A 117,893-nucleotide genomic window follows, 5' to 3' on the forward strand; every position below is an offset into this window, starting at 1 on the left:
CATGTTTAAGTGTGTGTGTGTGTGTGTGTGTGTATTAATAGATCCATGCAGCTTCTTGAAAACAGATACTTGAATAATTCCCTCGTTAAAACTAATTTGAAACGTAGTTGTTAAAGACGATGGACAACTGGACATTTTGTCTGTAGGCAAGATAGCGTCTCAGCAAATTGTTAAACTCACATGCAAATTTTTTTTTTGTTGCAAATTTTATGCAAATTTTATGCAAAAGAATGTATGCAGAAGAAAGAGTAAGCTAAAAGCAGCGTATTTGTACACAGCTTATATATATATATATATATATAGAGAGAGAGAGAGAAAGAGAGAGAGAGAGAGAGAGAGAGAGAGAGAGAGAAATTTACTAAAGACACATTGAAATGATGAAAAGTGGCAGAATAAAAAAAAATTATAATTCAAATAAATGCTGCTCTTCTAAACTTAGTATTCATAAAATAATATTGAGGGAAAAGGTAACATGGTTTCCAGAATAATATTAAGCAGGATGACATTCAACATTGATAATAATCATAAATGTTTCTTGAGCAGCAAATCAGCATATTAGAATGATTTCAGGATCATGTGACACTGAACACTGAAGAAATGATGCTGAAATTTCAGCTTTGCCATCACAGCAAATACATTTTGATCATAGTTTGCCATCTTTAACAACATGCATGATATCATAGAGAAGGTGGAACTAGTGACTGACTTCCGGAAACAAGAGCGTAAACAAATAATGGCTACTGAAGCGGCGTATTAGCTTAATGCTAATTCCAGTACTCACTGGGTTTCTAAATCTGGATGCCTCCGCTATCGTTCACCAGCATATATAATTTAATAACAATAATAATTTGTTACATTTATATAGCGCTTTTCTAGGCACTCAAAGCGCTTTACATATAGAAGGGGGGAATCTCCTCAACCACTACTAATGTGCAGCATCCACCTGGATGATGCGACGGCAGCCATATTGTGCCAGAACGCCCACCACACACCAGTGATGAAGCCAATCGTTTATATATATGGGGATGAATAGGACCCACACAGACCACAGGGTGAGCGCCCCCTGCTGGCATCACTAACACCTCTACCAGCAGCTACCTATTTTTCCCAGCTGGTCTTCCATCCAGGTACTAACCAGGTACTTAGCTTAGCTTCAGTGGGAATTATTTTTTTTTTACTCTGTCCTGGTAATCCCTCAAGAAAACATTATAAAGGCAGGAGTTGCCATATCTCCACAAACCTTTCCTCCATAGCATAATTCCACCTAGCAGCACCAATAGGCCTACCATTGTCTCTCTTTCGTTTCTCCAGGTTTTTAAATCTGTTGTGACATCTTGCTGACGTGACATTGCGTCCCCACACCCATTGTCACCATGACACCAAACGTCAAACGGATCATGCCAAAATCGGGCTGATATAGAGTGGTGCAGGTATGACTTTGTAGGGCAACCGGCAGTTAGCATCACACTGGTTCCCTCGAAAAAAAACCCAATAGGATTTTCCCATAGGCTTTTGGATTATTGTAAAAAACAAGCTCTGTGATCAACAAACGTTTATGATACTTGCACATTTTGTCCATCAAGATAATTGTCACAGATGAACACAACTTTTGTTCATTTTGAAGCCTAAATGCAGTCGCCAGAAGCAAAAAGCTAAAGGTAGGCTATAAACGGACTACGCCACAGTCCTGCGATTTCAATGGAACCATCACTATAGGCTTCTAAAAACATTTTCCCATAACACTTGACTTAGACTGTTTTATAAGAGCACAATTATACGCATAATGAGGTTGTAAAAGCAAATTTACCTTTTCGGCGTGATGACGTTTAATGTCCTCGAAAGCCTCTGTCCCATTTAGCCGCTTGTTAGCAACCGCCTTTTTCAAGACGCATAACAGCTTCAAAAAATCATGAGTGGGGTAACACTGATGTATTTTATGTTGTAGAATAAAACGTGCAAGTGTCTTGAGCTTGTGTTCACCACATACCTTAATTCAGCCATTTAAACAAAGTCCCATTAAAAAAAAAACATTGACTTCGAGACGAAGTCGGAAGTGCTAAAATGCTAACTCGCTTCCACATTTTGGCCTTCAAAGTGATGTCATACCTGCACCTCTCTATTGTGTAGTCTGAACCTGGCATAACATGGCAGCCTCTTAGTTTTAATGTTTAATTGCTGTAGATATCTAAAGAGTGTCTAGCTCCTCCATCACAATGTTTGGTATGTGTGCATGTTTTTTTGTGCATCTTTACTTCCTGTGAGCACATTTAAGAGGAGTCGAAATAATTAGTGCTTTCAATGATCAGAGACAGAGACGCAATGGAGACTAGATAATGTGAAACAGCATGTCATTACTGTAATGCTCAGTAAGTAGCAACTCTCACTGGGCCTGAACAATTCTTTAGCATTTAAAATAAAGCACCAAGCAGAGACTTTCATAAAGAAAATAGTAGTGGTTTTATATATTTAATTTTACTTAATAGATAGCAATGAGTGAGTATCATGGATTGGCCATGGGACCCACATTTTCTTATGGTCATTAAGCCGCGACCCACATTTTTTGGAATTTGAAGAAAGCTCATTTATTTCTCAAAAATGGATTTCACACACAAGTACCATCCCTCTTTACTCAACATACACGTAGTTGTAAGATTTCCACTAACACTGATGAATTAACAGTAAGCTAAGACTATTAAATAGCAATCCTGAACAAGTTTTTGTTAATACAATAAAGTTAGTAAGTTGGTATGAGCCACTGCACAGTCATCAGAAATATAGAAAACTACACAAAGTGAAAATAAAAGGGTATTTTAGGTTAATTTTAGGTTTCGGAAATTACAGTTATCATGGTAAATACACAATGCTAACATGTACTTGATAAAACATATGAACACTGATCCTGATGAGCATCATTCCTGCATGCAAATCCTTCCCAGCTAACACATGACGTACCAGTTACTGTATTTTTTCCTCCTCATCCTCATTACTATGAGGTAGCATGCTTGTAATTTCATTTGCTCTTTATATATAGTGAAGTGACATACAAGGACGCACCTCTGCATTTGCAATTTTAGTTGCAAGGACAGTTTAACATCTGACTTGACAGGAAAATTATGTTATAGTAATGATACTGGCATATAGCTTGGCAACATCTCATCTGACACCAGATACTGAATCAGGACAATGTGTTTTTTCTCAGGCATTTTACTTAAAATGGATCTGACAGAAGAGTCAATAGCTTTCACGCAAGTCTTTCAAAATAAAAGTCTCACACCAGAAACAAATCTTTGACTACACACTCCGTGACCCACTGGTTGCAAAACACTGTCATAAAGGGCATATATATATATATATATATATATATATATATATATATATATATATATATATATATATATATATATATATATATATATATATATATATATATATATATATATATATATATATATATATATATATATATATATATATATATATATATATATATATCTATCGTTTTTATTCATTCATATTATTACATGTATTTACTAATTTCATCAAATATTTATATTTCATTTCATGTCAGCTTTATTCCAATGACGAAAGCATTTTTAATAGTTTTAGTATACTACAAAAACACAGCTGATATGAGATAAAGAAGCAAACTTTATCATAACATTTTTGTCTAATGTTGTTGGTGTTTTGACACCGAATTGAAACTAAGTGGCAAAACATCTGCAAATGTTCTGATTGGGGGCGTCACAAATATGGCCGCCGATTCAGGACACATTTGAAGCTGAATCTCGTCCCGGATGGAGGCAGTTTGTTCGCTCTGGTGTGCTGATGTCTCCAGGGTGCTGTTTCTCATGCACTCAGGCTGTATTTGGGGTCAGCCTGACAGAGTGGGCAGCTCTTTGGCCATATGTGCATTATGTCTATGTCCATTTCCAGTTTGTCTGTCATGGGCCGTGGTCCAGCTCCACCCCGCCACCCGTCCCTCTATTCGCCTTCTGTTATTACATTCTGTCTCTTCATCAATATTAGGCTTCAGCTTATTAGATTAAACGCTCGATCATGTTTGAACAGACTGCCTCTCTCTCTTTTATCTGAGCATGTTTGGCATTCAGCCTCTACTATCCCTCATTTTAAGTCTTTCATCTTTAGCTTTTTGTCTGCTTTGTGCTGACTGCGCAAGCTGTTGGAGATAATCGAGTGAGGGGTGTGAGTAATGCCAGTACATTAAATCTACCTGAGTAGCAGTGTAAGGATAAGTATGTGTCATCTAGAAAGTTCTCTCAGCACAATATTTAAGCTGAAGTACTGTCTTTGAAGAATTTTATATCACACTATTGTTTCTGCAATAGCATTGAATTGCTTCCTGTAGCTCAGGGGTTCCCAATCCTGGTCCTGGGCTTTATCCATCCAGTCCTGGCCCTCTACCCTCATTCACTATTCCCTAGTCTACTAATATAGTTCACTTAAAGGAGTGAATGAAAACAAGTGAGATAATTTGGACACTGAGTGCGCCAGAAGGGCTGCCGTTTTTGTGTTGTTTGTGCTTGCTGTTTAATAATTATTTGAAACTTAGCAAACTGGCAGCTCTTGTCGTAATGAAAAGTTCTGTCTTGTATTCTGTCATGGAAACTATGTATAAACCTAAATTAAACAACTTATTAATCAATTAAAAAATAATTTATACCTGTATGATATTACACTGTAGCCACATTGGACGAGCGGATTGGAAAATGGATGAATTGATGATTCAGATGCGGGCGGCATCTTCAGGCAAGACGCGGGAATTCATTCGACGCAACTGTCTCAGTGCATTTTTGGGTATTCTCCAGCTGTTGAGCGTACATCGGTTAGGATTGAATGAGTGCACTGGATAATGTCCACTATGGTTTCAGACACCACTTTATTTTACAGTGGCCTTTTTACACACTGTAAAATCCTACAGTGATTTTAACTAACACTTTTTTAGTTAACTTTATTTAATGTCTTAACCTAATTGCAAAAATCTAGTAATCTGTACTATTCACACACCTTGTTTACTCATAAAACCCAAGTTAAGATTAATTGATTGGTTTGAGTGCCATTTTTTCAAGGAAAAAAAAAACCCCTCACCATTATGGTGATAAGTGTTCACTTTGGTTGGGCACTTGGAATATTCATATTATTATAAATCTCTTCCTATTGATGCAGCGATGCAACAAGAAATCACAGTTATTTGGTTTCAAATGAAGAGGAGTAATAAATAGGTTGCTTTTAAAAGTTGACCTTGCTTCTGACTGAATAATTAACTATAGTTAATGATTTAGTCAGAATTAAGGTCACCTTTTAAAATTTACCTAATATTTCCCGTTATGTCTTATAATGATCGTTTACAATTTTATTGCTAATACTTACGTCATAAACACATGTGAAACTTTTAATTGGGTTTATACAATCCCTCTATATTTATGACAATATCTTGCAGTTGACCATGCTTGAGTCACACACAGACATTCAGCATGCAAAACACAACAATGGTAACAACAGTGGTAGCTATACTAAGTCAAGAGTAAATCTAAAGTAAAAGATCAAGTACTCTCTACAGTTCTACTAGAAAGACTCCGGAGAATTAATGCTGTAACAATAACATTTATTTAGGAGCTCAGTGTCAGGATACTGAGAGTGAGGACCCAGATGCAGAATGAGCAGGGGGTGAAATTTATTAACAATATTTGACACAGGACAAGAATGGTGAGACAGGAACAAAGTCCAAACAATAGGGGCAGGACACAATGGGAGAAGTGGCTGGTCAGGGTAGAGACAGCAGGGATGGGATGGCCAATGATGGAGACGAGGCAGCAGCTCGAGGAACCAGGCTTGACAGTAGGTGATGTGACTTGCTGTGAAACCAGACTGGTTGCCAGGCCAGGAGAGTCCAGGGTGTGACCAGGGTGGAACAGGATGCAAAGAAACATTGAACAGACACAAGACAGACAAGACTGACAGGGCAGGACCCTGACACTCAGCAAGCAATCAAGTTCTTTGGCTTAGCCTCATTCGTAATTCGCATTCCGAGGGTACAGAATCTGCGTATCCTGCCTGAAGTCGAAGGCAGAGGCGCAGCCCACCCCCCGCAAAGTAAGGAAGGGGGCCATCTGGTGGTGATGTGGTAGATGGAGGAAGAGAACATCCTGAAGTCTTTGGGGCAGAAGGGAGAGCCCATCTGGTGGTTGAGGATGATAGGAGGGCCCGATTGGTGGTGTAGGGTGGGATGGAGAGAAGGTCCCATCTTGGTGGTGGTGGGGAGGATGGTGAAGCGACAGTATCTGCGAACTCAGACACGAGTAATTACTACCTTTATATGCTACAGAAAAGGATATGATTGGATAGATGAGCAGGTAATTAGTGACGTGACGATTGAGTCTTCCTGGCAGAACTTGCGCTGGCTTCATTTCTTTTTTAGTTACTAGAACTCATGTGTAAGTGAACTATACCAATAAGCATTTGTTAGCACAACATAATATTCCTATTTCACTTGTTGTTGTTTTTAAAGGATATTGGTTTGCATGCTTTTTTTAAGTAAGTGTAACTAATTAGATTTTACAGTGCATATGTTACATGTACTTAGTACTTACCATAGTAATAACAGTAAATTATGCATAATTACATGCAACTAACCCTCAACCAAACCCTAATCCTACCCTAACCCTATAGTAAGTAAGTACATGTTGTTAATTAATATTATAAATATATAATTACACTGTAGCAATGACACCAAAATGGTTAAATTATCAATGCAAAAATATTATAGTATTTTTTTCTTATTGATAGTTTACAGTATATGGTGTTTCATGTACTTTTTGCCTTGAAAACTTTTTTATCTTTTGGTGAATTGGTGAATAATTGTATGAATTAGTAGCCTGGATGCCAGCCGAATTTAGCCCCGCCCACAACAATTGAGTTCGGGAAATTCGGTCTGGACTTGATCCGTTGTGGAGCAACTAAGCCCGAACAGAAGCTGTTCGGACCAATCAAATTGTCAGGGCGGGCGTTATACGATGATGGACAGATGATAAACAGTAACGTAATCATTCACGTCACCAAAGAGCGCTTGGGTTGAATTTTGTTCACTAAACGGAGAACTTGTTCATATATGCATTCACCTTTACTATTTCTCTCAAAAATGCTGATCGTGTTGGTAAGTACTCTGTGTATCCTTCAATTCTTTTTTACAACACCGGCAAAGATCGTTTACACTCATCTTCTCTTCTTTTACTTTTTCCAGCGTGCGTGCAGTTGAGTTCTGTTGACAACTCTGCATCGTTCCGTTGCTTTGATTGGTTGTAGGTCTATGCAAATGAGGTTTTTCCTGGTTCGGTTGAAACACGCCCCATAATCACAGCCCAATGAAGCAGTATCAGACTCATATTCTGACTAGAATTGAGTATGACGACGTCAGGCTAATAATGATGGCTTTTTTGTGCAATCTGCTTTTGTGGAGGCTATGTTTAGGAATTCATACGAATCGCCACCCCTTAAAATATGTTGGGACTTTGCCTTCTTATTTCAGTCCAGAAGTGCTTTGGCATATGTCAGTTCACGCTGTCTGATTTTGGCAAACAGACCTGTCACTCAGAGAAAAATCTGTGTGCGCACGTGTGTGTGTGTGTGTGTGTGAGTGCTGACATGACTAGAGGGCTATTACTGCTGTTCTGGCATTTTAGTTATAAGTGAAAGTGCATGACCTGTCTAAGCACCAGGCGGTGCCTTTTAAATGCCCTGTCAGTCATCTCCATGGAAAGATATACAGCCTTATGATTGGTTAACAGTTTGGGCTTAGTTTATGTTAATGAATCTGCTTGAATGCTGTTGTTTTGACTGCTGTAAATGAAAAGTTCTGCTTGAGCTCTTTTGTCAAGCCGAAGTGGCTTCCCACCGGGAACAGGGTACACGTTTCCTCCAGCTCTCGTGGCTCTGTTCTGCTCTGGTTCACCCCCACCCATCCCTCATCATTTAGTCATTAGAGCTGCTCCTGCTCTCTGCCTAAGCTGACTGAAAATGGGTACCAACCCCTGAGCTCCTCTGGAGGAAAGAGCAAACAGCAGTCAGAACTTCTTTTTTGTTTTGCTTTTTAACTCACTGCTTAAAATATGTTTTATAACAGTGTTATAATAACAGTGTTCTCTTCCTGCTTCTTTTTATAAACTCTTTCACATTCATTTACTTTAAAAAGTGTTATTCTTGAAATGAAATGCCTGGAGAATTTCAGACATACATATCTCCTTGTATTCGTGCTCGTATTTTCCTAGAACAGTAGTTGCTCAACCTATCTTAGGGAACCAGGGCATTTGTGCAAAATGCAAGAAAAGGGTTTCTTTTCTATTTGTGAGGTAGAATTGAAATGGATTTGATCCCACAGGATGTTGAATTGGAATGACAGAAAGAGGCTGGGCTGAGGAGACAACCTGGAACATTGAGCTGCTTCATGTTTTTAGCACCATTATGAAGAGTTTGGGGTAAATTACAGTACCATGGGAAATTAAGTGTCTTTCTATCATCCATCCATGCATTTTCCAAACCGCTTGTGCTATGTAGGGTCACTGGGATGTACAAGCCTATCTCAGCGTCATGGGAACTAGGCAGGGAAAATGTTATGGTGAAAATGTTATTAAATTTAATGGAATATACTGTATACTGTAGACTATTATTCAAAAGTTTTGGGTTGGTAAGATTTGTGTTAATATTTTTTAAAGAAGTCTCTTATACTCACCAAGGCTGAAATTATTAGATCTAAAACAGTAAAAACAGTACAAAATTAAAATAAATGTTTTCTTTTAAAAAATGTAATTTATTTCAGTGATGGAAAAGCTGAATTTTCAACATCATTCCTCTAGTATGTCTTCAGTGTCACATGATTCTTCAGAAATCATTCTAATATGATGATTTGATGTTCAAGAAACATTTCTTATTGTTAAATCAATGTTAAAACCAGCGGATTAATATTTTTTGTGATATTTTTGTCTTTGGAAACAATGAATTGTCTGTTACATTACAAATACTGTCATCAATTTACATCAGTTTTCGCTTAATAAAAGTATTAATTTCCTTTTTTTAAAATCCTTCAAAATATCAATTGGTGTCAATCAAATCATTCTTTTAGCTCATTGGATTTTTTTGTTAAATTTACCTTTGTAAGCTAGTCAAGTTCCTTGGTCACTAATTATCAAAATAAAGTTTTCAGAAAAATATATATATATTCAAAGTTTGAGTCTTAGCAGGCATGTAAAATTGTTGGTCAAAAGGTGACAAGCATGATAATGGCTGTATTTCTGTGGTCTTTGGCTCAATTGTGAAATGTCTCTGTCTTATGTGCTAACTAGCTCTGTTTATTTTCTGCTTTCAAGCTGATTATCTTGAAAAATATAGGCTCCAAGGTGCTTAAATCTGCCGGTTGCTGCTCATTTAAATGTTTTGTTTGCATTCTTGTTCTTTCTGGGTTCATTGTGAGCTATAAAACACTTTTAAGATGAGAATTCTCTGTTAGTTCCAGCAAACACTTCAGCCTAAAGTTGATTGCAAATTGAGAGTTTGATTGGGCCGAATCGAACCCAAGACAACAAATTTTGAAAGCAGCTGAATCTGAAAGCCCTGTAATGGCTCGATGAGTCACCGCGGCAGTCACACTTTGAAAAGACGGTCTGGATCCAGACAATGTGTTTCAGAGAATGTGCTAAGATGAAGATAACTAGACGGTCATCTCAGCAATAACTTGTGTTGCGTGACTAATGGGACTATGTTAATGCGAATGCTGACAGACATGCACATAGTTTACACATCTAATCATTGTACATGCTCACTTGAGCAGAGAGAGGCAGAATCATTAGTTCTTATTGTAATTACTCTACAGCAAAAGGCTTTAGATTATTAGCACTGAAACCAGATCTACTAGATATTAAATGAGCTGTCTGTAGTTTTAATTTTAAGCATCATTCATTATTGATACTTAACTTTGCTTCACATATACAGTAGGTTGTGTTGTGTTGTGAAATTGTGTTGTCACATTAGTCACTGTACACTGGTTTGTACTGTGTTCTGCACATGACAGATTTATGCACTTACTTATGTAACCAGTCATTATTTATTCAGTAGTACTTTTAGATAGCACTTTGCTATCGTCCCCTGTTTCTGTTAGCATATTGTATGTACAATTGCCCCAAAAAGCATTTGGACACTTGGATCACATTTGCATGATTATTGTTATGAAAATATCAGCAATCTGCAATTAATGCTAAAGATTTTCTCAAAACTATCTTAACTCTGGCTATTTTTGCTATTACTTTTAACCAAGATGATTTTTAGATATATGAAGTTACTTCCTCTCAAGTTCACACAGGTATTCTTTAGCAGAGTAAGCACACTACCTGTCAAAAGTAAGATTTAAAAATGTTTTTGTAAGAAGTCTATTATGTTTGCTCACCAAGGCTGCTTTTATTTAATCAGAAATACAGTAAAAGTGTAAGATGTGAAATATTATTCCTATTCAAAATAACGGTTTTCTATTTTAATATGTGACCTGTGCGGGCAAATGGATTCGGAAAAGCGCACAAGCTAATTACGAGCTACAGGCAAAACAAGTGAAAAATATAGATTTTGAGGTTTTCACGATGAGTTTGTTAAGCCCTCATCTAGCAATCCCAATGCTCCAAATAGCAAGTAAACCTCTAAAAGTAGTTCTATTTGTACGTTTTCTGAGAGGAGTAGCTGCCTTTTCCTCGTCCATGAAAATTGCTCTTTTTCTCTGCTCTCTTCTTGATGACTGTGCTTCCCCTCAGCACAAGTTTGCTATCGTTTTAAAGCGCAGCATGTAATGTAATCATGTGATGGCAAAGCTGGATATTCAGCGTCATTACTCCAGTCTTCAGTGTCACATGATCCTTCAGAAATCATTCTGATATACTGATTATGTGCTCAAGAAATATTTCTGGTTATCAATGTAGAAAACAGCTGCGCTGCTTAGTGTTTTTTGTGGAAAAATGTATTGTTTACAAGATTTTTTGTTACAACGTTTTAATAAAGGCACTTTTTTTTGGAATAGAAATCTTTTGTAACATCATGGGCCCTGTTTTAGCGATTTGAGCGCATGGTCTGAAGCACATGGCACAAGTGCACTTAGGGTGTGTCCGAATACACTTTTGCTAGTTTAACGACAGAAAAAACGGTCAGCACGCCTGGCGCATGGTCTAAAAGGGTTGTGCCTAGTCCCTTAATGAGTCATGGGTGTGTTTTGGGCGTAACGTGCAATAAACCAATCAGAGTCTCATCTCCCATTCCCTTTAAAAACCTGATGCGCTTGCACCTTAGCGGATTCACTGTTTACATGACGGAATTAGCAAAACGGAAAGACTGGACGCTTCTCCAGAGAGGAATCCTTTTATTTTTCATATTTAAAAATGTTTGTGTTCTGCTGAGCGTCCTTGTGTGTGTAACGAGCAGAGTGTACATGCGTTGTGCACCCGTCTATAGGCACATATTACTAACGTGTCCATTAAATAACACAAAAAATACTGCACTATTGACTTTAGACCAGGTTTTTGTTGGTCAATGGCGCAGTCGATTTCAGTCGCCTCAAAATAGCAATGCGCCAACAATGCACCTGAACACACCTCGTTTTCAGACCTATATCTTTGATCAGTTCATTCATCCTTGCTGATTAAAATTAAAAGAATTCGTGGACCAGAACTGCTGTTCAGTATAAATTTATATTTATGTAAATTTAAACTTCTGTTACTGTTTTGTTGCTGCAACTCCACCACTACTAGTATTGTAGTTTAAGTAAAGGAGTTTAGTACAAATTAATTGAGGGATAAGATAAAAAATTCAAGTAAAAAAATGTGAAGTATATGTGTGCCCTTCAGTTAGTAATATCTGTTCTCATTGTCCTCTCAGTGTTTTCATTAAAACAGGACTCAGTAGCATTGAGCTCACTGTGAAGAGTATGTGGTTGTATAGGTTTGACAATAATTTTTTTTAAACGTCCTCGCAAATGTAGTGAAACGTCAAAAGCCAGTTTTTGAGGACATTCAAAGTGGTCCTTACTATTTGACATTTTCATTAATGGGTGTGTAATTTTAATTAAATTAAGTCACTATATTTTTTCACCATAACCTTTTCTAATGAAGGATGCTTGAAAGGGTCTTTGTCACTTCCCTTCTATGTTTCATCACTGCATGTGACTTGATTCATGAATACTAATTTCAGCTTTCATACTGAGCACTGTGATTCGTCCTTCAAAATAACCAGATATGCTTAGAACGAGACAGGATCGCTCTTAAATTCATTCTTGATTACCTGCTTTACCAAGCACAAAAGATGTAACCCAACTGCTATTCATTAGTGCAGGATCTCTATAGTAGTGGTTAAGCCATATTTCTGGTGTCTCTCTGTTGGTTTGAACTTAATGATTTACGCCTGACTCTGATTGTAATGCAGCCGCAGTGAGTGGTTCAGCTCCCAGAAAACCTCCCAGCACCAGAAAGAATGAAATATAGATGAATGCATTTTATGAGACCTCACAACATATTGCTAATGACACTCACATAAAATCATATCTTCATACATATTATCTTTACGATCTGCTTTTTGGCCTTGTGATAGATAGATAGATAGATAGATAGATAGATAGATAGATAGATAGATAGATAGATAGATAGATAGATAGATAGATAGATAGATAGATAGATAGATAGATAGATAGATAGATAGATAGATAGATAGATAGATAGATAGATAGATAGATAGATAGATAGATAGATAGATAGATAGATAGATAGATAGATAGATAGATAGATAGATAGATAGATAGATAGATAGATAGATAGCATGGATTGAGAGAATGTGTTGAGAATGGATGGTTTTGCAGCAAACTGCAGATTTTACACTCATCCTATCCATTCCAGTTTCCACGGCAACTACTAAGCTGAATTTGGAGTGAAAATAAGACTGCAATTATAATAAATGAATAAAGCTTGCAAATACGGCATCTGACAATAACAATCAGTATTGGTGTTGTTATTTTGTTGTCCGACCTAGATGATGAATTAGATTGCATATTCCTTATATAAATTATGAATTAATTATGCTATTTATTACTTTATGTGCTTGCCCTAGCACTTCTTTAATAATATATGGCCTGCATATCGCAATATTAAATCAGAAAACAGCAGAATGTTACATTACCTTTTAATAGACATCTAATATCCGTCCAAACACAGCCCTGACATCTAGGCTAAAACAAGGCAAAATTTGGGCTGTCACTGAACATTGAATAGACGTCTAACCATAACCCAAGAATTGGCTAGCCATCTAGAACATGGACATGTCAAAGAACCTTGTACTTTGCTTACATGATGGCATAGCATACATCTCGCAAGTTATTTTGGAAAAAATGACATGTAACCAAATTCAAGGCTATTTTGGCTAGAAGTAGGTTACTCATAGCCGGACTATATCGGGTCTATAGCTAGTTAAACGAGACATTGGGTTCATTCAGCCCATGTTGGTCCTTTTGGCTGCAGCATTTTAATTTGTTACCTGCCCATTTTGCTTATTCCGAGTGAATAATGGTGAATAATTCAATTCAGTTTGTGAGGAAAAGTTTCTCTCGCCAAGGTCATATGTCATATGGGCGCACAACACAGGACAATTTTATGTTCCCTGCAAATGATGTGTTTGCAATTCATTCATCTAAAATCCAAATTGACAAAAAAAACACAAATAATAATATAGACCTGACAAATATGTCCAGGTTCCTGACCCGTCATAGTGGCTGCCATGTTGAAAACACATTACCAGCCAATACTACACTCTTTTAAAAAAAGTTGCCAGGAAGAACCAAAAAGGGGTTTTCACGGAGATGCCATAGAAGAACCGTTTTTTGTTCCCTGAAGAACCGTTTTGTGATAGGTTCTTAAAAAGAAAAAACATTTTCTAACCATTTTATAGTCTAAAGAACCTTTCTACACTATAAAGAACCTTTTGTGCAATGGAAGGGTTCTTTTGATATTAACGGTTCTTCATGGAACCATCCACCCCGCCAAAGAACCTTTATTTTTAAGAGTGTAGGGCTGCGTTTAAAACTCCACTTTTAGACGTACACTTTCGTAAGCCGCCATTTTGAAGTGCATTTAACTCCATCAAGAGTAGGGGAAGTGTATTTGGACAGACCATTGACCCCTCGATTTTGACAGAGGGAGCGAGTCTACTCAATGTACACTTCAGGCAGATCCATAGACCACAATGCAACACGATTGTGATGTCATAGCAGATCGTGCTTAATTTACCCCACCCCACACAACTCTATTGTATGAAACTGAGTTATTTTGACATTTAACCGCATACTTGTAGTTGCCTTAAGCTGACTGTTATAGTTTACTGTATTGTTATCATTTTCATTTGTCATTTTGTATATTTTCTCCAACAGCCCAAGCAAACACACTGGCCTATAGAATGGTCTAAAGATTTTAAGTGATCAAGAGCATAGGACATTCCATTTAAACACATTGCAATGTTTCAGTCAGTAGTGAGCACTCGTGTAATGTATGCAATTAAGTACATCGGAGTGAACGAGACAGAGGGAAGAGCATACAAATCGACGTAAACACAATCATACAGGAAGTCCAGGGCAATCCTGAGAATAACCATCAGTAAAAAGTTATGTTTGCTTCTCAAACTATTTAAACAAATATTATAGATTTATGTGATCATTAAATGTGTCATTTTTACTAGGAGGTAAAATGCTAATATTGTTAGCTTTAAAGTTACAAAATGGCCACCCAGATTATGTCTGTTTTAGAAATGAATTTGATTACAAATACACATTTCAAAAGAGATTTGATTAAATAGGTGAATGGTGACTAGGGTGACCATATTTTTATTACCAAAAACCAGGACACTCGGCCCGGCAATGAGATACTCAAATGATACTCAAAGTTTACTCAAAGATTCCTTATTGATTTCAATTCATTTAAAGTATGCCCCCTCTGTATGGATAGAAAATTGTTATATTAGGGCCAGGACAGGACTTGAAAACAGGACATGTCCTGGGAAAACAGGACGTCCGGTCACCCTAATGGTGACCATTTACAGTGTCTAAAAGCTTTTTGCAACTATGTGATTTTTGTACAAAAACAAACATGACTTGTGTCCATGCTCCGTTATCCTGTGCCAGCAGTTAGTTAGTGTCTAATGTTGTATCTGTCCTGCAGATGGCGCTCCACTGAGTGAGCTGTCCTGGTCGTCCTCTCTGGCTGTGGTGGCTGTGTCTTTCTCTGGACTCTTTACCTTCATCTTCCTCATGCTGGCTTGCCTTTGCTGTAAACGAGGAGACATTGGCTTTAAGGTGAGACCCTCTTTCATTTCAATCACTTTAAAACAATGGCTCTTAAATTCCAACATGATTTACAGTGTCCAATATTTGGAATAAGCCGACTCAGTAAATGTCAGTCTCAATCAAAATATTCATAATAAAATACAATAAAATTAGGACACAATTTCCTGTAAATTTTTTCGGACTTTTTATTTAAAATATTTTGTTCTTTACATTATTATCTTATTATTTCAAGCTAAATTTATTCATGCTTATTGTTTAGTGAAATAGAAAACAATATATATTTAAATTCAAGGTGCGTTGTAATAATACGTTTCACCACTAAATGTATCTGTTGTTTTAAAGACATGGTTTTAATATTTTCCTGGAAAACATATTCATTAGGAATAGGATTTTAGAATAGGAACAGTGATAAAACAATAACATCCTATATTGTACACTACATGCCCTGGCTTTCTCATGCTACTGTCTATGAATATGTAAAGCATGTGCATTAATAATGTGACGCAGGAACCGGGGGCAAAGATTTAACTTAAAAATAAGTAAACAAATTAGTATGAAATATTGATTTGAGTTTAAATTATTATGTGAGGAGAAGGAGAACATGTAGTGAAAAGTGAGCCGTGAAACTATCTATGTAATCAGTTATATCATTTAGCCATCATTATAAAAAAAAATTTGTTGTAGAATTCCACGACTGACCAATCACAATCAAGTATTAACACACTAATGCCACATCTATTCAGATTTAATCACAGTTGTCTCATTGAAAGGTTTTTGGCCGGGGGAGATTTTAATCAAACTTGTCAGCCTTTTCAGCAATGAATTAGCACAAAAACATCTCTTTCTATTGCGACTTCTTGGCCTGTTGCCGTCCTGCAGTTATGAATGAAAGTCTGAAAAGCATCATTCATGAATCACTTCTGAGCCTGTTTCAGATCTGTAGGAATGCTTTGATCAGTAGCTCAACGCATGCACACATGCATTCTGTTCAGCTGCGTGTCCTCTTGCCCTTTTGAAGTCCAAGAGTTTCAGAGAAAAGCAAGTTCTGCAGAGCAAACCACTTAGTCCTGTCTCATAAGGTTAAAGGAACCAAGGCAAAGAGAGCGCAGGGACACAATCACATCCCTATAGACGTGTTTTTGTAGTGAGCAGCGGAGGCCTTCAAACGGCATATGGCCATAGATCTTGCATAGAGCGCGCACTGTGCATTTTTCAGCAGCAACTATAAAGTGGGTCAAGGCACAGGAGAAATGAGACTCGTGTAAGGATGTGAGAGAGAAGAGGATTGCTCTTTCATGCTTCTAAGCACATGGTCTCCAGTAAAGGCCAAATATTTGTAATTACAATCCCTTAGAGGAACTACAGCTCAACGCTTCAACATCAGCTGCTGAAAGCGGACTCTTCCTTCTCTCTCTCTCTCTCTCTCTCTCTCTCTGCCTGTCTATTACCTAACAAACTTCCTGTCTCTACTTAACGCTCTTTCATTTTTCTACACAAGTTGGAAGTCTGACAGGCCTGAAGGTAATTGATTCATTCCCCTTTAGCATTCTCGAGGCTTCACACGCACGCTTACACAATTTGTGAGCACTGCAAAAAAAAAAAAAAAAGTGTTTGTTAGGTTGAGGTGAGACTGTAATACAGTGCTTAAATAAAATGCAGTATATTGGGTACTGTATATGCAGGGTTGTCAAGTGTTGGCAAATAAATTGGAGTTGCTCATTTGTTGTCAGGTAACTTATTGGGTACTGCAACATTAGATGCTTAAAATGAATGATAATCAGACCTTTATTGATGTAAGTGATTTACACAATTCAATGGTTTTAGACACTGTATAAACCTGCAGATTCAGTGTGGTTATGTCAATCTGTACCTAAGTTTTATTCGGTTTTGTATATTGTATATTCTATTGGTTCAAATTGAATTGATCAGATTCTGTTATAAAAGCCCGAAATTATCAGGAAAGATGTATTTGTGCACGATGCACCTACATTCAAAAGTTTAGGGTCAGTAAGATTTTCTAAATGTTTTTGAAAAAATTTGAAAGTAATATTAAAGGATTAGTTCACTTTCAAATAAACTTTTGCTTATAATTTACTCGCCCCCTTGTCATCCAAGATATCCATGTCTTTCTGTCTTCAGTCGAAAAGAAATGAAGATTTTTGATGAAAACATTTCAGGATCTTTCTCCATATAATGGAAGTCAATAGCCTCCAAACGGGTTAAGGTCCAAATGAGAGGTTCAGTACAGCTTCAAAAGGGCTTTAAACCACATCAAACAGTACCAGACGATCAATAAGGGTCTTATCTAGCGAAATGATCGGTCTTTTTTTTTTTTTAATAAATAAAGTTTAAGTTTTATATCTAAAGACAGAAAGACATATCTTGGATGACAAGGGGGTAAGTAAATTATAAGCAAAAGTTTATTTGAAAGTGAACTAATCCTTTAAATAACTGTTTTCTCTTATGTATTTCAATATATTTTAAAGGGGTCCTTGATTATGATTTCACTTTTTTAACTTTAGTTAGTGTGTAATGTTTCTGTTTCAGCATTAACAACATCTGCCGAGTCACGACTCTCAAAGTTCAATGCAAAGGGAGATATTTTCTTTTACAGAAATCGACTACAACAAACGGCTGGTAGGGACTTCAACGAGCTTCTTCCCGGGTTAGTGACATCGGAAACCCTAAAATTGACATAAAGTCTGCCCCTGGCAACAAATGTTGGGCTGCTTTAGAGAAGAGGAAGAGTTGTTGTAGTACATTTAGGAGTCTGCTCAAGCTGTCGCATCATAGCAAGATGACAACATATCTTACAACAGTTCCCACACAAGAGCTTTTTATAGATTATTGACAGAAAATGCTAATCGATGACTTGGAGATAGTTTCTCCTTTTTTGATAGCAACTCATTTGCATTTAAAGGGACAAAAAACGGCGCGCTTTTGCTCACCCTCAAAAAGTGACAATTTTAACTGCAAAAATGATCTGTGGGGTATTTTGAGCTACAACTTCACATACACACTCAGAGACTTCATCAGAGACTTATTTCACATCTTTTAAAAGGGGCATAATAGGTAATTGATTCCTGTGATGGTAAAGCTGAGCTTTCAGCATAATTACTTCAGTCTTAAAGGGATAGTTCACCCAAAAATGAAAATTAGCCCATAATTTACACACCCTCAAGTCATCCTGGTGTATATGACATTCTTCTTTCAGACTAATAAAATCGGAGTTATATTACAAAAGTTCAGGCTAATCCAAGCATTTGAATTGGATTTATAGTTGCTCAAAAGGCAGAAAGGCCGAAATTTTACTTGATAAAGTTTTAAATATGGATATTTTTCTTACACAAACACATCGATTCGCTTCAGAAGGCCTTTATTAACACCCCAGAGCCGCGTGGAGCACGTTATTTGACGGACAGATGCACTTTTTATGGACTTCAAAAACAGAACAACTATTAATCCAATTAAAATGCTTGGATTAGCCAGGACTTTTGTAATATAACTCTTTTATTCGTATAATGATTTTATTCGTCTGAAAGAAGAATGTCATATAAACCTAGGATGACTTGAGGGTGAGTAAATTATGGGCTAATTTTCATTTTTGGGTGAACTAAGAACTATAGTCTTCAGAAATCATTCTAATATGCTGATTTGCTGCTCAAGAAATATTTCTTAGTATCAATAGCTGCGTTTCCACCACAGGAACTTTCCCCAGAAACTGGGAACTTTGGGGTGGTACTCGGTGTGTTTCGACCGCAGGAACCAGGGTCTTAATGAAGTTCCGGGTAAATATTTCCCCCTCCGAAAGTCCCTGCTCACGAGGTAGTACTTTTTCAAAGTTCAGGAACTTTCGGGGGTGGGACTTGGGCGCTGAACATGCTGATTGATTGAGCTCACGCAGCTTTTTATTTCAACCGCCATTTTTAAAATTCTTTTCTGATTCGTTCTGCGTTCGGTAAATATCAGTCTTGCTCTTTCTGTCCAGTGGCGTGCGTCCATCTCAGCAATATCATGCTCAATGTCCGTAATAGCTGATAACATACATTGTCTTATTTCAAATCTAGCTTTAGTATCGGTGCTCGTCTCTTTTCCACCGTTTTGTTAATTGCCTCTTTAGTAAACCAATATAACCAGCAAAAGCAGCACAGCTTGAATCTCCTCCATACTTGTTATTGTTGCAGACAGTATCGCACAAAAATGATTACTCTCCGTCGCTGACTGGGAGGAACAGTCGCGCGCAGTCCCACGTCTCCGGACTAATTTGCCTAATTTTCACGGTACTTTAGACCGCAGTGGAAACGCAGACAGTAGCAGGTCTGGGGGGAAAAAAGTTCCTGTCAAAAAAAAGTTCCTGGTACAAATTGTTCCGGCAAATTTCGGTGGAAACAGGGCGAATGTTGCAGTTGTGTTATTTTTGTGGAAACTGCGATGCTGTGAATTTTTTTGTCCCCCAGGATTCTTTGACTTCAGAACAACAGCTTTTACTTGAGATAGAAATCGTCTGTAACATTATAAATGTCTTTACTGTCACTTTTGATCAATTTAATATGTCCTTCTTTAATAAAAGTATTAATTAAAAATGACTAACCTCAAACTTTCGAACGGTTATGTAGGCTACTCAGCTCAAAAAGACAGTATGGTAAAACAGTAGGCAGATATGCAATATCTAACCTTTGCAAATGGATGCACGTGCATATAAAACCTGTTTTTAAATATTTCCCTGGCTTTAAAATCTGCTTGTACGTGAATACAGGCATACATGTGAATATGCTATTTGTGCCGATGGCTGGAGCAAGGGCCTGCCATGCACATGTGAGAAAGAATGAGCGCGAGGAAGGAAGGATGAAGAAAAAAGAGTGATGTCATAAGCACAGAATGCGAAAGCCTGTCCCTGTTAGAATTTTTTTTTTTTTTCAGCCTCACATTTTTGTGGAAGCGTCTCCACTATTATTAATCTCTGGTCGTCCACACTCTCAGGGGAAGAACACAGGAAATGCCCCTCCCTGCATTCTCTCTCTCTCAAGTAGAGGATCTATTTGCTTTTTATTTGTATGTTTTCTGGAGAGTTATCGTGATGTATTCTCGAGACCTGGACTCTTCAGTCGCGCAGCAGCATGGGCTGGTTCCAAATGTTCTGTCCAGTGAAGGATCCGCCTGGGATCATGTGGACACCTCACAGGTGCTCTGTGAAGAGCCCATCGGTACAGGGAAGAGTTAAAGATTCAGCACAACCTGTTAGATCTAACACGTGCATTAAGGGCAGGTAAGATGGGAAATTGCTGAAATCTTTGCACTTACAGAATAGGGCTTTCTTCAGAAAACTGTTTTAATTACATTAGGCATGTTTAAAAATAATTTTGCTGTTCAATTATAAAATTAAAAGTGTAGCTTTTAGTAGATAAGGTTGAGTCATCTGAAACTATAGAAATGTTTTATGTATAGTACCATTATAGGAATCATGCATTGCTCACTGTTGGTGCATATAGAATGCAATATATAGTGCAGACCGGGGCTAGTTGCACATGGGCTTTAAGTCCATTTACACAAATGCTGGTTTTCTCTTCAAGTGGTTTTTCTCTTCAAGTGGTTTTGTTGATTTCAAAAATCTTAAATGGATAATAATAATATTATAAGGATCTTGAATCATTTATGAATTGTCCTTCAGAAAAAAAATCCATATAATTTATTTTAAAAATATGCAATTTTGGATTTGAATTGCTATCACATTTGGTTATGTGCCTATCACATTATGGTTATCACATTTTAGATTTTTTTTTAATAAGAATTACTGTTGACTAACAGAAACGGTTACCTTTTGTTATGTTTAATAATTATTGTCCTGTTTAAATGTCGCTGGAAAGCCTTTAATTGACAATCGTTGTGACAAATTTACCCCATATTGTGTGGCAAAATATTCACACTTTTTCTTAAGAGAGAGAGAGATACATTTTGTGCATGTTTTTACTAAGATGCTAATCCCATTTAAAAAAAAAATTATTATAATAATTTAGTCAAATATTATTGCCGAATACATTATTTTTGGATGGATGTGTTGGGTTGTCCTAAAGAAATAATCCCTAAATACAAAATACATTATTTGATATTCTTGGAATGGACATGTACTTGCTTAAATCAGATGTTTCTTCTACAGAGGATGTAACAGTGCATAGAAGATGTTTCTGATTATTAGCCTGATGTGATAAAAACCAAAAAAAGCATTGTGATTTAGCTGGCAGGAATGTTTATCCTGTGACTTGAGTTTAGAAATGTGGTTTCAGGCGACAAATTATTGCAGGCCTTTAGTTAGAATCACAGCGTGCCCTATTGGGAATCTCAACACTGTCTGTATCAAGGCGCTGCATGTGCTGGGCAGATCAGGAGCCGGGTCATATGGCAGCTGTGTGGGGCGTGTGAAGATGTGGACGATGAGGCCCCTTGGGGAACTTGAATGTTTGTGTGTATATGTCTTTTAGCTTGTATACTTTTAAGTGTGTGTGACCCCATAGGTCACTGTTTTCCGTTTCTTCGACCCTGTATCTCTACGCTCGCGTTCACAGAAAATGTGCTTGCATCTGGTGCATTTCCGATTTCCAGATCCTGCCAAGTCTTCTCTCGTCTTTTCTTAGCACTGTCTCATTTCTCTTTGTAGTTTCACCACATCCATAAAGAGGTGAAAATCACATTGGAACACAATTTACAAGTTTGAAGCTCTTCAGATTAAACTGATGGCTCATTATTTGATCTGATTATAGTTACATGCTCTTTAATGGACTGTTTAATAAATTATCATTTGTTCCTGTAAGCAATAACTGGTCTTTTTATATTCATTTCATTAAAATAATCAGGTTAAACGCTCCTCAATTAAAGCATCCACTGATGTTTCATCTCAATTTAAAGATCTATCTGCTTGTCTATTCTTGTACCTCAAGTCTCAAAACACACATTGACACACACACACTGACACACACACACACACACACGTTTGTTTTTGTGAAATGTGAGGACATTCCATAGGCGTAATGGTTTTTATACCGTACAAACCGTATTTTCTATCCCCTTACACTGCCCCTAAACCTAACCCTCACAGGAGACTGTGCAGTTCACTTTCTGTGAAAAAAAACTCATTCTGTGTGATTTATAAGCATTTTGAAAAGTGAGGACATGGGGAACGTCCTCATATTTCACCCTCTTTTTGTAATACCTATGTCATAACCATGTCATTATACACATTTGTGTCCTGATATTTCACAAAAACATGCCCACACACACACACACACACACACACAAACGCATTTCATGTTTTATGGGGACATTCCATAGATATAATGATTTTTATTCTGTACAGACTGTATATTATATCCCTTAATGCTAACCCTACCCCTAAACATACCCATCACAGAAAACTTTCTACATTTTTCAAAAAATAATTTAGTATGATTCATAAACTGTTTTCCTCATGGGGACCAAACATGTCCCCACAAGGACAAGGATATTGCCATCTTTGTGTCCCCATAACGTAGGGTTTACCAGGACCACACACACACACAAACAAAGGGTCCTTGAAATCGTCCCACAAAGCTGGAATTGAGCTGAGCAACATAAGTTGACTATTGGGAATAACAAAAAAATGGGGAGAGAACTTTTTTCGAATTCATTTTGGACGGGGGGAATGCAAAAATCTCAGAGCTTTTAAAAACTGGGTTTTCCTTTTTGACTTTGGGGTGAAAAATAACCTGGATATTTCTTTATGACATTCACCCACTCAGGTCAAGAGTTATACCTTAACTTCTGACCTCTGTGTTTTTTATTGCTACCGCAGGAGTTTGAGAATGCAGAGGGAGAGGAATACCCAGCGGATATGTCCACGCCGGCTTCGCCTGCATCTCACACCGGTCCCGACGTCTACATCCTGCCTCTCACCGAGGTCTCGCTGCCCGTCGCCAAGCAACCTGGCCGATCAGGTGGGTCGTTGTCACACCACATCGTTTGATTATTAAAAAGAAGCTTTCAATTTGAGCAGGACCAGATGTGATAGCGCTTAAGAAAGCCCAAAGCTTATTGGGCTTGTTGAGGAATTCCTCCCAGTCCTGAATCCGCTCTGACCCCATCTATGCAACTCCCATACGGGTTTCACATTCTCTGGACTGAGGATATTGTTAATGTGTTCGGTTTCACTTCCAACCCACAAGTTCTCCAGTGTAAAATCTAGAAGAGACCAACGCCCTGCTGCTGCCTCCACTCTTCCCTTCTGGGATGGAAACTGTCCCACAACCCTGCCTTTCTCTGGACCTTCAGAACCCAGGCCAGCTGTTCCTTGCTGATGGCCATGGTTGTGCAAAATTAAACAATTTACCTTACAATTTATGAGTGTGAATTGAATTGTCCACACCCTATAGGAAGCTGAATCTGAATTTGAATGGGAATGACACGATGAGGAAGTTTGTTTGATGAAACACAAATTTCTATTCACTCTTGATATCCTTGGAACCTTTCAAATGCACAAAAGGTTCTTTATATTGGAAAAAGGTTCTTTAGATTTTTTAAATGTTCATTAAACTTAGAAAAAAAGGTTATTTTAAGAGCTGTCTATAAATGGTTCTTCTATGGCATCGCTGCAACAAAAAAAAATTTTTTTTGAAACTTATTTTCTAAGAGTGTATAGGAAACATTTCAAACATATAACAATACTGCTTAAAAGCATAAGGTTAGTAATATTTTATAATGTTTTTGAAAGAAACCTCACTTTGAAAGATGTTCACCAAGGCTATGTACAAAAATACAATAGTTAAATATAATTAAAATAACTGTTTTAAAGTTGTGAAAATCAAGTTTTTAATGTTGTTTATGTCTATTTGGTGTTTTTAATATGTTTTAAGACAAACCACTTGCGAAGTCAAAATCATTGCTGAGTATTTTCTCCTTAAAGCTGCATTAAAAAAAAGACACGGTTTGAAATCACCAGTGTTTCTTAAATCACAAACTACCTTGTAACCAATCACGTCAACGTGTGGACGGGCTTTAGCATATCATTAACTATGTCCGAAGCAGGGGAGTCTCAGGAGAAGCCAGGTTATCCCGTTTAGCAATATAGCGGGTCAATTATGTATATGATGTATATTATGATGTTATGATGAACTATATGCCTTTCTCCACTGACCTTCTATGATGTTCAAAGCATTTCTAAGGATGCTGACTTTTAGAAAGCTGACTGAGATGCTGAACGGGAACATGGTTTGTGTAACATTAGCAACACATTATTAGCTGTTTGATAACTTAGTCAAGCAATGTGTCCGATGCTGTAGAGAGCGATACAAAAAACGCATTACTAATCTGATACATCGACTTGTATACAAGCCTGTATAATTCACTCTTCCGCTTCTGAATCAGTTTCCTTTTCAAACATATATGGCTGAATTAAACCAGTATTTCCACTTGCCACTGTGCAGCATTTACTGCAGTAAAGTTGGATCGAGTGGATCTCACACCAGAGTGAATGGAGCTTTTCATGGATCTGCTAATACTAAATGAAGCAAGCGTGTAAAGTTACATAGAGCATACTATTTTAAGGCATAAATACATTTTCATGGGGGAAACAACTTTTAAATATACCATTTTGGTGATCAAAGATGAGTTTTAAGGGATACAATTATTGACTACAGGGGGAATATTTTAAATGTAATTTATTCCTGTGGTGGTCTTCTGTCTGTCTGTCTCTATTTAAACGTGCTTTTATTTAAAAATTACAGCTATATGAATCTTAAATCTTTGTATTTCAATTAATCTTACATTAAAATTCACATTGCAATTCTGCATCCTGTTTTCCACCTCAATTCAAATTCAGTTCAAATTTATAAACACTGCATTGGAATTTAAAAGACATTGTTCATAGTGCACAATTGCATAGAATAGAGCTTTGGTTCGCACATGGCCTTCAACCATTTTCTTTCTTTTGTCTGTCTCTCTGTACTGGAGTCTATGGATTGACCCTAGACCACAAGGCTGGCGAGAGCAAATATGTTAAAGAGAGACAGGCTGTAGTCAGAATTCGTACAGTTTTTTTGATTTGCGTGCACTTCACTGGTGCAAATTCTCAGAATTAATCTGCCTTTTTGTCTTGTTTTTCAGTAAAAACATCCTTAAAGATTAAGACTTGCTTACATAGAATATTTAGTTTTATTTAAGCAAATTGTTTTAAATTCCAAACAATTCTTCACTCCAGCATTTTTCGTCTCACTCTTCTTCAGTCTTGACCAGAACAAACATCTGCCTGTTGCATAATGCCGCCTCAGCCAGCCTACATAAATGTGCCTTGGAATCTGAGGAATCCAAGAGACCATGTGTACATTCCGATCCATCTGTCTCCCTCTTTCCCATAACAACAGCTCAATTTATTATAGTCTGACAGTGATGCTAACGGCTAATGTGGTGCGATTAGTAAAGGTTAGAGGTTAAGAGGTTGTGGTTATCCAGATCTAGCTCACAGAACTCTCACACAACCCTTACGCAAAAAGTGAAGAATAGATGCAGTATTTTGCCACCTGACGGATAAAATGCTAAAAATCCCACTCTTCGAATGGTGAATGGTATAGTCTACTCTACAGGGCCCATCTGTTAGAATGTGTTTGAGGCGTGGCCGGGATGATGTCACTCCTTAAGGATGAGGTTGAGGTAAGATACAAACGTCCTGCCAGGAAGTGCAGGAGTCTCAGTCACTGTGACACAGATAGCATCTGTCTGTAATCAGACGTGTCGTTCTTCTCTTGGGAAGACAGTTAGATAAACGAAGACGCTAATTGTAGCGTTTATCATCCGATTTGAGAGGTTTCAGCCGAACAGATCATATATTGCACTCTGGTGTGCAGTATCCACCCCAACACAGCTGTGCTCATAAACACACCTCTGAGCACGCGGATACTTTAAAAATGACATAATTTCTTATATAACATGCGCACACACCCTATTTATCACTCCCACTTCATTAATCACAGAAATATTATTCAAACAGATTTGCATTGCTGGGAAAAGTAGACTAGAGGGACAAATTAAAGTAAGACGTGCACAGCAGCAGTAAGCACATTTTAATCGTGTTTGATAATGTATGATAATTTGGATAGAGTGGAATGATTTCTCACCATTATTTTCCCAACAAATGCATTCCCAGCAGCCATCTGGCCAGCGTGTCACTTTCACTGACCAACGCTGTGGTAATGAGCAAGCCAAGGAGTCATTCATCTATATTCAAATACACATCGAGCAAATCCTGATACGTGATGTGATTTTTGTGGAGACCTTGTTGTCATACTGTTGGCAGACCTGTTTTGTTCATATTTGGCCTTTTTGACTAAACTAAAGCTGTGTCCGAAACCGCTCCCTATCTACTATGTAGTGCACTATATTGGTAGACTGCCATTTTGTAGTGGTGTCCGAATTCATTCCTTCACTCCTTTATACCCACAATGCACTCTGATTTACACTCACTGAAGCACTATCCCAAAATCCAACATGAGCCTGAGCATTGAGAGATGCAGTTTGCAATTTTCTTATTCCTGCTTTAACATTTATTTGACAGTTGCTGTATTTTTTACCTTTAATATTTTTTAATGAGTCATTACTTGATTAAAATGTATTAAAATATAGAGAGCCAACAGATGGATTTTAAAATTAATGGATAAGTTAAATAGGCCCATAGTTTTTAGGAATTAACTCAGCTTAATGTATTTTACTAACAGCCAAGTGTTTTACTAAATAATTTACTGAGGTTACGTTGTTGTTAACTGGGAAGACTAAAAGGAAGAAATTAAAATTTGATGGATGGTTTAAAATATTAGTTAATTAGCGTATTCAATCTAATGTAATCATAACGGTTGTCATATTAACTAAAATTAATAAATACATAGAATTACTTAATTAATAATATGTTTACTCTTGTTGCCAGTGTTTAATGATTCATTTAATTTAAAGTTGGCGTGGAAGTATAATTACTGTACAATATAAAGTCATTGTGATTGTTATTGTTAATAACATTGTTTTTAAAAGTAAGGTACTTGTAAGATAAAAGTAGCTACATGTGACAAAGCTGTTTTTGCGACAGCTCCAGGTCTCCGGTGTATAAGGGGTGTGTTCACACTTGGCATGTTTGTTAGATTAAAACCAACCTCTGTTAGTGCGGTTCATTTGAAGAAGTGTGAACGCTGCCATCCGAACCCTGGTGCGCACCAAACAAGCGAACCAAGACCACTGTAAAGAGATGTGACTCGGCCCGCTTCCAAACTAACTCTGTTGCGGTTTGAATGAAATATGAAAGCAACACGTACCAAAGACATGTAAACAAACCAAAAACAGGACGTGATGCCACAAGATGCGAGCCTGAAAAGGACATAATGCTCAAGAATACCTGTTTTTTCTTGTCATAGTCGCGATGTTGCCCATCACCGTTCAGTACAGGAGTCTGAACCGTGTGTCCTAGATCTATGTTTATGTGTGTGACAGAGGGATTCCTGACACTGTTTTGATACCTTTACACATTTTATAAGCTCTTCACGAGTTCTCAGCTGTCAAAATACCACAATATGTAGGTTACGCACATACAACAAGCGCATTTATCCCAGCACACAGCATTGTTTTGGATGTTTGGTAAGTTCCGTCGTGAAATATACACATAAAAGCCAATCAGGTTGTGAACGTATCCCTATGCCTTTAAGTTCAGTATCTTTAGGTTCGGTGTTAAAATGCCAATGTAAACGCTAAGTGGACCAGGACTAAATGTTGTTGTTTTTGGTTGGGACCAAATTAACCAAGTAAACCGAACCGAACCGAAGTCAGCGTCCAAATTGCCTCACTCATTTTCCTTCACTTTCTTCCCATTTAGTGGACTCAACTTCCATGCACTATAGGGAATAGTGAATGAGACAATGGGTGCGTCTCAATCAGCTCCCTAGTTCAGTAGTCACTGATCAGGTTGCAGCCCATTGACTGATTCCCTGATCAGTGCCCTGACTACTGAACTAGGGAGCTGATTGAGACACACCCATAGAGTACGTTATTTCGGACACAGCTTAACACTAACCTGCTGTAAAACACAGCTGTGTTTTGGATCATTGTTGATGGCAAGACTATAAGATGATGTATTATCATCTGGAAATTGTTTTTCACTTTGGATTTGTAATGAAATTTAGTTGTAAGCAGTGAATGTCAACATATTATTTGAAAGTGAATTTGGTTGTAGAATGTTTTTATCACTCCTTTAAATGACAACTCTTTGTATAGAACTAGATTGACTTAAGAATAGCAACAGCTCTGTTAAAGCTCAAACTGGATATCCCAGCAGGGTACTAGAGATTTAGTTTAATACAGTTCTGTTAGTACCATTCACACACTATTATAGTATGTGCTCATAGTTTGAATTAGCTTTTATTTTTATATTTTAAGTTTTCTTTAAAAAAAATTGTAATTTTAAAACTATTTTTTAATATAATATAATATATTTATAAACAGCTTTAATTTATTTACATTTTTTGTAATTTTAAAGTAACTTAAAGGAACACGCCACTATTTTTGAAAATAGGCTCATTTTCCTACTCCCCTAGAGTTAAACAGTTGAGTTTTATCGTTTTTATGCCAATCTCTTAGCATAGCTTAGCATAGGTCATTGAATCTGATTAGACCATTAGCATCTCGCTCAAAAATGACCAAAGAGTTTCGATATTTTTCCTATTTAAAACTTGACTCTTCTGTAGCAGCGCCTGAAAATAGGCTAACTTCCATCAACATAGCCAACATGACAACCTGCTTGCACAGGGACATGCTGGGAACTATTTTCAGGCGCTGCGAAATATCATTGCGCCGCTGCACCCTGGTACAGCAGCAAAGTTCCTTGATTATTATGCAGGAATGAGAGAGTATAGTTCCTAGCCATATCGGCCTAGAAAATCTCAGCTTTTCATTTTCCGTCTGTCTTAGTACACGATGTTACTACAGACGAGTCAAGTTTTACATAGGAAAAATATTGAAACTCTTTGGTAATTTTGGAGCGAGATGCTAACGGTCTAATCAGATTCAATGATCTATGCTAAGCTATGCTAAAAGTGCTACTGCCAGACCCAGAGATCGGCTGAATGGATTCGAAAACGGTAAAACTCAACTTTAACTCTAGGGGAGTTGGAAAGTGAGCCTATTTTCAAAAATAATGGCTATTTATTTCAGTTAGTTGCCAAGGCATCATTTAAAAAAAAAAAAGTTTTTAATCTAATATTTATATTTTATTTCAGCTGTATTTCAATGACCAAAAATTATTTTGATTTTTTTCAGTTTTAGTTAACAATAACAACACTTATCTATGATATCTAAAAGTGTTCTTTATGTTTGGCTTTGTGCTGCTAATGATAGATATCATTAGATACACATTGATTTGATTCATAAATGAATTTCACGTAATTGCAATCCATGCAATTTGTAACTATATCTTCAGTCTCTTCATATTTGCTGTATGGCTGTTTGCAACCCCATTGTAATATAATATTTCGTATCCCGCACCCACATCAAACATTCTGATTTGTTTACCGGCCATTTGCTCTCCCAGACTTAGACTAGAAACCTCAGGAATAATAGCATTAGTGTTTCCATCCCCTTAGTGGTACCAAGCAGCACCGCCGGCATGACAAAGAGCCCAATTCTCCCCAGCGAGGGCTCTCTGAGAGGGGGCAGGCAGAATGAACAGCCTCTACAACACCACATGGGCGTAAAATATGGCTGCTGCATAAAAAGAGGACAGTGAGTGAGACAGTATGTCATGCACCCTTACAATAAACTGTCTGTTTGTGGGCACGATGAGATGAGGGAAAGAGAGAAAGGGGACTTTTATGGCTTTTTGAGATGATAGAGATATGCTAGGATCAGACGGGAGGTTGAATGGTACAGAAAACCACTGGTCAAATCCATCCCTACTGCGACAGTCTTCATCCATTCATCCAGCCTTCTCTGACTCCTGCATTTCAGAAAAATGCTTTTCAAGCAATTTGAAAGATCACAGCGAGATTTTCAACTCTTCAGACAGGCTCTCGAACTTGATTTTGTGCCATTTAACCTCACTCTTGGCCTGAAGATTGCTCACTGTCTTTTGGAGAGGATATTTGGAGGATGATTTTTTTTTTTGCTCGAGGAAAATCTTGATGCGACTTCACTTAATGCACTTACAATGCTCAGTTGTGCAATAAGGGTGTGTTATGTTGGAACAGTTCAAATTAATGTTAACTAATGATGCTAATTTCTCATCATCATTCACATTGAGTTGTTTTTTGCATTTTATTTAGGTTGTATTTTATCAGTTTTGCTTATTTGACAATGCAATGGATCTAATACGCATGTCCAAACGTTTGAGAGAAATGCTGAAAATGCTGCTGTTCTGCTTTTTTTCTAATTTAATGCATTTTTTCATTTCAAATTATCTTGTCAACATATCTTAATCTTCTCCAGCATTAGGATAGAAGCAAGAACATCTGATCGTCTGCACAATAGAAGTATTCTTTTTCGTGTTATGTCACTTTTTTAAATCCTAAAACTTTATAGATTTCATGGGTTTTTGAATGCCAGATATTGCCACTGGTTCAGTTGCCAATTCATATCTTGTTCTGTCTCCTTTAGTCCAGCTCCTGAGATCCACAGATATTGGCCGCCATAGTTTGCTTTACATAAAGGAGATTGGGCATGGCTGGTTTGGCAAGGTAAGTCTAGTTGGTCAACTGTTTATTGTATATTTGTTTTGAATGTGCACCTCACAGACATGGATGCCCTAAGCGTGTACTGCTACGGATCAAAGGTTTAGCTCGGTTTAGCTCTCAAGTTTAGTCCCAAGGATGTAAAAAAAATCTTCCATGCTGCGTTACCTCAGTAATACTCAAGCTTTGATGTGGGACTCGTGTCTTGACTATTCCCTGCGAGAATTTCTGTGTAGCAGTGAATTCCAGAAGCAGTCTTTACTATTTCATAGGAATTCTTGTGCCTCTTTCATTCTCATTCTTTTCTCTTTCTCTCTACTTCTTTGTCTTTTTGTAACACACATACATAAACACACACACACACACTTCCCCAATTACCCCAACTTTCCATTAAATGGGTATGTCCATCTGTATGTCTGTGCCTTTGTGGCTGCATGTTAACCGATGTCTCATCTGGTTTTGTGTTGTTTCGTCTTTCTGCATTTCCTTTTGAGCAACTTTTCGCATGATTCCTGGACTTGATTAAAATCTTTTTGGGTTTGTTTGTGTGTAATATCTGTCTTCGATTTCCTTCCTTCCTTCCTTCCTCTGTGGCCATTTCCTTCTTGTGCACATCTGTTTGTGTGTCACCCTGTCCTTAATTGTGTGTGTTGTCCATTTTCCCTCTGTTCATACCTGTATGTGTGTTTCTGTTGTCTTTCCCTTGTGTGTTTGTGTGTGTTTTGTGTATATGTGTGTCTGTGTGGTGTCGTTCGCAGGTATTGTTGGGGGAGGTTCACTCTGGTCTCAGCAGTACCCAGGCCGTAGTGAAGGAACTGAAGGCCAGTGCCAGTGTGCAGGACCAGATGCATTTCCTGGAAGAGGCTCGGCCATACCGGTAAACAAATCAAGCATTGCTTTTCATAAATCATCATTTATATTTTTTATTTAATCCCTTTTACAAGACTGAATAAGGAGGTTTGTTGATTGATAAGTTGTAGGTTCAAATTTCTCCTAGGGTGACTGTCCTTATAAAAATATACTGTAAAGCCACGTTTCCACCGCAGGTTCTTTCCCTAGGAACTAGGGACTTTGGGTGGTACTCGGTGTGTTTTGACCGCAGGAACCGGGGTCTAAATGAAGTTCAGGGGGAAAATGTACCCCTCAAAACAGCCCAGCTTGTGAAGTAGTACTTTTTCAAAGTTCAGGAACTTTCGGGGGTGGGAATTGCTGATTAGTTGAGTTCATGCAGCATTTTATTTCAACCTAAAAGTCTGTTTCGGTGCATGCTGTTAGGGTAGCCTGGTCTTACCAGACTCCATTGACAAGCATTTACTTCCTTGTATTCTGTTGAAGTTTAAAACTATTGGATCTGCCCAGAGCCACTCTGGATCTGCCATAACCAATCGTTAACGTTTGGTCGTGACGTATGTCATCTCAAACTAGAGCATGACATCAACGTCATCGTTCTCAGCCACTCCCTCTGTTCGCTGATTGGACCGGTAAGAAAACGTAAGAATATACCGCAGTCTCAGACGGAGTACTGAAGGAAAATGAAAATTGAGCAGAAGTACGTAGGAGGGCGGAGTCAGGCTACAGTAAGAGTTGTTTGCTATTCGAATCAACTAAGGAGTTAAAAAAATACGACCAATGGACCAGCAACATATCAGGCTTTATTAAGTGTATTTGCGGATGACGAAATCCAGTGGGCTCTGAAAAGTAGCGCACAGTCCTACGTCACCGAACTAATCTTCACGGTACTTTAGACCGCGATGGAAACGCAGACCGCAGCAGGTCTGGGGGAAAAAAGTTCCTGGGAAAAAAATTCTTGGAACAAATTGTTCCGGGTAATTTCGGTGGAAACGGGGCTTAAGTTGCTTTGGGTTGCTAAATGTCTGCTAAAATGAGTCTAAAACAAACTAAAATGTAGGACATTAAATGGATAGTTCACTCAAAAATGAATATTCTGTAATTTACTCACCTTCATACTGTTCGGAACCGGTATGTCTTTCTTTTTTCTGCTGAACACAAAAGATATTTTGAAGTGGGTTGTCCCATAAAATGAAAGTCAAAGGGTTCCAAAACAACACTGACCTTGACTTTTATTGTATGGAGGAAAAAAACAGCAAATAAACAAACAGAGACATTTTTCAAAATTGTTCTTTCGGGTTCTACAACAGAAAAAAAATAATAATAATACCGATTCGGAACAACATGAGTGTGAGTAAATGATGACAGAATAATAATGATCTCTTGTGGAGAATGACTGCAGTGTATTGTAGTGATGATTGGGGCAAAACTCTTTCTGCAGGTCTCTCCAGCATCCGGCTCTAGTGCAATGCCTCGCTCAGTGCACAGAGGTCACACCCTACTTAGTGGTCATGGAGTTCTGCCCGCTGGTTAGTCTAATAGCTCTGTTTTTCAGTTTTTATTTTATTATATCCTTTTTGTGTTTTTTCCTCTCTAAAACCTCTAACCTTAAGTGTTACATTTTGTCTCATTACATTTTGTATTTCATAAACACGATTCATCAAGCGGATTTGAGGGATAAGAAGTATATTTTTTGTAAGCAGTGTTGGGGGAAATGCATTACAAGTAATGTGAGTTACATTACTTTTACTAGTAAACTACTAGTAAAGTAATACATTACTTTTAAATTTACAACAAAATATCTGAGTTACTTTTTCAAATAAGTAACGCAAGTTACTGTGTTGCATTTCCTTCAGCCTGAGGCTTATTCAGTTCACTTGTGGTGTGAAAATGTAACTTTAATTTTTTTTGTTATTAAAAAACAAACGAGCAAGCCCAGCTCAGATGAGAAAATGTAACACAAAAGTAATGTAACAGATTACTTTCCATAAGAAGTAACTAAGTAACAGAATAAGTTACTTTTTAGGGTGTAACACAATACTGTTGTGTTGCATTACTTTTAAAAGTAACTTTCCTCAACACTGTTTGTAGGAAACCAGATCCTTTTTGCCTGGTGGATGATAAAACAGGTGGGAAAAAAACCCATAGACCATATTTAGAGACCAGAATCTCAGAGTCTTGGTAGAATTAGGCAAGTAAGCAACCACCTAGTACACTGTATACCTAGAACACTAACTAGCAACCACATAGTAAAGCGCTTAAACCTCTCATGATACTATAGCAACCATATAGCAATGCCCTGGCAACCATGCACAACACTCTAATGTTGTGCCTGCTTGTTTTGTAAGTCATTGTGCTATTTTATATGCAAGGGCCACACATGACAGTGTGCTTTATTTTCGTATCATTCTTCTGTTATTGCCTACCTAGGTCACATGTGCTACATCGTTTATTTTAAACAGATCAACATCAAATGTTGCTGCCCTCATAATGTTTTGTTATTTAACGCCCCCCAGTGGATATCTGAGGCAATTCAGGCTGACAGCACACTCCTTTGATGATTATGCATACCGCATTGAATTTACACCTTACCTTTGTAGTTTAGCATTTGTTTTATATTTCCCATGATGACAGGGTGATGTTAAAGGTTACCTGCGCAGCTGTCGGGTAGCAGATCCCATGACCCCTGACCCCTTACTGCTCCAGAGAATGGCGTGTGAGATCACTTCAGGCCTGCTTCACCTTCACAAAAACAACTTCACCCACAGGTCAGCCAACACTTTCATACATACTCCAATGCATGGAATTCTATTTGAATGTGCAAATCCTTTGATTTTAGGAAGTATAATAGTTATAACAATAGTTACATCACATTCTTAATTATCATTCTCAAATAGACTATTGGGAGTATGAAGCTAATGTGTGTGAATAACTGCTTTCCCTGCTTTCCATTTCATGGTTTCTCCCTGCAACAATCTCCTGATGCTGCCTGAGTGTTTTTACTCCACTCCAGCATCAGTGATTTTGTTGCCGGGGGACACCACACGTCTTCAAGCCACTTCGACATGTCCCTGCCAAGATACTTTGAACAGGTTCACAAAGACAAAATCATTATTTTTAGAAAGTAACATAATGCAAGTAAAATTATGGTTATTTCTGGCACTGAATCTGCCCTACTTTGCAACTGTACTGTGTTTATTTTTGTGCATGGTTCCAGTTGAGTAAATAGCATCCAGTTATCTTTGAGCTAGCTAGCGGTATGAAAACATTTAAGCCATGTTCTATTTTCAGAAGGTGCTTATCAAATGTTTATTTATTTATTTATGTTGCTCTGACTTTCTGCAGTGATCTGGCTTTAAGAAATTGCCTGCTAACATCAGACATAAATGTCAAGATTGGAGACTATGGACTATCGCAAAAGAAGTACAAGGTATGAACACTTTACAGTTTATCTATACAGTTTTTATATATCTATAATATCAATAAATTCATAAACATGAGTTTTGGATTACATTCATTTACTTTTCAATGTTGGTTTTGAGCTTTTTCACTCTTCATATCTTATCATCCCCAGGACGACTACTTTGTGACATCAGACCAGACCTGGATTCCTTTACGTTGGATTGCCCCTGAACTCGTAGATGAGGTTCATGGTAACTTGCTGGTGGTGGACCAAACCAAGGAAAGCAACATCTGGTCAGTACCTTTACTCAAGGCTGCAACAAATTACACATTTTTGCATCTGTGTGGGGGAAGTACAACATAAATAAATATAGCTGCAAGCAGCAATACCGGGGCCAAGCGCAAAGAAGAAGACAAGACATGCCAAAATGGCTGGCAGTGTCAGATCAACTGCAGCAATGAGCAATTAATCACATTTTAATATGATTTTAGGCAAAAGGCTGAAAAATGCATTGTAGTCTGAGAGTGTCAGACCAACTGCAACAATTAACAATTATACAGTTTAAGAAGATTAGGCAAAATGGCTGAAATATCATATATTGAGTCACTGATAATATAAGTTAATGGTTTATCACTTTTGACCAATAGGTGGCACAGATACGAAATTGATGTGGTGTGGTCAGAATAAGCGAACAATGACACATGCAAAGTTTGATGCCAATATGTCAAAGCATTGCAGAGATACAGCCTCAAGAGTAATTTTGGCATAATGGCTCAACTTCGTCGCTGCGGTTTACAAAAACGGTTTCATCTATTGATGCAAAATCCCTAACTTTTTGTTGACACAGTCTGAAGATGATACGATTCGATTTTGGTGGAAATTGGACAAACGGTCTAGGATGAGTTTGAAAAAGTAGGTTTTGATCAAATAAGAACATTGAGGACAGGATGTTTGACCAAATATGGAAAAATTAGTATCTCTGTTCTCGGCATGAGCCAATGACTGTATTATGACCAGTTTCATTAAACTAGGCTAATTTAATCAAAAGTTATTAGCATGTTTGTAAATTTTGTTATAACCTCTGACCACAAGGTGGCACTGCCCCAAAACATTTTGAGTACCTTCAAAGCATGGTGCGGAAGACATGATTTTTGGACAAACAGTTCAAAAGTTATAAGCAAAAATAGCCATTTTTTGTATCTCCGGACCAGTAGGTGGCGCTGCGCCGAAACGCTGCATGTTGCTTCAGGTCATGCTTGTGATGACATATACCAAGATTGGTTTGAATACGATAAAGCGTTGTGGAGATATAGGCTTATGAGTGTTTTTGCAACCGCTACGCAAAATTTGTGTGCGCGTTTATCGAAAACGATTTGACAAATCAACTTGATTTGCAAGATTTTTTGTCAGCATGGTCTGAAGATGATCTGGTTCAATTTTCGTGCAAATCGGACAAACCGTCTAGGACGAGTTCGTAAAAGTAGGTTTTTTGGAAAATTAAAAATGGCGGGGAAATTATCATGACCGAAAATGACATCATAGGTTGCAATTGAATCGGCATGAGCCAATGACTCTATTATGACCAGTTTCAATATACTAGGCTAATTTATTCAAAAGTTATTAGCATTTTTGTCAAGTTTGTTATATCTTTTGACCACAAGGTGGCACTGCCCTAAAACTTTTTGAGTACCTTCAGGGCATAGCAAGGAAGTCACATACCGAGTTTAGTAACAATATACTAATGCATTTGTAAAATATAGCATTTTTTGACAAAATTCAAAATGGCCGACAGCCAAAATGGCCGATATGGTAAAATTGAATATCAGACGACTCGGCATGCCGTCCTGAATGTAACGAGACCACTTTTATGATTTTTGGACAAACAGTTCAGAAGTTATAAGCAAAAATAGCAATTTTTCGTATCTCCGGACCAGTAGGTGGCGCTGCGCCGAAACGCTGTATGTTGCCTCAAGTCATGCTTGTGATGACATGTACCAAGTTTGGTTTGAATACGATAAAGCGTTGCGAAGATATTGCCTTAAGAGTGTTTTTGCAACCGCTACGTAAAATTTGTTTGCGCGTTTATCGCAAATGATTTGACGAATCAACTTGATTTGCAAGATTTTTTGTCAGCATGGTCTGAAGATGATCTGGTTCAATTTTCGTGCAAATCGGATGAACCGTCTAGGACGAGTTCGTAAAAGTAGGTTTTTTGGAAAATTCTAAATGGCGGGAAAATTTTTATGACGGAAAATGACGTCATAGGGTGCAATCGAATCGTGCAAGGAATCAGAGGAAAAAAGAATTTTGTTTCTAGCCCTTATGGTTCAAAAGTTATTAGCATAAACATGAGTCAAATTATGGACTGATGGTGGCGCTAGAGGGATTGAGTTTGAGACTCCAAATTTGCTACGGTGACATTTCAGACTGTCTTCTATTAGTGTGCCAAATTTCACAACTTTTTACCATACGGTTCTATGGGCTGCCATAGACTTCGTGGCGGAAGAAGAAGAAGAAGAAGAAGAAGAAGAAGAAGATGAATAATAATAATAAGAACGGGAACGGTTTCAATAGGTGCCTTCGCACCTTCGGTGCTTGGCCCCTAATTATAATGTTGAATTTGGGCCTTTGTTTTTGCAGTTTAGGAAGAACCCACCACCTCTTAATTTACCTTTATTATTGTAGTGTCTATATGGCTACTAGATAGATAACAAGTCATTGGTTGATGCATGAATTGCTATTAGTTACTAGAATATGTTATACTTTCTCTCTGTACACAGGTCACTTGGCGTAACTATCTGGGAGCTGTTTGAGTTGGGGAATCAGCCCTACCGACATTATTCAGACCGACAGGTTCTCAGCTATGCTGTGAAGGACCAACAATTGAAGCTGCCCAAGCCACTTCTTAAGTACCCTCTTGCTGACCGCTGGTGGGTGTCTAATAAACTTTATATTGCTCTTCTTACTCATTTAATTAACCATTACCTAGAGTTAGAGCCCTGAATTTTCACATTTCCCCCCTTGTCTTATTGGAGTCATTGCTCTTAAAACTATTTAAATTTTCTCTTTCCAGGATCACATTCATGATCAAATTTCTTTCATAGAAGTGATCAAGTGTACACTGCAAAACAGTATAACACAATATACAGTTATATTTCCACAATTTCCATATATTTCCATATTTCCATAAATTCATGAAATAAAATACATTTGCTGGAGGACCAACACTGCATTAGATATTAAGACTTTTTTATAGATTGTATCTTGAATATAATAATAATAATAATAATAATAATAATATGTAAAATGCATTTTGTCTCAGTGAACTTAGAATGTAAAAAACTGTAAAGAAAATGTAAACAAATTAAAAACAAGTGAAACAAATCTCCCAACCGTACTAAAACATACAATTATATTTAAGATGCAATATCTTATGCAGTGTTGCTTCTCAAATAAATGTATCTTGTTTTTTTTAGATTTATTATCAAAAGACCTAAAGGCTCATTAAGAAGTCATTTTTGGCCGTGTATTTTTAGAAGTGTTTGCCCTAAAAGTGTTTGTGTTTCTGTTTCACCAGGTATGAAGTAATGCAGTTCTGTTGGCTTCAGCCTGACCAGAGGCCCAATGCAGAAGAAGTTCATCTGCTGCTTAGTTATCTTTGTGCCAAAGGAGCCAGTGAGGCAGAGGAAGATTTTGAGAGACGCTGGAACTCCATGAGACCAAACACAAGTCATGCTAATCACCATGGAGCTGGTGCACTTGCAATCAACATACCCCTCTCATCCACCAATTCCTCATTCCCCCTACTGGAGCAGTTCCCCACTGGAGACGGCTACCATTCAGAATCTGGAGATGACATCCTAACAGTTACCGAAACCAGCCATGGCCTCAACTTTGAGTACAAGTGGGAGCAGGCACAGGCTGAACAGCACTACCATTCGTCATCCACCACGGGCACTTTGGGTCAAAGCAATCCCCACTGTCAGGAGGTCTACTACCCTCCAGGCGGGATAGTGGGGGGATGTGCTGTTGAAGGACTCGCCCTAGGGGTTTCTCCTTCATATTATGAGCCCAAACAACTACATACACCTGGCGTGGTACCAGTCCTGAGTGCTCATAGTCCACCAGTGAGTAATGAGTACTATATCCGCATTGAGGAGCCAATACAAAGCAATATTGATATGAACTTCACTATGTGTGCTTACAGTCCAGAGTTCGGGGACAGCCATGGGAGCTTTCTAACAGGTAGTGGAGACTCTGGGGAGTGTATGAACTGTCCCCCTGATGCTAAACCAGACATTTACTGGTCAGCAGATGTCCATAAAAGCAGTGCCTATGATTCTGATACCAGTCCTGCCATGTCTCTAACTATGGAGCCTCTTTTGGGACATGGTAGCCCCCTTAGGGCATGGGAGTCTGGTCATTATGTCTCATACAAAGACAGGGATGGAGGTTACTACTATGAACCATCACCTCCTAAGGTCATGGAGCACTACCTGATACGAGACCCAACAGAGCCTCCAGAAGAGAGCTGGGGGTCTCGAAGCCTGAGACAGGCACTTGGGGAACTGGAGGACCCTTTAGGCATCTCACCATCACTCGGAAGTCCGCCACATGGCTATGCTGATCCTTACTTGGAGAACATTCAAGGCTCCATTATAGGAAAGAACGTTACAGGAGGATACTATGATATGATGGGCTCCTTGAGGAAAACTATGCCTGGTAGCCACTCAGTTTGTATTGACATGGCATCAGGTGGTGCTATATTTGTAGGACGAGATGACACCGACTCTGATGAAGAGGAAGACATCTTTGTGGAGAGAAGAGGAAGAAGCTGGTCCACCAGCAATCCAGTAAATACAAACACAAGGACTATGCGTCAGAGGCAGGGGTCTTGCCACCAGGATTCGTATGCAGACTTCCACTACACTATGCCAATGACTGATGTTGAGGATACGTGGCCAGAAGAGCAGACCCTGCCGTACCATATGGTTAAACCTGTTGACTACTTAGAGACAACGGTCAAAAGCAACACTTGCTTGGTACATGGAAGACACATAGCTTCAAATCCTTCACCCGAGTGCAACTCGTATATCCATATGTGCCATGAACCCAGAGAGGCTGAAGTATATCCTGTACCATGTTGTCAAGCTTTGAGCAGTTCACATTTTGTAGACCCTCTAACAGGAACACTTGTGAGGAACTGCTTCATGATCGACTGTATTCCAGGGAAAACCATGACATTGCCCCAAAAAGACCAGCAATTAGGCCAAGCACCTTTATCTGCTGGACATATAGTCTCCAAAATAGAGTCATCAAGGGAAGGAGCCAAGCACTTTGACATTTCAGAGCAATATGTGGATATTGCGGTAGGAGAAACAAACTCAAAACAAGAAAAGGCTTTGCATCAAGAAGCATCTCCAGCAGATCCTCAAACTGAAATTACTGCTATCCATCGACAGTTGGAAAAATCCCCATCAGAGTTACCCAAATCAGAGCAAGAGTCAGAGTTGAGTAAGACAGCGGACAGCGGTGTGGACCATGGACGCTCTAGTATCAGCCTAGTAGAGATTGATGACTGCAGCGATGATGACATCACTGATGTAACCTCAGGGATTTTTGGTGAATTCACAGTAGAAGTAGAAACTGTTGACTACACCAATCCAACATTCAAGTCATTACAAAAGCAGGTCGGTACCCCGTACTCCATGGACTCTATTGACATACCGTCTACAGCATGTTCTAGTGAGACACTCAGCCCTGCCTCCATCCATCCATCAAGCTCTCCAAAGACTGTGGACAGTGGTTATGACACCGAAAACAATGAATCTCCAGAGTTTGTCCTAAAGGAACCCCATGAGCTACAAGATTCCAAGTCTTTTATCCAACCCTTGGGAAAGGTAACATCTGAGACTGACTTTGTCAGTGAAAAACAAGAGATTAAAAGGGCAGAGGTTGAGAAGCTGGTGGACAATGTTGATACTGTAATGGCCTTGACAACATCTGAGAGCAATGATGGAGAGCTGAAAGCACTGAGTGATAAAACTCCATACAGAGATTCGGCCTACTTCTCTGACTATGATGCTGGGAAAGATAAAGAAAGCGAAGAGGACATCAATGAACTTGAAGATCAGAAAGATGGACTGGAGGAAATTATAGATAAAGAGGAGCTACCTCTTCCACAGAAGGAGACAGATGGAGATGAAAGTCTATTGCCATCTACAAAGGACAGTGAAAAAACTCCCGAAAAGGCTGAAGATGCCACCTCAAACATTCTATCAAATATAGATGAAGGTGTGTCTGCTTGTGATACAATCTGTAGTGTGTCTCTCTCGCCTCCTGATAATGAAGTGTCTGCCATAAAAGATTATTTGGATGATGATGATGATAAAAATCTTAGTGTAGATTCAGATCTTTCTGCAGAACTCGCACTACCTGAATCTGAAATATCGGATTCAAATGCTTTGCTTGGTCCTGATGTAAAGCAAGAAGAATCTTTCACACAAGTTGGCACTGAAGATAGTCAGTCTCTTGACCAAGTATCTTCTGAAGGCGATGTTGCAAACACTAAAATTGAGTCCCTTTCAGAGGTCCTCGTTGATGAGAATGAAGAGGCCATAGTCAAAGATGTGAGCTGTACTAATTTGTCTGAAGAGGAATTAGCGTCTCAGAAGGAAACAGCAGAAAGCAACAGTTTCTCTACACATGAGGGGCTTGAATCCAGGAGTAAGGACTGTGAAGAAGGAGGACGTAAAAGAAGCTCCATGCGTTCTGGCTCTCCTCCCCCTCCACTAGAAGGACGGGTATCTCCCACAGATGGAGAGGAGGCCGATGAGGAAGATGGCGACTCTGAAGACAGCGATGAATCCGATGAGGAGCTGCGCACATACAGCATCCAGGAGCAGAGCGAAGAAAGCGAGGATGAGTTGACGGTTCCTATTATTGTGAGTGACTGCAGTGATGCGCACAAACTCAGAAGCCTACTTAAGATGCCAACGCTGCTCAGTGATTCACTGTCTGACGAAAGTGAAAGCAAAAAGAAGGTGGTGTCCTTCTTCGATGATGTCACCGTCTTTCTGTTTGACCAGGTATTTATTGTCCAGATATTTCGACATGGTTTTCAATGACATCTTGAATCATATTGAGTACTTTTGAAGTTTACTCATAAAATTTGTTTCAACACCTCCAGGAAAGCCCAACCAAAGAGCTGGCAGACCACAGTTTTCCCTTGGGTGGAGAGTCAAGCAAACCGAGTGCAAAGAGTAAAGTGCAAAACCAGCAGGAAAAAGTCAATGCCTCCGATGACTCTTCTGATGGAAACATCTCAGAAGAGAGTAAGAGTCTTTTTTTTCCTTTTGCTTTTCACTGCAGAAAAGATGTGTCTATCACGCTAACTATTTACCATTCTGCTTTGTCTTTAATCTTAGGTGCAGGGTTTGAATGGGAAGATGATTTCCCATTGTTGCCCCTTCCCACATCTTCCAAGGGGTCTCCTCCAGGCATCACTGCAGAGCCGAGCCTACCGACCGGCAGCACTAAACCTGCGGCACAAGTCTCCCGTTTTACCGTTTCTCCATCCAATGTGTCACGTTTCTCCATTACACACGTCTCGGATTCAGATATGGATTCTGCAGGAGGTGAGACAGCACGTTTGAAGCAGTGTTTTTATCATTAACGGAAGTTGAATTAAAACGCCTAGACCGGCATTTTGACATTATTTGACAATATGCGCAATCTGACGCAAAAATTCAAGCCATTTAACACCAACAATATTCATCTGGAGCAAATGAAACGAGCGAGTAAGGAGAGGTGGGTCTATGTGTCAACTCACTGTCAGAGAGATCACAAGAGAGCTTAGTGTATCTATTCTGCAGAAATGTGTGTTAGAAGCATATTTCAGTATTGAAATGTTTCGGAAAATCGTTATTTTTGACAACTACGTTGCAACAAGTTCATTATTTCACATGCCTTTTTAAAAGACTACAATTGAAAAATGTATATTATATACATAAAATCCAACCCGACTAAGTGGCTAGGTCCGTGTAGCATCGCCCTTTTGCGTCCATTCCTTTTTCCTTTTTTTAACAAAAAAATTAATGGTTATTGTATTTTTAAATGCTATGTTGGATACCAAAATTTGTATTAAAACAGTATACACAAATTTCATGCGCATGAAATAAAATATTGACTTCTTTTAAGATTTTTGTTTATTACGTTTTGCATCTTTAAACCAAAATTAAAAATGGACAGATTAAAGTCCTTTTTTAAATTAGGCCTGCTGTTTCTCCCACACTTTCGATAGCCTGAAATCAGGATAAAAGGCCTACATGACTTGATTTTAAAAATGAAACCGGCATTGCAGATGCAGAGCACCTGTCCCAACATGGTGACGGGCAAGATTGCTCCCCTTTTGTTCCCGTTCAAAAATAAATCAACCCATTCTCACTCACGAGGGGTCCGATACTGCCGCATGTCCAAGAGAATGCTGGCGGCAGTATCGGACCCCTCGTGAGCCTTGTTTATACTCGACGCGTCCGCAAGAGCGCGAGGGTGCGCGCGGCAAAAATTACGTCAACACGGAGTGGGCGGTCGTGCGCGTTGGGTGCGCAAGACCACATTTCGCCCTGGTGGTGTGCAGCGCATTTTTTGTAACAGCGCGCGCAACTCTGCATCCAAAGATGCCTGAGTTCTAGGCGAATCTAGCCGAACATGACGTCTCATCACACCGGCACCCAGTTTGCACATACAAATTAGGTGCTTATATTTACAAAATGAGTCTACAAAAGCAGAAATAAGCCCTTTTAAATAGCGATCCATGTTTAATTTAAAAAATCCCGAAACTAAATGAAAATGTTTAGTGAAATTAGGAAATATTTAAGAGATTGATAATTTAGTTGTATACATGTGTGCATATATTTTGTTCTCATGTCACTAGTAATATCAAGGTTTACTGAGTTTTACACAATCCTTTTGTAGTGTGGTTTTTGGTGAAGCTTAGGCTACTAAAATAATATCATCACCTGAGTACATTAGCCCACTTCTTCTCGACGCTTTTTCCTGATGGTTTATAAAACAATTACTCCGGGTCGCCCTCTGTCGTTTCAAAGAATAGCACAACGGCGAGCGCGTCAAGTATAAATGCCTCGTCCGTTTGGCGCAGTCAGCGGAGGCTCGCGCTGCGGAGCCTGGCGAAAGTATAAACAAGGTTAAAGTCGACTAGTCATCGACTAGTAGGAGTGACTGCGTTACACGCCACTGCTGAAATCCACCTGCATTTGGTGGGTGTTAATGTCAAGCCCTGGGGATAATTTTCTCAAGTTAATTAAATATAAAGCTAATGTAAAGTTGTGTTTTTACTCTATTTTAAAGGGAGCAGTGAAGACGGTGAAAGAGAGTGAATGATCATACTACTGCCAGCAGTGACCTGCACTGACAGACCGCCCCCCGTTTTTTTTGGGTTTTTTTTATTAAGGAGACCTCAGTAAAAAGAGGGTTTGGATCTCTTTGGAAACAGTTTTTGGATTCCCTCAAAGACAGTGCCTCTTAATGTCATCAAACCCGTCAGAGTGTTTGCCCAAAAACATGTGGAAATTACTAAACATAATAAGAGACAAAAATATTATAAATGAAAGAGAGTTTGGATGGATCTGCTTAGTTCACATGGACCTACTGAAAACTGACTGTGACTGTTTACAACATCAGATACTGTATTTTTGGAAAGTGTTGAGACGCTAAAGGTATCACTGCATCAACAATTGATTGAGACCATCTTAGCGAAATGTAACAAAACTAAACCGGACTGATTTTTACTGTGAAATACAAATGCAGTGTTGTTTATCTAGAAAAGGCGGAGTTTTAAGTGTTTTTATGACTAAAATGAAGTTCACGACACACAGCTGCCTTGTGTTTGTCACCTGCCTGAGAGTAGCATTGTGTTATGGTGACATGGCATTCTAAAAATCACTTTTATGATATTATTAATAATCACACTGAATTGGATTATTATTATCAAATCTATTTCTTCATCGTTTGCTCAGAGTTTTAGGTCATGTTTGTTATTTATTTACTTATTATTCAGTCAATTATTTTGCTGTTCATAGCAGAAATCATGTTCCCTTGAGTTTGACTGAATATCTGCAGCTATTCAATAATATATAAAATGATTACCTTTTTAAAGTATTGAAGTTTTAAGAGTAGACAAGTAGAAAATCTTCATAATACTCAAAAATAAACATCAAACGATATATAATTGACAACATATTATGTAATGGGGGATTTCAATGGTTTGACATGTATTTAATGATGTATTTAGGGTGACTACTGGTGAAGAGGGACACTTGAGCTAAATCATCATCATTAACATTAATGTAGCCATTTGAATCATATTATATATATATATATAAAAACAAAGGTGATCAGAAAGTGTTGCACTTTACCTGTATTCACCCTATTTAAATGATGCTGTACATGCCTGCTGTCTTTTGGGGATTGAAGCCGGGTTGTATTATGATCAGGGTGTTAATAATATACATAAAGAGTGTTATTTATTAGCCAACACATGTTTTATATTTCCTCGAAGAACAGATTGCAATTGCAATGCTTAACAGACTGTCATGCTGAACTAGATGTTGGACTTTATCAACTGACCAATAGGAACAATTGAAACAAAATGGATCTTTCTTCTCATATGGTTGGGAAACAACGTGATCAAGGAGGACGAGCCTGCAGATGTGACCGAGGACAGTGTACAGTGCGGAGAGACTCGATGCTACCTGCACACTTCTGTGCGTTAAATCTCGTTACGCTACTCTCGATATGTTCTGTTTGTTTGCCTGTGAAGGCATTTATTCTATGTAACCGTCTAGCTTAGGTTGAACTAGACCACAGTCTGTACTATTTTTGTATTTGATTCAACAATTTTAAACTACTGAAAGATCAAATGGGAACTCAGGAGGTAAAGGGAAAATATGTGTTTTCTGCCAAAGAAATGTATCACATGATGAGGCACGAGCCGGATTGGTGTCCTGTAATTTATTCTTATCCAGAGCGGCAGATTCGCAGATTTTTTTCCCTGGGAAATTTTCTTCTACAATGGTTTTGAATTGCAGTATAATGTTAAGCGAGAGTGGTTGTAAGTCTGTTCATCAAATGTGTCAAACTTAGTGAGAAAAATAAAACTATTCTGTTTGACGGTTCTCTCTTTGAGTTTATTATTGTCTTATACACAAGGGTTTAATTCAAAACTTTTAGGGGTTCCCATCATGGCATTGTTTTATGGATTTTGTTTAGTTCTGTACAGGGTCCGGAATGACATCATCATGTATATACTTTAAATGTTAAATGTCTGTGGAGGAGCTCTGACCTCATTTGTGGTACAATTTTATTTGCACTAAATTACTCTGGGACTATTTCCGCCTGGATTTGGCCTACCCAAATTGAAAAGCTTCCCATACCCACATACAGTGGTCTAAATACAAAGTTTTGGTGTGATTTTATAAAAGACACCTGTCCACACACTCAATCAAATAAACAGACTCCAACCTCTCCACAATGGCCAAGACCAGAGAGCTGTGTAAGGACATCAGGGATAAAATTGTAGACCTGCACAAGGCTGGGATGGGCTACAGGACAATAGGCAAGCAGCTTGGTCAGAAGGCAACAACTGTTGGCGCAATTATTAGAAAATGGAAGAAGTTCAAGATGACGGTCAATCTCCCTCGGTCTGGGGCACCATGTAAGATCTCACCTCGTGGGGCATCAATGATCATGAGGAAGGTGAGGGATCAGCCCAGAACTACACAGCAGGACCTGGTCAATGACCTGAAGAGAGCTGGGACCACAGTCTCAAAGAAAACCATTAGTAACACGCTACGCCGTCATGGATTAAAATTCTGCAGCGCACACAAGGTCCCCCTGCTCAAGCCAGCGCATGTCCAGGCCCGTCTGAAGTTTGCCAATGACCATCTGGATGATCCAGAGGAGGAATGGGAGAAGGTCATGTGGTAGAGCAAAAATAGAGCTTTTTGGTCTAAACTCCACTCGCCGTGTTGGGAGGAAGAAGAAAGATGAGTACAACCGCAAGAACACCATCCCAACCGTAAATCATGGAGGTGGAAACATCATTCTTTGGGGATGCTTTTCTGCAAAGGGGACAGGACGACTGCACCGTTTAAGGGGAGGATGGATGGGGCCATGTATCGGGAGATCTTGGCCAATGACCTCCTTCCCTCAGTAAAAGCATTGAAGATGTCGTGGCTGGGTCTTCCAGCTTGACAACGACCCAAAACACACAGCCAGGGCAACTAAGGAGTGGCTCCATAAGAAGCATCTCAAGGTCCTGGAGTGGCCTAGCCAGTCTCCAGACCTGAACCCAATAGAAAATCTTTGGAGGGAGCTGAATGTCCGTATTGCCCAGCGACAGCCCCGAAACCTGAAGGATCTGGAGAAGGTCTGTATGGTAGCCTAGAAATCTAGACGCACCCTAGCGGCAGAAAATGTATTTTGCCGCGAGTGTAGTCTAGCAACTCTCGGTAGACCTGCGAGCTGGAAAAACCAAACTCTGGTCAGGCCAATCACAGCGTGTGTAGAGTCGGTGGGCGGCCTTAACATAATGACGGCACGTCATGGCAGAGTTGCGGAGGTTCTGCGTGCTACTCGTAAACAAAGAAGCTGACGAACAGCTGTCTTTTGAATCCGCTTTGGCCGCGACTCTGGAAGACTTGGAGTTAAGCTTTTCTTTGAGAAACGAACAAAGAACGGCACTGAAGTCATTCTTAAGAAAAGAAATGTGTTCAAAGTTTTGCCTACCGGATACGGTGAAAGTCTATCAACTAACGTTAGCTCGGCTTCACCTTCTGCTTTGCTCTGGTTGGTTGTGGCGCTCATGGCACTATCCAATTGCGTGCAGAGGGAATTTGAAAGACAACCGTTTATCCCGCCCCTCGGATTGAGCCCTGTCAATGGTGAGTTTCAGGCTTTTCAGGCTATCTGTATGGAGGAGTGGGCCAAAATCCCTGCTGCAGTGTGTGCAAACCTGGTCAAGAGCTACAGGAAACGTATGATCTCTGTAATTGCAAACAAAGGTTTCTGTACCATTAAGTTCTGCTCTTCTGATGTATCAAATACTTATGTCATGCAATAAAATGCATAAAATTATTTCCTTGATTTTTGTTTTAGATTCCGTCATGCCCAGTTGAAGAGTACTACCTATGATAAAAAAGTTACAGACTTCTATGTGCTTTGTAAGTGGGAAAACCTGCAAAATCGGCAGTGTATCAAATACTTGTTCTCCCCACTGTATACCACTGGTCCTCCCTTCAGATCCATTTGAATAAATCTTTCATACATGATCCAGACAATATTCTTTTTTCTAGTATTTTCTGGAATCTAGTGGAAACAGCCCAAACAGAAACATTTTACAGGAAACCCTGTAAAAGACAGCAGGGTGCTAGAGCACACAGGGCCTGAGTTACACACTTTCAAAACTGAATTTATAACCAAAAAATCAAAAAGCACCTCTTTTTTGGGAGAGTTATTACAGCTCAGACAACATATTCTTACATGTTTATCACTTTTAGCAGTGGTGTATGCAACGTCAAAGGGTTTCCTGTAAAATGACACCAAAATTGTGTGTTTAGACCACTGTATGTGGGTAGGGGAAGCTTTTCAATTTGGGTAGGCCAAATCCAGGTGGAAATCCCCAAAAAATGGTCCCAGAGCAGTATTATTTAAAGAAAGGTATTATGAGAAATCAAACTTGCCTTGATATTTTGATATGCAGTTGCAAGAAAAAGTATGTGAACCCCTTGTAGAATCTGTGAAAATGTGAATAATTTTAACAAAATAAGAGGGATCATACAAAATGCATGTTTTTTTTTTTTTTTTACTTAGAACTGTCCTGAATAGGATATTTTACATAAACATTTTTTTACATATAGTCCACAAGACAAACACATTTTTTTTTGCTGAATGTATTAAAATGACCATTCAAAGGTTTATGAACCCTTGATTCTTAAAACTGTGTGTCATTACCTGTATGATCCATGGCTGTTTTTTGTGTGTGATGGTTGTTCTTGAGTCCCTTGTTTGTCATGCGCAGTTAAACTGTTCTTCAGAAAAATCCTCCAGCATCTGTTGCATATTTGAACCCTTTCCAGCAGTGACTGTATGATTTTGAGATCCATCTTTTCACACTGAGGATAATTGAGGGACTCAAACACAACTATTAAAGAAGGTTCAAATGGGAAAGGCTGAAGATGTTCCCCACTCTATACTATTAAAAGTGCAGATTACGATTCAAACTGCCCTTCATTGGTTAAATGTTTAAAAATATGATCATGACATGTGAAGTGTGCTTTTCTTTTTCTGTGGAATACAAAAGGAAAGCACTTAGCAGATTGATATGTGAATTATTCACCAAACAATCTGCTCCCTTTTGTGTTTGACATAAAAAGCACCGGAATCATGATTGTGATATGAATGAAATATTGTGAGAAGTCATTGCTATCATAAAATGTGTGATATTAAATGAGAAGGAAGGTGCATTTCTGTACAAATTAAAACTAAGATGTCTCACTTGAATCACTTTATTGAGGTTGAAACTTATTTTAAATTATTCAAAGTGCAGGTGACCACAACAAATGTGTTGTACAGTGACAAGAGGGGAGAACATGTGTTGTATGAGACAAAAAGACATCATAGAAAAGATCATACTATATATCATACAATATAGCTGGTCATTTGAGTAGATTTCTTCAATGGACCAAACAGACATACACTATATTGCCAAAACTTTTGCCTTTACATGCACATGAACTTTAATGACATCCCAGTCTTACTCCGAAGGGTTTAATATGGAGTTGGCCCAGCTATAACAGTTTCAAATCGTCTGGGAAGGCTTTCCATGAGGTTTAGGAGTGTGTTTATGGGAATTTTTGTCCATTCTTCTAGAAGCGCATTTGTGAGGTCAGGCACTGATGTCGGACGAGAAGGCCTGGCTCACAGTCTCAGCTCTAATTCATCCCAAAGGTTTGAGGTCAGGACTCGAGGTGCAGCCAAGTCAAGTTCCTCCACACCAAACTCGCTCGTCCATGTCTTTATGGATCTTGTTTTTTGATCACTGGTGTGCAGTCATGTTGGAACAGGAAAGGGCCACCCCCAAACTGTTCACACAATGCACAGCATTTTGGGAGCATGAAAATGTCCAAAATGTCTTGGTATGATGAAGCATTAAGAGTTCCTTTCACTGGAACTAAGGGGCCAAGCCCAACCCCTGAAAAACAACCCCCACACCATAATCCCCCCTCCACCAAACTTTACACTTGGCACAATGCAGTCAGGCAAGTACCGTTCTCCTGGCAACCACCAAACCAAGACTCGTCCATCGGATTGCCAGACAGAGAAGCGTGATTTGTCACTCCAGAGAACAAATCTCCACTGCTCAGAGTTTAGTGGTGGCTTGCTTTACCCCACTGCATCCAACGCTTTGCATTGCACTTGATGTAAGGCTTGGATGCAGCTGCTCGGCCATGGAAACCCATTCCAGAAGCTCTCTACGCACTGTTCTTGAGCTAATCTGAAGGTCATACGAAGTTTGGAGATCTGTAGCTACTGACTGCAGAAAGTTGACGACTTCTTCCCACTGTGAGCCTCAGCATGTGCTGACCCCACTCAGTGATTTTACATGGCCTACCACTTCATGGCTGAGTTGCTGTTGTTCCCAATTGCTTCCACTTTGATATAATACCATTAACAGTCGACCGTGGAATTTAATATTGAGAAAATTTAACGAATTGACTTTTTGCACAGGTGGCAACCTATCACGGTACCACGCTTGAATTCACTGAGCTCCTGAGAGCGACCCATTCTTTCACAAATGCTTGTAGAAGTGTCTGCATGCATAGGTGCTTGATTTTATACACCTGTGGCCATGGACGTGACTGGAAAACCTGAATTCAATTATTTGGATGGGTGTCCCAATATTTTTGGCAATATAGTGTATCTAGACCTATCTAAAGTAGAAAGGTCTTACTAAATATATTTACATTTGTATATTTGTATGCATCGAGTGATGGTTTCTTCCAGTCATAGATGGAAATCAACATGATGATCTATATGATCCATATTAAGCTCAACTTGTAATGGCAACACTAGAATGACGAGAAGCTCAGAGCGTGGCGTTCTGTTGCTTGGATAAGATAAGGTTCAGTCCAGTAGCTCTAGTCCATCTGGCCTGCAAAAATGTGTCCTAATGATGGAGTCGAGATCCAAGGTCTTCAGTTATGAGGAGTTTGTGTTTCTGCTTGCTGATGGAATTGCTATGTCTTTGGCGAGACGTGAGCGCAAATGTGGTGAATTGGAGAGGGTCCGTCACTCTAAAAAACATACAAACCATAGTAAAAATCTTGGACAAAAAAAACATGCAGCGTGAGTTTGAAGCTCTATATTTGAGTGAGTGAAAATGGAAGGAAATTAAAAAATAATATCGAGATTATGCATGCCATAAAATCAGACATGCTGATTATAATTCAAGTTCACTCTCTCTTCCCCGAGTCTCAGTGTGGCTGCTCAAAAGATCCACTTCAGACTAACAGACTAATATTAACAGTCATGTCAGGAAATGATCACATCACATTTTGCATTCAAATATGAAATTGTATGTGTAAATTGAATTCTTTAGAAAGCTGGAGCTCAAATGGACTGGGGAGGAAAGAACTTGAAGCTGAAGTCAAATCAGGCCCAGTGATAACCTTCAACATGCTGTGCATGGAAATATAGAGACCCCAAAAGTAGCCTACTCTTAATGTTTGACAAATTTTATTATCATTTTTATATATTTAAAACTATGAAAACTTCTATTTGCTTAAAAATAATAATAATGCAAAAATACTAGTTTTTATATATTATTTAATGCAATGACATTCAGATATTTTAAGCATTCAAATACTTTTTTGGGTCACTTAATTATTCAGTGGTGTGGTAAGCATGCAATCTTTTCATTTTTTTCCCTATACATCAAAAATATATAAATGAGTTGTATAGTTGACTCACTCAAAAGCGTTCAAATTCAGGAACGACACTGAAAAAAAATTAGAACAGGCTATGAATTTGACTATTTGCCTTTAACCAAATAAACTATGCTATTAATGTTAATTGTAATGTTAATATACATATATATATATATATATATATATATATATATATATATATATATATATATATACACACACACACACACACACACACACACACACACACTGAACAAAATTATAAACGCAACACTTTTGTTTTTGCTCCCATTTTTCATGAGCTGAACTCAAAGATCTAAGACTTTTTCTATGTACACAAAAGGTCTATTTCTCTCAAATATTGTTCACAAATCTGTCTAAATCTGTGTTAGTGAGCACTTCTCTTTTGCAGAGATAATCCATCCACCTATCAAGATGCTGATTAGACAGCATAATTATTGCACAGATGTGCCTTAGGCTGGCCACAATAAAAGGCCACTCTAAAATGTGCAGTTTTCCCGGGGGGTCAACAAAAAAAAAGTCAATATCTAGTGCGACCACCATTTGCCTCACGCAGTGCAACACATCGCCTTCACATAGAGTTGATCAGGTTGTTGATTGTGGCCTGTGGAATGTTGGTTCACTCCTCATCAATGGCTGTGCGAAGTTGCTGGATAGTCGCAGGAACTGGAACACGCTGTCGTATACGCTGATCTAGAGCATCCCAAACATGCTCAATGGGTGACATGTCCTGTGAGTATGCTGGCCATGCAAGAACTGAGATGTTTTCAGCTTCCAGGAATTGTGTACAGATCCTTGCAACACCTGTGCAATAACCTGTGAGGTGGATGGATTATCTCGGCAAAGGAGAAGTGCTCACTAACACAGATTTAGACAGATTTGTGAACAATATTTGAGAGAAATAGGCCTTTTGTGTACATAGAAAAAGTCTTAGATCTTTGAGTTCAGCTCATGAAAAATGGGGGCAAAAACAAAAGTGTTGCATTTATAATTTTTGTTCAATGTATTTATATTATTCACTGTAAAAAGCTTGCCCTCGCTTGGTTTTTAATATATATATACATATATATGTGTATATATATATATATATATATATATATATATATATATATATATATATATATATATATATATATATATATATATATATATATATACTGAACAAAAACTAGAAATGCAACACTTGTTTTTTGCCCCCATTTTTCATGAGCTGAACTCAAAGATCTATATATATATATATATATATATATATATATATATATATATATATATATATATATATATATATATATATATATATATATATATATATATATATATATATATATATGGCTATTTTCTTAAAAAATACAACTTTAATGATGTATTATATAATGTGCTTAACCTTCAGAAAATGGTGAACAAACCAAGCGAGGGCAAGCTTTTTACAGTGAATTGGACCTCAGCTAACAGATTGTCACAGTCATGACATCTAATAGTTCTTAAATGCTTTTTGACCTTTTTTGCTTTTTAATTTGTCATTAACTCTTTCCCCACCAGCATTTTATTAATAAAGTTGCTAGTCAGCGTCAGGCTTTTTGATCATTTTCACAAAACTTTCATAGAATATATTTTATATTCTGAAGAATTAATTGTACTTATTTTTTTATTCTAGCTTCATTTTTTTTTTTCATCAGCACTTATATGTGAGTTTCATATAAGTAAAAAAACCATGACATTTTTATCAAAGACTACTTCTGGATTGGATTCAGAACGATGATCAAAACATAGACGGAGTAGATCGAGTCCATCAACACCCCTAAAACTTCACAGTCCTAGTTCATCCTGAGTTGACATTTAATTTGGTAATGTTAGGAAGTTTTGATTTATAGGCGCAATATGTAAGATTTTTGGATTCAAATATCCAAAAACCACTAGAACAATGTTATATATTTTGTTGACTTGTGTAATTGCATTATCCAAAATGTTTCCAAGAATGTTTAAATCCAGAGAAATAAGCAATTTTAACCAGGACACTGACCGTCCATGCATTGCCTATCATTGACATCATACCCGTGTTACCCTCGATTTCTGGCTTTGTTTTGTAGAAAACATGGAAACACCAATGACGCTTTAATATATTATGTGTTTTATTAGACAGGTGAGCAACTGTTTGGATACATTCATGGACAGAAAACGAATCATTGTTATATAGCTCAACACAGTTTGTTTTATTGTTTAAATCTCGTTTTCTTGATTTACCGCGAGTACCATGTTTTACCATGACTAATATCCATCTAGCTTACTGCACTGCTTACTCAGAGACACGAAAATCCAAATTTAAATGGCTGTAATTCAAGAATGCTTTGGAATATAGACCTAAGGTTGGTCTCGTTTTAAAGATGACACTCGGCTGATTACTGCAAGAAATGCACTTCAAAAAATAAAAGTATGAAAAAGGTATGGAAGTTTTAATTTACTGTGAATTAAACATACTTGTACTAAATATTTGTTTATTTTATATAAAATATATATTTTAAAAAAATAATTGTACTCTAAAATTACTAAAAAATCAAAGCCATATGTCTAACCAAGTTGTGTTCCAAATTTGAAGTCGATATCACAAAAATTAAAGTTCCCATGAGATTTTATTGAGGCGCTATACCAAAAATAGCCACCGGGTGTCATCCACATTCCATTGATTTTTTAAAAATACATTCTCCTGTAACAAATTACTAAATTTCTGTCCAAATATCACTTTTATAAAAAAAAAAGTCACCAAATATGGAACCTTGAGACTCAGACCTTTCCAACGATATGTATTTTGTCAAGATTAGATAAGGTTTTGATTATAAAGTAGTTAAAATTAATTTTGTAATATGAAACCTGACACTGCCCACTAGGGGAGTAGCCTGCTAGAAAGACTGTCCGCTTTCAAATTTTGAGCTTGTAAGCTTTCGAATGATACCTAATTTATGATGATTACTACTGTACAATATAGGATACGAACAAATGTCTGCGACATAATAGAAGCTCTGTGCAATCCAGGTGTCATCAAGCTACGCCTTTCTTTTGAATAAGCGACCTCTAGTGGTGAAAAATTACATATTGTGGCTTTAATGTTTTATTATGATAGCTTACATGTGCGTGAGCAATGCTATCGCTTGTTTCTGCTTCTTTTTCGCCTGTGTTTTGATCCGGAGATTCAGTACTATTTCATAAGATGTGTCATAGCCACTGATCTATAACATTTATAATTTATCAATTCATTCTATAGAGAGTCATTTATATAGATCAGTGGTCATAGCGCCCCCTACATATAACAGTGAAAACATGGATTGATGGAAAATTCCACCAATGGCGGGGAAAGAATAAATGTCAACTCTTAAATTAAATTATTGTTACTGTAGGTCAAACTTTCCTGTAGCTCAAACAGTAGAGCATGACGCTAGCAATGGCAAGGTCATGGGTTCGATTCCCAGGGAAAGCAAGAAATGACAAAATGTAAAATGTGTACCTAGAATGCAATGTAAGTCACTTTTTTCTGCCAAATGCGTAAATGTAAATGTACTGTGAAAAGTCATTAAAACAACAAATACAATTGTATTGAATTTAGCTTATTAATAGGCAATATGTTTTCTTCAAAAGTAATTTGCAAGCCTGACCATGTTAAATAATGAAATTAGTATGCGCACAGTGAAAGCTGCGTTGCAGATAAAGAATGTACAGTAATGGTGTTACACTTTAGATTGACAGTGTCTGCTGCCGTTATCAATCCGAGTACTGACAATCAGCAAAAACTGCACAGGTTAAGATTGAAAGATATGTATCACCCAGACAGTAACATAAGCTTCGTTCAGACTTTTATCGGGCCACATCTGGATTGCACGCGTACCAGATGTGGGCAGACACTATGTTGCTGTCTGGGCAATTTCAGATCAATTTAGAGACAAACAGACTAACATTTTGACAATCTCATATTCTGTTGATCGGTCTCATGGCAAGACTGTAGACAGCTTACCATGTCATTAAGAAGGAAACCAAACTACGACAAAGCGGGGATTCAAAAATCTACACCGCTTAAATCTGAAGAAATGTTTATTAATCTTCTCAAGAATAGAAAGTCACATGATCATTTAGCAACATTACACTGTTCTAGTGTCGCCCAAAACACATGCGTTGGAGTATATATTTGCTGCACAGTTATTTCAATTTTCTCCTTTTACATCCAAAAGTGGGCATTCCAAAATAATAAATAAATAAATAAATCGACAAATAACATGACAGAGGTGGATCTCTCTCTGAGCATGGCGGCTGTACCATGGCCTTTACTTTAGTGAAGAAAGAAGAAACACTGGCGCTGGCTTCCAGTCCTTGACACCTTACTGCTTTTGTCTCTAAATTTATCAAAACAGAGATGGAGAGTGTTGGCAGAGCTACAGCAAGACGTTGGTTTAGTTACACACAGAAATAGACACAAAAAAACTATAGGAGGAGAGACAGACACAAAGCACTTGGCAGGATCTGTAGTGCAGGAAAACATGAGAAAGCCTTTAAGGGAAAGTGAGTGTACAATTTGGACATCTTCACACACACTTTACTGAAGGTGCATTTTATTTAATTGTGCATCACCTTCACGTACAACGATATATCGGCATTTCAAGTACAATACAGAGAAAATGTAAAGCAGTGCACCTTTAACCAATCACTGTTTGCTGACTAATAGACAAGCACTGTATGTTTCTATAACATCAGAGAAACATCAACCCTATAGCCTCTTCAGTTCCCTTTCATTACAACACTGGAACTAAAAAGACTTTAGCTTTCACTCCTGTGAAAAAGGATATAAAACTCACACAAGTGGTGTGTAAGTGTATTATATAAGCATATAATAATGTATAAATTGTTACTGAACAACAAAAAAAGATGGTATCAAATTTGCTTATTGCTGTTTACATGTTTTGAATCAAAAAAACTGTACAGGGATCTTGTTGATCCAAATGAAATAAATGCATCCATGTCAAAAGAAAATAATCTGAAATATTCATGATTACAATTCAGCGTTTGTTATGCTATTTACACATATTCTGTGCTATGTACAAGGCACTGAATCACATGGATTACATTAAGACTTGGCACATCATTAATATGGATGTATCGCTGTAATGACTGGAGAGGAAAAAAGACTGAATTGGATGAGCTGAACGTTATCTACATTAATAAAGTTGAGATGTTGCTTCTAAACGACCTATATTGTTTATTCCTTTCTGCTTTTCTTTATATGATCAATGAGCAACTCTGTGCCATGCATTACAGAGATTTACCATGTTAAGGGGGTTATACCAAAGAAGTCCCTTTAAGACAAGACATTTCACTTGGCGGCCATCTTTGTGCATGCAAGTGCAGCTCCTATCTATTTGAATGGGGAAACATCAAATTCTCCAAAACTGTTGGCCAAACGTATGATTACATTTCATATTCGAAATCGCCAATGATATCTGACAACAACTGCCTCATACATTTTGTATCTAAATGCTCAAATCATGACCAAAAACTGTATTTTTCAGCCTGGACAAAGCTAATGCGCATGTGCAGTCCTAAGCGCTGTCTCAGAACACTTGACTGTTCCTATAGCAACCGGAGCTTCTAATGGCAGCTGCAGTGATGCGATTACTTTACTAATCAATGATTGGCTCTTTCATTTAGAAGTAGGGGCATAATCGCCATATTTAGGCGTTGCGCTTTCTCCCATTCACAAGTAATCGGAGTGCACCGTCTTCCTATATATAAAGTCTTTGGTAATACCCCTTATCTGTGGTGAAATCACTAACATACAGCTTCTGACGGCTTATTGCGTCACTTGTGGTTAGTGAAGGGACATGGGAATGTAGGTACCAGTTGTCTTTTCTTTCATGCATGAACCATATATTCCAGAAACAACGACTTTTGTCATTTATATCTAAAATATGTGCTCCAATTCAGCTTTCAAGGCTTTCAGAACACAACAGAGTTTGAATTTCAGAATTCCACACCGTCCTGCTCTAATCAACACTTGACGCATTTAGAAAACAGATACTTTATTGAAGGCACTCCAGATGAGATATGAGATCACGGAGGCCCTTTAAATCAGCAATATAATCAATGAGATGGAAAAACACTGAAAGCTGTTTAATAATTACATCATATCCATTCAGCAGTACAATGCAAATCAAAAACACCTGAATATAAATGTATTTTTCCAAAATCTTCAGCACTGCTTCGTTATTAACACTTGTTTGTACTTGGATAAACTAACCGTTATTGTTACAAACAATAAATTCAAACATATTGCCAGTGGTTTCATTGCCATTTTTTTTTGCTCAACAAAAAAATGTTAATTTACCTGCCCTCATGTCGTTCCAAGTACATACAGCTTTTATTTCTAGCATGAAACACAAACGAAATTTAGATTTCTGAGCGTTCCGGAGAAGAAAAAGTCAGTAAAATTCTGCAAGTGATAACTTAATTTCCTTTTTCTGGTCAAACTAAATCTGTGGACCCCTAGATGGCAAAAGTGATTCACTTAGTTTATACATTGCTGACATGTACATGCATGAAAGACAGGCAAGAGATACATATAGACAGTTTAACATGTTTATCGAAATAAGTTCAGCATCCTCATGATAGGAACGTATGGTGAGGAAGGTCAACATGGAATATTCAGCATTCCGGTTCCATTAGGCTGCTTCCAACTTGGATAAAATAAGGGAAAGAGAAGGAAGGAAGGGTGGATCTAGATCCTCTTCCTCTGAGGGTGGAGTGAAGGGGGATGGATTGTTGAGAGATAAAGGAAGACAGGGAAGTGAGTGTGGACGAAGGAGGGGAGGGTGGTGTCTGTGTGTCTGTCTGTCCTCTCACACTGTCGAAATCAATTTGCCCTCCGCACTGTGGAACAAAGAGAGGGAGATGCTGCCAGGTTGGCTTTGGACACAGACACATTGATCCACAGTTAGCATAAAGCACTAATGTTAAAGGAGTAGTTCACCCATAAATGAAAATTGTCATCATTTACTCACATGCTCAAAACCTGTGTGACTTTCTTTGTACTGGCACTCTTTTCCATGCAGTTACAATGAACGAGGACTGAGCTTATCAGGCAAAAGCACTATAAAAGAATCATAAAATTAGTCCATATGAATCGTTCACTATACTTGAACTCGAGAGTCTGATTCATGAACTTGATCAACCGATTCACAGAAAAGATTGGATAGTTCTTGTGCTTCTCTCATGAAAGCTAGGGGGTGATGTCAAGATTATCAGAGATTAAAGGGTTAGTTCACCCAAAAATGAAAATTCTGACATTAATTACTTACCCTCGTGTCGTTCGACATCCATAAGTCCTTTGTTCATCTTCGGAACACAAATTAAGATATTTTATTGGCTCAGAAAGGCCTCCATTGGCAGCAATGTAATTTGCACTCACAAGACCCATAGTTTTTGTGTGCAAACAAAAAATCAAAATAACGACTTTATTCAACTTTATTCTGGGCCTCTGACGTGAACTCACAAAGCACCACGACGCATGCGCGAGAATATGACGTCGAGCACAGATGGGCATCCATGAAATGCCCACTTTAGCACCCTTTTGAGCACTACGCCAAGACCTAAAGCACAATCAATGTAGTATTCAACAGCTTTTCCTCTGTAAACAAAGTTCCTCACTTCCGAGTCATGTGACAGAACGCTGGCTCTATTCTCGCGCATGCGTCCTGGTCAGTGTTGCCACAGTTACTTTGAAAAGTAATCTGATTACTCCTTTAAAAAGTAACTTAGTTACTTTACAGATTACTTGGTTTTAAAAGTAACTAAATTAGATTACTTTATTAGTTACATTCAGCAGCTGCCGACAACACCCCTGCTGCCCCAAAATAAAAATGACAACCGTTTTTGCCAACACTCACTTTATTGGAAGTGCATTTTTAACAGTAACGTCAACAATGTATCTCCTGACATTTTAAGTTGAAATTAAAAAATATTTCCTGAAAAAAACTAAAACATGTTTTAATAAAAAATTTAATAAAGACGGTCTTTCTTGAGTTCACTTAACATAAATCCTCTCCCCGAGACACAAGAAGAAAGCAAAAATATATATTTTTACTAAGGAAAATGACAAAAATAGTAACGCACAGTGACTTGGATAAGTCACTTTAATCTGATTACTGGTTTGGAAATAGTAACACGTTACTCGTTACTGGAAAAAGTAGTCAGATTAGAGTACTAAGTTACTAAGTTGCTAAGTAACGCGTTACTGGCATCACTGGTCCTTGTGCTTCATGAGTTCACGTTAGAGGCCCAGAATAAAGTTGAATAAAGTCACTTAGATTTTTTGTGTGCGCACAAAAACTATTCTCGTCACTTCATAAAATTATTGTAGAACCACTGTAGTGAGATGGACTTTGTAATGACGTCTTTAGTACCTTTTATGGGTCTTGAGAGTGCAAATTACATTGCTGCCAATGGAGGCCTTTCTAAGCCATCGGATTTCAACAAAAATATCTTAATTTGTGTTCCGAGGATGAACAAAGGTCTTACGGGTGTCGAACGACATGAGGGTAAGTAATTAATGACAGATTTTTCATTTTTGGGTGAACTAACCCTTTAATGATTTAAATTTGAGTGTGTTCTTCACAGAAAACTATTGTATGCGTCAGGAGAAATAATGGTGCTTTTTGAAGCTGAAAAGCGTCAATCTCCATTTATTTCTGGTGTTTCAAGGAAGGAAGAAAGTCTGTAACGATGTAAGGGTGAGTAAATGATGACAGAATTTAGATTTTTGGGTGAACTATCCCTTTAATGTTACTAATTTAATACTAATCTCTATTAAAGCAGGTTGCAAACATGTGATGGGCTGCATTTCCTGAAAGATACATGTGTGTGTGTGTGTGTGTGTGTGGTTCAGAAGTAAAATTGTAACAATTGAAACGTATACTAATTAGAAAAAAAGACAGATTCACACTTGTATTGTGAAAATGGAGCCCATCGTTTCAAATGCATCATGGGAGTCAAATCTAAATGGTGTGTATAGCAAGGTGTCAAGTGAACTACATATTTAAAATATTCGGGGTAGCTTGTGGAAAATGACTTCTCATGGGAATTTCCCTACAGAAATTAAAAGTTGGAACAAAAAACACTTAAAGACTAATTAAGACTCACATGGACAGCAAAAGCAAGAATGGAATGGAAACGTAAATGGAAAAATGAAACCATTTGAAAAATGTAATCTCTAGCTACTTCAAATTTTGGGATGCTAAGGAATTTGGAATAAAAGCTGGGAATGGTCTGATTCCCCATAGATAACCCCTTCTGGGCCATTTATTTTTATATAGTGATAAGGTGTTTTCTACAATTAAAACAAATTTTAACTCAAATTGGTATAGTATGGCTACACCATGTTTGAGTAGATATCTTATCTATGGGAAATGACCATAAATGACTGAATATATTATTGCGAGGTTTATGAAACCCATTTAAACAATCAGAGGTTTCTCTGTTGTTCAATATGGGTTTAGGTGCCCTGTTTGGTCACCCGCCCACCTTATGTTTGGGCTAGACCTTCAGAAACGTCAGCTATGTTCGTCTGCTCCGGCTGCAGGTCAAGCAAACAAGACTTTTTTGCTTGCCATAATCGGCATGGATTTAGAATATTTATGTAACATTTTTAATTCAAACAAAACCAGAGAAGAATAATACAAATAATAGGAAACAAAGAAAGAACTTATAGACAAACTAAAATGCTTTTTTAAAATTGTGTCACTGGTCAGGGGGCATATGAGTAAGTGAAAACTGGGTCTTACCTTGTTTGGAATCGAGACTCATACTCCTCCAGCCCTTGCTGTGAAGGAAGAGAGAATATCTTTAAAGACCCCCCTGTGGTGAAAATCAAGTTTTTCATTTTTATATGTTAATATGCTTTAAGACAAACCATGTGCAAATGCATAAGTTAACACCAATACTGAGTACTTTCTCCTTAAAACTGCTGTGATCTCTGAGCTGGTGAGAGGAGTGGAGGTGAGGCTAATTTGCATATTCATGATTCTGCATATATTAAATAAAGCAAGGGTGTAGAGTTACATTCACATTTTCATTCACATGAAAAAAACATTTAAATATGTCATTTTGATTATCAAATATGGGTTTTAAGAGATAAAATTATTGACTACAGGGGGACTAAGTAATTTACTTTTCCTTAAATGTCCAGTAGATGGTAGTAGAAGAACACATAACACTTATGAACTGCAGTATTGATAATACTGTAGCTAAAGCGTTGCTGTATTGTAACAGGGAATAAAAAGGGGGGCATTGGGTGCATCCTGAACAGAGGCAATGGGAAGAGACAATTGAGCAGTGATTCCAGAGGAACACAACAGTTAGACATGTCTATTTTTTTTTACAAGCATGACAATACTGAATGCACTAAGGAGGAGGCCCTGTTTTTTTGCTGGCTTTGTTTCACAACAAAGCCCTACTTCTGAAACCATGATAAAAACCCTCCTCCATTTCTCTGTGTATGCGATTGTGATGCATTTTGATGCTACCCCAGACATTTTTGCATACATATACAAATCTATAATGCCATTGTAAGTGTATATATTTCAGTAAAGTTTATCACAAAACAGACTATGCATGCAAACATTTCTCAAAAATAAATGTGGGGTTTTAAATGTCAAACCTATGGGATTTTTTTATGCAACATGCCAGCTTCCTTCAGGGTTCAGGGTAATGTCCTGGAACGTCCTCTATGCGGTTAGCTGGAGATTGGGCTGCTCTAATCGAACTGTCGCACCGCTATATTTCAGCTTGTCTGATAAATGTCTACTGAAGGTGATTAATACTACGGTACCATTAACATTTTTATAGAAAGCTATACTAATATTTGCATTTGTCAAGTTTAATCTGTGTGTACTGGATGTAAGAATGAGAATAGACAGGGTGTGTGTGTGTGTGTGTGTGTGCATAGCTTACTTGTGAGAATCCTGGCACTGCCATGCTGTACGGTCTCTGTCGGCTGTGTGCTGTGCTCTGCTGCTGGGCAAGGAAGCGCGCGTGCATGCCGTAATCAGGTGTTGGCAACGCCATCTCTCTCTCCAGAAGATTTCCTGTGCTGCTGCTCCTGTTATGCTGCAAACTACAAACACATACATATAAACACCATTCAAGTCAATATGATTTGCCATTTGCAGCCCATTTATGTGTATATAATGTGACATTTTCTAATAAAACAGGATATTGAATTGAGAAATGTAGTCCGGGGCTTTATTTTATCCCTTAGGAATTGATTGGATTGAGAAAAGTGGCCGTCGCATATTAGAATTGAGCTACACAGAATGCACATTTACTAAAATAATGTCTAAACATTATGACATCAGTGAAAAGGAAAGTCATTTCAGAGGAAGAGCAAGACATTACATTTCGATTAAAGGAAGACTTTTTTTTCTTGGAATAACATGCACTGATGAATCAAACACAATACGATTATGATTGTGCACGAATAGGTCAATTTTGATTTGTCATGTCAAAGTTAACATCTTTTATGCACATGCATCAAACTTTTTATGGTGCTATTCAGCTCATGACCGTAGTTCTCTAATTGCACTTCATAGGTTGAGCCAGCACAATATTAAATGGCATTTAGACTCATTGAAAACTCATTAATATTCCGACAGACTCACCTGACGTGGAGTTTATTGCTGTCTGGTTCGGGAATCAAACGAGTGTAAGAGAACGGGAACCAGCCTCTCCTGATAAGACACATACAACATGGCATTTGAAGCAGATTTTCAGGTTTATTCAATTTGCTTCAAAACTAATTTTCATCATCAAAAATCTTCTTTTTCTCTACTATGCATGTGCACATTTTATTGTGATGTTAAGCATAAGATGCTTACATTCTGTTCTTCTCGTTTTCACCGTAGTGCCAGCCGTCTCGGGCTTCAGGCACCAACAGTGTGATGATGTCTCCTTCCATAAAGCTGAGGAGAGTGCTGTTGTCCCCGGCGGCATGGGAAAAGAGGGCCTGAACGCGTGTCCGGCCATTCCTCTCCAGCCCAGCTGCCATTGAGCTTGACCTGGGCAGGGTCTGTGTCTCTGCTGGGGTCAGAGTTTAGACACTCATGCTGAGCAATTATCCATAATTGATTATGCAAGAGAAATGTCAGTTTATAGATAAAATAGATTAAAAAGGGCTTATTGTACCTAATATTTGTGCATATATTTGTTGTTAACATACTAATGTCAAACTGTTGGAATCTATTCAGTCAAATGCTTGTTTGCTGCATGTGAGAGGGACTATTTGAGTTTCTCCTTTCAAATCGGTCACTTCCCGAGATATCGTTTCAGTTAGCATCCTGCCTAAGTTGGCAGTAGGGCAGCTCAGAGGAATATATTTAAAATTGCCCCTAAAGGTCGTGTACAACACTCATTAAGAGGGCCCGTTTCCGCTGCTTCTTAAAAATACTTCCTTCAAAGAGAAGCTATACCCTTCACCTATTTTCTATCCATTTTTAAAGATGTCCTCTATTCCCAGCTGCTCTGCCCTGTTTTCATTTCCAGCAGTGTTTGCCCTGTTATTGTCCACTCACTAGAGGAGTACTCACTACTTTCTCAAGGAGAGAGAGAGAAACGCACAGGTGCACAGACACTGACACAGCTATAAATGCAGATTCCAGTTCGAAATGAAGTAATATAGAAAAGCTGGGTATTGAATAAACAGCACTGATCAGAGAGTTAGATGCAACGGGAGATGTTTTGCTTGTTGCATTGTTGAAGTTAAGTTCCTTAACTTACCCGGAGTGTTCTTTGGCTTTACAGGAACAACCTTGCGGACAGGGAGGGTATTGGAGAAGGTCTCTCCACCGTGTCTGTGAGACTGCTGGGATGGTTTCTCATGTACTCTGGTCTCCATCCAGCGTTGGTAATCTTCTCCTCCATGGACCCCTGAGCCATTCATTATGGGTACACTATCTGCTCCCATCATTCTCTGCAAGAGGATTGTTTTAGTAACAATTAAGACACCTAGTTTTCATGTGTACAAACAAACACTTTACTTCCACTATACAGTAACTCCTTGCACCAGCTGTGGCTCAGTAGACGTTACTGCACTGTGATGATAAACTGTAAACTGAAGAGTTGTCAGTGCCCGCAGGTTTCTAATTATTCTTTTCACAGCATTGTGGTTATTATCAAACAGCATTTTAATGACTTTATATCCATCTCTCTTTTTCATTTGGCCGTGAGTGGTTCTCACACCCCCAAACACCCTCAGGACTTAATTATACACATCATTAATGCAACCATTTACAAATGTTCTAGCTGCAATTGAGACATTGTATCATTTTGTGGCTTGCATTGTTTTATTCAGTCAAACTGGGCTTGTAACTCACCGTCTGTTGGCTCCCCATGAGAGCTGCAAGCTCAGGTGGCACAGGAAGTGGCTTGGCCCCAGGGATGGGGTCTGAGATGGTCAGGTTAGATTTAGAGGTGTGGTGTCCCAGCGTCCCCACCGCTCCTGCGCCCATCTGCTGAGCCAGAAGCATCGCCCGCTCTGGGAGTTTATTTGGGTCGGCACATGCCTGTTGCCACAATGGGATCTTCTGCGTTAGTAAGTCTCTGCCCTAAAAAACAAACAAACCGCACCACAACAAGTGTTAGCACCCAGAATGAGTGACACAAGCTTTACACACCTGCAAGAGAAACATTTAACGTGGGTAAATCATGGATAACAGACCAAATACTTTATGTGAAAATAAACTTCAGTTCCTGCACAGCTGAAGTTTAGGGGGGGGGGGGGTTTCAACTGATGGACTGATAGAGAGAGGGAGTGTGATAAAGTGATCCCTCCTCACCTCCCGTTCCTCTGAAGCTCTGAGACATCCCTCTCTATCCTGATAACCTCCCCTCCCTGTAGGCTGAAGCCTGAAATAGCCTCATTACTCTGCCCTATGCACAGGCAGTGAGCCTGGCTGAGCGCTACGACCAGTAGCTGTAAAAGAGAGGAACGCCTAGAGACCCCCGAATGTAGAGCACAGGAAGTGCAATTTTATCTTTGGACTCTTTTCTGTAAATCAGATCATCTGCATGAGCAGTGCATGGACGCTTATTTAAAACTCTGAAGACCCACATTTGAGATATGTGACAAATGAAGAGTTAATCAACAACTTGATGTTTTGTGACATTTTTTGTCATTTTTATTAAAAGGGATAGTTCACCCAAAAATGAAAATTGTTGTTATTTACTCACCCTTATGTCGTTCCAAACCTGTATATATTTTGATTTGATGATCACAAATAGTTGCACTAGTTTGGGCCTTCATGTACATGTCAATTTAACAGGTTTGGACACAAATAATTGTACTTTAATTGTCTAAAAATAATTGTCTGCTCAAGAAGTCTAAAACACTTATAGGCCCCATCTAACTTGCCCTTTAAAGCATTGAAATATAAATCAACCAACCTTCGTATAGGCTGATACTATAGTGACACCCTCATGTTGTCCCAAACCAGTACAGGACAATTTATGAAGAATCTTTACGCAGTTTGACAGATGATGACTACGATATGATTATAATTAATCATCTTATGAAGTCATATGATGATGAAGGAATAAATAAGGAACAGCACTAAATATATTGGTATTCAATGATAATCTTGCCCTCCACCGAAGCTCTGAAATCAGATTTGCATTCATTTCATATTTTAAATAAAGATATAATGTCATTTGGTTTATTGTTATTTTCCATAGAATATAGAAAACAACAGAATATGGGTTTGGAACATAATTGATTGGTTTTTATTTATTTTTTACTTTTGTGAGCACTATTCCTTTAACACAGGGGTGCACAATCCTGTTCCTGAAGATCTACCTTCCTGCAAAGTTCAGCTTCAACCCAGCTTCAAACACGACTGAACCAGCTACTTAAGATCTTGATAATGATAGTGTTGGATCAGGGTTGAATCTGCACTCTGCAGGTAGGTAGATCTCCAGGAACAGGGCACCCCTGCTTTAACACAAGTGTGATAATGTCCTACACATTGCACCATTCATAGGTGAAAGGTCTTCTAAATCCCTACTTGCTTTAAATTTCCCTGAATCCAGTCTTTTAACATGTCAAAACTTTTATTCTAATCTTTGTTCTTATTCTCCTTCACTCTGTACTCATAATACCTCTACAGTCTCTATTTGGCAAGCACCAGCCAGTACCGCATCTACTGAGCCCCCATGGTCCTTTTCTAAGTCACGACCTCATTCCACCCCACCCAAAGCAATTATCACCCGCCTGCCTGTCCGGCACCTGCAGACTCTGTCACGACCTCACTGGGTCCATGAAAGCAAAAACACTAGTGCTGTTTTCAATGCAGTCAATTTATCCATGCACATCATTTTTAAACGTACTTTCATAATCTTTAATCAAAAACATGAACTTTGCAACAACATCTCTTCTATGATATGATCTCACATGAAATCGCAGCAATTAGAAAACCCCAATGATCCAATCAATTCCGAAAACCAAGTCCCGCCCTACATTTTCTTGTCCAAGAAGTCGTTTCACTCGTCACAATAGGTAAGAAAAGACGAGCGCAATTTCCAATTCATCATGACTTTAAATGCTGAAAAGTGTCAAGAGTATCATGACATATCGACATGACATTCAGCAAGGTCATTAAACTATTGCCAAGTTGAAGCGTTTGAGGTTTTAACATGGTTTTAAAGGGCTAATTCACCTTAAAGTTTAAAAATAATTTACTCAAATGTCATTCCAAACCTATACCTGAACTATTATTCCCTAAATGTAAAATTGTAGGGCCTTAGAACTTGAAATTTATGGCACAAAAAGAGTAAATTATTCTGCAAAACATCTCATCTTTTTGTGTTCCATGGTAAAAAATAAATAAAAATAATCATACCTGTTTGGAAGGACATGAGTAAATGTAATTTTCATTTGTAGGTTAACTCTGATCATTGAACACCATGTGGTATATTGGATATAATGCTCAGGGCTACTAACTTGCATGTTGCTAGTTCAAACCCCTCAAAGAGTTGAAGGGATAGTTCACCCAAAAATGAAAATTTGATGTTTATCTGCTTACCCCCAGGGGATCCAAGATATAGGTGACTTTGTTTCTTCAGTAGAACACAAATGAAGATTTTTAACTCCAACCGCTGCAGTCTTGACCGTGCGATCACTTCCGGTGCGTAAAAAATGATATAAATACCGTTCGGTTTCTCGCACAAACCGATCGTTTCGTATCTTAAGACATCAGTGTGTCATCACGAGCCGCAGGGTTTAATTTGGATTTGTCTGTGCCTGTTTTGTACTCTCATAGATTTTGTTACCATTCACATACATTATACTACTGACAGACTGCAATGGTTGGAGTTAAAAATCTACAATTGTGTTCTACTGAAGAAACAGAGTCACCTATATCTTGGATGCCCTGGGGGTAAGCAGATAAACATCAAATTTTAATTTTTGGGTGAACTATCCCTTTAAGGTGATGATACACGGGGCAACTTTTTGAACAATGTCACCGGGCAACCAGGTGAGACACAGGGCCCACGACTGATCTAAAGTATCCAAATTTGTTGCCCATTCTCAATGGGAAAGTGCACAAGCAATATTGCTCAAAAAGTTGCCCCGTGTATCATCACTTTTAGGCACTTGATCCCAAGTTGCTCCAAAAGGACTGACCCTGCTTTCACACAAATGCAATTCAGAGATGACTACTAACTACCCATCAGTTCCCAAGAAATCTATCAATCCTTCAAATGTACATATTTTATTACATGTTTAAAAGGCCTCTTTTCAATTTTCTTCCCAGTGGTAAAATCTTAGTCATCTGAGCATGAGAGACTCTTTATACTCTCTTTGTTCCGTCTGCCCTCAGTTGCAGACGAGTGATTAAGTACTGTTGCTATTGCATGACTGGCGTGGGCAACGGTGTTAAGATCAAACCATGACAAACTCTGGCAGATGGTCATTTAGTTCACATCACTTTATTCTTCCTGTTCTCACAAAAGTAGATCATAAAGAAGGTCAGAAGATTTGGCCTGTATAATGTAGAATAAGACCCCAATGCAATTTTACCCCATGGAGTACCGACTCTTTGTCTAAAATATTTCTTCATTTGCCTGCAGAGAAAGAGTCTTCCTACACATACATGAAAACAGTGATTATCGTCTGAACAGTCTGTTCTTGTAAAAGTGGGCCACTCTCTGCCTGGCCCTCCCTTTTTCTTCTCCTTCTCTTGCCATCGTTGCTCCCAATGCTCTGTCTATCGCCATCTCTGAAGCGTGGGCGTCACAGTAGAGGAGTGAATCTCGCTTACTTGGGAATGACTGGTGTTCTTCTGAATTTGGTGAATCCAAGAGATATCACTGAATCTCTACTCTATTTTTGATCAGTGTGAATGTAATGTCCTAAAAAGAATCATCCTTCACTGCATAATTGTGTTTGATGTATGGGCAGCACCACCTTGATTAAATCTCAATTCGATTGATAAGCAATCAAATGTAGTCCTGATTCTAAATCATATTGAAATGTAAACACAATTTTACAGCACTGTCATTAGTGAATTTTTGACCCAAATGAAGAACTTGAACCAATATACATTCAAGCACATTCTCTAGCAAGCATGGTGGAATGAGCAGCAATGAAATGTAATGAATGACTGAATAAATGGAACTTGGGAGCAGAAACAACTGAACACAAGATGTGGAGATGTCCAAGTATATAATTTACTTGGCAAAATGGATACTTAATTTATAGTGTATGATCTGTTTTAATGTTTACATTACATGACTGAAAGGTTAAAGACAACATGAAATCAAAATTTCTGAAGTCTTTTCAAATGTAATAATTTTCATTACTGCTAAATGTAACCATGGCCAAGTTGACATAAACAAGGCTTTAGCAATAATATTAACAAATAATATCAATTTAACTGAACAAAGGATCCAACCAAATATATGGATAAATCAAATTAGCCAAATGTGTTGTAAAGGCCATTTAATGTTGTCTTTAACCGTTTAATGTGCAAATAAGGGCTAAAATGCATGCTTAGTTAAATCGTTGCATAAATTAACTGAATTTCAGTGTTTCTGCAACCCAAATTTTCTTCAACATGACGTGGATTCTCACCTTGGTGTGGTAGGAAGTGCTCGTTTTGGCCACTGCACATTGACGGTCAACAAGGAAGCAATACCTCCGTCTCTCTTCGGACAGGGCGTTCTTGTAGCTCTCAGAGATGTAGTTATCCAGCTCATTTTGTTTGCTGCTGATGGTCTCGACGTACTGGGGGACAGGGAAGGTGGTATGAAGCAGACAAAAAAAAAAAGGCAAACAATGCCCAAGTTTGACTCAGACTGATGTAATGAACGTCATGCTAGGAGAACCACGCATTTCAAATGACAACCATGTAGGCTTGCTGTTACTCATATTGTATGATAGCAAATGGGAATGCTAAAGCTCAATGGTTCATCACACACAAAGCTGGTGAGGCCTTATTTAGCCAGGCCTATTTGGTTTGATCAGAGAATCCATGTAGCAAAGAAGGTCATGTTCATTATTTAGCATTCAATAAAATAAATGTAATGAAATTAAATGAAATCAAATGTATTTTAGAAATGGATAAAATAACATTAACTCAAGTCTTGCATAACAACATAGAAATGACCAAGGCTGCTGCCTCGGTAGAGATCACACTACAGTCAAAACATCACCTAACAAGGACATACACCTCGCAGGAACTGGATGTGATCCAAACGCACACACACAGATGACACCGTTCATAAGGTTCCTCAACCTGTGTAGGCATCGTGCTATCACAGTGAGTTATGCTGATTCCTTCCCACCAAGTGTTAATGAAAAAGGTTGGAATCACTGTTTGCAAGTCTATTTTTAGTTTCAAGTTAGAAAAGGTCATTGCATCATGTGAAATCGTGTCACAGGTTCATAGTGATGTATGAATGTGCACAATATGTTCACCCAGACTCGCAATCTTTGACGTCTCACAAACATCATGCAGAGTTTCAAACTCATTTGGTACACATCCAACCAGCATCAAAACAGTTTTGTAGGTTTAGTTACTCTGACGCACATTAAATGTACATCAGATAGACTTGTAATACTTTAAAGGGGTGATGAATTGAAAAATCAACTTTCCCTTGAGCTTTTGATATATAAAAGTTAATATAAGAATATCCTGTAAGTTTCAGAGCTGAAAACTTCCTTGTTAGTCAAAGAAAAGCTTTTATAGACACCAGGCTCAGCAAACGATCGATCTCAGAATGTGCCCGGCTATGACGTGAGAGTGTAGTGAAGCACCGCCTCAACAGAAGAAGAACAACGCCTGATTCTGTAGCCCCGACTCATGCCACTAACATGACATAGGCCTACGAGAGAGCTAAACCGCATCAAATTTCTAAACATACCACATAAGCTCCATTCGGATTCCAATATTATAAATGCATGGATGAACTTTATTTTTAATGAATATCCAGATCATGTGGGGAAGACTTGTTTGTTCCTTCATTTCTGATCAAGGATTCGTTTGTAAACAAGAGACAGGATTTGGAGACAGGATGAGATTACATGAATGAATGAAGCAACACACTAATGTGAGTAAAACATGTTTTTTATATGTGATAGTATCGCATTGTTACAGATCTATTGATTGCTAACATACCATAGCACGCTGTCAAAGGCTGAAGAATCCTTTATAAGTGGTTCTTGATGTGCTTTGTTCACTATCTTGACTTGATATTTGAAGGAAAAATACAATCGCGGAAGTTTTGATCATGCAGTCTGGAACACGTGCCTGCGGGCGCACGCGTGTTTACGGTTCGCGCTTATATCCACCGATCGGGAAGGCCAAGTAATAAAAACATAACATTCCAATCAATCGCGGGTGGATGAGAGATAAATCATTGTGTTTGTTTGATAAAGACGTTTTGCAAGCCCTGTAGGATGAATTATTCCAGTTGCCGTTATCCCACATGCTTCAAAACATCCCTCATGGTGTACTCGCGGGGAGCCAAAGCTCAATAAATATGCAATTTTTATCTAATCCTAGCCGTGGGCATTTACTTCCAAGTCAGAAAATGGCCTATTACTTATTCATTATGATGTTTTTGAATGTAAAAACCACGCGAACGTCATAAGTTGACCTCAGACAACAGTATAAAAAATTTAAAAAAGCCAGTTCCTGACGCCTTTAACATTAAACTCATGTGGGAAAGGAAGTGAGAAGTGAAAGAGAGAAAAAAATGAAACGCTAAAGAGAAACACATCAGCTTTGACTGAGAAACAGATGTAGTGTCAAATATAAAAGCAGAAATTGAGTTGTCGAGTATATATGCAATAAGCCTGAAGGTAAAACACAAGATGTAAATATACCATTTCCAGGATTCTCTCTGATTGAGTGGGAGTTTGGTCACACTGCTGACAGGTAACATGCTCAGCTCACAAACAGCTGATCGCAGAATATTTCTGCACACAGCATCAACCCAAAGTGTCAGTCACATCACTTTATCAAGCTTTCTTCTGACATAACTTTATTTAAAGTGAACTGGGAATTGCTCAGCAAAATATTCTAAGTGACTGAAAAGAAAATGCTGAGGGCAAAGCATGGTGGTTACACCTCTCCTCAAATAGCCTCTGTTCTTTCCAGGATCTTACCAAAATAGAAACAACATACCTGGCAAAATTTGTGAAGGCATTTCCTTCCCTTTTGGAGTTCTCGAGTGTAATCACCCTTAATGAGAAACTCAAAATTAATTTTTTGTAGACACACTAGCATTTACTGTCAGGGTTCTGTCCCTTTGGTCTGGTTTATTCTTAGTTTGGTGACAAAGCCCTGACACTCTTATCGTCTTGTCTTTGTGTGGGTGTGCGGTTTCAAGTTCGCTCAAGCCGTAGGCTCTTAAGTGCGGAGCACAGTGTTCGGATTCCGGCACTTTGGCCTAGTTTGGTTTCAGTTTATTGTCGGGGTTTGGACATTCATGCTCCATGTTTTGTCTCTTGTTGTGAGTGCACTAGGGTGACCAAACGTCCTGTTTTCCCAGGACATGTCCAGTTTTCAAGTCCTGTCCTGGCCCTAATATAACAATTTGCTATCCATACAGAGGGGGCATACTTTAAATGTATTGAAATTAATAAGGAATCTTTGAGTAAACTTCGAGTATCATTTGAGTATCTCATTGCCGGGCCGAGTGTCCTGGTTTACGGTAATCAAAATATGGTCACCCTAGAGTGCACAGGTTGAGTGTTCATACACTCATAATGTGCTCTTGTTGCGCATTTTTTTGTCTACGAGTTCATTGGCCAGGCGTTCTTGTGTTGTCGCGTTCTGGGTTTTTTATCAGCCGCATGCTTTCATATTGTCATGTTTTGTGTGGACACGCAGTCTGTAATAACTTTCATTGGCTGAGTGTTCGTGTCATGTTGTGTTTAACTTGCCATTTGCTCTGTTGTCTATTGTTTTAAAGGGATAGTTCACCCAAAAATGAAAATTCTGTCATCATTTACCCACCCTCAAGTTGTTCCAACCCTGTATGAATTTCTCACAAAAGAATATATTCTGAAGAATGTTTGTAACCAAACAGTTGATTGGCCCCAATGACTTCCATAGTATGGAAGAAAAAAACGAAACAATGGAAGTCAATGGGGCCAATCAACAATCAGTCTGGGTGAACATATTTTACACATTATTCAAAATGCATTCTTTTGAACATCGTAGCTCACAACTGCATGTAGACTGCATGTGTTTATGCGCTAATGGATCAGATATGACGGTCTGTCTTTTTCTCTCTGGATAATGACAGCACTATACTGCAGGATCTTCTTTGAATTTAATGACCCATGGTCAAGACCCCATTTTCTGCTCCTATTAAATGTTCTTTCAGTGCCTGAGTCATGAAGAGTACATTTACATGTAGAGTTCCTGTACAAGCTGCACGCTAAGATTAAACCTTGAGGTTCAGCAAGTACACTTGCATAACTGCAGATGTAGAACCCGAGAAAGTACAAAAATATGTTGTTACCAGGCAAAACTCAATTGCATTGTATTTCTGCATCTTACAGTTACCAAACTGCCCCTGCACTAGTTAATTTACACACACACAGGTTTCATTTGCTAAAGAAATTCACTTTATTTTATTAGTAAAATGTCTGAAAACTAGTGTTTTTTATGTCAGATTTGATAGATGTTTACTGCAATAGGTTCACAATGATTTAAACAACCTAAACTATGTAAACTATATTTTCCCCATCTGACATTAAAAGCTCAGGAGCATGGCAAAAAATTCAACATCTATATTTACAGTCTCCTATAGTGATTCAAGTAATAGACAGGCAGTGTGATTAGCATGATGTTAAGGACTACTTGTGAAGTAGCTGACATGATCATACTCAACTAAGCAACAGTAAACACTGTAAAAAGCTGTCAGGCTAAAAACACTGCATTCAACAGGTTTACACACTAGAGTTGGCAAGCAGGTACTGTACCATTGCACTGTCATAGTATGCTTGTATGCTGGGCAGTATGTAGCCGTATGGCTCATTGTGGTGGGGTCGGGGTAAATGGGTTCAAAAAACATATTCAGATTCCTCCACTATGTGCCTTTAGTGTGGTACCCAAGGGGAATACAAATGTACACACATTTATACGCACAAAAATGATGTAATGTGGGTCCATATCCTACACTACTGCAGCCTGAAATCATAAGTGACACTCCAGTTCAAATAAATCTGCCTGCCCTCCACGTGGCCTCCTTTTAACACATGCTGAATATGAATGCAGTGCGCCATCATTTCTGTGCATTATGATTCTTCAAGGAAACAAAAAGAGAAATGAGTGCATTAGATTAGTCACGCCACGGTTTTAATGTTGGCACCAGTTCTGCGGGGAACTAGAACAGACCTGCATTTCTCTTTAGTAATCAGGGAGGAAATTTAAACAGCATTGAAAAATTACTGATATATTGACATTTTTTGTGCATCATTTTTTGACATGAATCATGCCAATAAAAGGTGGATATTGAGGTGGATATATTGATATTGATAGATTTTGTCCAAATAAATAAAAAATATATAATTTTACAAGTGAATTTACGCATTACAATATTATAATGTAGAGTTTGAAAATGGATATTGATTTGAGATGACAAAGATTACATTTTAAAATTATTCATATTTTTAAAGAAGTGTAAAGTTTATTTTTAACTTTTATCTTTTATGTCCTCTAATGGTGCGTTCACACCAGACGGGAATGAAGCGTTTCGCGCTAGTGATTTACATGTTTAGTCAATGCAAAGACACGAATAGACATTCTGCGGCACGAATGACGCAATACGTGCGAATGACACGCCGCAAATTGAGTGTTTGACCCGTTAACCAATCAGGAGCTTGCTCTAGTAGTGACAACAATGAGGACAAAATCATATGTGGATACCCGGAGCTGTATGATACTTCTTCATACTTTATAGAAACAGGATCTTGCTTGGAAGAAAGTGAGTGAGGAGGTCGGACAATCTGGTAAGTTGTAAAAAAACGCTCTTTACTCAATTTGAGCTATATGTGATTGAAAACGAACGTGTATTTTAAAAATGCATAAGTCTGTGTACACTGTAACATTATATATATATATATATATATATATATATATATATATATATATATATATATATATATATATATATATATATATATATATATATATATATATATATATATATATATATATATATATATATATATATATATATATATATATATATATATATATATATTTTTTTTTTTTTTTTTTATTTATTATTTTTTTTTTTTTTAATATGTAGAAACGTTATAAAAAATAAATATGTAGTTTATGGTCATTCTGAGTTTATCTGTGATCATTTAGTTGGCACGATAAGTTGGACGATGAATTGCTCTGGTCTGCGCGAACAATAGGGGGAGAGATTGCGAGATTTCTCCATTCTACATAAAGCTTGCAGTGGAGAAACAGGGCAAGTTTATAGTCATAATGATATGTTCTCATGTTACATTACAAAGTCATGGTTGCAATCTGCCATAAAGCGAAAGAAGAAGAAGAAGAACAGGGCAAGTTTTCGTTGATTCTAATATCCTCCCCTTTTCAGGTATGAATTATAATGATTAGTCAAAATACTTTGAAATGATGTTATAATATGCTTAAGAGTATGCAGACGTGAGTATAATATTGATTGTTTGTTTAAAATGTTAAAACGGTTAGTTAGTTCAGAAATGCGCAAGCTCAGGACTCGTTGGTGAGCACGTTGGTAATGGCGTTAGGCCTATATAATGGTGCGAGGCTCGAGTATGTTCGATATTTCGGATATATTTGTGTATTTAATGTGTAATCTGTTGACTTACTGAACAAAGGTGAAATATGGAGTATGAAAAGTGAATTGAGAAGGTCAGATGCATTTTCAGATAAAATAACTAGCTGAAATAGTACATTTACGTGCTTATGACTGATTTGCCATATAGTATGTATCTATGACTAAAAAGAGAAAGATTTAAGGGAGTTGATTCTCAGGTAATTATAAAATGGCTTAAAAATGCTTTATTGTATTTTTTGTATACTTTATATAGTGTTATGGTTTTCAAATAGCCTATTATAAAGAAGTGTACTCATTTAATTAAATATGTGTACGGTACAAATTGTTGAATGTATGTTAAGAAAGATGTCAATGAGGTTAATTTGAAAAAAACAAAACAAAAACAGTTTAATGTCAATTATTACAAAAGATTCTACATAAAGCTTGCAGTGGAGAAACCGCGCAAGTTTTCTGTGATTCTAATATTCTCCCCTTTTCAGGGGTACAACATACATAGGGTGATTTCAGGGTGATTGGGACACTTTTTGCCATCGAGATGACTTGGAAAACCCTGAACTGACCCTATTGAGACTACAAGCTAGTTAAAGCCGGCAAATTGAGCTTATTCGCCGTATTTTAAAACAATCCATGTCAGCCATTTGGTAACGAGACGAGCCGGCAGGCAGAAGTCCCTCCCATGACGCGAATTTGCATCTGTTGTGAAGTGAATTTCACGCACGAATGAAGCGAGTAAACTCAAAATGTTCAAGCGTCCAACTACACGCGAATAGCGCAATTTATTCACGCAAGTCGCGTCTGGTATGAACGCACAGTAATGCTCAATTAATCAAAAAATAAAATGAGGTAAATAAGCAAGTAAGTTCATGCCATCATGTCTTTGAAAGATATACACTACGTTTTGCTGTAGTGTGTTTTGCAGTGTTCTGCTCATGGCATCTCTGAAGCCAGACTTTCCACAGCATGATGCACAACAGGGACCATGAGCCACACATGTAAAATTCATCCGTGGTTCATACTGAGCTGCTAAGTGGAATGAACACACACACACACACACACACACACACACACACACACACACACACACACACACACACACACACACACACACACACACACACACACACACACACACACACACACACACACACACACACACACACACACACACACACACACACACACACACACCTATAAATAATTGACAAAAGCAAAGAAAAATAAAAAATCACATTCATTGGACATTTAAGAAATCTCATGAGAGAGTTGCCACATGTAGGGAACCATGGGAATGGTTCACACATACACAGAGTTTTCTCGGGCAAATCTCAGCTTTTATAAAAAGTAAACTGCAACAAATAAAAAACCTGGGGAGCGTCTGGGGTTTATGGGCTGAGGGCAGAGACGTTTTTGACTTACAGCTCCAAATGTCAATTTCTTTCTCCTTGAAACCCTGTACCACTCAGAGTCACAAGCTAAAATAACAATCAGAATGTGATTTCCATCTGTTTTCTAAATGCACTTCTCACTTCAGAGCTGCATACGCATTAACCTTTAAGCCTTTGATCATTGGTCAAGAAAATATGTAGCTACATCAGAGCCTCTGTTTCTGCTTGCCACTGAATCTGTTGAGATCTATGGAAGGCAAAAAAAAAACCCATAAAAGAGCATGTAGAACAGGGTGGTTTAAAGCAGTAGACTTAAAGTGAAAGTTTTCACTTTACACCAGAATGTTTTTCCCAAATTATGTCATTTTCCAGAAGTTTTTAAAAATGGAGCCAAAAAACATGAACCAAATTCATATGTTGGACTAATGAAATTCCTTTGTGTAACTGTTGAATTTCCTTTAACTACAGTTCAGGAAATTTCTTTTTCCTGTCATTATTTAAAATTTTGATTTAGTTTTCTGTTGGGTGTGGCCAATTTATTTCAATTTTAAACTCACGAACACTCAAAGGAAACAAATTCTTAAATTATGAATGTTGCCCAACCCTGATATAGAATAACAAATCACCTCTGTTTGGTTTACTATGACCCTCCTACATCTTTTGTTAGACTTCGGAACAGGAAGTTGCCTTCATTGTGTTCCCTTAATTAATTTAAACAACCCACTCATCTTTCTTCTTTCTGTGTTTTCTCTTATACACACCTGTGGAGTGTTTAACAAGCAAACAGAGCCCACAGCGTTTTACGCAACAGCGTGCTCCCACACCACTATGAGGAGCACACCTACAGCTAATGCCGTGAACCGACCCCAGGTCAGTCCACAGCATAACACACCCACTTCCCCCTGACCTCGCACCTGGTGACAACGGTAGTGAGAGGCGTACGTTCAAAACAAACAGCGGCCCTGACAATTCAACCCCCGTACAACGAGGCCTTGGTGAACAAAAGCACAAGGGCACCACACACAATGAAGCCCACACAAAACAAGTACAATATTGCATGGAAGGACTTCAGCCAATAGAGTGGGATTTTCTTTAACACCTAAAGAGCCAAAGAGACTAAAACTGGAATGTTTGTTCTGTTTTCAGAGCGTATCGTCTGATTCAGTGCAAGGCAGGAGCATGAAAAGAGCAACAGCATATCAAAAAAAGGAAAAATACACCTTTATCGGAAAAAGAAAATAATGAAAACAACCTTGTGGATCCCTAACGGCTGAAAAAGTCTTGTTAATATTTAAATATATATTGAAAAAATGCCTGAGCAACATTTTTTTTTTATGGATCTTTCGAACCAAATTACAATTTTTTTTTGTTATAAATAGTATTATAATTATATTATATTGTATATTATAACAAAACAAAAATAGGTTGGAAAGAATAGTATGAATTGAGAAATCCTCTCAAGTGAGTTCAAAGGTGTATTTTCAAACTGTGAAGGGTAAAAGAGGGGATTATTTATAGAAATAGGGGGATCTATAGAATTCCCATGATATTCCATCCCAGCAGGAAGACTCAGTTGGATGTCACGGATTGCACACACATCAAAAACAAATTCAATGCCTAAATTCTGGAACATTCCAATCTACTGCCAAACTCAGGGCGTAGAGACATACATTTTTTTAAGACATGAATTGATTTATGCTCATCTTCTGTACTGAGGGACATTTTAAAGAAATAATTCATCCCAAAATAAATTCTCTCATCATTTACTCAACCTCACGTTGTTCCAGACTAAAATTGGGTCTTTGGAACAACATTTTAACAAAAGATCTCCATTTGTGTTACACAAAAGAAGGTCATATGGGTTTGGAATGACTGTGAATGTTGACAGAATTGTTTTTATTTTTGGCTGTAATTAGTCCACCAAAAAGAAACTTGAAGAGCAAAGCTGACTCACCTGCATTTCCTTGTCTCCATATTTGGAGGGGTTCTTGCTGCCCTGACTCTTCCTGCGCAGTTTCTTCAGTTCAGCCTGACACTTCTCCAAACTCTCTCCTTTACTTTTGTGTTCCATCTGGTATTTCTTCAGAGCTGCCTGTCAGACGAAATAACAGTTCTCATCACAATCAGCAGCTAAGAATATTCAAATGGACAAGACGAGGAAATGAATGGTCGTATTTCAAATATCTATATCAAGCATCCATTCCAGAAAGGCCTAAAGTGGATGAATGCCAACTAGAATGGAATGAGTTGAGGCTCTCTAGTAGTATACTTGATAACTTTATGTTCAGGACATCCTGAGGTTTAAAGCTTAAAATAAATGTTTAGCGTGTCCATCATGAGACAATAGTTTCTTATCAATGCTTAACTGAACAGAATCCAGAATCAAAAAGACCTGAAGGTCATCATGTGTTCTTTACTAATGGGAACTTGGCTGAGTCAGCCCAATCAGGTCTTTTATTGTCCTCAAAGTGTCTTCCCAGAGCTCCCTGCTTCATGGATTCATTGTGTTTCAGACCAAGCCTCTTTGTTTCCTCTAGTCTTCACTGCCAAAGCCTTCCGCTACATTTGACTGAGCCTAACGCAGTTTTATTTTTCATCCTTCTTATGTGTGGAACAGAAAAGCATGGGAGCATAGTTAATTATTTTTGTCAATGCTGGAAATGAGTGAGCGAAAAAATGGGCTTTTGATTTCTTGCCAAGAAGCTGAGGGTCAATCTAATGCATTTACAAACAAGCCAGTTAGAGACCCCACTAAGAATACTTCTCGATTTGTGTTGCTGAAAGCCTCGTTTCAGATGCTCCGCTGATCTTTCATGCATATAAACAGATTTCTCTAAAGTAAAAAAAAAACACTTTTCCTCACACAGGCGAGAAGGCAAGCCTTTTAGAAAATGTTAGTGGTGATGGTGGTAATACTCTCGCTTTCATTACATGCAGTGAACTTAATTATTGCCTTTAAAAGAGACAGTATTTGGGGGGTGGATAAGGTCAATTCGGTAAAATGGAGAATAAATCTAGTTATTATGTTATTGGGTCTAAATGAAGAAATGAGACAGAGAGACCGCGCTTAGCCTGATGGAGTTATATGAAAGAGAATCTCGAGAGAACATTTTTGTGAGTGAAATCCAGTCATTGCGATTGGGAATTTCATGTGAGGGTGAAAGTTAAACAGATTTCACAACTGGTTCAAGTTGCTCATGCGGATTCGCCACGTTGACCAACAGAAAGCTGAAAGTAACTTCTGCGTGAGTGGTGTTTTATGCATCGCTGCACTATTGACAATACACGAGGAACCTTTTTTCATCATCAACACTTCAGCCAAACCGTTTGTGTATGTATGCTTATATACTTACATTTAAGTAGCGAACATCCAATTCCACTTTTTTCTCCAGTTCTGTGAGTAGTTCATTGTGGAATGATTTCAGCTGAAAATTACAGTAGACAAATACAGTTTATATTATATTCACACACACTACAGTACAAACCAGCTATTTTCCTCTCATATGACAAACAATGACTCTGCATTTGATTACACATTTTCACACTAAACTCAGTCATTACCACTAGACAAAATAGCCTTACAGAACCAAAACTCCTTTTTCTGCCCTGTTATCATTTTCAGAAAGACTCAGATATGGTTTGTTTAACATCAGCAGCTGTGTCACACAGCACAGGAAAGTCTGTGTTCTGTCTAAGTTGGTGTGTTTATGCATGTGACCGTGGACTATTGTCCTCCATGTATATACGGAAGTGTCTGAGTCGATGTGACATTTTGAGACGCCACTCCCTTCCATTTCCTTACCCTGGAGGCTAATGGGGCCTCTTAGATACAACCTGATTGTCTCAGTTATGTTGCAAGAAAATGTAATGAGAAAATGTTAGCCTATGAGGCAATACGATCTTCATCACATTAATGATACTCACCATGTCCTCTAGCTGCATTTGGATCTGTCTGTGAACCTCCGCCATCTGAAAAAGCACATCCCCTTGAGAGAGAGATAGACAGAGGAAATAGATGAAATTGTCATTATAATGTTTTTGCACCCGGTATCAGAACATCATGCAGTCAGACAAGGGTGCAGGGAAGAGAAAAAAGGAGGTAGAGAGAAAAACTATGAACAAATTATGAACAATGTGAGCCAACAGTCAGAGCCGGCGCCAGGGCACATAAGTCAGGGGTATGGGGTGGGGGTGCATTTATATTTCTAGGGGGGCCAGTGGCAGGTAAAATCACACATTTGTAATGCATGCATGCACAGTAACTCATTTGGGGGGTGGGGTCATGGACCGCGAATGCCGCCCCTTGGCGCCGGCCCTGCCGACAGTCAAGCTATAAGTGCAACAAAGAATCTGACAAACATGAAAACTCAAAAAAAAAAAAAAAACACCACAAAATATTAAACCATATTGTTTAATAATAAAAAAAAACTACAAAGACAAATCACACTGAAAAAGTAACATTACTGAAATATTCGTCCATGAAGATGCATACAAAACAAAATAAAGCAAAAATATTCATGGGAAACAGAAAAGCATATTGCAAGTGCGTGTTTAATAAACATGAGAAACAAATAAGACTGAATAAAAAAATGACAGAAAAGATGTCAAAAAGAAAATGTTAGCACACAAATTTCTCATATCAACGTATCATTCTGTAGAACAAGAGAGAGAAAAAAAGAAAAGGACAAATAAAGAGAAGAGGTGAATCATGCAGCCATTTGAGGCGTGTGTGTTGTGCTGTGCAGTGTCGGGGTACCTACATGCTGCCTCTTCTGATTAGGCAATGCATTGTAAAAAAAAAAGGAACAAAAGACCTAGTTTGAGCAAGAAGAAAAGTACAGAAGACCTTAAGACAGTGAGAAAGAGTGAGAGCTAACCAGAGTGAATGAGTCAAACCTTTCCAAATATTAAATGCATAAATAACACAGGCCAGAGGGCTGCCCTAGTCTCATGGACACAATATCAAAGCAGTGTTTCCTACACCGCTATTCGCTGCTGAATCCATAACGCCCAGTGAAAATAGAAAGCATTAAGCCACAAGGGCTATCAAAGTATGCAAGTGTTTTTGAAGGCTTTGAAAGGCCTAAAACTGGCTGGTGGCATAATTGTAGGTGTGATTGTAGAGTCCCAAATCATATTACTTCAAATCAAAGCAGCCCTAAAACAAAACTTCCATTCATTACATTAGTAATACACACTTCCACATGGACACTTCCATCCATCCAACAAACTCTTGTCTAACTCTGCATTGACCAGGTTTTGAACTGGCTTAATAAATAATGAAAAAAATAACAAAAAAAGCACACACAGTATGCAACATAGAGAGCAGCATCAGCCGCAGACACTTTGAAAAGACAAAGCATTTACACACACAACTTTTCATCTGTAAAAAACCAATGACAGACGTTCACATTCATGCACTCGCATGACATCCAATGGGCATGATGTCTCTCTACCTCCTGAACTGGTAATGGACGCAAGTCTTCATGTATAGGGGTCTATCTGTGGAGGCAACTCATCCCGCATTATGGACGTGAATGATATCTCAAATTGTGCTGCCTGTTATTTTCCATATCACTAGATATTAAATACTTTCAATGCATACTTGTTTATATTTGAAATCCATGTACATCCCTCATAAATCTGAGCTACTGAGCCACACAGTGCGTTTCATAAAGCGTGACCCTGCTTGTCTTTGAATCCGTCAAGCCAGACCCAGGACAACTGCACCAGCCTGCAGTACATATCTAATCAAGCCTTCCTCTTAAGCCCTGCCTTCTGAGAAAAAGAAGGGCAGTCAGTTTTATACAGTCGTTTCAGTTCAAGGTCAGCAGAGGCCATCCAACCAGTAACGTTCATCGAAACAGAGAGATTAATAAGGGTGGATATGCAAACACATATTACACATATGCTGATCCTGCTGTATCCAAATTCAGGCCATCATTTCTGTCGGTAGAGTGAAGAAAAGAGGCATGAATGTGACACTTTCTAAGGTCCCAAACGAGAATAGCCATTTTTATCCAATAGAAACTCAATTAAATATTCAGGAAGAACATCATTAGATATGATGGTTATGTATTATGTGCAAGTGATTCTGCAATTACCAATGATAAAAAAGGAGGGAAAAAAGTAGATTTCTTCAATTGAATTATTTTCAGAGTTCAGAACTGAACATTCAAAGGAAAAATGTGTTGGTTTCTCTTTCATAGCTCTCAAGGTGTAATGAGATCTCAGTTATTCTTCATCTAAGTATCTCAGATGTTTCCTCAAAAAATCTTTAGGAGAAATAAACGAGACAATTGTCCAAATACTGTAAGAGTATTGTGATATAAAATGAATATGGATAGCATAGCTCAGATCGGTTCATATTAATATCTCTAACTACCAAGTCTGCAATCACATCTGGCACAGTTTGTGACATTGTTGAGATCTCTTCTGAAAGTCTATGCACATGTGAGATCTCTAATGAGACTGAGATATTAAATGTCATCTGTGATTTTTCTATGAGGTTCTTATAAAAGTGTATGTGTAACTGGAGACCCTCTGCTGCTGACCGTGCCCTAGCCTCACCCCGTTGTCCAGATCTCGTCTGTAGGTCGACACACTCTCATTTCCTGTCTAAGTCAGCACAATAGTCTTACACCACTCCCCGTCCTCATCCTTCCCACCCCAGATCTCTCTGCTGCAATTCAGCCGTGCTCGGCAGGGCTCTAAGCCGCTTACCAGTAATCAGCACGGATCACAACATCTGCAGCTTTGAAAGACTTAAACATATTGTTGTCCGCTCTTAAAGGGCCGAATCAATTAGGGTACAGTCTAAAGAAACACTGGGGCATAGCCAGCACCCTAAAAAACGAACTAGAAAAGTAATTTTGGCTTGTTTGACGAAAACATCAATCGTCAACACATTTTTTAAATAAAGCACTGAGGACTTAGTAAGGAATAAATACAAAAAGATAAAGAGCTTAAAATGAGAATGATTTGTGATTTGCTGTGCACAAGTAAGTCAACATGTAACCTATTTTATTTTCATAAAATGATACCGTTCTGCACGCACATGACATGCGAGGGTGAGGGGGTCAAGATTTCATGGCCACGAATTAGGAATTTGTTCCCACAATTTAAGCCAGAATATAACTTAATTAAAATGGGAAATCGGCTACAATTTAACTAAAGCGAGGGAACGAATTAGTTCAAAGTGACCATGATTTAATTAAAACAAGGAAACAAATAATAAAATGTGGACACAAATTAACAAGTCATGGGAATTCATTCTTAATTTGTGCCCTCAATTTTTTTTTCTTCCACATGTCATGTGCGGGGCTCCATACCTTTCAAAGTAAAACAGGATATTAGAGGGGGAAAAAACCCACTTGGATTTTGAAAAGTGGCCTTTTTATACCATGGTTGATGCAGCAATACAGCGGCATGACTGTATGGTCTCATAGGGTCAGTGTAACCTTTCAAGGGAAAGATGAGCCACATAATGTACTCTCTCATCAGAGAGCAAGTGAGAGAGTGCTCGAAAATCTTTTTCTTCTGCCTTTGTCCATTCTTTTATTGTCCTGTCTCTTATTAAACTAACTCAATTATCCCTTGCCATCTCTTGTTGTTCTCAAATTATTTCACTCTTTCTGTGACCTTGGTAGAAGTAATAAACACCAATATTGGGGGAATTATACAGGACATAGATGGATGTGATAAACTTTAGTGCCTTTGGACCAAAGTCTCCTCTGCTGAATTCTTCAATATGCTGGAAGACGCTTTGCTGCAGAACTTTTATCAATAAAATGACGTAAACCTACAGTGCATAGCTCTTTCTTTCCACTAAGCTCACATATGGCTGTATATCTGTAGATAGAACAAACAAAACAATCAAACTGATCCATATGCTTCAATATAATCATCCAGCTGTATTTGAAACTGTACAACTCAGTGACCCAAAACGAAATGTGTTGATGCTTCATTGAGCTTGAAACTCTAAGGCCTAAATAATCATTTTGCGGACATTACTTGGTGGCAGAGGACTGTATACATAACTATTAGGGAGCAGCTGATGAGGCCATAATGGAGATTGATTACTGCAGCAGAACAGATTCAGGGAGGGGGGTTGTGGGTTGGATGTGCTGGGCAGCCAAATTCATTTTATCAAATATCGAAGTGACATTGTTATCACTGTCCATGACTATTGACCTTTATTTAGACCTACAGGTAGACCTAAATAATGAATCATTTAAAGCATTAGCTTATGAGTATTATTTATGAACTTTATTCCCAAACCTAGTGAGCTGCCTAACTATCTATTACCTACATAGGCATCTACCTTCTAAGTAAAATGGAACCTCATAAGTAACTGATTTAGAATGCTCTACATTGGCAGCAACTTTTTGTGAACACCAAAAATAGTGCATTGAAGACAACTAATTCCAATTGAATTAGGCATTAGAATGTTGCTAAGCTCTTATGAGAGTTAAAATAAATAGCACACCCACATTTTGAGTGAAATAGTTCATTTATATTTTGCGATATTCAATTTACAAATCAACGCTCATCTGCCATATTACTATTATTATTATTTATTTATTTATTTTTACATTTTAAGGCTTTCCGTAATTCATTATAGGATGCAATGAATGTACATTTGAATTTACATGAACAAAAAATAAATTTTAGAAGACAAGTATGTTGCCTACCTACAACAATGCTTACATAAACATACATTTATTAATATTCATGAGCACATTTTTCTATATAGCATGACTCATTCATTTGTCTACCTATGAGAGGATCAAATATTCTCCAAAAGCTGCTCACATCAGTGGATACATTGCGACACTTCTGTTTGCAATGGCATCTGTAGCAGCAATTATCAGCTCTGTGATTCATTCCTCAGAGGTGTTTGAGCCATTTGCCTTTTTTGTATGTGTGCTCGTTTGTGTGTGGAGGGAGAGATACCCAGAGGGTGAGACAATGGCTTTCAGTGTGGTGAGGAAACACTCAAACCATGTTATAACACCACAAATCCCACCTACTTGGAGTGAAAATGAAACTTAAAAAGTGAAATGTGAAGGCCAAGTATGGCAAATTATACTTGGATTTTTTCCTCTGCATTAAACCCATCCAAGTTAGTGCACACACATTAGGAGAAATGAGTAGTGAACACACACACACACTGCAAATCATGGACACAAACACCCAGAGCAGTGGGCAGCCATTTTTTTTATTTTGCTGTGGCACCCAAGGAGTGATCTGGGGTTGGGTGTCTTGCTCAAGGGCTCTTCAGTCATTTCCTGCCAGAATTGAGAATCGAACCTGCAACCTTCGGGTTACCAGTCTGACTTTCTAACCATTAGGTCACGACTGCCCCGAACTTTGCCTGTGCCAACTTGCTGCTGCTCTCCCAACATCAGAATAGAGTCAATCACATAATAAAGTGCTATTTCAACTCTTCCTGTGGTGAGCAGGAATTGGTATTAAGGAATAAAGGTTTGAGAACTGGGAGAGAGTGACAGCTGTGTATAGCTATACAGAAAAATATTTCAGCGGTTCTTAAATGTCTTGTTGAATGTTTATTTTATTTGTTTTTCAGTTGATGCTATTCTATACATTTTATTTTATTGTATATTCTGAAGGAGCCTTCACTATTCTGTAAACCAAAAAATCATGAATAATTAAAATAACGCTATTTTAATATATTTTAAAATGTAATTTATTCCTGTGATGACAGCTGACTTTTCAGCATCATTCTAATATGTTGATTTGGAGCTCAAGAAACATTTATTATTATTATCAATGTAGAAAACAGTTGCTGCTTAATTTTAGTGGAAACAGTGATGCATTGTTTTCAGGGTTCCTTGATGAAGATAAAGTTCAAAAGAACAGCATTTATTTGAAATCATTTTTGAAACAATGTAACAGTATACAAGTTTACTGTTTACTTTTGATCAATTTAATGTATCCTTGCTGAATAAAAGTATTAATTTCTTTTAATCTTAAATCTTACTGATCACAAACGGTAGTGTAGAACTTTTTTTAATGTCATGTATATAAATCAATCTCTTAAACATGTTAAAGGAGTGTTTTTATTCCTTCGGCTTTATTACTTTATTCCGTATTGTCAGAAAAGACTAATGGTTTTGTAGATGTGTCCGGTTTATCTTTACTTTAATGAGGGATTTAGCCTTCGGGTCATTCTCCAAAGACGAAAAATAACATTCATTGCGATGTGCCACAGTAGAAAATAAGCTTCAAATACAAATGATTAATGTTTGGACAGGAAATCTGATCTGCGAGGCATATTTTGAAGGATTTACTTAAATAGCTTATCAAAAATGAGACCGGATGTGTTGCTGGAGAATTTCAGTTTGCACCAAGATTTGCCAGCATTAATTATTCAAACACCCCAGAGTTATTTTGTGACTACAGCGAGAGCAAGATGCTTGCAGACGCAATTAATCGTGTTTAGTCAGAGAACACAGTTGCCTTTCTGCAAACATTTGTGCTTGAGCAAGAATATCCAGGATTTAGTCTAATTATTAGCATAAACGGTTGTAATTTGATGGAAAACTCCCAAAGCTAAAGCTACAAACATGAGAAGACAACGACCTATTGGTCTCTCACATCCATATTTGGGCAGAGGGAACAGGAAGCTGTTTAGTATTCCACACACTCGTGCAGCATTGAAGAGGCAGACAGGGGAAGCTGTTTTTGGAAACACTGACATCACCAAGGAGGCATTCTGGGACTCTAAATCCACAGCACGGGCTGCATTCACAATACTCTTGCTCTCTCATTCTCTCTCTAGCGGAACTTCTCCTGTTAAGGCAAGTGTTTCATCTATTTTTAGCTCATGGCTCCCTCTCTCTCCTCGGGCCGGCTGCGTTCCTGCATCAGTGCGTGGGCTGACTGCGGGCGGTGGGTGATGCGATACGCACAAGTGCTGCATTGAAGAATCACCGTGCATCTCTTTTCACAGCAAGAGATCACGAGTAATTCAGAGTTGAGGATGCGATGAAGAGGAAGATTACGGCACTTAATGAAATCTCACCATTATCCACCCTGAGAACGAAGCTCTTGCAATGATATAAATTAATTTCATAAATTTAGATTACTTCCGCTCATTCAGTTTTATAACTAGACTGACAGGATTTAAGCCTGATATCATTATATATATATATATATATATATATATATAGTAAATCAACGGGTGGGTGGGTTTAATGACCAACTAGTTGACTTATCATTCTTAAAGGGATATTTCACCCAAAAATGAAAATCACCCTCAAGTAGAGGTGTGCACGAATCTGTAATTAATATTAGAAAAATAAAAATGCTATTCGAATTTTCTACGTTGCTTTGCTGGCTGTAAATGCAGTGAATCCATGCTAAATCCAAAGCACTAAAAGAGCGCTGTAGAGCATTAACAAGTTGATTGTATTTGGTCACATAAAGTTGTCGTCAGCCACGCTAAGTGTGGAATTACTTAGATGAAAATGATCTTACAAAATGGAGTTGCTTTTGATCAAATTCATTAATGAAACTGAGTTATCATAATATCACCACCACAATGAGAAATCACAGGAAATCTAAACACCAGGCGAATGAGGAAAAACAGCTTTCCATCTGCAGGTAAGCGCAGCTGTACACCAAGTGAGCCGAGATGATAACTTATCTGCAAAATTATCTCGATACTAAAGGCCTTTGCACAATGAGTCCGAAATTCGCATGCGAAATTTACGCACGTCAAAAAATAAATTCGACCTCACGTTATGTCAGTCATGCTTGCACACTGCCTCCGAAACTTTCGTCCGTCAAAAAGAAAATCGGAACAGGTTCGATTTTCTGCGTTTTTCGCATCCGTTTTCCCCATCTACAGTGCTGATGCCCAACCTAAAACTGCTGGCAATGGTGGTGAATGAATCGCCAGTGCTCCTCAGATACATACAATTAGGCTATATATACAAATATTATTGTATCAAAAATACTACAAATATTATTATATCACAGCTATAATTATAGCACACCAAGTCCCTGTAAACCGGGTGTGTGTGTGTGTGCGCGTGCGTGCGTGCGGATACTGCAGTCTCTGTTCAGGATCAATTGATTCACGGACATTGGTGGTCTTCTTTTAAATATGTGGCTCCAGTACCGCTAGCAAAGCATCAAACGGAGCCACTGACATTCTTAAGTAAACTTTGAATCGGTCTGGATAATCCCGCAGCTCCTTGACAAGGAGGTGGAAGACGGCATTTTGTGTTGTTTTGCATTTTTTTTCCGTAACGCATTCGTTAATACGCATCGGACTCAGTGTGCATGGTCTCTTTGCGTGACGAATTTTTCGAATCACGAATACGAAAAAACGCATGCGAAAATTTCGGACTCAGTGTGCAAAGGACTTAAGGGTGGGTCTCAATCAGCTCCCTAGTTCAGAATTTTCATTTTGGGGTTAAGTGTCCTTTTAAGGAAATTCTGTATAATTTGGCTGGTTTTAAGTTCACCTGACCATGATTGCATTTTTTACAGTGTAAGTTGTATTTTTACGTTAAAAAAAACTTGCCGTTCACTTGCCACAGTGTCTTAAAATCACAACATATATATATAAAAACGAATCAAAATACCGGCCAGTTCTACATACATAAACTAGTCAACTGCACTAATCAACTAGGTTGTTGAATGACTAGTCAACATCCATATAACATAGGGGATAACAAGTGCGCACACATAGCCTGGATGCCAGCCGAATTTAGCCAAATTTAATAAATGGTTAACGGGAGCAGACGGGAGCGGGAATCAACTAATAGCAAAGACGACAAAAAAAGAAAAAAGTAAATGCACCATTTTGTAGTTTCCTTTAATACGCCTACAATGTAACGCAATTAAAAAATAACTACACGACCCAGCCGTCCCAGAAGCCATCAGTGCTTTTGGTCACGGCTTCCCGCCGGAATTCAAAGAGCAGTGATGGAGGGAGCTAACAGCCGCGGAGAAGTCGATGTGGCAAAAAATTATTTACAGCGCAAAGTCAGAAGTAATGACATGTCTATTAAGTTCACAGAACTGGTCGGAAAGTCTGAAATATTAATTAAGTTTATGAGAGTAGAATGTGACGGTGATTGCACGATGTACGCTGCTTGTAAGACATGCTTAGTCTTAGTCAAGTACGCAAGTGATTCAGGGACGAGCGGTCTGAAGAGGCACACTTGCAAGGCAAATTCGGGAAAGAATCAGCCAAGCATCGCTTCGTTCATCAAGCGAAAATTACCGTCAGGTGTCAAGTCTCGTCTGACCGACAAAATTGCTCGCATGTGCAGCCAAGATCTCAGACCCTTCTAACCTCAATCCAGAAAATGTAGATGCACTTTTGTTCCTACACAGCAACATATAACTAAGATGGACTCGTTATGCAAGAGCATAATTGATGAAAATCGTTAACATGTAATTAAAAAAAACCTATAAATGTAAACTATAAATGTATTGTTTACTCAACAATAATTGAGTAAAATGCAGCTTTATGTGCTGTTTGGGTTTATTAAACTATTGTAGACATGGTGTGAACTATGTACTGTTTATCTTTTATTTGCTGTCTTCCATTTTCTGGAGAAAATCTAGAAACAGGGGCTCAGCAGCTGGTCTAAAACAGGATGGAGAGCAGATTAAATCAAATTCTATGTATTAACTAAACACTAATTGAAGAAAAAAATATATGGGAGCGGTACAGGAGCGGGAGTCAGTTTAAACAGGAGCAGGATGGGAGTGGGAGTCAATTTACTAGGAGCAGGATGGGATGGGATTATTTTTTAAACTTTGGTCTGGGAGTGGGACGGGACAAGATTTCTTTCTATGGTAGTGGGACGGGATAGGAGTGAAAATCCACTCCCGTGTCATCCTCTAGTCTGGACTTGATCCGTTGTGGAGCAACTAAGCCTGAACAGAAGCTGTTCGGGCCAATCAAATTGTCAGGGCGGGCGTTATACGATGATGGACAGATGATAAACAGTAACGTAAGCATTCACGTCACCAAAGAGCGCTTGGGTTGAATTCGTTCTAATCCTGAACGGAGAACTTGTTCGTATATATGCATTCACCTTCACTATTTCTCTCAAAAATGCTGATCGTGTTGGTAAGTACTCTGTGTATCCTTAAATTATTTTTTACAACACCGGCAAAGATCGTTTACACTAATTTTCTTCTACTTCTTCCAGCGTGCATGCAGTTGAGTTCTGTTGACAACTATGCGCCGCTTTGATTGGATGTAGGTCTATCCAATTGAGGTCTTTCCTGGTTTGGTTGAAACTCGCCTCATAATCACAGCCCAATGGAGCAGTATCAGACTTATATTCTGACTAGAATTGAGTATGACGACGTCAGGCTAGCACACACACCTCAGGCATGTGAACTGTGCTACCCATTACGTTTGAGTTCTTACATTATTAATGCAGCCGCTGTTGTACAACATCCTTTAAAACCCCTCCAGTCCATCTCAAAGACATGCTAACAAGTACATGAAGACAGGAACATCTTGAAACTGACTGTGATGGGCAAAAGTGTTTAACTGAGATTGTGTGACTGATTTTAAGGTTTCATGGCCATCATGATGATCAGTGAAGCCCCCCATCTTCAGAACTGCCTTCCTTTCTGCATACAATTATACTAAAGCCAGAAATAAGTCTGTATCAATTATTAACGCTGGGCTAAGACCTCACTTAAGAGATTTATTTAGGCGTGCAGCAATCGGTTGGGTCCACATGGCTGATGCTATGGTTCTCACGTGCTTGAATGCACGCACCCTCACCCACGCATACGTCTGCTTGAGTATAAATTCATAACACAGACTTATTCTGCCTGTGGCCAAATTGGATAAAAGTGTCCACTTCATGCCGACGTTCTCTTGCAAGTTCTTTCAAAGCCTATGGCCCCTAAATAACACTGACATTCAACATTTACAGTGGGTCAAAAAAGTATTTAGTCAGCCCCCAATTGTGCAAGTTCTCCCACTTAAAAAGATGAGAGAGGCCTGCAATTTTCATCATAGGTACACTTCAACTATGAGAGACAGAATGAGAAAAAAAATCCAGAAAAGCACATTGTCTGATTTTTAAAGATTTTATTTGCAAATTATGGTGGAAAATAAGTATTTGGTCAATAACAAAAGTTAATCTCAATACTTTGTTATATACCCTTTGTTGGCAATGACAGAGGTCAAAAGTTTTCTGTAAGTCTCCACAAGGTTTTTACACACTGTTGCTGGTAGTTTGGCCCATTTCTCCATGCAGATCTCCTCTAGAGCAGTGATGTTTTGGGGCTGTCGCTGGGCAACACAGATTTTTAACTCCCTCCAAAGATTTTCTATGGGGTTGAGATCTGGAGACTGGCTTGGCCACTCCAGGACCTTGAAATGCTTCTTACGAAGCCACTCCTTCGTTGCCCGGGCGGTGTGTTTGGGATCATTGTCATGCTGCAAGACCCAGCCATGATTCATCTTCAATGCCATTGCTGATGGAAGGAGGTTTTTCCTCAAAATCTCACGATACATGACCCCATTCATTCTTTCCTCTACACGGATCAGTCGTCCTGGTCCCTTTGCAGAAAAACAGCCCCAAAGCATGATGTTTCCACCCCCATGCTTCACAGTAGGTATGGTGTTCTTTGGATGCAACTCAGCATTCTTTCTCCTCCAAAAACGACAAGTTGAGTTTTTACCAAAATGTAATCTTTTGGTTTCATCTGACCATATGACATTCTTCCAATCTTCTTCTGGATCACCCGGACAACTTAAGCAAGGGGACACCTCTGGCATTGCAGGATTTGAGTCCCTGGTAGCGTAGTGTGTTACTGATGGTAGCCTTTGTTACTTTGGTCCCAGCTCTCTGCAGGTCATTCACTAGGTTCCCCCATGTGGTTCTGGGATTTTTGCTCACCGTTCTTGTGATCATTTTGACCCCATGGGGTGAGATCTTGCGTGGAGCCCCAGATCTAGGGAGATTATCAGTGGTCTTTTATGTCTTCCATTTTCTAATAATTGCTCCCACAGTTGATTTCTTCACACCAAGCTGCTAACCTATTGCAGATTCATTCTTCCCAGCCAGGTGCAGGTCTACAATTTTGTTTCTGGTGTCCTTTGACAGCTCTTTGGTCTTGGCCATAGTGGGGTTTGGAGTCTGACTGTTTGAGGTTGTGGACAGGTGTCTTTTATACTGATAACGACGAGTTCAAACAGGTGCCATTAATACAGGTAACGAGTGGAGGACAGAGGAGCCTCTTAAAGAAGAAGTTACAGGTCTGTGAGAGCCAGAAATCTTGCTTTTTTATAGGTGACCAAATACTTATTTTCCACCATAATTTGCAAATAAATTCTTTAAAAATCAGACAATGTGATTTTCTGGATTCATTCCTGTCTCTCATAGTTGAAGTGATGATTATGATGATTACAGGCCTCTCTCATCTTTTTAAGTGGGAGAACTTGCACAATTGGTGGCTGATTAAATACTTTTTTGCCCCACTGTACTTACAGAACAGACCTGATCCTAACCTAACCTGTCCCTCAAAGAGGAACACACACTTCTTTGTCTCGCTCATGGACATTAATCATAGTACTCACTAACAATAAGCAGACAAAGGAACAGGTATGTTTTGTGGTTATGACATACTATGACATATCTGGTATGCTCTGGAATACCATGGGAAACACAGACACATGCAACAAAAGTGTGAAGCACTGTTGATTAGATACTTAAAAAAATAAATATATATATATATATGTATATATAATTATTTTTATATGTTTTGGCTTACACAATGTCTATGCTAATAAAAAATGAGAAGGTAGTACAAGGGACCTCTAGGATTGCCAAAAGAATAAATAATGAAATATACAATATCTGCTGCTACTATAATAATAATAATAATAATAATAATAATAATAATAGAACATTTTTGCAGATATTGGGCCAATATCTTGTGTCAATATACTGTGCATCCCTAGTAAAACCCGCATGGTAATGGTGATGTACAGAAGCAGTTAAAAAAAGTTCATGCATGCTTGTCATTCACTGTAAAGAACAGGCACATACAAATGACATGAGTATTACTGGAATATCTGTAGAAGCATAAGATAGTCAATACATGCATGCACATACTATTATGGGAGGAGGGAGTATACTGATACAGCTTTACCTTATGTAACACTTGCATTTTTTGTAAAAGAACTGTAAAAGAAATATTAGCAAACAAAAAACACATGCACTTATGTATTTTCTGTATTTGGTCAAATCTATATTGATGGACACGTTTCTTATATCAGAGGGTAAAAATGTCACACCACCAACCCTTATACACTTTTCATATTATGTGCATACTGCATAATCATAATGCTACATATGGTGATGCACATATGCATATGACATGAAGGTACAAACACAGATATGCTGTAATTTGCCTAAAGATGAAAGTCTATAGTGAAAAGGCTGAGCGGTTTAAATTCTCATTAAACTTTTTTCATTAAACTTTAGATATTGCTGCTTTTTAACAATGCTGAGACAGCAGCACTCTAGAAATAGCTCTCCAGCAGTCTAAAATATAATCTCATAAGGTCTCCATCTCCGCCTGGCTGTACTGTTTACATATTGAGAATGATGTAAATCAGGCAACTAATCTCAGGATGAGATGAAGCGGGATTCATTCAGATAATAGCCTTTTACTGATCAAATTAGAGCTGGGATCGTGACCTTCATTGAACATTTATTCAATGAGGCACCAGCCGTGAAATGAAAAGGTGAATGTTCAGAAAAATGCCTCGGAGATAAATAATGGAAGTATGACTAGCTTTCATGTCCCCTCTGTAAGCCTCTCCTCTCTAGTCTTCTTCTAAGATAAAACTTCGACTCATATTTGCTGCTGTGACTCTGATGTGCTTTTAGCATCATCTTGAAGAATGACAGATTATGCAGTAGATTCAATAGCCAATCCTATCAAGAGTCTCACATTCCACTGAAGTCCATCTAATCAGACTCCAACTCTACCCAGAGTAATGCACTGGACAAACAAATTGAAGCTGAGCACTGAGGTTCAAACCCACACTCTGGTCAATAAATTTCCCCTTGGAGATCAAAAAACGTAGTCCAGCCTGATTTAAAAATCATATGATTTTCAGACTTACAGGTCTAAAATGCTCTTTCAGCATAAGATACCAATAGAATAGAACACTTCCTGTAAAGGTAAATGCCAAAGGATTTATTTGGATGTTCTGATATTTGGTGCATCCATTGGTTGCTATGGTGTTTACTGCATAGTTAGTCACTTCTAGCTACAAGGCACAGTCACTTGTAAATAATGAATGGACAGCAACATTACAGAGGAAAGAAAAACATACTTTTACTGTGACTTCAGATATGTTCTCTAAATGTCATCTCAAAAAGGGTTTGCATATAAATTTTTCATGGACATGTTATTCACAATGATTTGAAGGGCATAATTCATACAAGGGCTAGACGAAAACAAATGATTCACAGAAGCCTTACTGATGCACAAAGCTTCGTAGTGAATACAAAATGTACATTAATTTTAAAATTATTAAATGGGAAAAAACATATTACAAATACAATAAAAGGTATCATGTGATGTGCAAACACTTCCACTAAACTGAAATATTTCAAGACTTTACCTAGAAAAGATGGGACAGATGCCATCTGAAGTGGCAGGCTAAGAAAAAAAATTACACAAATATGATTTTTGATATATATTTTTGATATGGTTTAGCGCCAGACCAGTACCATTAATGCATTTACACAAATCACAATTGAAAAGAAAGATTGTTTGTTCTCATGCACAGCCGAATTGCAAAGTTTAAGGTCATAAAAGGGCAGAGTGGGTAACTAGATTTTCACATTTTACTGCAAATGAAAAAAGTTGAGATGCCTCAAGAATGGTTTTATAATCTCCTCATGACTCCCTAAATCTAAATCCTAATTGCTACAGTTGGATGATTTTTCATAGAGAGACACGGAAATAAGACAAGAGAATGAACATAATGCAAACCAATCACCAATGAGCAAATGAATGAATCTGCAGAGTGTGTACATTTGTACATATGTGTTATGTCCAAAGATACAGTCTTAGATATGCTGTACTATGTACTCATACATCCAAAGCCATTCACACTGAAACCATAAGTTAGTCTCTTTTGCAATCCCCCTCCCAAACACAGGGGGCACTGCAACTACAGTCTATAACTCACCAAGATCCTTAGAGCCGTGACTCTCGCTGGCCAGCTCTCCCATCCGCACCAGTGCGTCGAAGTAGCCTTTTGCTGCAAATGTCACACCTGGAAACATGGAAGCATTGGGGACATAAGAATCGGGGTTGTGCTAACTTGCTAACCCGAAGCTTCCCTCAACCCATAGGTGCAGCATCTATGAAAACAGGAGAGGTGGATGGGAAAGCTTTAAGCTCTATATGTTCTATGATGTATCGGCCAGAGAACTGGGGAGGTGGGGGTGGAGCTTGTGATTGGTGAGCAATGAATAGCAAAAGTATCATTACTTTAAAATAAAGGAAAAGAAAGTTTGATACCCTCCAAAACGTAACATTCACATCAGATAGCGCATTACTGAGAGCAATCACTCATTCTGTGTGAGGTCCCACCACAGGGACAGCTGTGCCTCTTCTGCGTCACCATGGAAGAGAAGGGCTGGCTCTGAATCAGGCTCTCTCGGAGCCAGAGGATCATGGCAGTTTAGCGAGGCGGGAGAGTGCCAAGAAGCACAAAGTGTCTTGGAGCACAGTGAAATTTAGAACCAGAAGGTACTGAGCAAGTGGTTAGCGAAGGTTAGCATGTGTAGCAGTAGAATAAGCCAAGTTCTGCCTTGACTTCAGTTGAAAGAATTTTAAAATCGAGTAAGAATCATACAGACCGACACAGCATTTTTAATTTGATGCAACAGGCTGCGAGAGATAGACGTACATCCAATAAGGTTTAGGGTCATAGGTCACTTCTAATTTTCATTGCAAGTTTTTGAGGTAATTTTTTTTTTGTAAAAACTTACTTTCAATTTTCATTGGAAGAACAATCAACACCCTGGTACATTTAGCAATAGGGCCTGAAATAGGGCCTGAAACTACTATGTAAGTATGTGAACAGACATTTGTTGCTGTGCACATTTATTTTGTTCATTGTTGCGTATCTAAATCCTGCAATTCTAGGGATGCACAATGTATCTGTTCCAGTACTGGAAATTTAATTGTGCATTAGGGATGTCACAGTGAGGACATTTTACAGATTACTGATACCACTTGGGTTGGGGGTGCACGCTTTTCGAATTCATAATTATTGTGTAGAGAGCGGCGGTACTGACCGCACATTTTACACAATAAGATATTTGTCAATGATGCTCAGGATCTGTTACGCACCAAATCCTCCATCATCTTCTTGTCAGTCATCTTAAGCAATTTCGTCTCATAAATTAAAACAGACTCCCGCTGCGACATCTGCTGTATGGAGCAGAGCAGAAGCCTTAAGTTTATATTTGTTGCATCCGCTGTCCAACTGAGCTAAATGATTTTTATTCAATTTACGGTGTCACAGTGGGCAAGTAATGTAAGCAGTATATGGCTGAACACCGTGCAACACCGGTAACACTGAATACCGCAATAAGGCTACTGTAAATTTATTTTTACATTTTATATTAGCTTTGTTGCCATCTAACTTTGGCATTAATCATTAAAACATAAAAAATTGAATAGCACTGTAAAATATCGCAAATCACAAAATTAATTGATTTTAGTGTTGTTTTTTATTTATTTAGAAAAAATTGTGTAGAATTTTTCAATTTATTAGGTATCCGCCATTAAATGAAAATGCATCTTCATTACAGTGAAAATACACACAGCATAGCTTTCTCAGCGTTGCCACATGTACTTGTGTTGTAAGATCTAAGATCTGTTTATGTTTCTGTTCTCTGACATTTTAAACAGACCATACTTCTATCCCTAGCAGACTTGTTGACACATCAAATTAAATATGCTGTATGACCAAGACCATCCCAATTCAATGCAGAAAGAGTGTTTGGGTGGAGGTGGTTAGGCTACACCAGTGGCAGCCCAATCACGTATAAATGTATAGACTTATTTGCTAGTGTCCGCGCAAATCCCAGGCTCAGGATAAGGTGCGTCCTGGTTGTGAGGGATTAGAGGGGGAAATCTGGGGGCTTTGGTGCTCCAGCGGTTAGGCTGAGTGGTGAGGGGTAAAGAAACGAGAGAGGCAGCAGAAGGAAAGAGGATTACAGAGGTCTAAAAAATAGGACAGAAAGTCTCTTCAACCATCTCTGAGGAAACACTGATCAGCCACAAGAGACAATCCAAAGTTAAAAACCACAGAAAAGCCCAATCTATACCCAGTTAGCACACGGCAGGTCTATGTGATATTCTCCTGCTTAATGTAGACTCTATTGAAGTATCCATTGAATATAGATGATAAGGTCTTTGGTCACTAATTATTCTTATTCTAATTAATTTCTAATTAAGTCCTCCAACACTACAACACCAAGGAACAGGCAATTAAGGGAATACTTTAGGCTTAACATCTGCTTATGCACAAGACATCTCAACATAATCATCTACTTCAGGGCATGCAAATGGACCTCCAAAATCTCCTTGTCTGCAAGCCACTTTTGAACATTTGCAGCCAATGTTTCTTTTTTGTACTAAGACATTTCATTATCTTCAAACAATCTATTAGTTTCACTTTTGGTTACTTGCATTGGCCAAGCAACCTAAAAATTAGCAAATGCCCAGTGGCCACCATCTGCACTAGTCATTAGTGGGTACTGTTGAGGGTTTCCACTCTACTGCCTGCAAGACCTGGCAAATTTACAACTCTAGCAAATCCCCATGATGGATTCTGCGAACCTCTGTAGCTACAGCCCAGGCTGATCTACAAAGGATGGGAGCACAAATCTCACTCTAGTTGGGTCTTTTTTTAACTTTATCTCTCAGACTTTACACTCTCGCACACATACACACACACACACACACACTCATGGTCTACCCTCCAGAGCTTTTGGTCTTTTTCTCGTATTTTCTGCCTCATAAAATATTAGATGGACTCCGGAATGGTGAGTGAAATTATTGGTTCTCTGCAGTACTTGGCACAGTGCCAACTCTACAGGGATTTGTCCGGATTTGCCCTGTCCGTGCACCTAAACTGAACACAGGCACCCTGTAGCCATTATACCCTGAAATCAGACAATGTGGCACCATTATTTACCTGATTATATTTCTAAATAATGTTTAACATCTAAAGCATTTAAGCGTAAAATTCTCTCGAAACAATGTGTTCTAACCAGAAGCAACTTGACAAAAAGTTATCTCTTTCTCTTTCAAAAATGTTTCGAACCAGCTACAATCGCGATGAGTGATGAGCCACACCAAAATCTCCCTGGACCGAAATATTACTCCTCATACATATTAAACATCAAACATGGATGAGGAGAGACTATGCAAGTTTAGAATCTGATATTCTGGTATTATATAACAAACAACAACAAACTGAAAAAGCATGAAAATACAAGGTTTGTGTTATTTTGCATGCTAAATTGTGCTGTGAGTGAAAGAAAGAGAGTGCACAAACTGTTGTAATTGCCTGTGTTTTGTGATCGATTAGTTCGCATTTTTGATTTTCGTGTTCGGTATGGATAGACAAACTTCTTGTCATCTTGTTGCGTCGCATCTGGTTAGGGTTTGTCATAAAAGCTGTTTTTCAAGAGTGTTAGAAGTTAAAAACGAGACAATGTTAGTAATTAGTACTCTCTGAATAAAGCATTGTGAAAGAAAGAAGCGATGCAGTAAAGGGCATTTAAGTGTTGCGTTGAACACCAAATACCTGTGCTATCTATTGTCGTTTTTTGCCATACTTTGTCCTTCTTTGCAGTGACGTACCATTCTTGTCCTGAATATACATCTTTCCTGTTCTCTTTTCATTCCCTCTGTGGGACTATGTCTGCTCCCAGAGCTCTCTCTGGCCTATTTACGCCTGTTCTCGTTTCCATTTTACTCTCCCTTCCTCCCAGTGCATATTTTTTGCTCTGAAATGCCTACGTCCTTGTCCATGCCCAGTCAACATCTTGAAAACACACACAGAGGTCTGCACATTTAACAGAAATACATCATCGAGTGTCATTGGTTACATGTATGTGACAGCTCTGGAGATGCTACATGCATGAACCTGATGGATGTTTAGGGGGTTTTAGGGTGCAGATGGATTTAGACATGTAACATTCTATGACATCATCAGTACAGAGGAACAGAAAGCCTTCCGCCCCACAAACAAAAACATAAATTCTTAACAAACATTTAAACAAACATTCTGCTAGATTTCTACAAGAATTTGATTCGAGTTTTTATAATAGTTGTGAATGTGTATGCAACCAAGGAGTGTCAAGGAGCGGAGCTCCCCATAAGCATGAATTTCAAGCAATTTCTTCTCATAAATTAAAGCAGACCAATGGAACAAGAGCTTGAATAGCTGGCTCATTGCCAGAAAGAGTGATAATGAACAAGCCGCTGATGTACTCACTGGAGAGGGCCTTCTCATACGTCTTCCCCATGGCAACAAAGTTCCTCAAGCAAGGGTTGAACTGCTCCATGATGGACTGAAACGGAAATAGCACAGCTTTAGTCAGCACAACAACAGCAATTTAGCAGGCATACTCACCACTACCAAGAACATCAGTGGGACAAATGCTTTTTTTCAAAAGTTTAATGGGAGATCACATCTTTAAGGATGCAGATAATTGAACAGGCGAACTTCTAATTCTATGGGTGCTTTCACACTTGGGTCAATTGCCTGGTCTGAAGCCGAGTTCTGAAGCCCCTCCATTTTACAAAAAACTGTCTCTCTGTTGTGAATATGAAGATGCAGTGCATGTGCAGATACCGAGAAAGAGCCAGAGCTCTCACGCCCCCCTTTTCAGAACACTCTCATTAGTGGGACTTGGAAGGCATCATGCCAGCTGGGATTTGCCGTTCCTTTGTTGGTGGTGAGCACAGGATTCTGGGAATATGTGGAGATCTACCCACAGCCTGACTCACCTAATACAACATTAAGAGTTGCCCTTTAAAATCTATTCATTTTCTGTTGAAACTCCTTATTGAGGAAACCTCATTCTCTTTTTTTTTAAAAGAGCTTTGCTGCTCCATTCAAAGTAAAATCTCTCAACTTGACAAATTTGTTCTGAGCACGTTTGCCCCAATGTCACATTGTTCCCGTTTTTACAGGCTTTATCACAGCTTCAAAAATTATAGGGAGGCATGAAAAGTGACAGAAAAAGGGTTCAAAATTGTATACCAGGAGACAGAATCTAGGAAAGCCAAGAAGAGCAGAGGATGTACAAAAAAACCTACCAGCAATAAAGCACTGTACTATGGAGAGAGAATGAAGCTATGTAAATGAAAGTCTCCAGGTTTTACAGAATTGGAGTAAAGTTGTTTATGTGCTCAATTAAAGTAGACGGTAAACTGATTTCTGGGGAATATCCCAAATCCCCCCCCCCATCCTTTACTCCAGTTTCAAATGAAAGCAGGTTTCCAGTAAAAATGAGGACATAGACAGAATGTTTTTTTTTCTGTGCAGCTTTAGGAATGGACTGTCCAAAAAATACCTCAGAGAGCATGCAATTAAAAACATTTTAGCCAAAACTAGTGAAAGGACAATATTTAATCAAATGCTTTGGCTCTTTAGATAACAGGCTTTGACGAATCTCAATACCCACTAGGCCAATTAACAGAATTGCACATTAGCCATTTTTCAATATTTGTACGGGAATTCTGTGTAAATATACATTAAAATAAATGTTTAATTTCAAACTTTGCAAATATGTCAAACTTGCATAAACAATGAAGGAGAGCCAGAAAGACGAGGCAAGGCAACTAAATCAACCTCAAGTGAATCATTCATAAACCTGCGTGTCTTTCGCTCACTGTCACGTCTTATCTAACAACATCTCAACTCACAATTATATCTTATGTAATTCATCATCTGCTGCATGCAATCATACAGCAGATTCTTTCCAGGGGTAGTAATCTTCATTATAAAGTCTTTAAAAAAGAAAAAGGAAACACAGACCAACAAATAAAAGAGATGAGATCAAATAAAAACACAGGAGAAATTCATGGTTCGATGCAAAGCAAGCACAGCTGGCGTGTTTTCATCAAGGAAGGAATTACACAATCATTGTGTGATGGATCTCACTGCACCGCATGCCTATGAGATGAGAGTGCATGATAGTATGCATGAGGTTAAATGTGTGACTGGTATTCATGCAAGAACCTTGAAGCTTTTTTCATCTCAAGTTTTGGTCAAACATAATGGTGAAGTGCATGTATAATATGCCCAATTTTTGCAAATCTCGTCCATTCTATGTGGACCAAGCCAATAAATTTAACCAAACTGCTTTTCCTCTCCTCAACATTTTCCACAGAGCATCATCCCAGAGAAATCAGTATTATACATGAACCAGTGCCAAGCTGATGTCCACCCAACATTTAATCATTAAAAGCATTAAAAACACTCTGCTGGGAAAACTCTCTTTCCTTGATTAGTCCCACAGCAATCGATCTATGTTTAACAAGCATGAACGAGAGCAACCAAACCTCCGATTAGGTGTCATTTTCTTCTCTGTGCGGCTCTGCCAGACACTAAACACAGATTACCATGTCATTTTTCAGCACTTCATTACGGACATGTTCATTAGGATGTAATTAATAGTCTTAACTAATGAGCAAGATTTTATGTTGATGCATATTCAGCTGGACCGCCAGTTCAAAAACTGCTGAGGGGAAGTTTATGCTCCCCCTGAAATAAAGGTGTGCATATATAACAGTATAAAGTACAGAACTAAATGTGAGTGGTTTCATTAGATAATGCAGACGCTCACCAAAGAAAATGCATAATTTTCCTTTTTTTATAAAATAAATGAAGCCACATTTTCACAGTCCATTAACAGAAATATACAGCATTTGTGCCAAAAATGTTCAGTGCATCAATTCTGTTGCAACTTTTATTTAACTTCACCCTGAGAATGCCTTGATAAATCAGAATGCCCATGCTCAGATTTTCTCTGTGCACATGCACACAGACTGGCTTTGTCATGGTAATACTTTGAGAACAGTTATTATTTGTTGAACTAGCAAGGTTGTAAACATGCCTCATTTACCACAAATACACCGTTATATCAAGTCAACAAACCAATGTGGTACATAAACCTGCTACAACACAAACCTGTGATGTGAAACTAATGCTGCAGTCTCAGACAGCTTGGAGCAGATTGATGAATGTAATCAACTCTCTCTCTCTCTCTCTCTCTCTCTCTCTCTCTCTCTCTGTGTGTGTGTGTGTGTGTGTGTGTCCTATAACAATCTATGCTTCAGTGTCAGGTGGGTGCACAAGTGCTCATTTTCATCTTTATGTCTTCAACATACACAGTAAAACATGGTTAAAGCAGCCGTGTGACCGCTGCTGTGAGTTGCAGTCTGGCGAAAGCTTCCTGCTGTTCAACGTTATGTAATGCTCTTGAGTCCTACAGCCTCAGGACAATCGAGTAGCGAAATGGATAATGATGATGTATATTAATCAGTGTGTCTGAGTAGGTTTTGAACCCAAATGTCAGGGTTGATTTTAAGCAGCCAACATTCTGTTCAAAGCACTGCATTATCCATTAATTATATTATTCAATGCTGGAAATAAAATAAAAATAAATTCTAAAATTATTACACTTATTATTATGATACACATTTGGCCTCAAGTATTTGGACACTTACGTCACACTGTATAAATGTCACTGCATGACATTCATATATTTTTAAGTGTGGCTTAAAACTATTGGGGCCACTACCATTCCAAAGATACACATTTGCATATGTATGCCAGTATATAGAGAACAGCGAACTAAATGTGGGCAGAGAAGTTTGACTCGCTAAATAGCTAGACTCAAGGTGACCCAGGCTTTAGGTGTGTATTTTTCCAACTGGAGATGCTTTCGCTTGTTCAGAAATACCGCTTGGCCCCTGAAACACGGTAATTTACATATTGTATGGTTATCTAATAAAAAACACAGTTTAGGTTTGTCAGAAACTCAGACGGTTTATTCTAACAGATGTAATAGATCTATCTATCTAAGTTTGGAAACGGTACTATTTTGATTTGATTGTTTTTGAAAGAAGTCTCTTCTGCTCACCAAGGCTGCATTTATTTGATCCAAAATACAGCAAAAGCAGTATTATTGTGAAATATTCTTACAATTTAAAATAACTTTTTTCTTTTTGAATATATTTTAAAATCTATTTATTTCTGTGATTCAAAGCTGAACTCAAATATGCCGACTTGCGGCTCAAGAAACATTATTATTGTTTTCAACATTGTTTTTTTTTCAGGATTATTTAATTAATAGAAAGTTCAAAAGAACAGCATTTATCTGAAATATAAAGCTTTTGTAACATTATAAATGTCTATTCTATCACTTGATCAATTTAATGCACCCTTGCTGAATAAATGTATTAATTTCTTTAAGTTCTTTCCCCAAAATAGTTTTTTTTTTTCAGATAAATACTGTTCTTTTGAACTTTCTATTCATCAAAGAATCCTAAAATCTTTTACACAACTGCTTTCAACATTGATATGAAACCATTAAATATTTCTTGAACAGCAAATCATCATATTAGAATGATTTCTGAAGGATCATGTGACACTGAAGACTGGAGTAGTGATGCTCATAATTCAGCGTTGCATCACAGAAATAAATTAAATTTTAAAATATATTCAAATAGAAAACAGTTATTTTACATTTTAATAATATTTCACAATATTACAGCTTTTTTATATATATACATAAACATAAATGCAGCCTTGGTGAGCAGAAGAGACTTCTTTCAAAACTTTTTTTCAAAACTTTTGACTGGTAGTGTATATTGTATTTTCAAAAAGCATGTTAATGACTTTATTGTAAATAAAATCCTGTTTCTTTTTGTTACCTCATAATTCTTAAATCATATTGTCACAACTCGATCTTGCGGTGATATAACAGACTTCTCCAATCATTTAGTCCGCATAAACCCCGCCCCTTTATTACTCGCATTCAGCCAATTCTCCATCCAATCAACAGATGCAAAGAACCAAGTCCTGCCCTACATTGTTTCTATTTCTTTCGGATGTATGTCACAATATTGAAGAAAAAGTCTGGTGGTACTTCCGTTTCATCGCGACTTTAAAGGATTGGTATTTAACATTTGACTTCTTTAATGTTAATCAAGTAAAAACTATTAGTCTCACACATTCCTAGCTTCAAGACAACACCGGCTCCAGATCAGTTTTATTACACTAGGATACTAACAGCAAGAGTATTGGGCCCTGATATGGGATATCATCCCACAGGAACAAAGATCTTTCCGTGTCCACTGCGGATGCTGCATGTCATTTAGTTATAGCTCTCACTCCTACAAGCCTCCCTGGTGCTCATCTTACCAATTTCCATTTCAGATGAGCCCCTGTCTGAGTACGTGCGTGGGTGTATGTGTGCCTGTGCGAGTTCACCGTGAACATCAGCACTGCGTGTGCATCCCACTTCAGAGTGAGCTTGGAGAGGTGAGATGGAGAGAGAATGACTTCCTTGCCCATATATGGTTGTGTCGGAATTCCCCCGCATTACTCTCGGCTACAGTGCATTCCTATTCCCTGCACGTTTGGATCATACCATCTGATCGCAACAGGAGGGGGAGTTTGTGCAGCTAGAGCTCATTACCTTTGACTGATGGAACACTGTGTCCCCCTTCGTTCCAACACCTTAATCCATTCACAGAAACGCCGATGAGAAATGGGTGAATCGCAATTTCAGTGCAAGGTGACAATGATGAATACGGCTTAGATGCATGTGCTGGTACATGTGCCTATGTATAATGAATGTATATAAAGGGGCTGTGTGTGTGTGGTGGGTTCGTGCACACAGACACGGTTTCGTCTTCCTGCTGGTGTACTCTCCCGTGAGATCTCGAATGAAATGTCACTGCAAAGATTCCAGCATTTGCCAATTATCTCCTCCTGACTCAAACACACATATGCGTCAAATCGTTCCTCTTGCTTTCACCTTTAATCAATGCCTCTCATTCTATTGTATGTCCTCCTCTTGCACTCTCTGACTAAAGACACAAAAACAATACAATGATGTAGTGCAATTGTATACTAAATATACAGTATATATACGATTTCATAATAACGTATCTTAATTTAATAATATATTTTTTCAGTACAGTATTTTATAGTATTCACTCAGTATTCTGTGCACTACAATAGGCTACCTGGAATTGAAAGCAAAATGCAAAATATTAAATCTTTTTCTTTCTTTTTTTGTGGGTGAAATATGAGATACATATTTTCAGACATTACTGGGCTATTTACACTCACTCTGTTAGACTGCTACTACATCACTTGCAGGGCAGATTTGCAATTTTCAGGATGATCAAGACAAATATAGAATATCTTCACTGTAACCTTACACATTTGTGCATCAGGGATGTTGAATAGGTTTCTCTCATTCCTTGCCAATTCCATCCTCCAGCCTTACTGAAACCACTCAGCCTGATAGGCATGACAGTATATTGCTGTCTATTCATAACAGGCATGGCAGAAACAGACTCCTCTTCAAATCACAATAATATCCATCATGGCAGCCAAAGGACCCCATTAGCCCATGGAGTGGAATGAGGGGGACAGAGCCAAAATATTGTCACATAAGATCACCTTTGGGTTTGGCACAAATATATCACAGCCAAATGTCAAAAGAAATGCGATTATACAAACTGTATAACGACCAAAATATCAATATCATGGGAGTGAGCTCTTTCAGTAAAAAACTAGTTTGCACAACAACCACTAATTTTCTTTAGACACTACAAATCTAGTTATGCTAGTTACTTTGCAGATCTGTCCAAGCAATTTGTACCATTAGATGTTTTCTGTCTGGAGTGGATTTCAACACCAAGCTGAGATACAATTATAAAAGAATCCATTAGCGCACACAGATGTCTGTTTAGCACTCCAGGAGTATATCGGTGCGATTTAAATGCAAGTACAAAAACATTTTGTGCCAATGAGGACATGATAATCTGATGGTGAGCTGCTGGCAAAATAAAATATTTTCCTCCTCTTTTTCCTCATTCACTCTTTCATCATCACTGACATTCAAACAGCTGGCCAGCCTCTCACCTACAAATCACACAGAGACAACAGTGCCTCTCTCCATCTGGATGCACACATAAAACTATTTAATCTGGTTACTACTAACCCTTAGCTTTAACCATAACACCACACCAACAAAAAATACAATCCTGTGTTACATTAGAGCGCTGACTAAGCCTATACATGGAATTAGTAGACTTAAGCATTTCATTTTTGCATAAACTAGATGTAAAAATGTATCATTATTAGTAATATGCGTTGCTAATGACTTCATAGGGCAACTTTAAAGGCAATTTTCTCAATATTTCAATTTTTTTGCACCCTCAGATTCCAGTATATAGTTGTATCTCGGTCAAATATTGTCCTATCCTAACAAACCATACATCAATGAAAAGCTTATTTATTCTAGCTCTCAGATGATGTATGTGGTACCAAGGACCAGGGTCACATATTTTATAATTATATTATCAATAGTAATATTATAAAATTGATATGAAATAAGAAGAACAAAGAAACAGTTGAATTTAAGGCCATGTCCACACGAAGCCAGAACTTTCCCTATCCGATCTTTTTTTTTTCCTCGTTTCAAGAAATATCTGCGTACACACGAGAGCATGAAAACGGCTCAAAACGATGTAGTATACATGCCAGCCCAGTATGTGGCACTGTAATTCTGCCACAGAAATACACTAAAAACGGAGAAGAAGAGTTGTGGCTAGAAGGGGTACGGCAACAGTCGGAGGTGAGGTAAAATCTCACAATAAAATTACAATAAATAAATTTGCTACTTACCAGATGTGTTTTATTAACGTATACACCTACCCCAACCCTAAACATACCCTTACAATAATGCAAATACACGAAACCGCAAGGGTGTCGTTTTCAGATTTATCCACTTTAGGACCCTGTTTCAAAAAATAGCGGTTTCAGTCTCCCAAAACGCCGGATCTGTGTGGACGAAACGCCAATACGATAAAAAATGTATACGTATACAGTGATCCGCGTCTCCGTGTGGACGGGCCCTAAAAGAACATATTTTGATAACTGATATTCGTTGAAAGGTCCTGATTAACATGATTGTGTCTATTACTAGTTATATTTAGAAAAAAAAAACACACAGTCAATACACTGTAAACTATTTTCAATGTAGAAAAGCAACGACACAGGTCACTGTGGTGCTCAGCTTCAGCCGGGAGTCCAGAAAGCAGCACATAAATTAATCAATAAAACATGGCATAATGAAGGAAGGCAGTACACTCATAATGCGGCCATCTGTAAGTGCCAGGCTTCTGCATAAAGTCATAAGCTTTGCCCTTTACGGAAGCTTTTGTCTTTTTGTCTCAACTAAGAATCGCATTCCCTTCAGAGGTACCACGGGCACAGACAGTCAAAAAACACAAACGCAAACACACAGTCCAACAGCTTTCGTCCAACATGCTGTTAAGCTACCATCTGTCTTCTATCTGACAGCTTACAGCACAAAAACAAACAACAGAAAAATATTTAGGACAGATTTTTAATGATATCTATTTCTTTTAAGGCTCTCCAGATGACTTGGAGTAAGATGAGAGGAAAAGTTGAAACTAGGACTTGTTATATAATGCCAAGGGGACATATACTCTAATTGCTATGCATATGAAAAGGGTAATCAAAACAGAGAGAAAACCCAATTGACCTCACCCAAAACTTGTAGCAAGCCTATAAAGAAATCGCCACTCAGCCCAGACAATCCACTTCATTTCATTGAGAACCCACACCCGAACACAAAACAAACACACACACAGATAATGTTGATTTTGGAATGAGAGATCCATCAAACAAAGGAACTGCTTTGGGTGGATATAAGCACTGTTTTGTTGTGTTTACAAACACATTTTAAATATGATTTAAAGGTGATCTTTGACAGTTTTACCAGTTTTACTAGTCGTTCGCCTATTCATCACCACTCTCTCATTAATGGCATGACCCCAAAGGGACAGTGAGTTTAAATGTCAAGAATGTCATACTCAGGTCCTGGAGGGCCACTGTCCTGTAGAGTTCAGCTCCGACCCTAAACACACCTGAACCAGCTCATCAAGGTCTTCAGGATTACTAGAAACGTCCAGGCAGGTGTTTTGGAGCTGGTTGGAGCTACACTCTGTAGGACAGTTTTTATTAGTAAATTGAACAGAATTCTAACAGAATAACTCCTTAACTTCCCATAACTCCTCCATCTGTTTGGAAGGACATCATTCCTCTTAAAAACATACAACACAAGAGCATAATTCCGCCTGATCTCTACATCAAAGCAGTGCGGCCCAGCACAAGGCCAGTTCAAGCGTGGACATGTGGTCAGGGTGTGGGCAGTGCAGCGTGGTACGAATGAAACAGCCTCCAACAGATGACAATATCTTTAAGGTCTGACTGTCCTACTCACCGTGGGCACACACAAAGTTGAACTCACGCACAACCCCTACGCTTTGGCAGAGCATTCGCACAATCAGACTGTTCGGTCTGCGAGACACTACCCACACACACACACAAACACACACAGACAGAGGCACATGCACGTACTGACACACATAATCCATTGGCCCGTGAGACACTGCCCACACACACTGGCAGATGCAGACTGAGTCACTCGTATGTGCAGACGGGTGGATTCGGGCTCCCAGGGTCCTGTGAGATTACTAAGCAGCTGGCTTGCGTACACACAAACATACATATCGACATGCTCCCAAAATCACACAAAGTTGGACAAAAAGATTGCCATCAGATTGATATGAGACATGTTGCATGGAATCTGTACCTGCAGAACTCCATTGAAAGATTTACAGATTTCCACAAAATTGGCAGGCCTTTCACTCACCAAGTTCCACACAAACTTCTGTGTTTAGTAAACAGTTTGATAATATTTGACACATAAGTGTAGTACATCTCCATTCAATGAGCAAATCTAAATACATTTCACAGATTCCTCCCCCCAAATCAGTGTAAATGAAACAAAAGTTACAAATGAAGGAGCTATGCAGTCACATGAATCTAAAGCAGTGTTTCTCAACTTGATTTGCTTGAGAACCCAGATTTTACTTTGGACATCAAGTAGCAACCCAACACATTGTTTATCGCACAAAATTGAATAGGCCCAACAACATGCAAAATTATAAACATGACGGGACAACTGAAAATGTCCAATATTTCAATGCAAACAAAACACATTGCAGTCAGCACAAACCATATTTTAGTATTCTAGTTCAAGTGAAAATGAATTTCACGCATTGATATGTTTACCTATTGTACCCTATGTTAACCTTATCCACTTTGTGTGCGTGGTATATTGACATAGTCAAAACGTGTCGTCACTCGTCAGGGAAGCACAAATTAAACATTATAGTTTCGGTCAATGGTTTCAGCCCTAGTTTCAGTACAAAATTCACTGCTCTTTCTTACAAATATTTTAAGTATTTTAAAACTCAGCATTTGAGATCAACAACAAAAGATACATAAGATGTCTGTCTGTCATAAAACAGACCTGCGACCCAATTCTGGATCACGACCCGCCAGTTGAGAATCACTGAAGTGAAAGATGATGCCTGATGATGTCAAATGGCCCACTACTTTGTTCTTCTATCTGTGAGTGCAGTTTACTGCTCCACTGCATCCGCTGTCTCTTTATTTCTTATAATAGAGAACCCCACTGCGGCCTCACAATACCCATAATTATACAAATCACAGAGCCTAAAGAAGCCAAGAGACCCAATGAGGAATGAATATCCTCCCACTTAAAATCTGAAAGGACAAAACAATGGTCAATGGTCAAATCTAAAGGTAACACTGGTCGTGACTTGAGTGCCCACTTCTCGCCGCTCATACACTTAATTCAACATACGCTACAGGATTTCAAATTAATGATATAATGAGTCATTAATTTTGGAGCTGGCTACTGCAGGTTACTTAATACGTTTTTTTTTGAAGTAGTCAATTCTATAAGTTACGACTTCATCCTGCTTAAAATCATCCTATCTATGAGAGAACCTTGTTAATGCGTAAGCTTGATGTCTTTAGTTAATCCTGAAACAATCAATCAAGTACAATCCAGCAGGAAAATGTCACAAATTCTCATCAAGGGTCATAATAAAAAACATTGGAGATGGTTTCACTGCAAATACTCTGAAACTTCTGCCATCGACAAGAAGATAATACTAATGCATGCAAAATAATCCTGAAGGAGGATTATGTGGTCAAGAAACGTCCAGTTATTAAACTAAAGCTTTTCTTTTGGGCCGGTTACACAACTTTTCCAAGCTCATGAAAAATGTATCTCCATAAGTAAGACTTACTGTACAAGAGAAATAACTTCCTCCTTCAGGACCCGAGATATTATCATGACCTCATTTTGACTTCAACCTCACATGAGCCTTTCCACGTTAGAGCAGCTTTCCTGTTTGTTCACATACTCCATGTTCTCCTGTCAAATGCAGGTTTCCATTTCCTCATAAACACACATGCGCATGTGACTAATCAAACGTTTTTTCCCAAAGCCTGCTATTAAAACTACCATACATTAGCCTGACAAGCCAGACCCACATCAAGATGTTGGGGTCTGGGAACACACCCTTGGCAGGGCTCAATCCAAGGGGCGGGATAAACGTTTGTCTTTCAAATTCCCTCTGCACGCAATAGGATAGCGCTACAACCAACCGGAGCGACGAAGAAGGTGAAGCGGAGCTAGTTGATAGATTAAACTTTCGCCGTATCCGGTCGGCAAATCTCCGAACACATCTTCCGTTCTTAAGAATGACTTCAGTGCCGTTCTTTCTTCTTTTCTCAAAGAAAAGCTTAAATCCAATTCTTCCAGAGTTGCGGCCAAAGCCGACTCGAAAGGCCGCTGTTCGCCAGCTTCTTTGTTTACAAGTAGCACGCGGAACTGCGTCAACTCTGCCGTCATTATGTTAAGCCCGCCCACTGACTATATACACGATGTGATTGGCCTGACCAGAGTTTGGTTTTTCCAGCTCGCAAGCCAACGGAGAGTTGCTAGACCACCCTGGCTGCAAATTAGATTTGCTGCCACTAGGGTGCGTCTACATTTCTAGGCTAACCATACATATCCTAATACAAGAATCACAGTTAGAGATGACTTACATCCAAGAGAGCACTTAAAATGCATTTTGTATACATTACGTGTATATATATTATATATTATCTAATATGAAAAATTATTTAACATGCAGTGTGAGATATATTTGTTTGCTTTGTTTACAAGCTTTACTCATATATTTTTATCATCCGATATAAAAATAAATGATATAACATGCAGTGTGGCATGCATAGTTCATTTAAACATTTTTTTTTTTATTATTAAAAAGATATTATCCTAAGTTTTAGTATAATCATCGCATGACTATTTAACTGTAAAAAAATAGTAAACGGGTATTTAAAAAGAAGAAAAACATCCCTTTTTAATGTACACGCTATAGGACGAAATGTTCTGCATATGCCGTGATGTCTCATTTTCACATCACATTAAAATATTGCCATTAAAAAAGGTGCATTTGCAACATGGTTTCAGGCAAGAAAATTCCTCTGAACCCAAAGAAAAGTTAAAAGCTCAAAAAAACGCCATCCCTGCCCAAGTAATAATAGTGTCCCTTCCTTCTCTCGCCAAGGATATTAGCTCCATGGGTTGGAATTAACAGCCTAAACATTAAAGTCCCTTAACAGATGTCTGCAGGATTGGACTAACACGCTTCACTGGGTCAGCTTCAGCAGCCACCAAGGTTTAGTTTGGTGAGTCAGGTGGTTTCAAAGAGGTACGCTACAACAGACGCGAGCTCCACGAGGGAAAAGCTGGCAGAGAAAAGAAATAAATGTACGATCGTATGTGCGTGCCATTGGGGATCCATGAAAGTGCGTTAGTCACTCTTTCCTGTTGGGACTCAGATATGCTCCATCCGTTTTACACAATCAGCTTCATCCCACATTACAAACCGAGAACTCATTTAAAGCAAAACAAATCCATGGTTACAAACAGGGCAAACGTTTACATATTAAGCATTTCACAAATTCCACATATTTAAAGAACTACAAAACTAGAGGAAACGCACAAAAGTAAACTCTTGAAACGTCTTTATGCACTTAAGTGATGAAATCAGACATAGGCATCCGAAACTCACATGTCTCCCAGTGACTTACAGGTGAGATGACAGGTTCAAGTATTTGGCTAAACTGGTTCTACACTGAAACCAGCTATTTCTCCCTTTAATTATGTGAGCCTCTAGTCTGCATCATGTAAAGGGATAGTTCACTGTAAAATATGATTTCTGTCTCAGTCACCATTCATTTTCATTGTAAAAGATGCAATATAAACGAAAAGTGAGGCTGTCAGTCCCTCACAATCTCTATATGAGTCCCAGAAAAGAAATTTTTGGGTGAACTGTCCCTTTAAGCAAGTTCTTCATCAGCGAGCAACTTTACATTTACATTTTATATTACGTTTACAAAATGAATAAATACCTTTAACAGGGAATATATAACATACAATTAATGCAAAGTAATAACAAATATAAAACTATATAATAATAATAATAATTTAACTTTATTTAACTATACAATAATAACAGTGAAACTCACCTTATAGACATTCTCCGTTATACGGTGCACCTCATCGGTCCGGGACATTTTGGAAGCTTGAGTCAGAACCATAGACGAGAATAGTAATTTCTACTGCAGGAAAATGTTTCCGAGAAAACACAGGAGGAGGAGGAGGAGGAAGAGGAGACACTGTATCATTCAAACAGAGAGTGTCAGAGGCTGAGGAGGATGCGGGAGCTTTTATATGGAACTCTCTCACTGATGCCCACGCGCAGCCGCCGGAGTGGCGGGAATCCACCGTACGCGTTTATCCTCGTCACTGGAACTGCGCTTGCTATTCCACCGGACTCCGCCTCTCCTCTTCACCTTCTACGTTGCGACTTCTGCGAGAAAGCGGTGCGACGCGACGGACGAGCTTTTTCTTTCGTGGTTATACATTCGCGTTGCGTGACTATATAACAGTGAAAGAGCTGCAGATGTGAGACCATTTATTACAACATAACGTCGCGTGCTTGCAGCAGACAGTGCAGACTGTTGTCTTATGCAGCGTTTATGTTTGGAGCGTCGTTACGCTGTGCAGAGGTGCCAGGAACACTCTGTCCTTTGAATACCATGACCATGTTTATATGCTGAAACTAAGCTGTGTTCACATCACCCCCTATACCCTCATTCACTATTCCCTACTCCACTAATAGTCCACTTGAGGGATTGAATGAAAATAAGTGAGCATTAGTAATGAAAAGATCTATCATGAACTCTGTCAAGGAAACTAAACCTTAATTAAGCAACTTAATAATCAATTAAAAAGGAATGTATAGGCTACCTGTATGATATTATGCTGTAGCCACATTGGATCAGCGCTTTGGGGGGGAAAAGGATGGATGGATGGATGGATGGATGATTCACCTGTGGGCGCAGTCATCTTCTGTGGAAGGCGGGAATTCATTAGTCGTGACCGTCACAGTAGCGTTGTACACTCGTTATTGCGATGCATTATGGGATTGAATGAGTGCACTCCATCATGTTCGGATGGTTTCGGACCCCACTACAAATGACTGTCCCCTCAAATAGTGCCTTATTTTAGGGTATAGGGGGCGAGTTCGGACATAGCCCTACTCTTCACAATGAGCTGGATTTTTGAATCCTCCTAAAAAGATTCGTTCACTGACCCTTTGGCGTGGCAACATGCAAATGTGTGGGGAATGAGAAAGTAATTGAATCATTCTTTTTTACTCAACCATAACAAGTCATTGTACTTTATTAAAATTCTTGTGGCAAATAGCTACGTTTTTGCCAACATTGAGAGCAAAGCAAATGTATAATTTTCTTTCTTTTTGGTTAGCACGACTTAAAGCTATATATCAAGTTATAGAGAATATAATCAGTAATAGCCGAAATAAATTAATAATTAATGTACAAATAAATGAAATATATATTTTAAAATATTTACATAAGTTAAATTTTTACGTTATTTAAATTGTAATTTTTATTCACAATTTTTCTCTCCTTGTGGGAATGACTCACCTGACGAACTGAACAAACAATGTTTTTTTTTTCCTTTGGAACAATACATATATCATGAAAACTGTCATTCAAATAAATTTAATTTGAAACGAGACGATGCTAAAACTAAATTTCTTAATATTTAATAAACAAGCTATTAGAGACATTTAATCATGGATTTTTGTATAAAAATTAGAAATCTACCTCTAAATTGGAGGTTAGGATTTTATGTTTTGAGAAACATTTGCTTTAGTTGTATTCCCAGAATCAAGCATCATGACTACATCACTCATAGTACAACGATCACCCAAGGACTGGAGGAGGATCAGATGTGATGAGTGCTGTAGTGGGCACTGCACAATTCATGCGTGGGTCTATGCGTGTGATGTAGGCAGGGATTCCTTTTGAGTCTCTCAGCAGCTTCTACCCACACCACACCACCAACACACAGTTTTTCCCTGCTGCACTCTCCCTCTCTGTATTATAATGGAGAACCACTACACAAACCAAGATATGATCATTTACGCTACCATTGAAGAATGCACATACATTGACCACGAAACTGATCGACCACTGAATATTGTCTAGATAATAATACTTCTATTCTATATAAATCACAATTTGGAAGCCAAAACACATTTATTTATACAGTGCTTTATTTTTATGTTCCAAAGCATCTTCACAGTAATAAACAGGAGAAATGTCAAAGTTAAAACAGTTATCAATAATGTATCCATTTCAGTTATTAAGAAGCTAAAATCAAGTCATTATTCAGATCAAGTTTTTGTGTTCTCATCCAATAATATTTTCTGAATATTGATTGTCTAATCCCGGCAAAACACATTAAGATGATTCCTATTAGCCAATATTTTTGGTTCTGTTAGTCCAAATAAAAAAACACTTATTTGGCTATTATTTTTTAATTTTGGGTCATATAACATTTTTTAAATATCCACTGTAAATGAACATTTAAACATAATAAATTATGTTTAATAAATTCAAGCTATTCAAGAAACACATTTTGTAAAGCAAGCAAAAGGTGGTTTGGCCTATTTTGCAACTGATCAGTCTGCAGTCTTATGTGAATCATAATTATTAGTTGCTTAAATTGCTGTCAAAAATAACCACAAACAGCCAAAAAGTTGTAAAATGTCTGCGTAAAAAAAAAAATACTTTGGTGTGTAAGCTCAAAAACAAGTTCAACAAGGGAAGGAGCTCGCAAACATAATAGTAGAACATTTCTTACACACACACACACACACACACACACACAAAAAAAAACACTTTGGCCTCTAAATAAAGTTTTTGCGTGTGTAAATGTTATGTGTGCAAGCTCCTTTCTGAACTTTGTCAAAAATAATCATATATAATCAAATAATATAATATATATAAAATAATATAATATAAAATAATAACATAATAATCAAAATGCAGTGTAATAAATGGCAAGAGGGAGCATGTATTGCCAGTGTTAACACATTACAGGTAAA

At 38.3% G+C, this 117,893-nt stretch overlaps 2 protein-coding genes across 20 annotated transcripts; one reads left to right on the forward strand and one right to left on the reverse strand.

The window, feature by feature from the left end:
• Nucleotides 1-20,510: 20,510 nt before the first annotated feature.
• Nucleotides 20,511-46,524, forward strand: aatkb (apoptosis-associated tyrosine kinase b). 2 transcript variants are annotated; one of them, XM_079801197.1, is made up of 13 exons: nt 20,511-20,627; nt 23,184-23,325; nt 31,004-31,083; nt 31,836-31,954; nt 33,368-33,455; nt 34,561-34,694; nt 35,272-35,356; nt 35,501-35,622; nt 38,110-38,259; nt 38,907-42,417; nt 42,519-42,663; nt 42,757-42,966; nt 44,699-46,524. In XM_079801197.1, exons 2-13 carry the CDS (start codon nt 23,223-23,225, stop codon nt 44,725-44,727), a joined length of 4,776 nt encoding a protein of 1,591 aa, XP_079657323.1. In that variant the 5' UTR covers nt 20,511-20,627; nt 23,184-23,222; the 3' UTR covers nt 44,728-46,524. The 2 variants fall into 2 exon arrangements, with proteins under 2 accessions (XP_079657323.1, XP_079657324.1); XM_079801198.1 differs by lacking the exons at nt 20,511-20,627; nt 23,184-23,325; nt 31,004-31,083; nt 33,368-33,455 and having other exon boundaries at nt 31,633-31,954.
• A 3,370-nt stretch (nt 46,525-49,894) lies between these two features.
• Nucleotides 49,895-115,287, reverse strand: baiap2b (BAR/IMD domain containing adaptor protein 2b). Of its 18 annotated transcripts, none has more exons than XM_079801469.1 (15): nt 114,940-115,208; nt 101,677-101,752; nt 97,342-97,428; nt 82,035-82,096; nt 81,464-81,535; nt 80,065-80,202; nt 70,508-70,660; nt 65,754-65,984; nt 65,158-65,350; nt 64,260-64,461; nt 64,044-64,112; nt 63,337-63,499; nt 62,169-62,206; nt 52,379-52,406; nt 49,900-51,702 (listed from the first exon to the last, which is right to left on the reverse strand). In XM_079801469.1, exons 1-14 carry the CDS (start codon nt 115,009-115,011, stop codon nt 52,379-52,381), a joined length of 1,584 nt encoding a protein of 527 aa, XP_079657595.1. In that variant the 5' UTR covers nt 115,012-115,208; the 3' UTR covers nt 49,900-51,702. The 18 variants fall into 18 exon arrangements, with proteins under 18 accessions (XP_079657585.1, XP_079657586.1, XP_079657595.1 ...); XM_079801470.1 differs by lacking the exon at nt 52,379-52,406 and adding an exon at nt 61,909-61,960 and having other exon boundaries at nt 114,940-115,114; XM_079801471.1 differs by lacking the exons at nt 49,900-51,702; nt 52,379-52,406 and adding exons at nt 56,419-56,732; nt 61,909-61,960 and having other exon boundaries at nt 114,940-115,114.
• Between the last annotated feature and the right edge of the window lie 2,606 nt (nt 115,288-117,893).

The sequence above is a fragment of the Gobio gobio genome (assembly GCF_949357685.1).
Source record: "Gobio gobio genome assembly, chromosome: 20".
Taxonomy (NCBI): domain Eukaryota; kingdom Metazoa; phylum Chordata; class Actinopteri; order Cypriniformes; family Gobionidae; genus Gobio; species Gobio gobio.

Excerpts from the sequence above, each read along its gene's own strand:
- aatkb (XM_079801197.1), top strand. The coding sequence starts at position 23,223 with ATGTCCACGCCGGCTTCGCCTGCATCTCACACCGGTCCCGACGTCTAC. Across the intron at positions 35,623-38,109 it reads ACCAAGGAAAGCAACATCTG|GTCACTTGGCGTAACTATCT; the intron begins GTCAGTACCTTT and ends CTCTGTACACAG. Across the intron at positions 42,418-42,518 it reads CCGTCTTTCTGTTTGACCAG|GAAAGCCCAACCAAAGAGCT; the intron begins GTATTTATTGTC and ends CAACACCTCCAG.
- baiap2b (XM_079801454.1), bottom strand. The coding sequence starts at position 115,011 with ATGGTTCTGACTCAAGCTTCCAAAATGTCCCGGACCGATGAGGTGCAC. Across the intron at positions 82,097-97,341 it reads TCACGGCTCTAAGGATCTTG|GGGATGTGCTTTTTCAGATG; the intron begins GTGAGTTATAGA and ends CTCTCTCTCAAG. Across the intron at positions 80,203-81,463 it reads TGGATGTTCGCTACTTAAAT|GCAGCTCTGAAGAAATACCA; the intron begins GTAAGTATATAA and ends TTCGTCTGACAG.